This window comes from Phoenix dactylifera, chromosome 14, assembly GCF_009389715.1.
Source record: "Phoenix dactylifera cultivar Barhee BC4 chromosome 14, palm_55x_up_171113_PBpolish2nd_filt_p, whole genome shotgun sequence".
In the NCBI taxonomy this organism is placed as follows: domain Eukaryota; kingdom Viridiplantae; phylum Streptophyta; class Magnoliopsida; order Arecales; family Arecaceae; genus Phoenix; species Phoenix dactylifera.
The window spans coordinates 5,245,766-5,347,998 of NC_052405.1; the positions used below are offsets into that span (position 1 = coordinate 5,245,766).

Genomic DNA, 102,233 nt, shown 5'->3' on the forward strand with positions numbered 1-102,233 from the left:
GTGGATTGGAGCTAAGGGAGGAAAAGGTGGCAGCGGAAAGGGGAATGATGGCGGAGGCGGCGGCGGTGGAAAGAGGAAGGGTATTGGAGGGAAAGAGAAAGCTGGTGGCTTCGGTGCCGGGGTGAAGGGAAGAGGAAAAGATGGACTTGGAGATGAAAACCAAGGGGGCAAAGGGAAAGGAAAAGATGGTGGTGGGGTGAAGAATGGTATGGGAGGGAATGGGAAAGGGAATGATGGTGGACTTGGGAAGGGAAAAGGAAGATGTGGGAAAAAAGGAGGCCAGAAGAACAATGAGGAATTCACAGTGCTAGATTCCTGTCCAGTATTAGTCCCACACAAAGCAGGATCCTTCTTGGCTGGCCTATAATACAAGGCATTCAAGTTATAGAGACACAAACCGGCGTCTCTAGATTTGACGGCCACATGCTCGGTTGAGCTGCTCAAGCCAGGGACGTTGCACAGAGAAGATGAGCTTCCCATCAAGGTCGCCCGGCAGAAGGACTCCATCTCCTGGCCCTCCATGCATTCAAAGCCATCGACTGGTGGGATGTTGAGCCTATAAACTCCATATTTGTCTGTGGTTCTGTCAACCATGATCGATATGTCTTCCTTCGACTTGGAATTCAGTATGAAGTTGCATTCAACTCGCACTTTAACACCTGGTGGAGATCAAATGCATGAGAATAAGCTTCTAGTGAGGAACTTGAGTATTGGACTATGCATGTGTTTCTTTTTTTCGATACCTTGCAAGAAGTAGCTGTGCTTGGAGAAGGTGTTGTTAGAGCAGGCATCACAGAAGACAGTGCCCATCACAGTGATGTTGGAGGTGGGCTTTGAATCAGTCTCAAGGGATAAGCTCTTGGTGAAAAGAACTAGAACAAGAACAACGAGGATTCTGGGATTCATGATAGGTTGGAGTGTTGGAGTTTTTAAGAATACAGATGTGCAAGCAAAGCTTGGGGTTGTCTCTGAAGCACTTTGATTTATGGTTTGGAGATGAAAGGGTTGTAAAATGTTGGGGCCCGTGGGTAGCTGGTATTGTAGGAATTGGTAATGCAAGGGGATGGAAAGGTTCTGTCCACTCACAAGAAACAAAGACATGTGAAGTCCTTCCTTTTGGAATTATGTATGGTATGTAATGGTTGGGAGTTTGTAGCTGTGTGGTCACGGGTGTTGTGAATTATTCTTAAGTACAAAGAAGACTCAATGTTTGCTACAGGACATGAGTACTGATGGATTAGAAGATTGGGATTTGGGCTCTTGTGTGGGAGACAACTTATCATGTTCCTTTTCCACCTTTCCCATTTCCTCTTCTTTGATAAGTAGGGTTAATGTTTTGGGTTTACTCCTTTCTATTCCAACATATATGAAGCATCTCATCCCAAAGAGACAAAAAAAAAAGAGATATTGATGAAGAAACTGATCCTTTGGTTTTTTTTTTTTCAAGTGATTCTACTTTTTTCGTTCTAAAGCTAGGATAGCAACTCAGAGCATTGGATAAGAATGAAAGATTATAGAGAGAATAAGACACTTTACTATTTTGAGAGTAAAGGAGGAAGATTCACCATCCAAGAATCAACATAAAACTACTCAGCAAAGGAGTGTGACCACTAGGATAAGGCTATAATCTTATTACATTGTTCTAGTTGCTTGTGACCTCAGCAAGCTTATTTTCCATCAAGCTGCATGAGCAGATGTGAAAACTATGGTTAAAGGAATAAAACTTCGATGGTATATACAAGATCCACTACCGCCTAGACTAGTGTTAGCCCTAATTGTCTTGACATTATTCTTCCAAGTTGATGTTTAGCATCTTGGAAGTTCGACAAATTGTTCCATGTAAACCTAATCATGTGCTGGATTCGGGCACAGAAATGTCAAATTTTACATAGGCTCAGTCTGAAGTCCGCTTAAAAATAAATATAGTTTAGGTCTAAAGTCCAGCTCATGATCAACTCTAGTACCATGCAATGATGCAAGGAAATCAAAGGATTCTAAGTTCAATTTTTTTTTGGACTTTGATGTTGATATTGGTGTCTCCTTGGTGCGAAGTCAAGTTGGTTGCGTTTGCCTCTTAATTGGGCCAGCATAAGTGGCGGTCCCACAAAGCGCATGTGAGGGCACAGCGTACCATGCATGGCCTCCACTGACAAATTAACAAATGAAGACAAATTCTATTTCCATCAACTCGAGCATAATTTTTATTTTCGAATGTCAAAAAGTCAATAGAGAATCTCAAAAGATGAATAGTGAGAACAAAAATGTGGATAACACTCAACATTATTCAAATATATAAATAAGCATAAATAAATATTTAATAAAAAATAAAAAGCTAATGGTAATGAAAAAAAATCTATAATATTAAAGCTTTAACCTAACAAAGAATGTGTGCGCGCGCGCACATTGTTTTTAACCTAGATCCAAAACCACTCAAATCAGGTTTCGAAAAATTAAAACCCAAACCAACCTAACCGTACCAAACCAATAAGATTGGTTCGATTTGGTACTCGAGTTGACCCAAACCTATATGTATCCAGAATACACATGACCATAGTTATTGACCAAAAAAAAAAAAATCTTTGAACTCCAAAATACTAGTCCACCTCATGTCTATGCAGGAAACAAGATAGCAAACAGGTTTGGTGCAACACGCAACAGACTAGTTGATGGTCTATGCAGCATAGATCCTTGTATTGCATCAAAATAGGAAAGCATCAGATGTGATGCATAGGAGCATCACATGGAAACCTGTACTTCATGAGAATCTCGATGCATATCGAAAGGCTGATGTTGCATTAGTCCATCAAATAGTCCGACTAGCGTTGGATCAATGCCCTTCCACTGCTAATGCTGCAGTAACCTTGTTCTGGCACTTTTGCTCATGTTGCCACTGCAGTGTTTCTTAGGGAGTAATTTCAGTGTGTTTAACATAGCATCCTAGCATGAGCTGGCACGGGCAATTAGTTCAGTCCGAACCGGCGAATAGTACAGTAGATTGGATTGTCTCCGGCACTCCGAAGAGTTTTTATGGACGTCCACACTAGACACACCCCCTTCTTTATACTTTTTACTTTCTCTTAATTTGGCAGGATGTACTCATGTTAGAGCTATATGAATTGTCATTTTCACAAAAAAAAAAGGGTTAGCATGAATTTGCTCGGAACAATTTTGGTGATCTAGACATGGTCAGGTGTAGTTTTATTTGGCAAAGATTGAAATGATTGGCATTGTATTGCCTATCTCCTTGCAAGAGTCACAATCCAGAAAGAGTAAAGAGAAGCTTTTATGGCAAAACATATTCATACCTCTCATAGGGTAGGCCTCCTTAGCAACTCAATACCTAAATTATCTGATGAGTCTTTTTAAAGTCATGGTGATAAAAAAAAAAAAAAAAATGTTGGTTCCTGTTGTATCTTTCGCACAAATGAATGATTGATCTTTTTTTTTTCATGATGTATGGATCTCAAAGTACTTCGAACTTTTTTGCTCATCTATCTGCATAAATCTCAAAATAACTTGGATTCTTATGAAAGAAGGGGAATCGTTCTTCTATGTAAAAGATACGACCCTGTCATCAAAAAGGTTGCACTATATCTCCTGTTACATATTTAGGCTTCATGGACTTTGGTTCTCTAGCAGCGCAGCATCATTGTGTAAAGAGTGCCATCAACATGCTTGTCTCAAGCGATTTGAGTTGGAAAGCCTGTTTATGTTGCAACAATCAAGACACTCATGTACCTTTTAAGAGGTGCTCAGGTTGCACTGCTTCCTTAGCAAGAGTTACTGCTTCCTTTAATATAACTCAACTCGATTGCAGGAAATTTATTGAAGGGGCATACAAAGTGCTAGAACACAAATATGGCTAGAGATGGGCATCGGGCCATGCCCATCCCGGTCCGGCCCAGGCCCACCGGGCCACAGACCAAACGGGCCGTGCCTGGCCCGACCTGTTACTAAACGGGCCGTGCCTGATACGGTCTGCTGAACCTAAAGGCTAAGCCTAGTACGGTCCTAGGCCCGTGGGGTGGCGGGCCATGCCCGGCATGGGCCGTGCCGGTATCTAATCAAGTGATGTCAAGATAAGTTGGAGAACCAATCTAATCATGCGACATTAAGATATATACGTTGGAGATTTTATCCAATCAACCAATATCAAGATGAGTTAAGAGATTTTATCAAGAGGCATATCACAGGAAATATTCTTATCTTTCCTTATTTACAAGAAATAAATGTGGGCATCTTTATGGAAAGGTTTAATGGGTTCTACAACAATAAATATGGGTGCTTAACCAACGTAAGGAGCATTTTCCATTTTGAATTGAATGAAATTTCTAGCTTTCTTCTCTATCATTCTGTGAGAGTTCTTTCTTCTTGCTTCTTTCTCCTATCTTGCTACTCCATTCTTGGATAAGTCTTCTTCCTTGAGGAGAAAGGTCACCTATGCACTAAGATCTGATATAACTAAAAGGAGAAAAAAGCGTGTTTGATCATTCAACTCATCACACTCTCATCTTTTTTATCACCATGATAGAAAATATCACCATTGTCACGACCCCCGCCCCGTTCCCGGCGGGCCGCCGCGACGGTCCTAGGGTGCGGGTAGGCATAAGGCCACCAGCCACCACGTAGAACCCTACTACCTATCAACCATCAATAAATTCTGAAAATTTTGGCATGATGCATGCACAAAATGATCACCTTTCCTATGGTGACCTGTCAGGATTATCTCAATACATACAACACACTACCTGTCAGAGCAGCAATCACATAATCCGTCACATAATGAACCTGGACAATATATATCAATACATTATCTCAGGCATATAACTCATATGTATAAAAATCTGGTTCCCATTCCATCAATGGTCAAACCCATATCCACAACAGGATCTATGACTGTAACTATACACTAAATACAACAGAAGGTTTATAATACACCAAAAGGGAATAAACCTCTATCTACATTATACTATACTATGGAGCGGCACAGCTAGCAGGCAATCTCTAACCCTGCTCCTCTCTATACAATACCTGCCCTGCAATCAAAAACACCAAACTGGGGAGTGAGTATATGAATACTCAGTGAGTGGAGTAGAGAGTACTATGCACATGAGACAGAATATAATCATGGCTCGAGATGAAATCTCAAGATCAATAACAAGATGAACATGATCTCAACATAGAGAATATGGAGTAAATCATCAATATCACCACAATCAATATCAACTCATCTGAAGCATATATGGAATAATCAAGTAAACATATATGCTACTCATGAATATGCTCAACAGATCATAATGCTGGAACATACAAATCAGGTGTCAATATGCTGAAATCATCACTAGACAGCTATCGGGAGGTGGGTTTTACGCCCCAGGCAAACCAGCAACAACTCCCTACTGCCATATGCATATATCGAATATGACACCACACCAATATGTAAATCATCACTAGACAGCTGTCGGGAGGTGGGTTTTACGCCCCAGGCGAACCAGCAACAACTCCCCACTGTCACATGCATATGCAGGATAAGACACCATATCGATAATGTAAATGCTAGACAGCTATCGGGAGGTGGGTTTTACGCCCCAGGCGAACCAGCAACAACTCCCTACTGTCACATGCATATGCAGGATAAGATACCACACTGATCATGTAAATGCTGGCCAGTATCCAGAACAGAAATCCATCTCACATCTACATACTAAACGGCACCTCGCGGGAATTCTACATCCGCGGAAAGCCATACTGCACCTCGCGGGGTCTTACTATGCCCGGCGGCAAGCAGAATATAAGTCGTAGGACCGGCCGATCCTACGCCTAGGGCCGTGTCCCCCCCTAGGAAGGGACTGGGCTCCGCCCACCCAGAAGGCTACTATGTGCACAAAGGCCGATGTTCAACCCCATCGACTATAGGTGTCCTGCAGATACTGCCAAGCCATGCATAAATGCCATAATGCACCCTCCCAATACTCTACTAAAAAGGAGTATAATCAAGATTACCACTCACTCGATCATGACCCAATCATAAACTAACATCAGGGTTAGGAGTGAGGGTCAAGGAAGTGCAATACAACTCAATATACCACTAAAAAGGGCTCTACAAATCTTTGAAATGGAGGAAATGAAATCAATTTACAAAAGAAGTTATTTCACAATTTGGAACCAATTTAATTACTCATAAAAGAGTATAATCAAGCTACGACTCACAAGTCTTTAAAATAGAGGAAATGAAATCAATTTACAAAAGAAATCATTTCACAATTCGGAATCAATTTGATTACTCATCAACCCCTCGTAATTCCTCTTAATGTTCCCTCAAATGCATGTACAGAATAATCAAGCATGGAGAATCAAAATATAGAGGAATATACAACAACAATTAATCAATAGGCTCAGGTGGAATCAATTCACACCAGGCGACATTCATGAAAATGAATTAAGGAATGTGCTCATGGTGCAAAGTACAAACTCCCACTCACCTGTCAATCTGGCACAGCCCTGATACGCCTCCAAAAATCTACAGCTGGCAGTGGGGAACTTCTTCCTCTTGTTTCCTAGCTTCTTGCCCAACTGTGACATGCATTTACAATACATTTAGTCTTGTATCAAGGGCCATAATCTACGTGCCAATTATAATATAGGAAACTTTAATTGATTCAACTCCCCCGTTCCCTAAATCTTTTCTTTTCTTTCTCTTTTTCTTTTTCTATTAATTAACTCATCATTTATGTGTATTAGGGACTCCCTTGCACGAGTACAAGGTCTCCCTTAGCTTAATCTGGGCTTAATACCCTATTATGGCATGAAATCCCCTATTTTCCCACTCGGATGAACAGTAACCCGAACTGACAGTGGGTTACTTCATCCCGGTTTTGATCCACTTTCAGGACTCAGGATTCCAAAGAGATAACATGCATCATCATCGGAGGCCGTTTGACCCCCTAAATAATTTGCCGAAGTTGGGACTTCGACACAGTTTTTCCGTAGTGCCGGAAAAATTTGTCAAAATCCGATTCTTCTTCTTTTAACCACCTCTACAACCCTTATCCGACCCCTCTAGACTATATCCACCCTTTGTATAGCCTAATATCATCAAAAGACTAGATAGGGATGGATATTTACCTTTTTCTTTTTGGAAATCGAGGTCCTTGCGTAGAGGGGAAGGAGATCTACGTTTTTTCCTTCAGCTGGAAGTGCAACCGGGATCCCTTTCCTCCTTGAATCCCCTTCCTCTTCTTCTTTCTTCTTCTTCTTCTTCTCTTTTTCTTTCTTTCTTTCCTCTGTTTCACGCCTGAGAACCCCCTCCCTCTTTCTCTCGGTTTCACCAGCTCAAACCCTCCAATTAAATCACATCAAAACACTATTCACCCTTTGTTTAATATTATTAAATTCCCATTTTGCCCCTAACACTTCAACATATCTACCGTTATGCCATTAACTTTTGATTCCTTCCAATTTTACCCTTACCACTTCAATGCATCTACAACTATGCCATTATCTTTTGATTCCTTCCAATTTTACCCCTTATATCAATTTTAAAGGACTATTCTATCCCTTTTTATATATAAAAAAAAAATATTTTGGGGTTATTACATCCTCCCCCCTTATATAAAATTCGTCCTCGAATTTAAAAGAGTAAATTACCTGATTACTCAAAGGGATGAGTATATCTACTCTTCATATTCTGCTCGGTGTGGTATTGGAAATCAAATGAATTGGGAGTGTTTTACTTTCTATCTCTACCACACAGGTAGGATACACATACTTCGCTTTTATACTATCCCCTACATGTGTACTAATAGCTAAGGGAATATGCACTAATATCTTATCCTTAGCTAACTTTTTAGCAAAATAAGGGGACTGAATGGGTAGCTCCAGAATCAAATAACACTCTAGCTTTAATCTTATCAATGAGGAGCATACCTGTCACAGCTGCATTCGATGCCTATGCCTCCTGTGGATTTACCGTGAACACCCTTCCTTGCCCTCTGCCTACTGGAGCTGACAGTTGAGATGGTCCAGCACTCTGTTGTGATGTTTGTGCTTGACCTCTACCTCTGCCTACAGGCTCCCTACTACTAGGCCTGTCCATCTGCACAGAAGGATAGGATGCCAAAGGCACAAACTGCTGGGTGGCACCCTGCGGGCATTCTCTGACAAAATGACCCGGCTGTCCACATCTGTAGCACACTCCCTGACCCATTCTGCATCTGCCAGGGTGCTGCTTCCCACATATGCCACATACTGGCCATGATTGGAACCTAGATTCAGTTCTGGCCATAGTGACTGGAGGACGAGGTACTGATGGTAGAAAAGTATCTTGTGATTGACCTCTTTCCCTCCATTTCCTCTTACGTGGGGCAGGTGGAGCTGAGCGTACAGACTGCTCCATCGGGCCCTCCGAGAGATCTACTCCCTCAGATCTATCTCTACTGCTTTGCCCTTTCCCCATACTCATTTTTCTCTGTTCTCTTTCAGCTCTTTCCTCTTTGTTTCTGGTCTCCCACTGTTTTGCTTTATCAATCAGCCTAGACAAGGTGGGGACCTCTACTGCCAGTACTGCATTATAAAGCGGGGAAATCAGACCCCGCCTGAATCTTTCTATCCTGGCAGCTTCAGTGGGGATGATGTAAGGAGCATACTTCCCCAATCTAGTGAACTCACGAGCGTACTCAGATACGCTCATTCCGGGCATCTGCTTCAGCCTCTCAAACTGAAGAGCCCGATTCTGCCTCTCAACCGGAGACAAAAACTCATCCATCACTGCTTGCCTGAACTCTTCCCAGGTTGGAGGATTCCTACTGTACAATTTGTCCTCCACTTGTCTCTGGTACCAGTCCCAAGCATCTTCCTTCATTGTAAGCCCTACAAGTTCTATAGCTCTTGCATCAGAACAGGGCAGTCTCCGTATCATCTTTTCAGTCTTCTCCAGAAATCTCTGAGGATCTTCACCTTCTTCCCCCTTAAACTCCGGGGTTCTGAGCCTCAGAAACTCCTGTACAGTAATCCCCTCATCATCTAGAGCCCGCCTGGCCAAACTTCTTGGCACAGGTACAGGAGGTGGGATAGATACTACTGGCGGGGCAGGAGATTTCCCTCGAGCAATCTGCTCCCTCAGAGCCTGATTCTCCGCCAGTAACTGTTCCATCAATGCATCTCTACTTCCTACATCTCCTTGATCATCAACCCTCCGTCTATCAGCAGGAGGAGGTTTTTCTCTTTGGGGCTCGACATGTGCAGAACCCGCATCCAATGCTATATCTGGCTCCATCCTCCTTCCAGGACGAGCAGGTCCTCTCCTTGGAGGTATTCTTTATATCTCTCTAAAAAAGTCAAAAAGAGAGGATGGTCGTTACACACTGAGTCATGATATATTTTACTGAGTTGTAAATGACTCATAAAATAACATACAGAAAAATCCTATGCTCCATAGTATAATCCTATACTTAATCCTGACTCATCCTATTGCTCTGACAGGACTCTTGTTTAACCTTTGCTCTGATACCAAGCTTTGTCACGACCCCCGCCCCGTTCCCGGCGGGCCGCCGCGACGGTCCTAGGGTGCGGGTAGGCATAAGGCCACCAGCCACCACGTAGAACCCTACTACCTATCAACCATCAATAAATTCTGAAAATTTTGGCATGATGCATGCACAAAATGATCACCTTTCCTATGGTGACCTGTCAGGATTATCTCAATACATACAACACACTACCTGTCAGAGCAGCAATCACATAATCCGTCACATAATGAACCTGGACAATATATATCAATACATTATCTCAGGCATATAACTCATATGTATAAAAATCTGGTTCCCATTCCATCAATGGTCAAACCCATATCCACAACAGGATCTATGACTGTAACTATACACTAAATACAACAGAAGGTTTATAATACACCAAAAGGGAATAAACCTCTATCTACATTATACTATACTATGGAGCGGCACAGCTAGCAGGCAATCTCTAACCCTGCTCCTCTCTATACAATACCTGCCCTGCAATCAAAAACACCAAACTGGGGAGTGAGTATATGAATACTCAGTGAGTGGAGTAGAGAGTACTATGCACATGAGACAGAATATAATCATGGCTCGAGATGAAATCTCAAGATCAATAACAAGATGAACATGATCTCAACATAGAGAATATGGAGTAAATCATCAATATCACCACAATCAATATCAACTCATCTGAAGCATATATGGAATAATCAAGTAAACATATATGCTACTCATGAATATGCTCAACAGATCATAATGCTGGAACATACAAATCAGGTGTCAATATGCTGAAATCATCACTAGACAGCTATCGGGAGGTGGGTTTTACGCCCCAGGCGAACCAGCAACAACTCCCTACTGCCATATGCATATATCGAATATGACACCACACCAATATGTAAATCATCACTAGACAGCTGTCGGGAGGTGGGTTTTACGCCCCAGGCGAACCAGCAACAACTCCCCACTGTCACATGCATATGCAGGATAAGACACCATATCGATAATGTAAATGCTAGACAGCTATCGGGAGGTGGGTTTTACGCCCCAGGCGAACCAGCAACAACTCCCTACTGTCACATGCATATGCAGGATAAGATACCACACTGATCATGTAAATGCTGGCCAGTATCCAGAACAGAAATCCATCTCACATCTACATACTAAACGGCACCTCGCGGGAATTCTACATCCGCGGAAAGCCATACTGCACCTCGCGGGGTCTTACTATGCCCGGCGGCAAGCAGAATATAAGTCGTAGGACCGGCCGATCCTACGCCTAGGGCCGTGTCCCCCCCTAGGAAGGGACTGGGCTCCGCCCACCCAGAAGGCTACTATGTGCACAAAGGCCGATGTTCAACCCCATCGACTATAGGTGTCCTGCAGATACTGCCAAGCCATGCATAAATGCCATAATGCACCCTCCCAATACTCTACTAAAAAGGAGTATAATCAAGATTACCACTCACTCGATCATGACCCAATCATAAACTAACATCAGGGTTAGGAGTGAGGGTCAAGGAAGTGCAATACAACTCAATATACCACTAAAAAGGGCTCTACAAATCTTTGAAATGGAGGAAATGAAATCAATTTACAAAAGAAGTTATTTCACAATTTGGAACCAATTTAATTACTCATAAAAGAGTATAATCAAGCTACGACTCACAAGTCTTTAAAATAGAGGAAATGAAATCAATTTACAAAAGAAATCATTTCACAATTCGGAATCAATTTGATTACTCATCAACCCCTCGTAATTCCTCTTAATGTTCCCTCAAATGCATGTACAGAATAATCAAGCATGGAGAATCAAAATATAGAGGAATATACAACAACAATTAATCAATAGGCTCAGGTGGAATCAATTCACACCAGGCGACATTCATGAAAATGAATTAAGGAATGTGCTCATGGTGCAAAGTACAAACTCCCACTCACCTGTCAATCTGGCACAGCCCTGATACGCCTCCAAAAATCTACAGCTGGCAGTGGGGAACTTCTTCCTCTTGTTTCCTAGCTTCTTGCCCAACTGTGACATGCATTTACAATACATTTAGTCTTGTATCAAGGGCCATAATCTACGTGCCAATTATAATATAGGGAACTTTAATTGATTCAACTCCCCCGTTCCCTAAATCTTTTCTTTTCTTTCTCTTTTTCTTTTTCTATTAATTAACTCATCATTTATGTGTATTAGGGACTCCCTTGCACGAGTACAAGGTCTCCCTTAGCTTAATCTGGGCTTAATACCCTATTATGGCATGAAATCCCCTATTTTCCCACTCGGATGAACAGTAACCCGAACTGACAGTGGGTTACTTCATCCCGGTTTTGATCCACTTTCAGGACTCAGGATTCCAAAGAGATAACATGCATCATCATCGGAGGCCGTTTGACCCCCTAAATAATTTGCCGAAGTTGGGACTTCGACACAGTTTTTCCGTAGTGCCGGAAAAATTTGTCAAAATCCGATTCTTCTTCTTTTAACCACCTCTACAACCCTTATCCGACCCCTCTAGACTATATCCACCCTTTGTATAGCCTAATGTCATCAAAAGACTAGATAGGGATGGATATTTACCTTTTTCTTTTTGGAAATCGAGGTCCTTGCGTAGAGGGGAAGGAGATCTACGTTTTTTCCTTCAGCTGAAAGTGCAACCGGAATCCCTTTCCTCCTTGAATCCCCTTCCTCTTCTTCTTTCTTCTTCTTCTTCTTCTCTTTTTCTTTCTTTCTTTCCTCTGTTTCACGCCTGAGAACCCCCTCCCTCTTTCTCTCGGTTTCACCAGCTCAAACCCTCCAATTAAATCACATCAAAACACTATTCACCCTTTGTTTAATATTATTAAATTCCCATTTTGCCCCTAACACTTCAACATATCTACCGTTATGCCATTAACTTTTGATTCCTTCCAATTTTACCCTTACCACTTCAATGCATCTACAACTATGCCATTATCTTTTGATTCCTTCCAATTTTACCCCTTATATCAATTTTAAAGGACTATTCTATCCCTTTTTATATATAAAAAAAAAATATTTTGGGGTTATTACAACCATGATCTGATATGGGTGCTTAGTTGATATTTGGGCCCGGTTCAGACCCTTATGGGCCGTTCCGGGCTAGCCCGCGGGCCGTGCCGTGCTTGGCCCACGAATCGTGCTAGTCCAAGCCCTTATGGGCCGTGCCGGGCTCGGCCTGCGGGCCAGAAATCTTTAACCCAGCCCGGCCCCCTTTTATGAACTGTGCCTAGCACGGCCCGTTACTGTAGCAAGCGGGCCGTGCCAGTGCCGGGCCATGGGCCCGGCCCAATGCCCACCTCTAAATGTGGCCAAGGGCCATGCACTGAGAACAACCTGCATGCACCTTGTGCATCTTCCTCCTTCCCTAGAGTAGTACGGCCACATCAAAATCAGATGGGTCATGCAAATCCATCAAGGGCCGGGGTGTATCTTCAGCATGAAAAAAAAGGATTCGCCTTCCTTGGCACGAATCTACCTAGGGCTATAAATGGGTCGGGTCGGGTCTTGAGTGATCCCGATCCGATCCAATTTCTTGTTCGATCGGATCCTAATTTTAGATCCAGATCCGACTCGGTTGAAAATCAAGTCGGATCGGATCGAATCCATACCTACAAATTTTGACCCGACGGATCATTCGGGTCGGGTCGGGTCAGGTCCGGGTCCGGGTCCGGATCCGGGTTTTGGTCTATGTATTTTTATATTCAAAGTTCCACTATATAATAGTAAATAACATCAAGCAATTATTGCTCTAATTCTTTTTAGAAAAGGAAATAGACATTTTACTAGATAAGCTATATTCACATGTTCAAATTCAACATTCTCTAAAAAAAAAAAAATCTAACCCAAAAAAAAAGGGTCGAATTGGGTCCGGATCGAGATTGAGTGGACCCGACCCGATCCGAAAAATAGAACGGGTCCAAATTTAGGATCTGATCCGTCCCCACGGTCCTAAAATTCGGATCGGGTCGGATCTTACGCAGGTCGACCCGATCCATTTACAACCCTAAATCTACCATTAGATCATCCACCGATGGCTTGAGATCTATGCAGATGGATGAATGATCTGTTCGGAGCATGTTGAGAGTTGTGCGGTGGACGACTCGTACGAATGAAGGTGAATTCTTCTTCGACGCAAAAGACAGAACCCCGATCCACCGATCAGCATGTGCTGTCCGCGGTACATGCGGATGATTTGAGGATGGTTCACTTGTCGAGTTCGGCTCTCGTTGGTGCAGTTGGAACAATAAGCAATTGTGGGCCTGAAAACGCTATCACAAGATTTCTTATAAAATAGGAACACCTATTTGTTTTGTATTTTAACAAATATGCTTCATCTATAGAAGCATAAACCTAACTTAGGTTTTTCAAATATATTTTTAAAAGAAATAAAATAAGTGAATAGAGAAACAAGTGCAGCAGATGCCGCCATCGAGGAAAAGCCCAAGAGGGGCAGTTCCAAGGACTCTGATCCTTCGGCAAATCCAAGGCCCAGGCGGCGCCACCGACGACGCTGCTACCGACGACATCGCCGAAGCTCCTCCTCCTTGTCTCTCCTCCATGGCTGTCATGCTCATCCCACCTTCTTTAACCCTCCATGAAATATCCCCTAAACCGCGTCCCTTGTCATCTACTTCTTAGGCCGGCCCACCCAATGCCAGTGGGGCCCCACCCCCTCCCCCAGGCGACAGAAGGTAAGCCCAGTGTAATCAATTCCAAGGAGATAAGGGGCCCTTGGGTGGCCAACCAAAGGGCTTGTGAGCAATTTAATAAGGTACCGATGCACCACCATAAAAAACTCCACACGCTTGAAGTCAAGAACCGGATTTCTGTCACCAAATTCCCCTCCCTCACCTCCGTTAAAAAAGTTGTACGTTAAGACAAAAACCTTTCGATATCTAATATATCCGTGTCTTTCCTTTCTCTTTATAGCACTCTTGTCCTCGAGGTATGAAGTGCAATGACAAGAGCTTCCATGTGGAAGATGATAAAAGAGTTTCTCTTATCGAGTTTTTATAGCTATAGAAGATGATAAACTCTCTATGTGGAAGCATGGGGAGCTTAAAGAGCAATGGCATCTCTAGCACCAATCAGCAACTGTCTTCACCGACGGCGTCGGTGTCGGAATCCAACGCGGTTGCCTCCTTTGAGCCGGAGACCAACAACCAGACCACCTTCCAAGGGCTCAAGTACGACGTGGACATCGACGTCGAGATCCAGTCGCCAGATATCTCCTTATGGGAGTCCTTGTTTGCCGACCAGATCGATTCAGGCACTGACTTCATGATCTCCTCCCCGAGGAGAGACTTCATGATCTCCTCCCCGAGGAGAGACTTCATGGTCTTTTCCCCTAGGAGAGACTACATGATCTCTCCTAAGAGGGACTACATGATCTCTTCCCCTAAGAGGGATTACATGGTCTCTTCTCCAAAGAGGGACTGCCTGATCTCTTCTCCTAAGAGGGAGTACATGTCATCTCCTCCTAGGAGGGACTCCATAGTCTCTTCTCCTAAGATAGATTACATGGTATCTTCACCTAAAAGGGAGTACATGGTGTCATCACCTAGGAGAACAGGCATCAGCTCCATCTACAGTACTCATCATAGCAGTAACGGCTACGTGCATGGGATGCATGGGCTCTATGGATGCACCTCGCCTCCATATAACTCATCCAACCATAGCAAAGGGAAGTCACAGAGCCCACTCCACAAGGTCTTTAACAGCTTTTCTTCTCCATATTCTTCTTCCACTCAGTTTGCTCATGGAGAGTGCCTCGCCCTGCCGGCGATGGACGCATTCTTGGATGAGTACGGTAGGGAGAACTACAGCACGTATACATCATCATTGAATGGCACAGGGGGGATCGAGTGCTCTTCAGAGCCCCTTGAGATGCCACCAACAACGACACTGCCATCGCTGCTGGACTGCTTGACAGTGGAGTCAAGATATGGAGATGGTGTGGGTGAAAAGATGGCCGGAGGGCTGCAGATCAGTGGAGAGGGGGATTTGTATCAGATGAGTCAGTTTGGGGTTGGGGGAGCGGCACAGCAGCAAGGCCAGCAGCAGCAAGGGAGGGATATTGATCATGGATTGCTTGGATCAGTGAGTAAGACTGAGTTGGTAGAATCTTCATACCATGGCTTGTTGAGTGGCCCTATAATACCTTCGGAGTCGGAGCAGGTGCTAGTCTTTCTCCTGATCACTTTCATACATGCATGCACGTATGCATACATGTGCATAAACATGCATGCATGCACAATAAATACTCACACACATGCAGATATACATATATGTAGTTACATAGAGGAACATATGCGTGTTTGCACGTATGTTGAGGGATAACGCTTCCCACGACTCAAATAATTCTTGATGCCTGACAAAACTTCCCTCCTGCGAGAGAGAGAGAGGGAGGGAGGGAGGAGGAGGAAAGACGGGTGCAATATTTTATAGAGTGGATTTGCAAGGTCCAAACTTTAATAGCTTCAGTGTGCATGACATACAACCATTTTAATGATGATGAAAAGAACCTTGTTAGCAACTGATATTAGGGCTCATGTCTTTCATTTAGGCAACATAAACGTTACATGCTAAAGACTAATTAAGACAACGGTACTACTAGCATGATGTCGCTATCGAGTTCACATCTAAAGCTTATCCATCTTTCTGAGATCAGTATGCATGTATGCACTATAATTTAGAGATTAAAATTTGAAATAATTTATGAGCAGTTGTCATCTAGCCGTCAACCCTCTACAAATCGATGCTAATGCCAGACGTGCAAACATAACTTCAGACAAGAGAAGAGATTATTGTCTAATATGATGATGTGTTGTCTCTTTCTAAAGGTGGATACGTGCGACTGTTGTTATGTCACCCATGTGTTGTCATTGTAGGATCGATTATAGATTCGAGCAATATAAAAGTAAATGTTATACATCCATTGTTGTCATCCCTCAGTTTCTATCCGATTGTTCATAATTTCAATTAATTAGTTTGAAAGTCTGACTTAGTAGAATATATTATTGTAAAGAATTATCTAAATATTTTGCTCGATCCATTTATCAGGAACAAGACAGTGGGTTGCAGCTGGTGCACCTCCTCCTGGCGTGTGCCGAGGCGGTGGCCAAGGACGACTACCTCGCCGCCCGGCGCTACCTCCACCACCTGAACAGCGTCGTCTCCCCACTCGGCGACTCCATGCAGCGCGTTGCCTCCTGCTTCGCCGACGCCCTCGCCGCCCGCATCTCTCCCTCTCCCTCCTCCTCCTCCTCCCCCAGGCCCTGGTTCCCCACCCTCGACACTCTCAAGATCTACCAGATCCTCTACCAGGCCTGCCCCTACATCAAATTCGCCCACTTCACCGCCAACCAGGCCATCTTCGAGGCCTTCGAGTCCGAGGACCGCGTCCACGTCGTCGACCTCGACATCGTCCAAGGCTACCAATGGCCCGCCTTCCTCCAAGCGCTCGCCGCCCGCCCGGGGGGGCCGCCAGCCCTCCGCATCACCGGCGTCGGCCACCCGGCCGAGTCGGTCCGCCAGACGGGCCGCCACCTCGCCGAGCTCGCCCACTCCATCCGCGTGCCCTTCGAGTTCCACCCCGCGGTCGCCGACCGCCTCGAGGACCTCCTCCCAGGCATGCTCCACCGCCGCATCGGCGAGGCCCTGGCCGTCAACGCCGTATGCCGCCTCCACCGCGTCCCCGGCGCCCACCTCGGCCAGCTCCTCTCCATGATTCGCGACCAGGCGCCCAAAATCGTCACTCTAGTGGAACACGAAGCCAGCCACAATGGGCCTTACTTCTTGGGGAGGTTCTTGGAGGCATTGCACTATTACTCGGCAATATTCGACTCGTTGGACGCTACTTTTCCGGCGGATTCGGCGGCGAGGGCGAAGGTGGAGCAGTACATCTTCGCGCCGGAGATCAAGAACATCGTGGCGAGCGAGGGAGCGGAGAGGGTGGCGAGGCATGAGAGGCTGGGGAGGTGGAGGAAGGTGATGGAGGGGAGAGGATTCAAGGGGGTGGCGTTGAGTGCTAACTCCGTTAACCAGAGCCGTATATTGTTGGGATTGTATGCCTGCGATGGGTATAGGTTGACGGAGGACAATGGGTGCTTGTTGTTGGGGTGGCAGGACAGGGCAATCATCGCCGCTTCGGCGTGGAGGTGTTGATGGGGATCGATGGGTCTTGGATTTGGAGGTCGTGGTGTTTTTGCCTGCGTGTGCTTGGGTTTGGTCTCTCGTGGTATGGCCATGAATAAGAGCTCAGACGAGGGATTAAGTAGGTAGATGAAATAATAAGGTATACGGTTGAACTTATGGTATATATTGTATGTAGATAAAGTTAATTATATGTATGATGATGATGCAGTTATTTTTAGAGTAGGTTGGCAGGAAGGAGAAATTATACTCTACACCGATCGGGTGCACCAAGCTTAGAATGCATAACGCCAATCAAATCTTTCGTTCCTGTGGATCCCATTACACCACTAACATATATGGTGCACCTGATGTAAGGTATAATTTCTCAAGAAGTATGATGATTTGCTATGATCTCAGTCTAAACAACTGTGAGAATAGGCCTGTATTGGATTGGAGTCGTCAAGCCCAACCGACTTCAGCTCATAGCAAAGGGAAGAATCAGAATAGAGGATCGCGATCCTCTGCCCCCTCTTCCCCATTCATTGAGAGGATAAGACCGTGGAGTCGTGGCTGGTGACGACTCCGCGGGCCGTTCAGTCGTGCTCATCCACCGCAAAAATCACGGGCGATGCAACAATTGCCGAGTTCATCCTCTCCCAAAGTTCTCTATAAATTCTCTTCATCCCTTGGCCGAGCACCTCCGCCAAGCCCTTTCCTTCCTCTTTCTTCTTCTTCTCCGGTGGCCGGCGTGGTACGCCGGCCGGGCACCACTATCCGAAGCCTCTTCTCTTCTTATTTTCTTTTGTGTGCTCTATTTCACTATTTTGAGACCCCTATTTTCATCGGAAGTTGCCGCCGCCGCCGCCGCCCGAGCTGCCTCGGTAAGCTTTCTACCTCCTATTCCTTTGCTCTAGACTGACACTAGAGCCCCTGCCTGAGATCATGAAGAGAAGGGCCAAAATCGCTATTTTCGGCTCTTTCTTCCATTTTCTTTTTTATCACCAACTGTCTTGCCACTGCAATGGTCTTCGCCGCCTCCGTTGCGAGCTCTTCCCTCTCTTCTTTTCCCTTCCGTCCTACCTTCTTCTTCTATTTTTTTTATTTTCTTTCAATTATTTATTCACTTATTACTTATGGATTAGTTCACAAATCCTCTTTTACCTCCTAATTTATGGTCGTGACATGATGATCCAGGATGGCCTATGCTATCAACGGACCAAACCCAAACCTCTGGCTAAACCCGAGCAGAGATTCTCTATCCTCTCCCTCTTTCTCTCTCTAGGCAGGCTCAAGGATCCTAGTATAAGCCTTGCTTTTCTTATTGCTTGGATCTAAGTTCACTTAGTTTGGAGACCCGCAACCGCCTCGGTATTAGGATGGTAGACCAGCCCATTGCTTCAACTCCAGCTAGATTTTTCGAAATTTGGCCACTATTGATCTTCATCAAACCAGTTGAATTCTTCTTGCATGGACTCCTTGACTGGCCTGATTTGGAGGCATGAGGTTGTTTTCTAGTAGTGTTTAATTTTTGACTTCTTAGCTTATGAAATGATGATTAAATTAATAATATTTTAATGATATTAAACTAGGTGCACCTGATCTGCCTAACTGAAGTAGAATTTTTGAAACGAGAAGAGGTAAGTAACATATTGCTTTAATGTGTGCTTTCCAAATTTTTAGTAAAATAATAGTTAGTTGATTAAATTTAATTATGATATCTATTTTATACTTAGTTAAACGAGTCAGGCATATTAATGTTATGATATTGATCATTTTAAATTATGATATGTGTTATAAAATTTAGAAAATATGACCGAACAAATTATGAAATTAGTTTTTATATCTATGTATTCTCAGCACGGCTATATTTTGACCCATCTAATAAAAATTATTCGTTAGCCCTGTCGACTTGTAATCTGAGAAACTGATTTTGACACCGCACCACAGTGATTAGAATAGTAGTATTTGGACACTATATCATCGATAGTTAAGAATAGTCATATTTGACACTTTGTACGTTCTGACCCATGCCACTGCTTACGTGGTCATAGCTTATTATTAGATTTTTAGTATTATTTGAATAAGTTCTTGATTAAATAAATTTTTAAAAATTATTATTGCTTTGATATGATCTATAACCTTATATGCTTGTATGGTCCATTATACAAGTATGCAGCTATTACGTTCTAGGTTCGGAGCATGGCAACAATAACTTTTTATTTTGGTCAATGCACTTCCCTTGCTTCTTTACAGTATTACCCTTATAAGGGTATGAAAATCATATCAGCACAAAATATCCATGCATCCCTAGTCTTATATAATACATGATATACAACCAATACCATATTAAACTAGTAAGGACCTATCTGGATGCCAGAAGATCTTAAATCTTTCTATGAAAAATGCTTGGGTTGCCCATAAATTACACATGAAAAGTTTATTTGGGTTACCGAAACCCTATTTGACAAGAAGAGTGATCACATAAACCACGGGCACTCTACTAGCATAATTGGAAACCAAAAACTATACTGAGATCTTATCACATGAAAAAATAATTCAGTTTATCACAATTGTTATGAGAAACACCAAGCAACACCAAAGTGATCAGCTAGATAAAGATCATCAAGGGAGAAAACAGCACTGGATAATTCGTCTTTTAAGCTTGGTGAAGAACCTATTAACTAATTATTCTGAGTTGCAATTTAGGAACTAAACCGAAGTGCAATAACAACCAGCCTCAAGCTTCCGGTGGCCTCACTGAAATTAGATCTTTCTATTCAAAAGAAAGACCTTATGGACTGCAGTCCATTGTTTAAATTTCCTTGGGAAACACCAGATATACACACCACAATCTCTGAATCTCCTGCTGAATTATGCACCATTTTTATAGTTAGACAACAAAGTATATCACAAATTACAACTGTTCAGATCCTGGTATGCAATTGCTTAGCACTCTGAACCTCAGGTCACCATTCAATGTTATTAAGATATCCATCATTGTAAGTGTAATTAACTTATCTCACAAGATAAATTTAAGAATATTTTTTCTTGACATGCAACACAAATACAAACAGTTCTTATGATCAATTAGCAGTGTACGTATTGGGAATCAACTCACTTCTATCCTCCCTGATGGTACAACAGATTCATCTTAGCCAATAACCCAAGCATTCTCGTTCAAGACAATCAGTTCCAAACCGTGGATTAGCATCCATGGATGTCTTGTGCACAAGGCCCATAAGAATAATGGGTTGAAGAACAGAGAGGCAGGAGGGATGTCACTGACACTCTTAAATGCTGAGTTAATTCAGACAATATACAGAACATGATTGAAAGAAAGAAGAATTAAATGTCTGAACAGAAACACTGTGAAGAACCATTTCATATATATAACCTGTGATCATATAAAGGCCTCCTCTTCCTATGTCATGAACCTGGCTCACAACAATACCACAAAACGTAAACCAACTCTTGACTGGCACAACAGCATTCAGGCAACAATACATGGAGGACTGCATTCCTCCAATAACAGAACTACCAGAAGTGATTATGATGTTCTCCTATTCCCCATCAACCCAATGGTATGTAACAGTACTCTTGCAGCTGGACATGAACAAGATAGGCAGCTCCTGATTCTACAATATTGTGCAAGAACAGGTCGTCTTCTTTGGCAAGTCATCAACCTTCTTTTCTGATCAGAAGAAAGCAGAAAAGTAGTTTAGACCATAGGAAACACCATGCATGCTAAGATATCCCATCTCTGGCTGAAACTAATTCCCAAATGGTTGCATATACCCTAGATAAAATCAGGACATGGAAGAGCCTTGGGCCAATACTATATCTAGAGAGATGACTACAGTTCATGATTTTGAAGTTACTGAGAAATTAAACCAGGAAGAAAATGGCTAAGAGATTTGGCGGAAATGTAAAATAACAAAGAAAGTATGATGCCAACAGCCAATATTGCAGTGTTAAGTGCAGGCAAAAGCATATTATCAGTCAAACACACCATCCAACAGCCTTTCAACCGCTTGTTGTTAAGAAACTCTCGGGTTTGTAATTCCTTAAAAACTTCAAGAAGGTACAGATCCCAAATGTTAAAAGAAAAACTTATATCACAATGCAGATGCATGCTGCCCAGATGAATAGTGTAATATAGATTCAGTTTGGCAAAGTGTGTTGGTGCTAACAAGCAAAAACATGCACCATTTATAAACTTTATCTGAACGATAAAATGAATACGCTCCAAACTCATATTTAGCCAATTCCACTTAATACTTCAGCAGGTTAACATGCTGGTACCAACCAAGGCATGGTTATATCATATTAAAAATCAAAATTACAAACCACAATGCAGATGCATGTTAACAATGCTTGCTAGTCCTATTCAAGGAAGTTCATGCGATGACATGGTTGGCATTCAAATTATAACCCTCAAAAGAGGAAAAGAAAAATCTCATGTGATGACATGATGAATTCAAGTCACAGTCACATCATCTAACCCTAAAATTTCTACCAGGTTAGTAAATTAATACAAACCAAGGCTTTGCCCAACCCCCCGGCATCCACATCCTCAACATCACAGAGGAGGTCCAAGGTTTGATTCCCCATGATGTGATCTGTTAGTTCTCATTTATCTTTCCGTGGGAACACCAAGCAAGATCAATCTTCTGGATCTACAGAAGTTCTTCATCAACAAAGAATTGCTCCTCCACTTGCACGATCTTGTGCTACGTGTGACATCCAAAAGGTATCTGAAGGAGCTCCATGCAACTCTAAAAGTGCATTTAGAACCCCTTCGTGGGGATTTGGTGGGTGCATCAGTCCATAAGTAAAAGTTTGATAAGTACAAAGCTCGCATATGCGGATGTTCTATGGGGCTCTACCAAATGGCATGTGTCATGTCTGGTGAAGTGTTATGAGGACAAGGCAACCATGCACAACCAACACATGTCAAACCTACGCAGTACGCAAGGTGTCACCAAACACGTCAGGTCTAGCAGAGCTAACAGGCCAGTGCAGCACGAGTTAAATCTACAGCCATGTACCTGCCACCAGATATGGGCATAGGCTAAGTGGAGGTGTATACATTTATGCCCAGTCAAGGCACGCTAATCTAAAACTTATGGTATGACAAAGTTTCTCAGGCAAAACAAACAGGATGATTCCAACCCAATGATATAATACACATATCATACAGTGATATTATATATTTTCATATGTTAAAATCCAACTTACTTTAGTGTTTTATGCCCTTATTCCAGTGTCTCTTCTTCTCTCTCCACTCTTCTTCATTTTCAAAGGCAAGGCGAGCAGCAGGAGACATGTCAACTGGAGGACCAATGAAACAAATACAAGGTCACCCTGATTTGACGGTGGTATGACCACATGGTGGAGATCTCCAAGAGGTGGCGAGAAGAGAGACTCAAAAACAAGTAACAAGTCCTTCCCCAATCAATTCATACCTCCTCCTCAGCAAGGTGATTTCTCTCTAATCAATAGCCTTAATGTTCAAATTAATGGATTTACCAGACAGGGAGGTTTCCAAAGGTTGCCCGCCCCCCCCCCCCCCCCCCCCCCCCCCCCCCGTTTTTCTATTTTTTCTCTCTGCTATATCCATCAGTTAGGCAGCGATGGACCAGACTTGGACATTGATGATATCAGACGAGTCCACTTTCAGACCTAGAATGTAGTTATCATGCTAGGCCCAAGCTAGAATGTTATAAATTGATGCTCGAATGTAGGCCCAGCTCGAAATCAGCTTTGTCCCAACTGGTATACCAGTTTACCTAACACACAAGGCATGCTTGGCTTGGAAGGTTGTGCTACCTTTATGTGCATAAGCTAATGGCTAACCATATATAAGACGTAAACAGATCTCACAGCAAATGATGGTCTCATACCAATCATTCGAGCCTGTTTTCCTGTATATGAAAGCAAGATCAGTTACACATTCAGCATGCCTGATCTTGGTCTAGGTTGATGCAAGCTTCATATTTTTGTTATGCAAAGAGACAATCTGTAAGGACCATTGGCTTGGCATGTACAGCCCATTCTTGCTCTTCACAAATAAACATGGCTTGAGTTTTGAGTCTTAATGTTGGAACTAGTAGCTTTAAATTGTGTAGATATTTTTGTAGCACATACAAAACCTACTTGAATGCATAAATTTTATGGTTATCATACCAAGAACCTCCACATATGAAGCATTTGACAATTCTATTACATATTTTGTAACAACCTAGGATCTCACTCAAAAAGGATAGCCGGAAAGTGTTATTTGGATTCCTCGGCCCTATAAAAGTACCCAAGATCTTCCTAACACACAAATGATGTGGTACGAAACACATGGTTGCACGGGTCCTCGCATGCTCCTTCCATTTAAGCTTAGGCATCCTCATCAGACTAAGGGTCCAAATTCAATCAAGCCAATCATAAGCACCATGATCAACCAATGACTAGCCCCAAAAGGGCATGTGCTATAATATCCCCTAGTCTATATAGGCCATGGGCCAAGTTCAATTTGATAACATTTGTAACAAACCAGAACCTCACCCAAAAAGCTCGTTGCAAGGTATTATTTTGATTCCTTGCCCTATATAAATACCCAAGATCTACCTGGTGCATAACTGATATAGGATTAAACACATATAGTTGTGTATTGGAGTGTTTTTTGGTACTTATATAAGACCAAGAAACCCAAATAACATCTTACGACTAGCCATGTTGGATAAGGTCATTTGTTGTTGCAAATGATATTAGAGGAAAGCCGACTCAAGGCCCATATGGACTAATGAACACGCAACACGAACCCTTTTGAGGCTGACTACAGACCGATCATAGTGTTTGTAATTGGATTTCAACCCTTAGCCTAGCAAGGACGCCAGGACTTAAACGAATGGAGTAAGAACCGGTGCAAGCATGTGTTTAGTCTCACATCAGTTATGCACCGGATAGGTCTCGATACTTATATAGTGCCAAGTAACCCAAAAAGTACCTTCTAGCTAGCCTTGTAGGCGAGGTACTGAGCTTGTTACATATTCTTTCTTTATGTTTGCACCAACCAAATAATGCTCACAAACACTTCATATTTGGTGGATATTGATATCCACTACAACGCACATTCTAATAAATAGAATTCCTGGAAACCCTTTGGAATCTCGATCATTAACCAAAATCTCAGGCTCAACATGTGTGGAGAATGGGTCACAAGATTCTAGAATTTCAATAATTAATTTTAAATGAAAATATCTGGCAGGTGTTCATCGAGATCATTTTTTAACCTATGCTAAAGCTATCTCTCAAGAATCAACAAACTTGTCATTTCATCAGAGAAAGAAAGACAGCATTGAATTGGATAATACTCCACCAAACATTGAATTTGAGAAGAGGTTAATCAAAGAAATTTAGAGCTCATGGCCTATAGCATCAAACAACAAGATTGAACTAACCTGTTTTTGTCTTAGCAGATGATGGTTGAACAACAACATGCATGGTGATACCGCCTCCAGGAAGCTCGCCAAAAGGTGGCTTGCACTGGGCAATTGTTTTGTTGTTTTCTAAAATCTTCCCCGCACTTATCAACTTTACATCATTAGCCACCTTTGGTATAATCTTCTTATCTACACAAAAATAATAATAATAATAATGAAATGCTAATGGAAGTCAACAAAAGATAAAATAACAAAAAATGTCAAATAGTCCAAATATCAAATGCTAACATAAATGTACGTTAGATAAACTAACAACGCTATGAAAGTTTAAGTCCATCCTAGGAGCAAGAATTGCTATATTTATTTGTGCCAAGTGACATAAACAGCATGTGATATATTTACTTTTCCAGATAGCTTCCTTATGTTGATAAAAGAACAAACATCCTGTTCATCCAATCAGTTCACAACAGCAATATTGCCAGTAAATGTTTAAGTCCTAGCTCAAAATACAGAATTGCTATTTTGTCTCAAATATCAACCTTCTGCAATGACAGTTCAAACTAAATAGCACAAAAGAATTATGTTCCATTATCAGTTGCACAATAGCAGCATAAATTACAAAAGCAATTCGACATTAGCGGTACTGGTCTTCGACTCCAATTCTAGCAGTGAAGATAAACTTATTTACATCATCTCATCTATTCCTGTTGCACTTCAAGCATCCCGCCTCTCTATTTTCAATATCAATAAAATGCAGCAACACAAGCTTCAAGTAACTTGAATTAGTTTTTCTAAGCCTGCCCTTGGTTCTCTCTTTTCAAATGATTCAACATGAAACATAAAGGTTTTGTAGAAAATGACTATCTCATCTATTCACCACCATCAAATCCTTTTTGGGGTCCAATTCCTCACTTCTCATGAACACACTCACTTCTAATTCTCATTCCCCATGCCTTTTGATCTTCCCCTCATCATGGTCATACAACTATGTTGAGCATGTCTCTAGGGTCTCCCTTGTTGCTCAAAATTTTAAGCCATATATGTCTATTGGGGTCTTACAATAGTTTTATCCAAACAAGTGTTGCATGACTGAATGTATCATCCAATTCACCTAACAAATATGCAAAACACCACCATCTTGTGTAGTTATATAGAAACAGATACAGCAGATTCTATAGCAGACATATTTAAAGGGTTTCCTAAAAATATTAAAAAGAAAAAGAGAATGACATTAGATTCAGATACTAAGGTGAAATCTGAGCATACGAGATGCACATCACCTAAGATATTAAACTTTATAGTGACCAACCACAAGACAAAAAAAATTGTCAATAAGATAATAGGATAACAAAAGCATGAGAATATCATGGGCATTCAAGTACCACAAGTCAAAGTTTTTAACCAATTTTTTTTTTGGAGTACAACGGAAACCTGCATATATGGCTCCCAAAATTACACAACATGAGCAAAGAAACACATAAGAACGAAAATAGGAAAACATGCAGGGTATGTCTTTATTTAGAAAACATAACCAGAGGATGCAAATATTGTCTTTATTGGCATGACACAACATACAAGCTTAAGGGAAGTAGCAACTCATGAAATACCAGAATGTGAGTGCAAAAACAAATTATATGCCACAAATGATGTGGCAGATTGTTTCAATAGAAAAACTACTAAATATAGTAAGCTCAAAATTTATAGAAGTTAGCAATCAGTCATCTGCAACCTATAGCTTATAGCTTGTGACATCAACAGAAAGTAGCCATCAAAAATTTAGAAAAGCACATTCAAAAAAATTGACTCCGCTCTGACATTTAGCTACCAGGGACCCTTAAAGGCATGATAAATTGTCGTAATATCATAAGGAACCAGAACAAACAAGAAATTGTTTGGTAAAAGAAAGGCCACTACATCACCCCACCACCAGCAACACCAAACAGGCAAACAAACAAAAAGACACAGAATTTATAAAGATCAGCTTAATTATACAAAAATTGAAGCACTTAACATAAGTTATCATCGATTATGCAGCAAACAATCGTAGGAGAAGAAAATATAGTGGACATGATTGCAAATGTTCTGAATTCTAACAGCACAAAAACTCATGGAAAAATTTGAACAAAAAGGTTCCATTCCGATGAAACTGCTAGATTTGGCATATAACATCACAAACAATATCATTAAGGTGACTTGAAATCATAAAATAAGCAAGTTAAAAAAAATGGGAATTTGAAAATACAGCACCTTGTTCTCAGAGCCCAGCAAGATCAACAAAATTCCTATTTGTAAAAGTGTAATAGAAGATGACAGAATTTCTTTTTCTTTTATTGCTCAGTATAGTCTACTAAGGAATCCATAATTGAACTAATTAGAGAAATAAATTGCATGATGAAAGATCTGAGAACCCAGGTCTAGGGAACAGAGACTCCTACCTCGCGGCCACTCAGAGATTATTCTTTCTTTGAGCATGGCAACCGTGGAGGAGGAAGAATACCGGATCGGACCGATGTCCGATCCATCATAGAGTCGGAATTTAAGCTCGACCAGATCCTCTTCCGGCATTTGATCTCCTCAACCCCTTCCCAAACTCCGAGCTACCACCGATCACCAAAAACCCAAGCCAAAGATCACGAAATAAACGCCTCCAATTCCTCTTCTCCAGCGAATTAGGAGCTCACCCAACTAGCAAAACCCAATCAATTCAAAGGAGACATCAAACAGATCAGTTGAACCCAAAAGGAAACGGAAAAACGAAGAAGAATCGCACCTTCGGTGATGAAATCCAGCGAAGAAGGCGAGATCGGCGGGAGGCGAGTGGATCTTGTGATGGATTGCAGAGAATCGCTGTTATTTTGAAGTGATCACCGGGAATCGGCGAAGGGTGGAGCGGGGCCAATCCGCAAAACCCTAGAACGGATCGTGGGAGATTATATAAAATAATTTGTTGGCTTCGCCAGGGTTAGGGTTCGAGAAAGCGTGGCGGCTCCGTGGGAAGATGGAGGAGAAGAAGAAACGAAGTGAGAACAGAAGTGGGTGTAGGAAAAAGAAGGTCGATTTGTACACGGCAGCGAAAGGAAGGGGAAGCGCGTTGATAGTTTCGGACCCTGCTCTGCTTGACCAAATGATTCCATGAAACACGTGACGCTTGCTCAAAATTTTAGCACATCACTTTTTACTTCCTTTATTTTATTAAAAAATTATTAGTTAAAAATAAAATTTGTGTAGATGAGGGTCCAAGCTTCTTGTTCATGATTTTTTTTTCTAAATATAGGCGCTTCGTACGGATACATCCAATAAAATTAAAAAATAGTTTTATAAAATATTTCGGAATGATAGACTATATAAAAAGCTACTCAGTCCGCAACCTTATTAGCCTCCATAAATATATGCCTAGCTTGAAAAGCCACTTCATCACTTACCATAGCCCAAATATAAAACGCAGTACCATTATTTTGACAAATCACTTCAAATAATTCAGCATTTAGAGCCGTTCACGACTACATAGCTTGCTCATAACTCTTCAACAATACAAAAAGAGCCATTCATCTTTGCACCATGTAAATGTATGGTACATGCCATATTCTAGCATGAAATTTTTCTCTAGGAATCATCTATCTTTATATTAATATATTGGTTTTAGCTTGGTTAAGATGACAAATGGTTAATCCTTTCATATAATTATGATTATTTCTATGCATACTTATGTGCTGTTTTCTTGGGTAAACATACTTATGTATTATGTATTGTTTAACTAAGACGTATAATTTGACTAAGGATTGAAAATAAATGATGTTGGAAGTTGAAGTTTTGAAATTAAATTATTGATTAATAAGGCGAGTTGAGCTTTAGCCTGTTCATGATTGATTTAAATGTGCTAATAATGGTTCGAATTATGGCTTACCCTTAGTAAACTTGTTCAAGTCTTGCATTGCTCAACTTTTCCACATGAATATTAATCTTAGTACATATTGAAAGTTAGCATAAATTTAAACTTCGTTTCGACCTTAGTAATCGATAGATGCACCATAGATTGGTCACAATTATACCTCCTTCGGCTAGAGTACAATTTAAACTCGTAAAAATCTTGTATCTAACCACAATATTACTAAGTTGCTTGCAGTATGTATAAGTTTTCATGCATCATCGAACTTTTGCAAGTTAATGGTAGATGGGTCTCGCACCCTAGTCTTGGTAGAATAATATTTCATAATAACTTCCTTGGACCTGATTTTGAGTATTAGAAATAACTTCAACACATAGAAATTGGTTAATAGCACCAGAGAAAAGGACTAAAAAAAGGTGAGTGGATAAATTCTGTCCACGTAAGACGATAGGGGGGATAGGTAAAGGGGGGCCCAGGGCCCGGCTGCTAACGCTAACATGAGGGCCGACCGGGGCCCTTGGGCTTTGGACAAAAGAGAGACGTAGTGGATGACGTTGATCATGGTGCCCAAGTTGGCTTCCCCTGGGCCTCACGGGTTCTGGCGTGGGATCCACAGTTTGGACGGTCTGGATTCATCAAGATCCAAGGAGTACCCACAAGTTCAGCAAGATTCGAAGAGGACCCATCCTCCGTTGTCCTGTGTTCGGCGAAGCGCATCACGTGGCGGATTTTCTGGCACATTTAGTAAGCTTTGATCAAGACCTTTTAGGATATATATATATATATATATATATAAACTACAACGGGCAATGTGGTGCAATGGTGGAGGGGTAGCTATATAACAGGCCCATAAGATCTCTTCTGAGTGCTAAGCCGCAAAGAAGGTGATTCAGTCTGTCGTCTTATTTGTCTCTTTGAACACGTGCACAGTCTGAAAAGAGCCACAGTCCCAGATTATTGCCATGGGGGATTTTCTTCTATTCTAACTCAATTTGTTATTGCGGATGCAGAGAGCAATCCTTTCGTTCGGATACAGAGATTCTCTCTCTATGTTACTAAAAAAAAGGAAGAAGAAAGCAAAAGAAAATCACAGGTTCAGCATATGAAACCATTTATTTAGAGGTAAAGCTGCAGAATTTAGAAAAGATAAAAATATTCAGAAAAAGCTACACAGAGAAATTAAAATTTATGGTGTAAAAAATGTTAGAAATCACTTGTCATATAAATATCAAGCTTAATTAAGGGGACATATCCGGATGTTGGGGGTTGGTTGTGTGATATTGGGGGCGGTACTCCTGTGCTATTATATAATAGTATACTTATCTAAATATTGTTTGCTTCTCCCTCATTTTATATTGTTTGCATTTAGAGGTGAGGTCAGTATACTAAAAGTGAATCCAAATCTATTTGAAGAGGCCCACAACTGGCCATACTAGATCTACCAAAAAATTACTACAACTTTCATGATACTTTTTTTTTTATTGAGACAATAACATTTAGGATACTTGCTCTCATAAACAACAAGAATTAATAAATAATAGCAACAAGAAATATCGTTAAGAATTTTCAGTGACTTGTGATTAAGCTTTTAGTTATATTGCTTTCGAATATATGGTTGCAACTGATGATGTAGAGCATAGCATGGCATGTACTAGTATGCAAGCCATCAAGATACATTTGGAGATTTCGTGATTATTGGCTTCGCATGGCATATAATTTTTGTTGGAAATTATATTATTGAACACTATTTAGCTTTCATTTAGTATTTTAAACACTTAGGGCTCGTTTGGTTCGCGGGAAAAGAAGGGGGGAAAGTGTGGTCAACGGGAAAGTAATGAGATGCCTCTTGTTTGGTTGGAGTTTTCAAAGGAGAGAGAAGGGAAAGTTGTATTCCCATGGGAATGTGATTCCCACATTTCATGGGAAAGTCTTTCCCATGAGAAACATGGGAAAGTTACTTTCCCATGAGGCGGGAATCACTCCATCTTTACTTTTTCCCAAAAAGTCCCTTCCGCATTAAAGAAGTATTAAAGAGGCATTAAAAACCTAATTTTTATTAAGGACATAATAGGAATTATATATAACTTTCCTAGGAAAGTGGATGGCCAACCAAACATAAGCATCTTGGAAATTTGTCACTTTCCCATGGTCAACCAAACATGCCAAAAGTACTTTCCTAGGCATCCTCTTCCTAGGAATTTGTTTCCCAGAAATCATATTCCTAGGAAGGAAAATGCTTCCCGCGAACCAAACGAGCCCTTAGGGCCTGTTTGGATGATTAGCCAAAAAATTCTATGGGGTTTATAGGTTGGACCAGTACAACGAACAAAATTATAGGATTATAGGCTAGGTTAGACTTGTATTCATAAATACCCATAAGTAGCTTTAAAGTAGATTGGTCCGACCTAGATTTTTTTTTCTCTCTCTCTATGGGATTTGGGCCGGTTCACTTCAAAGCTATTTTTGAATATTTATAAATATAGGCCTAGCTCAGCTTGTAATCATATAATTTTTCCCGTTGTATTGGCTCAACCATAAATCCTATAGAATTTTCAACCCTACAGCCTTTGTTCATAGCTTTAAATATTTTTAGTAGGAAGAATGGAGCCTCCTCTTTTCACTATCCCTGTAATATTCTTTATAAGCGATGTAGTTTTGATCACCTCTAAATGCTAAATGCTAGATTATTTGAAACTATTTGTCAACAAAATATCACTATGCTTTGTGTAGCTTTTTTCCTTGAAGGATTAGGATGGGAAAAAATCCATCCAAAATTGAGACAGGGGTGGGATTCAAACCTACAACCTTGGTGCCCAATCCTTAATGACAAATGTTTTTGCCAACAACACTAATAAGAACTCTTTGAAAGAAAAATTATTAATATTTTTAAAGAATTGTGATGGGTAAAAGCCTAGTCAAAGATTGTAACAAGTGCCAAATCAAACTCAACATTCTTGTATTGTTACATAAGAAAAATTTACCAACCTAGCTAGTTGGTACTTTGGAAATCTAACAAAACCCTTAATTATTTTCCATCCTAATATTACATAAAAGCAGTTATATTTTCCAATTTTCAATTCCTGGGATAACTTTAAGTAATTTTCTTGTTTAAAAGTTTTAAACTACTTCCATATGAAAGGACTCTATACTCCAGTATTATTGGTCTCCCAGGAATCCTGGAGAAAGCTCTCCTTGAGCTGGAATTTCTAGAGTTTCCCATCCTACAAAATCAAATATATAATAATTCATCAATTATAAAAAATTAAATATTTTAGAAATATTATATGTTGAATAAATTTATAAAAAGTTAATATATGTATTAAGAATATAATATCCATAATTTTTAATGTGAGGAGTTTTTTTTTTCCTAATATCTTGCGAGCTAATTCTTATTTTTCTATCGTTATTCGTTTTCACTCCAAACAGCAACCCATCCCATTCCTCAGGACGACTTCAACCAAAATCAAACCCTCGATTTTTTGTTCAAGTGGCAAGAGGTAATACCATCAAAAGTATAGCTTCAACTCTACCCTAGCATTTAACTCCATTTTAAAGAGTCCATATTTTTGAAAAGTTTCACTAACTCAAAATTTCACAAAGAGAAGTTTCCACACCAGCTGATAAAAGAAGTGCTATGTAGATTTATGTGCTTAGGCCAGTCGTTCACTCAATAGTTTAAGCTTTTAGGTTGTAGGTTCATGATAAGTGGTATTAGAGCCAGCTTAATATGATATAGGCTTCTCACTATAGGATACTTTGTATCGCAGAGAGCTGTGCATCATCATATAGTCGCCACATCATCTATCTCGGAAATGAACAGCTACATTGTTCATATCTAAAATAGAAAGCATCGCAGCATGGGCCTTACTGCAAAATGCTGCATATTCTTGGATGATCGCTATTAGAAGATGGACAATTATCAAACAACATGTATCGTATATGCACTATGAATTATTTTGTTTGATGGTTATCCATCTCTAAATAACAATCATCTATTTCACCAAAAAAAAAAATAACAATCATCCATAGATGTACAGTACTTTACAGTGTATGAGCTGCACTGCGGATAATCCGTGCTTGGATTCGGTAGGGCTGAGGAGGACTTGGGCATGGGCGGGCGGAGATTGTCGTGCTCCCACGTAACATAATAGATCTTGACGTTTTAATAAATCTTAAACGAAATATTTCGTATCGATAAAAATCCTACTCTATCCTTAGTGTCGGGAGACCAAGGACGATCGAGAGAGAATGGAGATCGTGTGGCAAACCCCGGCAAACCCACCGGAGCCCCATGACTACATCATCCGCAACGGTAAAACCCTAAACCCTAAGTCTCTCTGCGCCAAAAACAAAAAACCTTAGATCTCTCTCACGCACCATTGATCAAATTCGTCCCCGCAGGGAGGCGGTTCGTGAGGCCCTACCACTTCGAGTTCATCTCCCACGTAATGAATGATTCCATCCCCCTTACCTCCGTCCCTCTTCCAGCGGTTCACCTCCCCGTCGCCTCTTATTCCAACTCCCACTGAAATCTCCGGTGGATTTGATGTCGAAAACCGTCTTAATGCTTGTAGGTGAAGAACAGATGGGCGGGCAAAACCATCGTCGATCTCTTCACCGAGGAGTTCAAGGGACGACCTCGAGACTACTACGTATGAATCCCTCCATCCCTTTTCCTTCTCCCTCTGCAGTATGTAGTCGTCCGACATACATCCACCACTAAAGATTCGATCTTTTTGAGATTTGATGCTTCTGTCTAGTAATAATAGATTCATGTTTTTGTAAATTCCCTCTCAGTATTTAGTCTTCCAAGTTACACTCAGTACTAAAAATTTATTTATTTATTTTATCTTCGACGCGCCTGAGTAGGAAAGATTAAATTTTTATGCTATCTGCAGCCAGACATTTAAGTTATGATTTGTGTGAAAATAATTTTTAATAGGGTAAAAGACATGTAAAGAAGTTCTGCTTTCAGATGTAAAAAATTTGATAGATCTCTGACTAAATATTGGCACAATCTGTAGATTGGTTTGCTTGAAAGAAAGAAAAGAATATTAAGAAGCGTCTAATTAAAAGAAATGCATAATAGTGCTGAGAGGAAATATGAATTATACCCAGGCATGTTGTTGAAGGAATTTCATGTCCTTTGCATCCTTCGGTGCTCCAAGACCAAATTTTTTTAAATTGCCTACGACTGCTTTCCTTCCAACAAAACTGCTTGCACTTGGTTCCAAGTTTTTAGTTTGCCATGTAATTTAAGCATTATCATTGCATTTTTTTTAGGTGCATATGAAGCTCTCTAAGGTCTAACTGTCAGATAATGGGACATTTATATTTTATGGATGCAAACATGTATCATAGAGAGCATCACCACTGTCAATGTTTTGCTCTTTCTTTTCCCTTAAATTCCCGTATTATCCGATCTGAATTGAATATTGGTTTCACTAGGTCAAAGCCGTCAATTCTGGAAGGATCCAAGTGGATGGAGAATTAGTTCATGCATCATATGTCGTCCGGTCATCACAAAAGATAAGCCACTTTGTGCACCGGTTTGTTTTACTAAGTCTGCCTTTAATCTTCATTGCATATGAATTAACCCATCGAATCAGCATTTGATTTACTTTACCTTCCCATCGTTTTGCTTTTATATTCTCCATAAGGCACCATTCCTTAGTACATACCTAATTCATGGTTGTAAGGTTCAAGAGATGGCACATTCAATACAAAGAGTTGAAAAATAAGGTGTTGTTTGGCATCAATTTCATTTTTGTTATTTTCAAGAATAGAATTTTTATTGCTATTTTATTTCTAAATTTTTAAAAGTATATATATATATATATATGTTTGGTATAGTCATTTACTTTTAAAAACATAAATATGATGTGGCGGCCGAGGCGGTCATCGTAGTGGCAAAGATAGTGGAGGCTGCAGTGGTGGCGGTGGGGGGCACCAATAATGTGGCGGCGGCGGCGATGATGGTGGTGGTGTGGTAGATGCCATGGTAACCGTGTTTTCGTGGTGGAAGTGATGTGGTGGCAGTGGCGGCAGTGATGATAGTGGAGATGAAGGTGGTAACGGAAGCAATAATGGTGGTGGAAATATTGGCAGTGATGGTGATGGTAGTGGAGATGACGGCGGCGATGGTGGTAGCACCGCTAGCAATAGTGGAGGAGGTGGTGGTGGTGGTGAAAGACAAAAGTTTCTGTATTTGAAAAAATTGATAACAAGAATTTTTTACTTTATTTTTTTCTAGAAACAATGAAATGATTTTGAAAAATAGAAAATAAAAACAATAACATCAAATATGTTTTTTAATTTTAGTTTATATGATTTTGTTTTTAAATAAAAAATAAGAAGCAAAAGCGATGCTAAAGAGGCCCCGAGCAATTTTTTTCCAATCATTTAGCTGTGGCCTCTTAGTATGCATCATGTGCAATAATTGGACCTTCCGTTTCTAGAATAACAAAGATGCATTTATGTTGCAGTTAATGCGGTTATGTAGAAAAAATTGCTGGATATTGTGCCCCATGTTCATGGTTTTCCCAAGTTATTCTAATCACAGACCATATTTTATGCTCTCGTCAATTATTTTGTCTTAGTGTTTTATTTATTTTTTGTGTCGATGCTTCTGTATTTCTTGTTTACTCATAATCCAATAACAAATTTGATTCCAACATGCCAAGGATTTGAAAATAACACTCAAAATTTTAACATGAAATTATTTGTTAGGCATGAACCGCCAGTCTTGACTGAAGATGTGCTGATCCTGCAGAATGAAGCTGACGTATTAACTGTTTGCAAGCCAGCATCTGTTCCAGTACGTCAGTTGGACTACCTACCATTAAAATGCTTCGGTCCATGCAATGAAGTTGCATTACAATAGGATTTGCATTCTGAGCATCTCTTCTTTAACAAAATTTATTTGGGGATGTTTTCTGATCTTATATACTTGCTATTTAGTTAGTTATGCATGTCCTAGTTATTCCATAGCATGGAAGGCATGCGGGATTTTTTGTTCATATCTAATATATTTCAACATTTTCATTAGACATCATTGATCACAGAAATCATATCCTCACCAGAAGAGCTAAGTTAACACAAGATAACATTAGCATTTGAACAAATAAGCACTCTCAATGGGATGCTTATATCATGTTTGTGTAAAAAATCCTGCTGTAAGCTAACATGATATATATGTGGTCGATTCAACGATTTGATCTCAAATACCAATTCATTAGATGGGAGAAAAAGTCAGATGTTTGAGATAAAGGGCAAAAGTTTGAGTCCACTTGGCATAAAGGATATTTGAATTTTTGGATTCTTCTAACGTTTGTGATTGCTTGTTAGGGTGATGGGTTGACATAAGCTACCTTAGACTTTCAGAGTATTGCGTTTCATTCTTTGCTAGGTGGTTGTTGCTGCCTGCTAGGCATACTGGTACTTTGTTGCAAAGGTGTTGTTGACATGTCTCTATGACAATACCTCATCTTTGTGGATTGATCTCCATTGATCTGCCTATTCAAATCATGATAGAGAGAGAGAGAGAGAGAAACAATGGATGTGTATCTATGACAAGGGAATTTGTGTAAAAATCCCAATAAAAAATCCTTTTACATAAGAGTGAAGTTCTTTGCACAATGGAAGACAGTTCTTTCAAGATATTGATATCGTTATATATGTAACTATTGAGTTTGAATGTCATAGGGTGTAGCTTGGTCACTGGATGCAATTAACTTGTGTGGCTATGTTATATTGTGACTTTGAAGGGTTACCTTTTTGTTGATTTACTTTCTTTTTTTATTTTTAAAGCCTGTTCATTCACTGTGGGAATTATTTTTTTTGGTAAAACTTGGATGCTTTTTCGTGTGTTTTGATCCTCAGTCATATTTTGCTCTGTTTAAATTAGAGAAACTTAAATTTCTGAATTTTCTTTTTTTTTAGTGATTTAAAATATCAATTTCTGTCTCTTATTATATGTAGGTACATCCATGTGGCCAGTATCGTAAGAACACTGTTGTTGGCATTCTACAGGCTGAACATGGCTTGGCACCTTTATTTCGTATCCTACTTATTTGGACACATACTTTAAATCAATCTATTAATAGAGTTGTTATCTTTCTTCTACACTTGTATATTCATTTGTGGATAATGCTATTACTTCTGAACCATTTTCCTGTTTGCTCAGGTCAGGAAGCCTTTTCCTTGACTATTAACTTATTCCGACAGCGGTACATCGACTAGATCGTCTTGTTTCTGGTCTTCTTATCTTTGCCAAAAATGCGGATAAAGCGGAGCAGTTTAGGCAACAGGTATTATGAATACTTCTACTGCTTTCTCAGTGATAACATATTGTGAGAAAAAAGGTACAGTTTTCAATTTAACCATGATATTATATTCAAGCAATTCAAAGAGGTTATTGATGGTCTTATTTCTCGTGTGCTCTTTGTTTGTTGCCTATATGCTATATTGGATGATTAACTTTTTAGCAATCAATCAGAAGCTGATGGCATAACTATAATTAGAGAAATCATTTCAAAATTTTCTCCTATATAATCATATTCATGAAGGATGTAATCTCCATCTCAAATATGTTTTGGGCAGGAGTGTCTGTACACAAAGAAAACCATAAATGATATTAACTGTCAAGTTATTGTTTAACCTTTGATCTGGGACTAATTTATTTGTTAATTGTCCTCTTCCTATCCATTATCTCTAACAAATCTACTTTCTATCCTTCCTATTTTAATATTTGTTTTAATTGATTTACTTAATTTATTAAAGGAGTGTACAACTAAAGGCTGATGCATCCTGAGAAATGTTGCCTAAACTGGAACCTCAATTGGACCTGAAGCAGTTGGGTTTCTCCAATTTTCTCTATGATTCAGCTTTTCATGTTTAATATGTATTTAGTTTCTCTTTCATCGAGGATCTTAATTTTTTTTGTTGTTTATTATCTTTTCAACTGTCTGACCATTTGAACCTGTGGGTATGACAGAACTCCAAACCAGCCACATTTGTGGTTCAGTTACTAACCCATTTTAGAAAATGATACTTTTTCTGACTAAAAGAATACAGTTACTTAATGGTTTGAATTTATATTGATTTAATGGTTTAATTGTATAAATTTATTTCTATATCTGGTTCGTCTTTAGGAATGCTTATTTGTCAATAATACTTATCAAGGTTTTACCTCCAGGAATATGTGAGTGATGCTTATTGAACCAAGATATAAGATCCATTTGTAGCTTGATTTTCTTTCTAGAATTGGTTGATAACTATTATAAATTCTCCACCTTTCTCGTCTAGAATTGGGACTTGTATTGGTGGTTTTATACATAAATTTAACAAAAGTAACATGTTGTATTTTAGAACTTTTCTCATCTTCTGCTTCCACTTGTTCCTCTGCAAGTGTCATTGTGCTGAATGTGAACAGTCTGCAAATAGGTTTTAGATTCTTTAAATTTGACATATATCATATATTTTGACAAAGATGTTGTTTTTGAAATTTTCACCTGCCTTGGTTCTTATTCCATGCTTGTAACACATGATGGACCTTTTTTTTATGGGTGATATTTCATATGCAAGCATTGTACTAAGGAAACATAAATACTAAATATGGAAGATTAAGTTTTCCTTCTGCTATTCAAATTGTTCTGAATATGCAGCCATACAAATCTAGGGGCTGATTGGAAGCGTGGATTTCTTATGGATTGATAACTTATGTCTGGCATTTGTCACCATCTTAAAGAGATCAGAGAGATAATAGTCAGAGGATGCCACACTTGTGAGCCCATAATTTTTGATATAATGGAATCCATCTGAAACCTGATTTTCAGGATCCCTAAAATTTAGAGATTTGAGAGCCCCAAGGTTTTACAATGGGGGGAACAAGCTCTATTCATCCTGCTATGCTATTTCCACTCTTAACTATAAAGGGACTATTTGATGTATTACCATTGCAGGCATTGAAATACCCCTTAGGTCTTCTTATCTAGCTCGATATGATGCCTGTCAAGTGTATTGTGCGAATGAAATCTTACAAACTGCATGCATGCACATGTTAATATGTGTATGTATTGTTCATGACCATCTTGAATCCTAGTAATTGTCGGCATGAAATTCGAAAGCTAGTTCTACTTTCTAACTTTCTTTTGTAGCATTACTAACTGTATCTTAAACTTAATAACTATAGTTCCAAAATTGCCTTTGATATGCTTTGATTCTTTTTATTGTTTGGAAGTTAATTGGTCCTTTTAGTACCAAGGAAAGTTGCACTTGCTGCAGATTGAGGCTGGGTTGCTGCAAAAAGAATACATTGCCAAGGTTGTTGGGATATTTCCTGAGGGAGAGGTATTTAGATGCTTTTGAAATCAAAATTAGATGCCACTTTTTGTATTTTTGGTCTCGTTTGAACACCTTATCTTTTGAATAACTTTTTGAATACAATATTATGCCCCTCTTAGTAGCTAGCATGATTTAGTGATGGATTGTTTCTCTTGTGATGCCCTTTCCATGTTTTATGCAAGAATTTGACACCTTATGAACAAAAAAAAATAATCTTGCATGAAAGTTCTGTCTAAACCAGAACAGCTTTATTGTATGTTAAAACATTGTAACATCATCTGTCATATCTTTAATATTTAACTCCAACTATAGGAGGCTTAGTCAGCTAATCTAACATTACATGAAATCATTGGCTAAAAATAATGCTGTGGTTTCAATCTATGTTCACCTGCTTCATTGGGTATTTATTTCAAGCATCTATTATTATCAACAGAGAGGAAGCCTATGCATGTTTTGTGTAATTTCTGAGGTAGAATTAGTTGAGAAGTCAATCCAGTGACAAACAACAATTGGATGGGATATCTAAATACTAATTTTGAAAAAAAAAGAACAGGCCAACTCTCTCTTTGCTGTTTTCATGTGCCAATTCTCCTGCAATAAGAGACTCTTTGTATGATCCTACAATATGATTAACTCAACAAGCTTCACTTTCATGTTAGGGCTCCATGATGTATAAGGAGGTCTTAATAATTGCATAAGCCCAAAAAAGATCAATTAATATTCTAGAAATATTTATCTTGCTACCTGCAGATGCAACAAGCTGCTGAATTCTGACAGCTTGTTTGGAGTTGAGGCTGCACATACATTAGTGTAGGATTGTGTGCCGAGCGGATGTGTTTTTGTTTATGAAGCTTGAACTTGAAAATAGATTCTTTTTATTTGCACACTCATTCCATTAGGATCTACTGATCAGAATGTGTATTGAATTGTTGACTCTTTAATCAAAATGCATGCTGTTCAGATAATATAGCAAGCATGTTCAGATTACGCAGCAAGTGTGGCCGTTATCATCTTCCCCTTTCTCTTCTGGATGTTAAAATTCTGAGAGAAATATAGTATTTGTAGAAATTCTCAAAGAAACTTCTTCAGGAAGTTGAAAGTAGCTGACAGTTCACAACTAAAGGCAACCTTGATGGATACAATATAATCAATTGCTCATTTAAACAACTTAAAATTTTCCTTTTCAGCAAGTTGTTGATGCAAATGTGAACTATAATGCACGGGAAGGAAGGAGCTCTGTGGAGGTATGCTAGTTTATTTTTCCACTGCATTTCATATATTTTGATGTTTGCTTACTTCATAGAGGTAGGAGGAGCATTTGCTTTTAGAACTATGACAAGCTCTGCGGAGCAAGCAATCTTGTTTGTTTACACTGTCTTGCACATGTATAGTTTGTCTTCAGCTAGTATGTCTAAAATGCATGCCCATAATGCATATTCATTTACTTGCCTTAAACATTCGTAGTGTCTGTTTTGTACTGTTTTCTGTATATTTTTCATAAGAAAGGTGGAGAAGATAATTTATAAGAGCCTTTACTCCTCATTATGCATTTATGCGGCAGTTAGATTTTACGTTTTATTTATTATGTTAGTGGACCTCTTTTACTTCATTGTAATGCATGTGCTTGTTATTATGTGATATATCTACTTGCCTCACCTTCTTTTAGATCAGTTAATCTGTATTTCTGATATTTTGTTGTTAATTATGCGCATATAATCCATCTGTTATTTATTTCTGAACATAACTGACAAACCTTAACCAGCAATCCATCCTTGCCATCTAGAAGCTATTTATGTGAGCAATATCTGTATGTGACATCCAGAACAATTGTCACTTTTCAATAGTTAAGACTCCTTAAATCTGGTTGGGAACTGATGTTGCTCATGTTATCCCAATTCGTAGATGAAAGTGGAAGGTTGGCATCCTATATAAAGGACAAACTAAAAATGAACACTGATTTACTTGCTTTTAGATGTTCTATACTTGGTCTTGTGAGGTGCCATTATGCCAATCGACTGCCTATTTACTTGCTTAAGTTTTGTGCTTGTTGAGGGCATCTAAGATTAATTCTACTCGTCATTTCTATATTGATGTTGAATCTAAAATTTAAATGCCTTCTTATATTACCTTTCATGTTTGGCATATTTTAGATAAAATAATTCTATAGGTTCATTTTATGTATTCATAATCATCATTTAGTGTCTGACTTTTTTCTTTGTTAGGTTGATGTAAACATGCAATGTCAGAAACTCTCATCAAGTTTCATTATCAGATTTGTAAGAGATAATCCCTGTACTTCTCCACGCAGGTTGGTGATCAGAGCATAGGTAAACATTTGAAAGGAAAGCCTGCATGCACAAAGTTCACTAGGATAAGCACCAATGGAAATTATAGTGTTGTTTTATGCAAACCTGTCACTGGGCGTACTCATCAGGTAATAGGACATTGTGTTTCACAAGCTGCTTAAATATTTAGTAATTTTAAGTTAATTCTATTCATTGTAAAAAATTGGGAATCCTTCTGGCATGTACACATTACTCAAAACTGCATGGGTTTTCTAAAGATTGCACATCTTTCCTTTTCTTTCGTCAGGGCTGACAGACATCTCTTAATTTCATGGACATTGTCATTTTCTCTTCATCACAAAAATATCCAGAACTGGTTTCACTTTTGCTATCTAAAATTTCCTTCAGACTTGACCTTCTGTACTTCAGTTCGAACTATCTAAAATTGCCTCATTCAATTTATTTTGTTAGCTCAGCACCGTATAGGACTTACAAGGTACTCCAGCTGATGTTTTGTGATACATGAAGCATGAGTTTATATTTGAAGAATATAAAATCTCACACAAATTACAAAAGGAGAAATATTTATGAACTTTGGAACATGGCATCATGATTTCTTGGTTACTGCCTCTAGTTAACCTACAAATACGCATCATGCTGCATAAAAATGATGTCAGTCTTCTTGTTGCTGTTTAACAAAGCTTAGATTTTAATGTTTTAATATATGAATTAATCTTTATATTATTTATTTCTAATTTCGTATGTGACCTATGTATAATCTAGCTATTAGATTAGAAATATTCGTGGCTTGATTAACAATTGCTTACAATATTTATGCAAGTTTTAAGTTCTTGATACTAGTATCTATACCAGTAAGGTAACAATACACACCACTCCGTTCTGAATGGACACACGGTAAGGTAGTTGTTGGTGTCAGCACAGATATCAGAATCTTTTTTTTCTGTACCACTAATAAAGGGCACCTCAGGTAACGGCCCGGTATGGTATGGACCAATATGATACAATACTTCAATCCTAATATGTGTATGTACACGTGTGCGAGTGCATGCGTGTGTGTCCACTTCTTGTTATCTGTTTAAAAAGAGTAGATATTGGAAATTACATTGTTGTTGAGTTATTGTATTAAATACTAAGTAATGTTTATGTACATTCAAAATCAAGCAGATACGTGTACATCTACAATATACAGGCCATCCCATAGCCAATGACATGCTATATCTCTCTGAGGATGTTGCTCGTTCTCCTGGAAGAAGTGCTGATAGAGCTGCCTCAGACATGTATGAGCCACCAGAGACTGATTCATCCAATAATGATCATTATGCTAAAGATAATGCTACACATTCTGATGAAGAGTTCAGCATTGATCCCATGTGTACTAACTGTCCGAATTTGGCTCCTAAAGGGTAAGACACTAGTGGTTCTTATTAATTGCGACACACGTACGGCTTCTATACCATGAGAATTATGGTCCCTGTTCTACCTTTTTATTCTTTGATCAACAAAATCACGCCATAATAGAGCTTCAATATCATGAGATATGGCCTTCTTTCTACCTTATTTTTGTTTCTTTGACCAACAAAATAACTCCACTTTTTTACCAGACTGACATCTGTATGAGAAAATCTACATGCTAGAGCTCTTTTATTTTTTTTAAAAAAAGATTTTGTGTGAATGTATTGATGCTATAAACTCGTAGCATCTTGTAGAAATGGCTAATATGCCACATCTTTCTTTTTGAACCAGAGAATGGATACTATAGTTATTGGAAATTATTTTTTTTAGATTCAAGAATCATGGTCCATTTTGACTCCTTGTATGTTAAGATTGCAACTTGAATATGATTAGTTGATATGTATAACGTTAGTCTTTGTCAAGTGACTACTGTATTCTAGTAAACTAAAATTATAGGGATGATTGTGCTTGTTGGGATGTTGAAACTTTTAGTCCTAATGAATTTGCTAGTATCAAGGATGTCGTAATCTCCTTATTACTCAATAAAAGTGGCTGAACAACCCAGAAATTTCCAAATATTCAACTGATTTCTGTTATATTCTGATTGTTAAGACGAATCCCATTCTTGATGAATTTTATTGATACTGCAAGTTTTGCTGAAATAACTTGTATAAAGAATGTTTCACTAAGTCTTATGTGTCTTATAGTCATACAAACTCAACCTGTATTAACAATCATGATATTTGTTTGCGTGTCTCTGTGTGACTTGACAAAAGTAAGAAAGTAATGGAGACTTCCAAGGGTATTTATGCAAAAATCTGATACAGAAAAGGGTAAAATTCTGAAATTTGTCGCCAAGCGGTGAAACAGGTTTCTAGCTGTCAGAAGGTTTCCTTCTTACAAAATATAAGGTGACTGTTTCTTACCTAGAAATCATTTCTGTAGAAACGGAATATGACATCAAAACAGATTAAGCTACAAGACTGAAAATGGAGCCACAACCAACAAATTGACCTCCTGTTACACTGTTAGCTTTGTACCTGTAAAGCAAAGGCATTGTCTTTTGACTGACAACCAATGTTAGTCAGCTGCAATGTTAACTAGACAACAACTTTGGCCTCCTAAATGTATCTTTGGTCAATCAAGCAGATAACCTCTCACCAGCATGCACAAGATGAACAAGATAATCATCCACATACCTATTTTTGATGTTAGCTTTCCGAGTATTTCCATATTTGTGTATTTGCCCCCCTCATCCTCTATTAGCTCTCTGTTCTAACAGTTTCTTATGTCAATCTCCATTGTTACTTATTTTGCAGTTATGATGGTGATGATGAGGGTCTATGGCTGCGCTGCGTGCAATACTCAGGACCTGGTTGGAGTTATGAATGCCCCTATCCTGACTGGGCCTGTCTTGGTGGATCACTGGGAAAGAAAATCAAACCATAGTTTGTCTCATTACATTTTTGATTTTAGCCCATTGCTGCTTGATACCGGAAAATTCTTCAGATGTTTCAGTGGGCCAAAGTGCTATGAGTGCTCTGATCTTATAAATGATCTGCATCGAGGTTATTAACCTGTGAATTTCGTTGTCATTCACCATCAGATTTAGTCCCGAAACCTTCAAGATCTTCATTTTATGTGAAAATAATGCTTAGGGGATCAAATCTGTGCACATATGGTGGCAGCTGGTGGCGCGCTTTTCTGACTTACAGGACTTCAGCAAGATTTATGATTGTTGCTTCTAACTTATGGTAGCATAGAAGATTATATAAAAGGTTGTTTATATGTACCATATGTACTAATTGTTTTCTTTTTCTGTTATGTTCTTATTTATTCTAATAAATTCGTAGATTATTATCTAACAGCACAAGTTGGTCTGTCAAAATGTCATTATTTTTTTTGAAGCACAAGCATGCGTGCATGCATGTGTTTGTGCAGTTTGGTACAAGCATGCCCCCAAGTTGGACATAAAGCTTTGGATAAGTGGGCCTTCTGTCGAGTTCTAGTATGTGAAAGTATACTTTTTTTTTATTAATTAACTTGCATCTCTTGATTCTCTCTCTCTAAGACTAATAAGAGAATGCACTTGTGATGAACTTCATGGCTCTTATTTGTCATGCATTGTTTCATGCTATTCGAACTTTTCATTTTTGACTATTTTGATGCGCAGGTTGGGAGATTTCCTAGTTACATAATTTTTGGTATCTAAGCAATTTAGAGAAAGTAGATTAATTCAGCAGCTTTTTTTCATTGATATTGGATCTCCATCATATGGCCAATAAAGGTGAATTAATGAAGGGTTTATCGAAATGAAAATCAGTGATCCGTGATATATAAAATGATTAGAAGCTAACAAACATGAATATCTGATATCTTTTACTTAAGTATCAAACAAAAGTAATGCCGATAATTTAAATAGTATGATATCATGTTTTAGTTTGATCTATAGTTTAGAAATATCAATTGAAATTTAATTTGCATATCCTTTAAAATGCCTAGATCAAGATAAATAGTTTGGAAGTACAAATTAAATAGTTTGGTTGCGATCTTATTTGTGTGAAGCGGAATGCAAATTAGCTGGGGTTGGATTGAGGATGAGCAAGTTTTTCTAGGGGACAGCCTTTATGCCTTCTGTTCAAATTATCTAACATTGAATTAGCCCATTTGCATCCTTAAATAAGAGAGGTGGGTTGTTATTTAGGGAATGCCCGTTATGAAAAATTGAGATATTTCATTTTTTTTGTGAAATTACTAATAATTATTTTGTAATGTGGGCTATGCGATTGTGCAATGAGATCCCTAGAAGATTTTTGGAAATCATGCAAGAAAAATTTGGCTTTGAGTAGAATTTTTTCTAATTCATGTTTGCACTTCTTTCTTGTCTTTCATTTCTCTATTTTTTTTAACCAAACAAACATATCCTAAATTATTAACCTTTAAAAAATTGTCAATAAAGAAACAAAATCATTATTTTTAAATCTAAAACTTCCAAATTCAGCTTCATCAATTTTAAATTTCACTGAAATCCATGAAAACATGGAATATTGTGGCTCACAAACGCAAGGTCTCTTGAATAGATGGTAGTAGCACTGCTTTGCCACCTCTCACCAATTACATGACATGTCTTAATGCTACTATATGCTTGTTGCTATACTTCCAAATAATTGGAGTTTCTTCTGATCAATTCCTTCCCAATAGGATATGGCTTTATGAATTGGCATGTCTTCGTCCGAATAACCCATGAAGCGAGTCTACCAACCACATCGAATGCATGAGATGAATTATATCGAGACCAAAGTTGAAAGCGCATGATCTCGATCACCTCGCACAATCTGTGGCATATTTATCATAGATGTTACCCACACCATCTTAGAAAGCAGCATCTTATCTTAATGAAGATGACCAAGTTATCATTGTACGAAAAGAACACATGCAAATCAATCATGCATAGATGTCGCAAACTCGATCGACACTAACTATTGTGTTTTATTTTGTTTGCCTTTGTTGATGTCATGCTTGAAGGCTTTCTCCTGCCTTTGTAGGAATCCATCATGATGGTTGGTGGCACTTCGCAAGCTCAGAAAGGTCACCCTCTAAAACCATCTTTGCAAGCTAATGTAATTAATTCTTGGGCCATAACCCAAGAGTGCTCCTTTCTTAGTCTCACAACTAATCTATTGTGTCATCTATGGCTTCCACATGGATGTCTCTTCTCTTGCCTTAATGCTAAGGAACCAAATCCAGCATCCTAATGAAGGGGAGAGCCTACACAATGCTGGCAGTCGGCAGCCATTTGATTCGATCGCCGGCCTCATCATGTCCCCATGATTATGGCATGAAGCCCAACCTTGATCTCATGACAACATATGGCACAAACATATTTTTATACAGATATTTGGGATAACAGATTGAAATTAAAATTGAAAACCATGTCATACAGATATTTAGTTTGACTGTCATTTTACATTCAGCACACACATATTTTTATATTTTTATCTTCAATAGATATGCTCTCATATATATTTAAATATAAACCGGATCGAATACGAATGTATATCAAAATCAGCACACAGAGATAAAAAATTTGAGTCTTCATGAACTAAAAGTAAATATAGGTTACCCTAGGGAGCTCACCTCGAATTCTCTCTCTTTTTTTTACAAATATTTTCTATTAGATAACTAGCCCAGGAAAGTATAGTATGATATCAAAACACAAGAATGTATGTACCTCCCCACTGGACCAATGGTTTCAAGCTTGGGACAAGTATTTGATATACAATAAAGCAAGCAACACCCAATGGAGACTTAGGAAACTACACCCCCATGACCACATGCAGCCCCACTTTAATGGTTTTCCTTCTCATAGCTAGAAGTGGAACGAAGGTGGCGACACCATTCTTACTTGCATCAAAAGCTTGGCTGCCATGGCGCCCACTTGGTACCTTAAAAAAAATGGAAAGGTTGACACTCTCTCCTGCAATACCCTAACATCACCTAAATTCGAAATGGCAAAAGCTTCAGAGAATGAAGAGATTGAGGTGAGTTAGGTTAGCAGTCAACGGGAACAACGTCAGCCTTGGGGGGATGCTGTCATGTCCATCTGCCTCTTTTATATATATATATATATATATATATATATATATATATATATATTTGATGGCTCGTTATTACATTCAAAGCTTAATGGTTTTTTGGGGTGCAACGATGATTAAAAGAAAGAAGGGGTTGGGTTTGCATGCCCACCACCCCAACACGCGGGAGACCAGCAAACAAAACGTTCTGACACAACTGTGTCTTTTTCTCCATTCTCTATATGATGTAATTATTATTTTACAAGCGTCCTGCCACCCATATTTTGTGGTGATCTACTTTGTCCTTCTCCCCACCTGGTCCTCAAAAGCTGTGTCCAACGAGCCACTGTAGCTAACCCTACAGTTTGTAACATATTTGTCGAAGTGTAAACTTAAAAAAAAAAAGAAAAAAAAGAGAAGCATATTAATTTGTGAAAGCAGAACAGCCTGGTATGGCCAGGGTGCCATGCTTCTTTTCCACACTTAAAAGCATTGCTAGTTTAGCTGCTAGCTAGCAAGAACTTGTGCTTTCTTTGATGAAACAAGGATGTCTAATTCAATAAAATTATTTCTTTAGCTACAATTGAAATTATTTCTGCATTATAAGATATGTTGATACTTGTGATAATTCGAAATATTGAAATATCATTCAATTGGCTGGCAAATGTTGTGATCATTAACTGACTAGCTCTTTAGAAATTAAGATCATTTAAATACTAGTTATTTGTTCTTTTTATTATATGATAGTATTCATTTCTTAATTTAATTCTTGAAAATAAAAATTTTATTTTCTGCACCAGAAGTGCAAATAAGTCGAGCATCTGATTTTTGCTTGCAAATAAAAAAAAAAAAAAAGGGATATGCCTAGTTTCATCTGATATTTTAGAAGGAAGGCGATCGGGGTGCAAAGCGTCCACTTATACGAGCAATGTCATTCGAAAGAGTATATTTTAATTAATTTTTGATTATTTTAGTATAAGTAACTTTTGTATTAATAATTTTGAAAGAATAAAAGAAATGATATGAAAAGAAGGGAATGATCCGTACCGCCGCCCGTGCCGGGTGACCTGCCAGATCCTATGTCTGTTTTGTATTCGCGGAAATGTCACCGGCCATCTCGCCTCGGAAAACACCACAGTGGAAGGTACGCTGCATGCGCTTGTTTCCTCCCTCCCACCTCGCTTTATTCTCGTGGCTGCCCTGCCTCTTTTTCTCTCCCTTGGCCTCCGTGTGGAGTGGACTCAAGTCCAAAGTCACCACCTTTTCCTCTCCCATCACCAACCACACATCAACTGATCCCAACTCCTGATCCAATGGCCGCACCACCATCATTGGGACAGGATCATGGGGATGAGAGATGTCTCACTGCCACTGCAAAAGGATATATAACAAGTTCGAAAGATAACGTTATAGCAAGAAAAAAAAAAAACTAAAGAATTAATGTATATATAGTTAGGCAGGGCAAAGCTTCTAACCGCACCACACCCATACACTTCATCTTGGCAGCTGCAGAAAGCAATGTTTTTAGTTGAATACATACATCATGAAATGTAGGAGAGAAGTAATTTGTGTCTAGCCAGGTGTCTGTTAACCCTAGGATGGAATATTATTTTAATGTTCTATGATCTTGTATGTAGAGTTGCTTTTATGTGGTAAATTTGGTTGTGTTCTCTCGGGTGTCAGAGAAAAAGAGATGACAGGAAGGAGAAGAAACAAACACGTGGTTTTTCCACAAGAACAGACACTACTGATTGTGTTCTCCTTTGCTTGATATTTTATATGTCATTTACCTGGTCAGGGTTGAGGTATGTAGGTTAGAGATGTTCTTCTAGAGGATGACTCTACAACGGTCATTGGATGGCTAGCTTCTACATGATTCAGATGGGGTCAGCGACTACCACCCGTTGGTGAGGGACATTCGGGCCATGGTGGGGGATGGAATGATTATTCAGCCGAGACATGTGTTCAGAGAGGCAAATGCAGCTGCGGATTGGGTGTCGTCCTTTGTCGCCAACCATTCCAGAGACCTCTTATGGATGGGAGAGGCGGAGTTGCCTAGTGCCCTCCGTGATATTTTATTTTTTGATTTTTTTGGCTGTATGCATATACGTTATGTATGATTCTTTCATTTTAGCAAAAGAAAATAATAAATAAAAAAAAGCTTTATTTACCTACTAAAGCAGGTGGAGTTCTACTCTTCATTTTTATCAAATAATAAATGCATCAAGACAATATCAGATAATAACCATTATAACATACTAATATTTATTTTGTGAATGAAATTAAATTTATCTATATATATACCATATAGCATAAGTCATTTTTATACATATCGAGGCTTCCCTAATCGTCTCAAAACCTTTAGGAGTTTTATAACAGAAGTAGAGTGTGTGTGTGTGTGTGTGAAGAGGAAATGGGCAATTGATAAGTTTTACGTGGATGGTGTGCACGGGAACCGGGTCTTTTGTCCCCCTTGAATTGGCCCACCGTCTTTGCGCGGCGCCCTGCTCACACGTGCCGCATTCTACGCCGACACCATCATTCCCCTGCCTCCCACGTGCCCCCACCCCTCCATCCCCCCACCCTCACTCTTCTTTCTCCTCTCCCACGCGCGAAGGCAGGCCATCTCCTCCTCCTCTTTCTTTTTTTTGGACCCCCCCCCCCAGGGTGGTCTGAGATCCGGGTTCTGACGGACCGCTCTCCAGCGGGTCCCACCCACGCGGCCGAACCAGACATTTGACCACGGTCCAGACTCGTACCAACATTCCATGCATCAACCAACCAACCAAACCACTATCTGACCTTCTTCTGAAAGAGAGAGAGAGAGAGAAGAGATTAACTACAAGTATAAAGAAAAAAAAAATGAAGACACTTATATAGATGAGGTCTTTGTGCCAAGAATAAATTACATCAATATTTTTTTTAACATAGTTATTCTTAGCATAAGCAGGTTCCATGTTCAAAGTTACGTAAGCCTTAGATACGATCAAATAAAGCGCCATGCAGCCTTGGTTGATATCATAAGGGAGATGCTGGTATTTGTTCTCGAGGAACCTCATACAGTAACATAGCAAATATCTTGCATGATATAGAGGATAGGAGGGTGCAATGATCACATCCTGCACGTCCATCACCTACAACTTGCGACTGTAGAGAATTTATGCTCGTATGATATTGCGACTTTGGTCGAATATAGTATCTCCCCCTAACTAAGTAGAGGACAGAGAAAGAAGGTTCTATCTAATCGAATCAAATAACATAGCAAGGAGAAGATCTGATATATGAGAACTTGGGAAAGTGGATAACTTGGCATCACCTTTTTGTTCTTTTTAAATTTTTCTGGCAATAGATAAACCTGGCATCACTTTGAATCCTCATACAACTGGGGTGGCGAGAAAAGTCCATTCAGAACGGATAAACACAAGTTCGTTTCCTCCATCTACAGATACCCAATGGATAAAAGAATGAAAGGACGAAAAAGTGTCGCAGAAAAAAAAAAATAATCAAATACTATCAGAGCACTAGATAAGAAAGAGGAAGACAGAGAGAGGAAAAAAAAAAGTGATATCGTGCGGGCATCTTTTAGCCCCGGTACGCTGCTAACGTACTCATTTGGGTTCGGGTCACCGAACCGGTGAACAGTAGACCCACCCGACAACAAGGACGGAGACAGCCGCTATTGCCCAACACACTCTTCTGACAAAGCCTGCACACTTTGTCTCTCCCTCATATACTTTATTTCTTTCATATATATATATATATATATATATATATATATATTATATTTCTTTTACTATTTCGGTTCGTATAATAATAAAGTACTCTACGAGAACATTAGAATAAAAACAGATTATCCCCATAAAGCAGCCACCTTAAAGACCGTTATTCACAGTTAGATCAACTAGCTATTCCCTAGTTTATTCCGGAATAATTTTGTTGGTGAATAATATAAGAATTAAAAAAATGTCATATATATATATATATATATATATATATATATATAACATGTTATTTTCATTATATAATAGTTATTATGGAGTCGTGAGAAGGGTCATTATATGATATTTTTAAGCTAATACAAGATCAAACACGTCAGCAAGTCATGTAGCATAGGAAAAATTCAATGAAACCTTTAAAAAAGCGACAGCAACGTACACTACTCTATTATTATTATTATGGTAAGTCCCTCCCTGCTTGGTCTCCCTCCTTTCCCCTCTCGCTGCATGCACTGACGAGACGATGACCCCCTAACCCAAATCTCTCCCTCTCTCTGTCTCCGAACTTCCTATTCTACCCTCCTCTTTCTTTCTTTACTCTAAGAACACTCCCTCCTTCCCTATATATAAGTTCCCCTGGCTCCCCTCCTTGACACCCAATCCGAAAGAGCTCAGCTTCTCAGTGGTAGAAGTAAGGAGATATCTATATCTATATATAGATAATATAGCAAGAAGAAGAAGAGAGAATGCAGTACCAGGCAGCGGCGGAGTCGTGGGGGGCGTACGCGTCGCTGGGGGGGCGAATGGATCCATTGGAGAGGGTGGAGCGGCTGGCGGCGGAGAGCGCGGTGGTGATCTTTAGCGTGAGCACTTGCTGCATGTGCCACGCCGTGAAGCGGCTCTTCCGCGGCATGGGGGTGAGCCCCACGGTGTACGAGCTCGACGAGGATCCCCGCGGAAAGGACATGGAGCGCGCCCTCGCCCGCCTCCTCGGCGCCGCCGGGGGGCCACCCGCCGTCCCCGTCGTCTTCATCGGCGGCAAGCTCGTCGGGGCCATGGACCGGGTCATGGCCTCGCACATCAATGGCACCCTCGTCCCCCTCCTCAAAGAGGCCGGCGCCCTCTGGCTCTAACAACAACTTGATCGATTATATAACATATCATACTACTATAGAGAGAGTGAGTGAAAGAGAGAGAGAGAAAGAGAGAATTAAAAGAGAGGTATATATAGGAGGTTTTAGAGGGTGAGAGAAAGAAAGAGAGAAGGAGAGAGAGGAGGGTTTCGTTTTATTCTTCCTCCGTTTTGGGTACAGAAATGATCAGTGGGTGTTGGAATTAGCTAGGCTGGCTTTTCTTTAATTTGTTTTTAACTTTGATCTTGGGTTTTATCTTTCAATGAAGGGAATGGGGGAAGGTCTTGGTGTTTGGTGTTGGGTTTTAGTGCTTTTTCTGTAATCTGCTTTCTATGATATGTATAGAAAGATCCCAAAAAAAAGCCAAAAGAAAAAAAAAAGAATGCTTGTTTTCTTTCTTTAGTGTGGGCTTTGAGTCTTGTTGGCACTGTGTGCTTCTAATTCTTCAATTTTTATTCTAATTAATTGTTGTCCGTACTGCTATGCACTACTAATTAATGATACTACTGAATCCCTACTCTCTTTTTTTTTTGTATTTTTATGAAGTGTTTCTTACATTCTCTCTCTCTCTCTCGAGAGAGAGAGAAGTGGGTTGTTTTCTTCAGTGCGTTTAGATGCATTGTGCAAAGCTCTCTTTTCCATGCTCTTTTACTACTACTACTTTACTGCTACTGGATGAGCTACTGCTTGTCTTTATCTCACATTCCAAGTGCTTTAGCTTCCATTCTTGTGGTTTTCTTCCGTTCTGTCTCTCGGAGCGTTCAAGAGGGAATCAATTTAGTTCTCAAGAAGAATGCAGTATTTTCCACGTAAATGCGATGCTGAGAAGAGAGAGTGTTTAATTACTTGTTTTTACAGAGAAGTTACTGGATAACAGATATTTATGATGTGTTACACATATTGACTTCATAAGATATAAAAATAAAAATAATTTTTTTTGCTCAAAATAAAAATAAAATTTCCAAATGGTGCAGGGTCCACCATAGAGTGCTATTAAGCCTCTATGGTGCACGGGTCCACCCTAAAGTCCACCATTAAGAGAGAGATAGCCACTAAATAAGAAGGTTCCAAAATGCATGCACTGTATCATACCTAGTACACACGTGCCGTTTGATAGTGGTTAATATGGCTTGCATGCCATAGAGGATCCTAGTTGTCTCAAATAGCCTTCATCCCAACTTCATATTTCTTCCAAGGAAAAAAAAAAAAACAATCTTCTCTGGGTCATAATATTTTATAGTCATGCAACGCGTTTGGCTCGCCAAAATGGAAAAAAAAAAGTGTAGTCATAAAAAAAATAAAAAAATATTTTTTATTTGGTTGGAGTTTTCAAAAAAAAAAAAAAAGCATTTTCATGTGAATAAGATTTTCTTACTTTTTAACTAGTTGAAAATTAATTTTTTTAAAAAAATTATGCTTAAAACATCAAAATCTATAAATAATATTTTTTATTAAAAATAATAAATATTTTACATAATTTTTTTAGAAAAATAGATGCTCTATAAACTAATACCAAAATTATTTTTATAGATATTATATTTTTAAAAATCAGTTTTATAGAAAAAATATTTTCACCAGAATTTTTTTTAGCGGAGCCCTTGAGCTCCTGGGTGGATTGGCTTTTTGATGCCACGTTAATCCCGCATGGTGACGGTGCATTGGGCTGTTCTCCGGGTGGACTTGCCACGTCAGCGACGCTATCAGTACGAGACCGCCGTGGTGCCGACAGCACTGTCGATCAGCGCAAATGAGACCGCGCCACGCGTCCGGCAGCCGTGCCCCGTCGCACGCGCGATTCCGTCGCCCCCTCGGTCGGTCGACACGTGCAGCGGGGCGGCCGAGACCTTGTCCTCCTTTTCCTCTATTTTAACATTATTTCTCTTTCTCTTGGAAAACCTTATTTCTTTTCAACAAGAAGCATGGTGCTACAGTAGCCTGAGACTTTGTGTCACACTTCATCACTGTACCCTGTCTCATATTCTTATAAACAGTTCTTTTACATTTTTTTTTTTAATGAAATCCAAGAGGCATATGTTGGAAAAAAAACTAATTGCAAAGGGAATGTCATGATCATGCTACTACTTGTATTGCACCTAAACCTGATCATCAAAGATTATACTGTTGGTCCAAAACTTTTTAAGGCTGCCACTTGTTGTTTAGAGGCTAACAATGACTTGCTACTCACAATTTGAAGGTGATTCAACTCTAGCTAATTAAACCCTTTTCATCTTAAATTAAGGCCCAGAGGCTAGCATATACGGTACAAGTGAACAAATAATACAAAGGATGTAAGCATGGATCAAGTAAATAGATATATATTTTTGGTAGGTCCAATAGATCATACATTTCTAAAATGAATACATGTAATAAAATCAGAAAACAAAAAATAATTTATGAGGAAAGGAATGTTCTTGTAGTTGTCCCAAAGAAAGTCACCAAAGTGCTGATCAATAAAGAGTAATCCAGCCAGCTGCCCTGCTTGGCTCTCTGTAGACATAAACTGCCTAGAATACTATGCAATTCCTTATCATTCTGAAGATGTCAATCAAGCAACAGCGGATGCCCACAATGAAAATATTCACCATACAATGTAGCATCAATCAACATAGCAAAATAATAAAGAATTAAAAGATGGAATATCTCTCCATGTGGTATCCCCCCTTCTTTGCGCCAGAACAAGGCTCGACTACTTCCCCTGATACCTATGGAACAAGTTAAGAGATGCACAGAACCAGAAAAGCATTAAGTATATCTGCAAATATATATCACAAAACTGAACCAAGTTATCAAATTATTTCATCTTCTACTCCAATGAAGAAGATAAGCAAGGCTCGTAGAAATTTATGGAGATCATGAATTGTGGTAAAGGAAGGATGCCTCCATACTATCACCAGTCCCCTGTTTCTTACCATATCTATTTGCCATCAACAATTAAAATAACTCCCCTTCACTGCATCTAATAAACCATCGATCAAACATATGTCATAAGATCAAGAGCTTTCCGGCAGCTCCATTTTCCTTCAGAATCCTTCTCACAGTTTTCAGTATGATAACATCTACGAATTGTTTTTTTTTTGCTAATGACATCTACGAATTGTTTGCTCAGACACTCGGAGCATGAGGCTTTTACTAGTATATAAAGACAACTATTTGAAAAGGGTTGCATGCAGATATCTAAAAGTCATGCAAGTTATAATTAAAAAAAAAAAGTCACTCTTACAAGAGGTTACAACCACTTGGCAGGACAAAGACATGCAATCCCCTAAACTAAAAAATTCGTCTCCAAAGTCACATATTTGAACAAACAAAAAAAAAAGGATCATAGGACAACATCGATGTGCATTCAAGTTATTGGACACATGACCTTGGAGTTGATGCCATTGTTGCAATAATGGTGACACTATGTCTTACAGTGCAAACTTTGTCATGTTGCCACTAGTTTTCTTCTCTTCAAACTCCAACAGAATCTTCTTGTAATCGCTGCCTTCTAAGATATGTCAAACAAAGCTGCGTGAAAGGGCAAACAAGTCTATCCATCTCAATGAGGAGTCAACATCCATATCCAAAATTCCTTCCCCTTTGTTTTATGTTCTGGTGACATCAAATGATGGGTTCCCCAAGTCTTACTGCCTTTCTCCTTGAGTTTAATTGTTCCTTTTCCTTTGTTCTTTGTGACAATTCCTTGCAAAAATTGATTTATTTGGTGGCTGGCTTTGTTTCTTGGACTACCATCCTTGATGGTTGTTTCATGGTACTGCCATGTTTTTTTTTTTTGGGTACAAATGGCTGCTCACACTACTCTAACATAAGTGCAGCCAATAGAATCAAGAATAAAAAAATGATAGAGCAATGGAGGAGCAACCCCCTGGTGTATCTAGAGAACCTCTTCGGAGTGCTTAGCAGCATAGGCGGCGACCCAGTCAGCGGCTCTGTTCGCCTTGTAGTACATATGTACGGCCTAGAAGGCGCTACAGGCCCCCACCATCTAACGGATATTGCAGAGCAGAGGGTTTCCAGCTCTCCTCCGCCGCTCATCCCATATCCAGTCGATTACCATTACTGAGTTCTCAAGGAGAATATGCTCAACCCTCAAGCACCCATCTCGTATAGGTGATATCCTTTAAAGGTACTATCTTAGTTTGGTGGTAGGATTTTCCTGTTGCTTGTGAACTTTTCTTTATGGTAAACAGGGACGACAAGCTTCAGCATCTAAAGAATTTACAATAAGAACTATCAGCTAATACAATTGAAAGAAACTAGAAGGCAATGGTGCCTTAGCTGCCAGCTGATCCATGGCTGATTTCCTTTACTATAAATATGGGTTGCATGCATGGAACGATTCAAGCTATGTTTCAAATATCCTTTAATAAGAGGGGATTAAGGTGGATTAGGCACAGTTGCTAGCATGTTATTTAAGATGGGTTTGGAATTAAACTCGATATATATGATCTGAGTCAATAAAAATACAATGTCACATATATATAAAAATATGTGATCTTAATTTTCATTCAATTTCCTACTCCCTCCTGCCATATGAGACATTGAAGATGCACATATATCCAATTTATAGAAATTTGGATTGCCAAGTGTTCAACCCAAAACCCAACTCAATCTACAATCTCCTCGATGTTTTCTAACTCAAGCCCAATCCATACTGCAAATTCAGTTGCGCGGGTATGAGTTAGATCTACCAGCATTGCCCCCTCAAATGCAGATGACTTGTTTCATAACATCCATCTCAAATTCCATGACCGTGATCGAAAACTACCGCCTTATGTTTTACTGAACAATAGCATCACACTCTATTGCTACAATGGTTTATTCATTAGCAGTTCCTGACAATAAAAAGATATACAACCATGGGAGAAAAAGTTTCACCCCTTCCTCTGGCCATAAGATCACATAGGCGATACACCAGGACCGGTGCATCCATCTTCATTGACCACTCTGTCAGAAGTTCTTCAAATGTTCAAATGTTTAACATAAAATATACACATATGAGTCATATAAGTTTCAAGCACAAGGTGTATAAACCAGTGAAACAAAGCTTTACAGTAGTCAGAATAAAACTCCTGATCCAATTAAGCAGCCATCGCAAGCAGGACTCTTAAGGAACTCATTCATTGTAAAAGTTATGGCCTAGATATCTGGGGTGGCGTCACAGGAACTGAGGAATGGTTGAAGAGGTTGGCACCCTCTGGTGATTGGAAACCCTGAAATGGATTTTGTAAACCTGGGAAAGGAGGCGAGTTTATCATTGCAAATCCTGGAAAAGGAGGCGGTCTTTGTGGAGGAAGGGCAGAGCCATAGCTATATGGCACGCCAGTCATTGACCCAGCAACCTGCATGAACTGTGTAGCTGGTGGTGGTATCGCCATCGGCGGCGTTGGTGGAAGCATTTGAGGCTGATGGGTGGAGCCTGGATATGCCAATGGTGATGATGATGGCTGGGGCAGTGTTGGCTGGTAAAGTGTATCAGGATGTGGGAATGGCGGAAGGGAAGGCTGAGAATGGGGTGGAATGTAAGGTGAGGTAACATTTTCCAGCCTAGGCCTTTTCCTGTCGCCAGAAGAGGAATCTTCCTTCGCAGCTGGACCAATGACGCCTTCAGATGCCAGAGAAGAAAGGACAAAGCTAAGCATCTGGGCAGAGGAGGTTGAAGCCACCAACTTTGCTGCTACAGCAGCAGCTGCTGTTTTCTGCTGCTCTTCTTCGGTGCGGGGAGCCTTATCATTGAAATGCTCCTGATGGTTGTATCTTACAGGAGCTGATTGCTCTCTATCTCCAGTGCTAGATGGAGCTTCTGCGGTGTAACTGGGAGGGGCTTCAGATGCTTCCCTCAACCTCTGCTCAGGTGGCATTTTCCCGAGGTTGCCACTTAGTGATTGCTGGCAGATGCTGCCTACTTGCTCGTATCGAGATTGAGTAATCTGATAACCAAGTGGAGAACTCATCAGTGTAAGAGCAACAACAAGATATTGGACATCGTGTTGATATTTCTTAAGCTTGTAAAGCATCAAAGCATATCTAATCTGCCCTGGAAATTCCTATTCACACAGATTCTTCATATTAGATGAGAAATATGGACAAATTTCAAATTCAAGAGCAATGCTTCATTCACACTTGAATAATTAATTATCACAACCCAGCTTGGTAATCAGAAAGTTTTTGATATATTGTGGGAACATGACTACCACCAAATATTGACAAATTCTCATTTCATACAGTCCCGGATGATTTTATGAGTCCACCAGCATTCCTAGAAGCCTATACATCAGCACACAAGTTCAAAAGAATTTTTTCAACCATTAAAGTTGATCCTGTGTTGCACAGTTCTATGGCTCTACCATCCTGATCAGTACTCCATTGTTCTGTTCTCTATTAGTACAATCCACAGAATTATCTCAGAGGGAGTTTTCTAACCATTCCTAAACTACCAATTTCTCAACATTCTGATCTCTCTCATGCATCTTTTTTTTGAGTAAACACTGTTTTCTCCTATACTAAGACCTGGACGACAACACGAAAAAATTTCTGGCCTTTTATATAATAATGTCAAGATCCAAAAAAAAAAAAAATCTCTAACTGTTACAGCTGCACTACTAATTTTGAATTCAAACATTCAACTTTTGCCCTATTTATTCACAGACTGTCATTCCAGTACCTTACTATACCTAGTTCGCTATGAATTTTATATCGTCTCATCATCATCAATGGTACATGAACAATCATTTACATCAGGCCACCTCAATATTTGATGACATGTGATCTGTTGCAAGATAGAAGCAATAAGGGCTTAAGCCTGATGTTTGCTAGACAACATGAAAAAATCATGTAATATTACTAAAGACGCCTAATATAAGTACAAATTTTCACTTTATATATTAAACCGGAAACCAATTGAGGTAGTTTCTACTTTCTACCATCTTTAGTGCAGACCTCTAATACTTTTGCAGCATATACAATATGTTTATGAAGTTTCTAAACACAATAAATTTCCAATGTGAACCAACATACTTTTAGAGGGTGCCACCTGGTTAAGTTAGTAAGGTCACTAGGTGTTAGATATCAGTGACAAAAATTAGATATCAGCCTCCCTCCAATTTTACCAGACTTCATTCCATCCTAGCTCTCTCTATCAAAACAGGGAGAAAAAAAACACGAAGAAGAAGAAGAATAAAGAAAGAAACGAGAGGTTTTCAGCATAGAGTGATGGGCAAAAAGTTCCAGCAAAAAAGGCTACTGCCATGTATATGCATTGATCCACCTTTAACCTTTTGGAACCAGAAAATCCATTCAAAATCTCATAATTTTAATACAAAAAGCAATAAAAGAAATGCAACCCCCCCCCCCCCCCAAAAAAAAAAAAAAAAAAAAAAAATCAACTCAACCCACTGCCTTCTCTCCTGTTCCTCTTATCCTTTTCTTCTTTTTTTTTTTTTTCTAATTTTTCTGCTTCCTTTGACCTCCTTTCTTTTCGGATGAAATTCTTCCTTATGCCCCGTTTAAGTAATTTTTACGAACTTACATCTCACTTTCCTAAAGTAAGCAAGGTGCGCATGACACCTGAAACCTCCTACCATGATCACTTTTAGGGCCAAACTGCCACAGCTTTTACTATTTTGGCGTAATTGGATGTACCAAACTGAGGTTAAACTGAAAATCAGCACCTACAGGTCTGACAACAAAAGCAAGTGAGATGTGGGAGCAAAATTTTACACCTATAGACACTTCACCGTTTTGACTTTGGCCAGAAAATATATGACGCCAAGGTTGAACAAGGAAAAAGAAGAAAAAGAAAACAAGGAAAAGAAATGAAAAAGAAGAGAAATAAAAAAGAAAGAGAGAAAAGAGTTGCCCCTCCATTAAGCCTACTAGAAGATAAAGAGAACAGCAGCATAACAAGAAAAAGAAACCCCAAAAAAAAATTGAAACTAGGTTTATAAAGTGATTAAGAGGTATCTAAATCATGCAACTTAAAAAGAATTAGATACTAAAATCCACTTATTTGGTGGTTATGCATATATAAACACACAGGTTGATTTGTTGGCCATTTGACAAAGTAATATGTTGCATAATTGACACTGCCGTCCAATGGCAATAAAATATATTTGATCAAAATGAAGACAGCGCTGGAAAGTAGGTGGGGTATAATGTCCTAGAGATGGTGCAGCATCCTGATAGCCACCAGGGCTCTACCTCCACAAGTATTTCTGAACACCTTCATCATATTAATAAGAGATCTCATTCCTGACATTCCTTCACATGAATTTAAAGTGAAGAATGCCACATTTAAACATGGTCATACTTAAGCAATGTATTTTAAAAAGCAAGATAAAGTGCACAGAGGTTCTGGTATCTGTCTAGCTATAACTGATTTTATGATTAATATATTATACAATAAATGCTTGGTAGAAGTCATATTGACACAACCAGCAGATCCATGAAAAAGAATGATAATCATTCAAAAGTATACGTATCATATAACCAAATTTTAGACATAAAATTTCCTTGAAAACCCAGCAGAAAAGATGGATATGACCAAAACAAAAAATAATACAGTACCTTAAGTTGATTACGGACTTGTTCAAGCTTGAACTCCTGTCAATCAAGCCAAATTTCTTAATTTAACCAAAAGAGGAAAACAGGAAAATAAAAATAAAAAACTAACTGCATGCAATCTTAAAATGTTCAAGTCTCTCAAGTCAATGAAACCATTAGTTGGCACACCTGCTCATGAATTGCCTCTCTTAAATGGGACACCAATGTTATTCTGGATGATTCAAGTGCTTTCAGTTGTTCTATGCATTCTCTCAGCATGCTGAGCTGCTCTTCTAACTCCTCTAAGACTCTAGATCCACTGAGACTCCCTATTGATCCATGAATAAAAGAATTTCCAAACATAAATAAATAAGAAATAAAAATAAGTATCAAATACAATGACATATAGTCAAGAGACGTCGAGGTTACTTCAACTCAGTTATACTAAGTCAGTAAACTAATAAAGATCACACTGCCAAGAAGCAGCATTAAAAGAAAAATATATTTCAAAATACAAGATTAGTGACGAACAATTCTCCTACTAATTGACATAAATGAAATGCATTTGAGGAGCATGTTTGATGAAAAATTATAAAAACGCTTGTAGTCCTTTATATGTCATTTAGGAAAAAAGGGTATGCACTTCAATGAAAGAATATGAGACAAAAAATTATAAGGAAGATAAAAAAACTTAACAATTAGTAAGATATTGGCTCAAAACTTATCATGATCATGACTCCTATGAAAAATAGCTATCAACAAGACATGCAGTTAATATGGCCATTCTTGAAACAATGATATATAAAGTGGAGAAGCAACATTACTATAAAACTTAATTTACCTAACTTAAAATCACTTCCAATTTCCTTCTCCACCTTTTCAACACAACTAATAGCAGTTTGACATTTTCCAAATAAAGCTTCCTCATCCACAGGACCATCATATAAATGTTCGTAATCTGAAATGAGCTTTTCCAGTATACCATCACCACCACGTCGTTTCTGCTATTGCCACAGAAGAAAACAAATTGAATTAGTTTAACCTAACGTTGCAGGAAGGCATGCCCATATCATTGCTCACTCATTTAACATAAAGGTTGATGGATTTTCTTACCAACTTGTAATTAGTAAAATTTTCATTTCTATTTCTACCCTCCGGGTTCCTCCCCAAAAGCTCGTCCTTGAGAATTTTTCCCCGAGAACCAAAAACTTTACGTTCTTCCCATATGTTAACCTGAACAGAGAACAGAGTATAATAAGAAGGGAAAGAAGAATTACAGTTGATCCAACAGCTTCAAAATAGATGGAAACAAGCTAAGGTTCAACTCCAGCTACAAAATATGGAAATATATTCAGATAGGAAAATTCTTAATACCTTAAGAATTTCTTTAAGTAAACATATGCAGCCATTCATATCCCCTTACAAGATTAGAATTGTTATTTTGTGAAAATGCAAATCCAAAACACTAGACTATCACTCTAGTCAATGATATATTTAGGTGTTATTTGGCATCACTTTCATTCTTCTTATTTCTAGAAATAAAAAATAAAAATTTTATTTCTATTTTATTTTAAATTTTTAAAAACATAAATAAGTTTGGTGTAGTCAATTATTTTTAAAATATAAATCTGATGGTGATGGCCCAGGTGGTGATAGTGGTGGCGGAGATAATAGAGGTCGTAGTGGTGGTGGTGATAGCAGTAGTAGCAATGGTGGAGGCAGTGACTATGTGGTGCGATAGAGATCAGTGATGATGGTGGCATGGTTTTAAGGTAATGGGGGTAGTTGCAGCAATAGTTGTCATGGTGGCAATGGCGGTGGCGGTGGCAGTGGCAGTCGTGGTAGTAGAGAGAATGAGAACATCAATGATGGTGGAAACAACAGTGTCTGTGATGACCAAAGTTTTCCATACCAGTGTATACTTATCATACCTTACTGTACCGATACACGGTATAAAGGGTGTACCGATACTCGGTACGCCAAACCGAATATCATATTGGATGTACCAATATTGTAATAAGATGGTATCGATATGGGTTCGATACCGAGATGACAAATATTGATGGTTATGGTGGAGATGATGATGCTGCTGGTGACAATGGTGGTAGTGGAGATGAAGGCAGTGGCAAGTGGGAGGGAGAGGGGAAGGAGAAGGAGAGAGGAAAAGAGAGAGAGGGAGGGGAGGGAGAGGGAGAGGAAGGAAGTGAGAGGGAAACAGGGGAGCCATTAGCAGCCTTCTTCCCTCTATCTCGACCTCTCTTCCCCTCCCTCTCCCTCTTTCTCCCTCCCTCCCCTCCCCTCTTTCTATTTTCCTCTCTCTCCTCCCTCTCCCCCTCCCTCTCCGGCACTTTCTTTGTCGGTTAGCCTGGAACAACATGGCACAGTATCATACCATACCATACCGTACCACAGAAAAACCAGTACAGGTCCCAGTATTGGTACAACCAACCTTGCTTTTATCTATATCATCTTCAGAATATGGTGAAGAGATCCTCCTTACTTTGCCAATAGGGTGAGTATGAATTCTAAACATTCACTTATTGGAGACGACAAGTCCTAAGCAAGCCCAATTATGGTGAGAAGTGGGCAAATGTTGGCTAGGGATTTTGCTCATAAGGCACCATGCCATGGATTGGTCCTAGTGAGTAATGAGTAATTGAGTATGGGTAAGATAGATTGCTGCTCATCAATGATAAAATACAATAAGCTTAAGATAACATCAAAAGCAGCCCTAAATAGGTGCTCTTGTGGATTGAGAATTCATAAAGTTGGACCCAAACAATTGGGACAAAGCTTGATCATTATGTTTTATGGTTATCTAGTTTCCAACAATCAATAAAGGCTAGGATATAAACTTGGTCTGCAATCAACACATGCTTTTTTGACTCAACTATTGGTCCACAAGTAAAGATTACTGCTAGAGCAAAAGAATATGAAAAATGACCTGTTCTTGACTGAAGTGTAGTACTACTAATGATGACTGCTATCTCAAATTTATTTAAATGGGCAGAAAATTGTAAAAGTTTATTGATATTTTAGTTTGCCATAGGCAAATGAATATCTTATTCTTTTGCTAGTTCATTGACCGTATGGTTGTTTTTACAGTTATTTTTCTGTTTTCTATCATCTATATACCTGAACACTAAACCCTAAAACTAAATAAGTTTCATTGCAATTCTATTGCAAGGCAAAGAAAAATCAGTTCAAAAAATAATAGAGAGAAACGATGGGGCGATATGATGGCAGGCATGTTTATGTTGGGGCTTATTCCCATGGCTAACCATTTCTATGTTGTGTTTCTTTTTATTAATATAAAAACTGTCACAAAGAGGTGAATATAAGCCTACAAGATTAAGGGTGTCCGCATCAAGTGTAATATGGCTAGCACATGGTTGAATACAGTCCACCATATTATGTATTAATTCAGAAGAGGTCCATGGACTTACTTGGATATAAACATAACCATGAGCTCTATTGGCTGATAAGAAAGAGATGCCAAGTGCCATAATTTACCAATCCAAACCCTAGCCACCCCTATATACTGCTACCTACACATAGTCTGAAGTTCAGAATCATATTTTAAATATGCATCTCTCTTCTCTCCTTCACTCTGTTAGGGATCAACCCTACGATTGCGGAATATAAGAAATAGTAGGAGAAAGAAGAACACGGCAAAAAACAATAGCAAAACGCACAAGACACCCAAGTTTATGTGGTTCGGAGTCCCTTGCTCCTACGTCCACAGCCGCACAGATCAATACTTCACTATATAATCAAAGAAAGTTACAGAGATTCAAGAGAAGAGAACAAACTCTCTTTCTTACAGCAAAACAATCTCTCTCAAGACGAGCAACGCGTCGTCTTCCTGATGCACACAAAGGATCTCCTTTTGGAAACTTCTCGTTGATGAGTTCTAGGGTTTCTCAAGGTTGCCACACACCTCTCGTGTCCCACAAGAAGTCTATATATACCTCCCAATCTCTTACTTTGATTAGGGCTCAAAAAACCTTGGCTTGGACCCGGTTCATAACTCAGCCTCGCGTGAATATCGTGCTCGAGTCGACTCCCGCAAGTCTGCGAGTCGACTCGAAAACAGTCCACAGAAAATGCCTCTCTGTCTGCCTGTGGGAGTCGACTCCTGGAGTTCTCGAGTCGACTCCAACACTGGAGAGTCGACTCCTATGGATCTGGAGTCGACTCCAAGACTGTGCCAAGTCTGCCTGCGTGCCATAGTCGACTCCAAGTCTGCTGGAGCCGACTCCGGACCTTGCTGAGGGTTTCTTTCTTTGCTGATTCAACTCTGAATCTTCTTGAACTCTTTCTGGCTTGTCTTCCCTTGATCCTCCACCACCATAGTGCACATAGGGGTCTTGGAAAAGAGAATGGATCAGGCTCCACAACCTAACAACTCTCCCACTTGGAGACTGATACATCCAATCGTGCATCTATCTGAAAAATAAACAAACTTCCATATCTTGATCTGTATTCTCTGTGCGGCACCTCCATTCAACTAGCTTTGGAGGCCAATTGAGGCCATGCATAGCCTCAATTTCTCTGTAGTGACTGTCTTAGTCAATATATCAGCTGAATTCTTTGCTCCTTGAATCTTCTCAAGTAACAAACTGCCATCTTCTAGCAACTTCTTGATGAAGTGATACCTCAGTTGTATGTGCTTCGTTCTCGCATGAAACATTGGGTTCTTGGCTAAGTGAATAGCACTCTGACTGTCGCAGAATAGTACACTACAGTTCTGTTCTCTGCCCAGCTCTTTCAGAAGGTTCTGCAGCCAAATCATCTCCTTGCTGGCTTCTGTAATGGCAACATATTCTGCCTCTGTTGTCGAAAGAGCAACGATCTTTTGCAGCTGTGAGAACCAGCTCACTGCTGTTCCGCCTATGGTATAAACATACCCTGTGGTGCTTCTTCTAGTGTCAGTATCACCTCCCAGGTCTGCATCCACAAAATCTTGTAGTATTTGACTGCCTTTTCTATAACACAAACCTACATTTCTGGTGCCTTTCAAATATCTTAGGATCCACATTGACAGCCTCCCAATGTTGTCTACCCGGATTAGCCATGTATCTGCTCACAGCTCCCACTGCATGTGCAATGTCGGGTCTCGTGCATATCATAGCATACATCAAGCTGCCTACAGCTGAAGCATATGGTACTCTTGACATCTTCTTCAGCTCCTCATCATCCTTGGATGATTGCTCTTTTGAAAGTTTGAAGTGGCTTGCCAAAGGTGTCTTCACAGGATCTGCATCTGTCATATTGAATCTATTCAGCACTTTATCAATGTAGTTAGCTTGAGAAAGCTTCAGTGTTCCAGCCACCTTATCCCTTTCAATCCTCAGCCCAAGCATCTGTTTTGCTGCACCCATGTCTTTCATTGCAAACTTCCTTGATAGCTCTTTCTTCCATCTTTCAATCTCTTGTAGGTTAGGTCCGGCTATCAACATGTCGTCAACATACAAAAGTAAGATGATAAAACTGCCATCAAGTACCTTAAGATAACAGCAATGATCTTCTTGACATCTTACAAAACCATTGTTGATCATGAATCCATCAAACTTTTTGTACCACAACCTCGGGGCCTGTTTCAAACCATACAAACTTCTCTTCAGTTTGCATACAAGGTTCTCCTTGCTAGGGACTGCAAAGCCGATAGGTTGCTGCATGTAGATGTCTTCATCAATCTCTCCATGGAGAAATGCAGTTGTAACATCCAACTGCTCCAAATACAGATTTTCTGCTGCCACAATACTCAGAATCACTCTGATTGTTGAATATTTGACTACCGGAGAGAAAATCTCAGTGTAGTCGATACCTTCCTTCTGTTGGAAGCCTTTCACAACCAACCTTGCTTTGTACCTCTTGCTGCCATCATGTTCCTCTTTAACTTTGTAGACCCACTTGTTCTGTAAAGCCTTCTTGCCTTCTGGTAGTGAACTGAGCTCCCAAGTTTGATTTCTATCTAAGGACTTCATCTCGTCCTTCATGGCTAACTCCCACTTCACCGAATCTTTGCTTTCCATGGCTTCTTCATAACACTCGAGTTCACCTTCATCCGTCAATAGCAGATAATGTAAAGAGGATGAATATCTATCCGGTTGTCTGGAGATTCTTGTAGATCTTCTCAGCTGCGGTATACTTGGTTGAGGTTGTGCCGCAACAGTTTCTGAATTTTCATGATTTCTCTGAACTCTTTTGACAACGTCTTCTTCTGTAATCTCTTGCAACTCAACTTGCTGTTTTTCCTTGCTTTGCTCCCCTACATTCTCAAGATCTGAAGTATTCTTGTCCTTATAGAGAACTCGCTCATTGAATATCACATCCTTGCTTCTGATGACCTTCTGGTTCTGCGCATCCCAGAACTTGTAACCAAAATCATCTGTACCGTATCCAATGAAGAAACATTTTCTGGACTTTGCATCTAGCTTGTCCCTTTTCTCTGCATTGATGTGCACAAAGGAGACACACCCAAAGACCCTCAAGTGTGACAAATTTACTATTTTTTCTGTCCACTCTTCTTCAGGCAATTTGCAATCTAGGGGAACCGACGGGCCTCTGTTTATTAGATACGCTGCGGTGTTGACTGCCTCAGCCCAAAACATCTTGGGCAAACCAGCATGGATCCTCATACTATTGGCTCTCTCGTTCAGGGTTCTGTTCATTCGCTCAGCCACCCCATTTTGCTGCGGTGTGCTCGGTATTGTCTTCTCCATTCGGATTCCATTCACTGCGCAGAATTCCTTGAACTCACTGCTGTCATACTCACCGCCATTATCAGACCTTAGTCGTTTTATCTTTGCACCAGATTCATTCTCCACCAGACTTTTCCACTTCTTAAAGGTGACAAATACCTCTGATTTGTGCTTCATGAAATAAATCCAAATCTTTCTGGTAGAGTCGTCAATGAACGTGACATAATAGTGTGAGCCTCCAAGAGATGCAACCGGTGAAGGCCCCCACACATCTGTGTGTACAAGCTCTAGCTTTTCTGTCTTCGGTGTTCTTCCACCCTTTGAGAAACTAACATTTTTCTGCTTCCCAAATATGCAGTCTTCACAGAGACCTACATCAACAGTTTTCAGATCTGCTAGCTTGTTCTTCTTCACCATCATCTTCATACCTTTCTCACTCATATGTCCGAGTCTGCGATGCCAAAGACAACTATCTGCACCTGTTTCTGTTAATGCCACCGTATCCTTGGTGTCATTGGTCATGTAGAGAGTCCCCAACTTGTTCCCACGTGCTATCACCATAGCACCTTTGGTAATTTTCCATGAACCACCTACAAAGGTAGTAACATACCCTTCGCTGTCAAGCTGCCCAACAGAAATCAAGTTTCTCTTCAAGCCTGGGACATGCCTCACATTCTTCAGTTTCCATACTGACTGATTCGGCATCCTGATATGAACTTCACCTTTCCCCACAATATCTAAAGGCTCATCATCAGCAAGATAAACCTTTCCGAAGTCTCCTGCAGTGTAATTTAGCATACACTCCTTCCGTGAGGTAGAATGAAACGAAGCTCCAGAGTCTAGTATCCACGATTCCATAGGACTGTCCACGCTAAGAATCAAAGCATCGTTGGCTTCATCTGTGGTTGCATTCACGGATACCTCGTTCTGCCCCTTGCTTGGATTCTTCTTTTTGAGCCAACAATTCTTCCTCGTGTGGCCTATCTTGCCACAATGCCAGCAGCCATCACCTTTCGATCTAGACTTGCTCCTCCTCTTAGACTTTGATCTGCCACGGTTTTCACTGCGTTGCACAGTTCTTCCTCTGCCTTCAGATGTGTTCAGAATCGAACCAGATTTCACACCAGACTCCCTCCTTCTGATATCTTCACTGAGTATCAGATTTCGGACCTCCTCAAACTTCAGTTTGTTTGAGCCGCAGGAGCTGCTTACAGCTGTCACCGTTGCACCCCAACTTTCTGGCAAGGAGGATAGAAGAATTAGGGCACGAACTTCATCCTCAAAACTGATTTCCACCGAACTCAACTGGCTCGTAATCAGATTGAACTCATTGATGTGATCAGTAACAGAGGAACCTTCACTCATCTTCAGATTGAATAAACGGCGCATCAGGTACACCTTGTTGGAGGCCGAAGGTTTTTCATACATATTCGACAGTGCTTTCAGCAAACCTGCTGTTGTCTTCTCTTCCAAAACGTTGAACGCAACGTTTCGAGCCAATGTCAAGCGAACAACTCCCAAAGCCTGACGATCCATTAAATCCCAGTCGGCCTGTGACATATCTATCGGTTTCATACCTTCAAGAGGTAGATGAAGTTTCTTCTGATATAAATAATCTTCGATCTGCATCTTCCAGAAACCAAAGTCTTTGCCGTCAAATCTGTCAATCTTGACCTTACCTTCTTCAGCCGCCATTGCTCCCACTTTTTCCTTTGAACCAGATGGCTCTGATACCAGTTGTTAGGGATCAACCCTACGATTGCGGAATATAAGAAATAGTAGGAGAAAGAAGAACACGGCAAAAAATAATAGCAAAACGCACAAGACACCCAAGTTTATGTGGTTCGGAGTCCCTTGCTCCTATGTCCACAGCCGCACAGATCAATACTTCACTATATAATCAAAGAAAGTTACAGAGATTCAAGAGAAGAGAACAAACTCTCTTTCTTACAGCAAAACAATCTCTCTCAAGACGAGCAACGCGTCGTCTTCCTGATGCACACAAAGGATCTCCTTTTGGAAACTTCTCGTTGATGAGTTCTAGGGTTTCTCAAGGTTGCCACACACCTCTCGTGTCCCACAAGAAGTCTATATATACCTCCCAATCTCTTACTTTGATTAGGGCTCAAAAAACCTTGGCTTGGACCCGGTTCATAACTCAGCCTCGCGTGAATATCGTGCTCGAGTCGACTCCCGCAAGTCTGCGAGTCGACTCGAAAACAGTCCACAGAAAATGCCTCTCTGTCTGCCTGTAGGAGTCGACTCCTGGAGTTCTCGAGTCGACTCCAACACTGGGGAGTCGACTCCTATGGATCTGGAGTCGACTCCAAGACTGTGCCAAGTCTGCCTGCGTGCCAGAGTCGACTCCAAGTCTGCTGGAGCCGACTCCGGACCTTGCTGAGGGTTTCTTTCTTTGCTGATTCAACTCTGAATCTTCTTGAACTCTTTCTGGCTTGTCTTCCCTTGATCCTCCACCACCATAGTGCACATAGGGGTCTTGGAAAAGGGAATGGATCAGGCTCCACAACCCAACACACTCCTCCAAGCTTCCCTCTTATTCCACCACTTCTGTTCTTTATATCCCTTCATTTCATTCCAGTGGCCACGGCAAGACCAAATCTCCTCTCTCCCTTTGTTTCCTTTCTTTGCCCAGCACAGACATGAGGCTTGGTAGAGGTGCACTCTCTCCTTCATGTCATGGTCAGACCTTCAACGTTCAGTTTTCTCCCCTTTAACAGAATCTTGTTCTCCCTTACTACCCATGGATCTTCTTCAGCTTACTGCCAAATGATCTTCTACTTCTCTCTCATCTTCGTCTAGGGCTTGGTGTGCTAATTATATGGAACTCTGATGAGCGCATGACTGCTGCTTATTTAGATCTTCTTTTACTAAAATCCTTGATGGTGTTTCTATTTTTTTGATCAATTACATAACTATTCTTATGCAACTGCAGCTGAAACTTGTTTAATGCTTTTATGCAGACAGTTGAAGGACCTTTTTCTCAGTTTCTACGTGTTTGAATCTACTGATTTGCTTGTGTGTGGGTAATCTTTTGCCTAATATTTGCATGTTAAGAGATGAATCTGCACAAACATAGCACTAATTTCAGCATTTATCACAAATCCTCTGTTTTCCATTGCATAGATGTATGCCACCATGAACTGCTATACTTCTTTACATGTGTACAAGAATCATAAAAGACAAGAAGCTAATAAAAGCCAAAATTATGCAGAGAAATTACAACAGCTTTATTTCTGTCCTAGTTGATCCTGATTCGACATTAGAAGTATATTGATTGTTTCCCAATAACTCAATTTTTTTTCTGTAAATACTGCATACAAGGTACGCGGTACCGATCATACTGGTGGGCACCGGTATCGGTACGGGTCCGGCCCGGTTTCGACCCTGTCGTTTTTTTAAAGTTTAAGGTTTAAACTAGATGATACACCTTATTACTTCTAAATAATTCAAATAATGAGATGAAAAACATAAAATATCTTCAAATTATAATACATCAATTACATACATTTAAAGCACTCTCGGATATCTAAAATTGGATCGAGTAGCGATGCTTCTCGTCGATATCTGGATCATCAGCATAATAAGGAAGCAGATCAACCCATCCTTCTAACCAAGCGGCATTGTAGTCTTACATGCTCCATCCCTGAGAAATGCGCATCGGGTCATAAGAACTCTCAGATCTCTTGCTAAAGCTCTGGCTCTGAGAGGTGTCTTGATAATATGGCTATAGAGGGGCCCATCCGAATATGCCGGCACCAAAATCCGACTCGTAAGACCCTCCAGGCTGCGCAAGATAGTAGCCACCGGAAGATGACTCCAATGCACCATATCCATAGGCTGGCTGAGGCGCGGATAATAGAAAGACTCGAAACTTGATACATCAATAGATTCTACTCCATATGCGAGGTCATCTGCAGCTTGGCGTTCCACCTCCGCTTTCTACTTAGCGGCCCTCTACTTGGTTGCTTTGATCTCAACGAGGTTTTTTCTCATCAGTTGATGGATCTTCGGTGGACACTCCGGGCATGCAGATATCTCACAAAAATTACCGGCTAAATGCTGCTTTAACCTGATTATCCATCCTCCCTTGAAGCACTTGTGGCAATAATTGCACTAAAACTGGTGCCGTTCATTGAGCATCTTCCCATGCTTCCAGCCAATATTACACTCTTGGGGTTGTTCTCTCCTTGATGGCTCCATTTCTATGACCACATTAATTTTTTAAAAATTTTAAATTATTTTTAATTAGAAATTAAATTTTAAAACTTTTATTAAATTATAAATTATATAAATTCTATAAAAATAAGAGTTGATGTCACCATTAACATCGTCCATATATCGACAACATATAAAAAATTCAAGACAAAATGGATATATTACGCATCATTTCCTATATTTTTGCAATTTTTGATTTATTTTTTAAAGCAATTTAAAAGAAATATTAAAAACGAATATGAAGGAAAGAAATCTTACCTTATTTAGCTTTTGCTGGATTTTTCTTGAAGAAAAACGATGCTTTTTGACCCTTCTCAATTTTTTTTACGCCTTTGTCTTTGCCTTTCTCTTCTTTTCCTCTTCCTCTTTCATCTCTGCCTTTCCTTTCACTTTGTTTCTGCCTCTGCCTGATACATCGTTCCGCTTTTATAGCCGAACGCATGCATTGTTGCAGCCATGCTAGACGCTGTGGCACCACCGTATGTGCCACAATGTCTGCCCTCTTCTTTCGGCCAGCGCTATGGCACTTTTGAAAGTGCCACAGCGTATGTTACTTTTGAAAGTGTCGCCTGCCTTCTTCGCTGTGGCACTTTGGAAGGTGCCACAGCACGTGGCACTTTTGAAAGTGCCGCCTGCCCTCTTTGCTGTGGCACTCTTTCTTCATCAAAAGTGCCACAGCGCATGGCACTCTTCTTTATCAAAAGTAACACAATGCGTGGCACTTTTGAAAGTGCCATTCTTGGCGCTGTGGCACTTTCAAAAGTGCAACAGTGCGGGCACTTAGCGCGTGGCTGTAGCCACGCGCTTGATAAATAGGGTTGTATCGGTGCAAACCGATACGACACTCGAACCGATTTCCACTTTGGTACCGGACTGGTGCCTGTCGGTACCGGTCCGGTACAGGCTGAACCGACCGGTACCGGTCGGTTCAGCAGACCTTGACTACATATTTGGTTCCATCCATAAATCCATTTTCTTTCCTATGAGTTCCAGTATCGATAAGAATTCTAGGGGGTCATGAAAGTAAGAGTGGGTCAGGTTAGCCACTCATTGACATAACTGAACCTGTTTAAGCATGTACCAGAATTGGAAACCAGGAACTGGTTTAGAATATAATGGTCGGAAATGTAAACAATGATTCCATAGTAAGAGCATGTTATTTCATTCACATAAAAGAAGACTTATGAGGGGGAGAAGGAGGCTTTTCCACTAGAGAATTTAGGCTCCTTCTCCCAGAAGTTTTGAAGATGGAGAACTCTTCCAGTTAGCTTATGAATTTGTCAGTATTGTCTTGCAATCATTGTAGGCAATTACCATGAAAGCAAGCATAAGTAGACTATGAACAAGAATACTGATTCATGTACATCTATGCTCATATTTTCAGTATGTAACAAATATTTTGATAGGAGTACAGAAGGGTCAGGTGTGAGCATGCATACCATCAGGAAATTCAAGTACTCAGGTATGAATCAAGAAAGGAGAATCAGGAACAGTTGTTCAACTTTATTGTACGTACCAGTCTTAGTACAGTGTTTCTCCCAAACTCATCTCCATTCTCAAGTACATTGTTAAGTGCATCCGGGAGAACCTTCCAAAATTCAGTAACAAATTCCAAACCCTTTCGTCTGCTATTCTGCAAGATATCATTTGCAAGATATAGGAAAGGGACCTGTTTTTCCCATCGCGTGCAATGAAATTGTTTGTTCCATATTTCTACCACTTGCCTTGCTTTATTCCTATGAAATATACACCAATGTGACAGAGCTTCATTGTGTTAAGGATGTCAGATCATGTACATTTCCAAGCACCTCCAAGAGATGAAAATTAAAGGAAGGTAACAAACATTGATTTTGAGAATACACAAGGATAAGAAAATGCAACATGCTTGGCATGCTAGGAGGTACAGTTAATTTAATGATATCTGATAGCAATTGTTGCAAAGTGATGCAAGTCTGTGATAATGATTAGTCTTACATGTGTTCCAAATAAATAGTTTTTACAAGAATTTGTTATAGGCAATACTGAAAACTTCAATAATATGATTCTGCTCGGTCAAAAAAACATCAAAAGGTTCTGCTCAAAAAAATTTTAAAAAAGTATCAAAAGGAATGGAGGGGGAAGGATACCAAATTATGATTTTTCAGCCCACCTTTGTGGCACACTGCATGATCTCCTGGGTGGGATATCCCTCCCTACCATGCTTAAAAAAGAAATGCATTATCTCAGACAGGCTGATAGAACTTGTTTTTCTTGAAACAGCTATTAATGAAAATTTAACAGGTTTCTTCTCCAACCCCTGATTCAGTGTAATACATAATATTAATTGTTCATATGTTATCTGACAACATGACCAGATAAGAATGCCTGAGAGTAGACTACCACTCGACAAAATCAGCACTTCTGTAGACCCTCATGAAAATACATTAGCTCATTTCTCTATATAGGAAGCCTTAACAATGAATATTAAAAGGTAGCAATGGTTACATATATTATATAGCATCAAGTCACCTCTATAATGCCGAGTCCTTGGTCTAATTTGGCTGCAGTCCTACGACATCCTATGTGAACTTGTATCTATGCTGGAAATTAATTACATTGACAAGGGCAACATAGGTCATCATTTCTATTAAGAAACAAATACAGCACTAAGAGATAATTCCCCCCTTTAACAGAATCCATTGAGTGGCAGGTGTGTAGTCACCTGATTTCTCTAAAAGAAAATTTAAGTACATTATGAATGACAAGCTGCAATCAACTGACAACTAGAAATCTCAATGGGAAACTCCATGTTGCCCATTAAGAAAGCACAATGAAGAGACAAACAGCTACGAGAAAGCAACCAAAAGTCTAGTAACGATGCTGAATCCTGGGGTCCTTCTCAGATACTGCAATCTAGACAGCCATCAGGCCTGATCTCTAATACCCCCACCAATAACCAAGCAAGTTTCGACAACATAGTGTCTATGATATTAAGAGTTCTAGTACTCTTTTCTTATTAAATTCCAACAATACCAAGAAGGATCATCTTCAGTCATTCCCTTACTCATAATTATGAGCACCAGTCTAAACAATCCCATGCATTGACTTGATTATGCTAGTTACCGCTTCTCACTACTTCATAACATTTAAATACTGAAATGTATTAAGTCATCAAGATATTATTTTTTATCTTTGTCACCATCGATAATAACTTCCTAGCATATAGGGCATTGGGTTTGGTACCATCATTGTTTCGTTATAATAATTTATTATATATTGGTGATAAATTTGTACTGCATACCATTTAGCATTTTCCTATAATTCAAAAACCTAAGCAACTAAACTCAGAATCTAAATCCCATAATTTTCCATGTCCATATTGGCAACTCATTCAATCCTAAGAAAACATTTTGCGCTACTTTCAAAGCTCTCTATTTCAGTGATTCAACTCAACCACTTATCCACATGTTGCCCTAGATATTATTCTTTATTTCTTTTGTATCTCTTGCTCTTATAGAGTGCTCATCAAACGAGCTGAACATGAGTGAGCTGAATCAAGCTTAGGCTCATCACAAACTAAAATGGCCCAGCTCAAGTTGGGTAATTGAGCAAGGGTCCATCGGCAATCAGAGAAAGTGAGGACTAGGAATTTTATATCAGGTCATACTCAAGGTCCTTACCAAAAATCGTAAGATCGGCAGCCAGATCTTAATCTTTATTGTCATTGGCATAGATCTTACTCCATGCCAAAGGGGAACAATTTTGACCAATCACTACGCTAAGGAGAAGAGGGAAGGCGAGGAGATGAAATTAGGAGCTCTAAACCCAAGCATTTGTGGGAATCATATCTCAATACTCTGCGTATTTGGAGTTTTGAGGTTTATTATTTGGAAGAGGAGGAAACCAAGAAAGACATGTGGAGCTGATCAGCTTGGGAGAGAAAGGTAGGTCTTAGGCTAGCCTTAAGAGAGAGGAATTGATATGAACAATCAAATTATGACTACTGGCTCATATATGTGCTTCATTATATAACTATTCTCATTTTGAATAAATGAATATAAACTAAAAGATAAGAAATAAGACAAATGCACCAGAAACTTTTAGAGTATCAAATTTTTGAAATAATATAAACTTATATCAGGGACCAAAGCTATCCTTAGTGCTCCATACTAAATTTTACACATATGTGCATGAGATTAACATTGGTATAATAAAATTTATTAATTTAACTACTTATATTTAATTACTTATATTCTGAGCTATATCAAGCCAAACTAAGGTTCGCTGTCTCGACACCATACCCCACACCAATATCATCTTCGTACAATGCCGGTACGCTGGGTACGGAGGTTGGTTCGGCATACTGGTACTCGGTGCACCTTCCGTACCACATATTGGTTCAATATTGGTAAGGTACTATATGTTCGGCCTATGTCAGTGCCAACCAGTATGTGTACCATGAGCCAAACATAGACAAGCTGTCTATAGTTCATTTTCAGCTTGTTTATTTTCGAGATCAAAACTCCTATTCAGATCATTTACCAGTCGAATGAGCCAAAATCAAGCTAAACTTTGAGCTGAACAAAGCTGCTTATGAGGAGCTCATTCATTTCACAGCCGTAGCTAAACGTGCAAAAGAGGAGCTAGGCAGCAAACATAACCTTCCTACAACCCATTCCAAGCCCCATGCTTAGTTATTTGGGCTAATAAAATTGGAAGCATGAGAGCAAATTGGGCTGATATGATTACCTAAGTGAAATAATCAACCATGCCCTTTTCCAACCTTCCCTTGTGCTTTAGCTACTATCAGCCCTCTTGCTAGTTTCCCAGTCCTTGAACCCCATACCTCCACTTCCTTTATTCTTCAACTATTTCCCTGAACCTGGGCCCCGATGCCTCCTCTTCACCTTTTCTCTTCATGTGATTCCTCAATCCTTAAACCCCATACCTTTTCCCTTTCTCGTTCCCTTCTACATTCCTAGAAAACAAAATTCTTCTTTCGCCTTGTCCTCCCACTCACTTTCAAATTCAGAAGGCCTAGTAGCTTCTTCACCTCCATATTCTGCTTCAAGACCTATGCATCTCCATCCATACAATCAACAAAAGACCTTGCTAGAAAAAAAAAAGCATAAGATGTAAGGAATTGTTTGTCAAAATAGAGGTATATATGGGTACTGACCCAAACCACTGTCATTCCAAAACCTGCAGAGTTTCATCCAATGAACATAATAGATGTTACAATTCCTGCGCATATCACTTGAAAGTTCTATCCCCCAAAAGAATCAATTTTAAACTTGCCCTCATAAATATTTATGTGATGCTTGACAAAGTAAATGAAGTCAGCAGTTTTCTCTAATAAGTAAGAACTATGCAACAATTAGTAAATTTCTAAATGAGAAGCATGGCATAGAGGGTGGTGGGTTGGGGTTGCAAGTGGGCAGAGAAACTCTGGGTGCAAAAGAAGCTCAAGGATATTTGTGGAAGTTGAAAATTGTCAAAATGGAAGTTGGATATCCCAGTTCCCTGACACATGGGAGGTCAGGTATCACAAACTTGCAAGACTGCCTAGTTTTGTTCCCCAAGACAAACTACAAAATCACGCATTTTCTTCTCAGTATTTAAATCATAATTAAACCATGATTCCAGCGATCAGTTCTGCCTTGGATATGGTCATATGATAAAAGCAATCATTTCCTAGGTTATAGTCCATTAAGCGAGTGGATTATGAAAGCATTACAAAAGTATATTCTCTGCAAATGACAGATGAAAAGTTTATATTGTAACTCGCATGAAAATTTTGACAAAAAATCAAAACATTAACACAAACCATCTTCTTATATGCTCACTAACAGCCCTAGCCATGAGGTAAAAGATAAAGGGGTCTTTTAAGTGTTCTAATTATGAAAGCATTATAAAAGTTTATCCTACAAGCTAGACATGCAAAGTTTTTATTTCAACATTCTCCTGAGTAAATTTTGACCAGAATTAACTCCAAACCATCTCCCTGAAAACCCGCCAACAGCCCTAGCCATGAGAAAAGATAAAGAGTAGTCAGTCTCAACCTATCAGCATGACAGACATTCTCTGGATGAATCTTTAACAAACAAAAACATGGAAAGAAAATCTTCTAGACCACTTTACCCAGTTGACACTAAATGCACAATGTAGAAATACTTAATGTAAACATTCTTGATGGCCATAAAAGAAGAATTTCAAGGCTATAATTTATCCACGGTGGTGACACTATATATGCTAAAGAGGTACTAAGTTTCAGATTATTAGATCAATTGCTACAGAATCAAACGTGGTTTTAGGACTCCTAGCAAACTCATTTTGCAAAATTTTCTTTTTTCTTTTTATTTTCATGTTTATGAACATGGATGCAAAGATTTTGCAAGCACAACAGCCATAAAATACACCACATTCAAGACATCAACGAAATATTTCATGTTAATCACCTAATTGAGTCTATATTGACACTACTGAAAGGATACTCTCAATACTCTGCTGTGAATTATTAAGCTTAGCAAGCTTGTCAACTAAAATGTGCCCATTAAATGTGCCACTCATTGCTTCTGTTTTAGGAATCTACGAAGTCAACAAGATAGAAAACCTGCAAAGAAAATACAATAAGTGTCAGGAATATTACTTTGGCATTTCAAGAAGCTGACAGAAAATGCTTGAATTTTTAAAAAGAAACAGCCAATATATTAGAATAACAGAAGTTTTAAATCTGGTATCTAACATCCTTAATATAACTGAGACAGTATTGGAAAAAATGATTTGCAGACATCCAAGAAAACTGAAGTTTGTGCCTGCCCTATAAAAACCACACATGAAGTAAAAGCCATAAAGTCATCCCAAAGTACAAATTTTCTAATCCTTGCAGCATAGCCTGACTAATTCCTGTCTAATCTGACTGATGGTAGATTCAAGGCAAAGCAGAACAGCATAACCATATCAAAAATTTAGTCAGCCACCAGCACAAATATATTTAGAGTTTTAGACTGATGTGTCAAAAAAGCTAGAAGTGTTACGTGTCAATTAAAATGGTAGCCAGGTCAAAGCTTGTTGGTGGGAACTACGGTTGGATACAGGACTTGAACAAAGTCAACAAACAAGTTCATGCCATTCTTCTTTAGTGGAATCATAAGGGATTGCCATTTTGTAATAATAAAAATTCTAGTTTTCACAGAAAGAAATCGAGCACTAATTAACACTCCAACAACATGCTGCATTGCAGCTTATTCTACATCTTTCCTTTTTTAACTCACACAAGATGACTTGGCAATTTGAATGGGATGTCAGGAACTGTGCTGGTTGAAAAGAGAAGCCTAAAGACATGGAGGGAGTTCAGGAAGAAAGAAAAATGGAAGCTTTTAATGATTGCCTCCTTAAACGCAACTTGGCATGCAAAAACATGATCCAATAAATACTAGCTGTATCCATTCTCAAGTTGATCATCAGAAAATCAAATGTAAATCATGAAGCATCGCTATCAAAAGTGAATTTAATCCCCCCATTTGTAAACATAATTCCATCTTTTGGTCATCAGACAAACAAAAACATCTCTCTGACATCCTTTTTCCTTTTGGTCATCCGATCACTTCTAACTAGGGCTAGACAACTACCAAAAAAAAAAAAATCCTCTCAGAAGAATTCAAAGCAAAGATATCAAACAGATGAACGCAAAAGAAAAAGAACAACGAGCCATCCATATCAAGAAATTATACTGAAAACAAAATGAAGGATAAGAAACGAAAGTCTCCACTAAAAACGAAGAGAAAAGAACAAATGCAGGCAATATGAATCCATAGAAAGGCTTAAAAACTCGAATTAAGAAGAAAACATCTAACTCCCAATACGACGAAGCTCCATGGTCCAAAAAATTGCGAAAAAATCAATTTTGTCCAGAAAAAGGGCCAATGACCGATTCCAGGAGGGCGTAAGCATAGAAATCTCAATAAAAATCTGGTCTTCTAACCAAAATGCAATGGCCGAGGGCAGCGAAAATCCGAAATCAAGGAGCACGAGCTCTCCTCCAATCGACGCATTCCCTCCCACCTCGCTTCCGTCAAACAATCACTCCAGAATCAGGTTTTGTTTCCGATCGTGCCCTTAGATTAAAAAGTTCTCCTCATGGGAGACGAAGGAGTCGGTCAGGGACAGAAGAAGGGAGGGAAATGGGGACGGAGTGGGATTTGGATTTGGGTGGAGTTCTGGAGGAGAGCGAGAGAGGTGGGGGGCGGGGGTCGTGTGGGCCAAAAAGGCACGTCGAAGAATTCTTTTCTTGTTTCCCGAAACGGGCCCCCGCGGTTCCCATAATGCCCCTCCCTTTACAAATAGGACCCCAGATGTTTCCTGTCCCGCGCTGCTCTTTTCCGTGCAGCATTCCCTTTTTCTTTTCTTTTTTTGGGAGTTTTGCCTTCGAAGGGTTGCATATGAGGACTCTAGATTCAGTCTCAAAAATCAAGCTTCAGTCTCAAAAATCAAGCTTTAGTACATATTTGTAACGCATTTTAGTACATATTTGTAACGCATTCCCAGCACCATACCAATTATCCGACAGCATGAGCTGGTATAGGCCATGCGATGCCTGTACCGAGAGAAAAGAATTACCGAAGCCGAAGAAGAGGAGGAGGAGAAAGAAAGAGCGAGTGGAGGATGAAGGGAGAAGTGGCGGCAAAGAGCCGGCAGAGGCTAAGGACACGGCTGCAGAAAAAAAATTCAAAATTTTTAAATAAAGTTGGCAAATCACTTGCCGACTTCACTTAAAAAATTTAAAATTAAAAATTTCAAAATTTTTATAAGTAGAAGTAACAGTTATTGCTTGGTTTTTTCATTGTTCATTTACATGGATATTATTTTTTTTAATTTTAATATCCAAATTTACATGACGAATAATAACTTAGGCAAATGCTAGAGTTATTTTGGCATTGCTCTCTATTACTTTCCATTGAAATGATTAGTGATTGGTGTCACAACTATTAGTATTTATTCTCAAATAAATCATATGGTGTTAAACTCTGCAAGAAAGAATTAACTATATCATTATAACAGGAAACAATGGCTATTTTGATAGCTGCGGCTTGAGGATTATTGAAAACTTGGTTTATAGCCAAACAATTTTTCAGAAAACTATAGCCAAATATTTCAGATCGATCTATCACCCCCTGGGGGTATCCTCTCCTACGCAGCTAAGTTTCCCTCAAGCATATTTGTTTTTGTACATGATTATTTCTGTTTGGTGCATACATAAAAACATATATACAATCAAGAATTTAGCAAAAAAAATGGTTGCCAAAAACCAAAGACCGGATATAAAAATTTCAATCAACAAAAAGTAAATATTTTAACAGCCAATGAAAAGGGCAGGCCTCTATTACCCCTTTAAAAAGAGGGATAACCATGAGGATTGCAAGTGTTAAATGCATTGGATATTTGGATGGAGACATTTGCCATGGTAGAGCTAAGCCAACAATGATACAGTCCAAGCCGAAAGTGGATTGGTTTTAGGGTAATCAACCCTCCGGCTGGATTTAGAGTAACTAAATCCCAAATGATTCACCTGACTAATAACATAAGGTTAAAATGATGATGATGATGATCATTAGTAAATTTGGACAATAAAATGATGGAGACCCATTAAAACCATATAAACATACATAATGAAACTACAAAAATATTCTAACAAAAAAACAAATCCTAAACTTGCGTAGTAGTGTTACAACAGTTGCAATGAGGCTATCATGATCAATATGGAACAGGGAAAAGGCAGAAATGGAGTTAAATGGGAATGGGGAAGAACCCCTCTTTCTCCCCACCTTAGGTATATTTTTGTTTATAATACAGCAAATGCTAACCCTAAAATAGGATTGTCCATGGAAATTCAACTAAACCCCCAGAGCAGATTACTGCAACTAGTTCTCTATGCATATACCGCCATTTTCAGCACCATGTGAAACAGCATTACCGTGAGGAGCGTTTGAATTGATCAGGCACACTTGGAATTCTTGCACTGGCCAAAGATTTGGAGAGTTTTTACATGACCTTTCCTTGATTTACAAAAGGTTTGGAGACTGCTCTCATCAACCTTGCCTGTATCTGTTAGCTTAACACCATATGCCTCTAATCGCCGAATGTCTCGAGGAATGGGGCTCTGCCATTCGCCATCCCACCATGCTGGTGGGAGCAGTGGCGTGAATGCGCACTGGTGGGGCTGGTGGTGGCAGCTAGACGGACCAGCAAATCTATTCCAGATGTGGCCCCAGCCAATCTGATTCTTGAGACCAGCTACTAATAGATTGCTATGGAAGCTGCTGAAGAATGAGAAGCTGGAACCTGAGAGATTCTCACCTAGGAGCTCAAAAGGTTGGTTATTGTGAGTAGTTGAAGGTTGGTTGTTGTTGGTAGTTATCTGATAAAGAAATTAAGCTGAGAAAGTTCCGAGCATACCGTATCTGTTGGCTGCAGCCAGTGCTGCAATGAGTTGAGCATAGGTTGTCCCTACGCGACGATGAGCTCCAGAGACAACAGCATGTCTGGCACGAGATGCCAGAAAGAAATCAACAAAGGCCACCCATCTTGGTGCTGGTCCCCAGTCCCTCACTCTAAAATCTAGAGACTGAAAATTTAAAAATGTATAAACAATATTTTAGATTTAAGGCATATTTTTCAAATAGATAATTCAGTCAAAATTCATGGAACAGTTACCAAGCTAGACATAAAATGTGCAGAACTTCTAAGATTAATGCCATAAACATTACAAAAGAGACCCAGAAAGGGGGACCTAAGTTATTTAGATTCATGTCACTGACATTATTACACCACATCCTTCAGATGACATTGATCCGTCCATGAGTTTGAGGGTTCTTCTCCACTCTTTCATGGGCATATACAACACCGCCCCCATCCTTTTAACAGATTGAGTTTAAGATGCCATACATTGCTTTCTGATAAAGACCAGGCAGAATGGTTCTTTCATTATGTCTATTTAGGCCTATCAACACCCCTATCTAAAAACAATGCATTCATTAAAGTGGGGTCAGGCTCTATACGAGTTTTTCTATCTTTTTTCCAATATTGTGAAGCAATGATCACAGGAACCTTTAGTTGCTTGATTGGATTCTGGATTTTGGTATCCAAAGTATCGGCAGTTACATCAATAGATTGGCTCATTAGAAAACAAAACTTACATAAATGAAGAAAAAGAGATCAAATGTACAGCATACCAAGCAATGAATTAATCTGTCAAATTCCCCCATCATACCCTTTAAAATTCTACAAATTAAAGCATCTAAAGCAGGGAGGTTATTGGGTTTATTTACAGTCTCACTATATTCTAGCACAAAACAGCAAAGTCAAGCATGGACCTGGTGTTTTCTGTTCATGCCTCCGCTAGAAATGTTCCCCTCAAACAACTTGTAGTTAAAATGAAGTACCTGCTTTTCTCACAAAAAAAGAAAAGGTTAACTGCTTAGACTAAAGCAAATTTTGTTGTACCATTTTGTTTTGGTAATAAAACTGAAAAATCTGGACAGGCTTAAGATTGTGATGCTGAAGAAAGTCCTAAACTATCAACCAAAGCTTCAAAAAATACACACTGCAGATTAGAATAATCCAAAAGAGCCCATAAGCTATATTCATTTACCTCTGCAAATTCAGTCAGGTCTGGTGTAATTTCCTTAATAAACGAAGGTGTGTCAGAAACCAAAACGACTCTTGGTCTTGCAGATCTGTTCTGATAGCTATTCAGCGCTCTCTTAATGCACCAAACTGCTGCCTTTGTTGCTCGTACAGACCTTCAAACAAAAATAAATAGTCTTTTCAGTCATTGAGACAGACCATTTAGTTGAGTTATTGATATTCGGTGGTTGGTGCAGGTTAACTACATATCTATAACTATAACAAAACCCCCTTTTCCAGGAATGCCAACTCCTGTCCTTTATCCATAAATACTCTCTTGTAAAATGTCCCTCTCTGGTTCAGTTCTTGCTCTCTGTTTCAGAAAGTGGCAATGTACTTATCAATTACATCTCAGATGGAGATCAAATCCATCCATGCATTGTCTTACATGTATCACATGTGCCCAATGGCAATACTGATGTTAATGTTATCACCAGATATGGAAAATGTTTCACAGGCATTGACAACAAGAGAAATTTTAAAGGAAAAATGCCTGTGAAACCAGTTGCTAGTCCGAACCATGCAACAAGTAACAAAATGATGTTCCACCTCCTCTTGAGTTTTAAGCAATATTCTCTTATTGACTTCTGTTGATGTAATGATTACAAAAGAGATTGTACCACATCAGCTCCTACGTATTTTGATTTCATAATCTGGTTCATGTTGTAGGACTCATTTTAAAACATCACTATGTGCTCAAAAGATAAAATAAAACAAAACAAAAAGCTTCCATGGTGCACGAACAAAATATTATCTCATCATCAGTGAACCTTTTGAAACAGCAAAAAGAAGCTTAAACTAATACACATAATTTTAAATTTTCAAAAAAAGATCAAGTGTTACATAAAGGAGGCAAATAAAAATTCTTTAATCTTCATATAGTTATAACAAAAATCTGAGTAAGTTTGTATGCCCCTTCCAGGCCCAAAAATTAACCATCACAGATTTCCAAAAATGGCAGACAGACAACAAGCAGTTTATCAAAGATGCAAGAACCAAGCACTCACAAGAATGAGAAGAGGGTTACCAAACACAAGCTATACAACTTCAAATTGATTGTTTAAAACCTCTCCCAGTCAAGCTAAAACTAAACTAGGTTGATTTATTTTCTCAAAACCCAAGTTTGAGCTCTTGGTTCATGCTAAAAACAGAAGTTGTTCCCGAACATCAGAAGAATGAAAGTTCAATTCCTAGAAGCACTTTAAGTTCCATGAATCCTAAGAGAATAAGATTGCTAAATCGATCCTTTGTGACTAGAGCAGCATGTCACTGGAAGACCCCAGCTACCCAGATTTCATATGAAAGGCCAGTGAAATATTGAATAAATTACTCATTAGCAACCTAATCCAAAGTTTTTTCAAGCAACATGAAGAATTGCAACATGCAAGAAAGCAGCTTAAAGTGTGAACATCACAGTAAAGCAACTTGAAAATACAACAGGATGTACTAAAGAACACATCCTACCTATTAGTCAGCATGCGCATGTGCAAGGCAACATCAGGATCTGCTCCCCTTGTGACCCAATTAACAGCTTCTTTAACTACTTGTGAAGGAGATATGATGACACGCATAAGCTCCCCAAACACATTAGGCCTAGACTGAAGAGACTCTGGCCGTCCAAAGAGAACTGAAGCAGCATTTTTCATTATGGGATGTATATTCTTCAAAAAGAACTGGACCGCCACTGCATCAGTCGTACCTTGAAACCTGTCATTAGCAATTAAACAAGATATAATGGTGCTATCTAGCACAATGTATAGTCAAATTTGTTTATTTGGAAGCAAAGAGGTTGGAAAGACACAAGATTGCTAAGAAAGCATGGGATGTAAGAGAGCATGCAAAAAAAATAAACAAATTAAAACAAACAAAATAAGGTAAATGTCATTCTGAGATGTATTGTCAAGAGAATTTCTATTATTCTTAGTACATAACCAAGTATTCTGTGATGATGAATTTTGGTGGCCAGTAAAAGGATTGCTTTCTCCCAGAACTTAAATGAATCAAACACAAACCGGCACTTCTGAAATTTAAATTTCATGAAGTTGGTCCAAGTCCAAAGTTATATGCATTTTCTGAAATAACTGGAATAGGGTTGTACGAAAATTGGACTCTGCCCAGAGTTCTTCATAACCACTCAGGTCTGGAACGCTACTAAATCCAATTTCCCAACTGTCAAGTCCACATTTTCTCAGTCGTATTGAACATGAGGACCCAACACGAGAGAGGGGGCCGCCGGGTTGGGAGGGAGGATAATTTATATGCATGTTTCTGTGTGTATATATGTATATGTATGTAGTATTAATAAGTATGTATATGTATGTATGTATATGTATATTTATATGTGTATATGTGTGTGTGTGTGTAAAGACAGATGACAAAAGGCAAAGCAAACTTTCTTAAGACTCTTCAAAGACAGTTCCTTCTAATAGGGGAATGCCAGTAACATATTTTCCAGTCATTATGTAGTTGGAACATGTTTGGTTGCAATGGATGAAAGCAAAAGAAAAAGCAAAGGTTAAAAAAAACTACAAAAACAGAGAAAGAGTGAAAATTATAGGTATCTATGTGTTTGATTCTTCTACTTCTACACGAAAAAGAAAAAGAAAATAAGTTTTTGATTTTTAGCAATATGAGTCATGGAGAAGGAAATTAAATAGTTCAAAAAAAGAGAAGACCATATTTAATTATATGTATGTGATAAAGAAAGACCCTGAATATGGGAGGTGGAAAATGGATTATGTGTTTTCCACCTTTGTGGTAAATATTTTTCTATTGTTGCTGTTTTATAACAGGCAAGCCTCTACCGTGCCTGAAATCAAACGAATGAAATGCTTGACAAAAGCTCCTAAAGGCAGTATCAGACAGATGCATTATTCATCACATGCACAGATGCAACCAAGATCCGAAATCTCGGCACTAGGTAACATACAACAAGTTACTGGTTCACTATGATACGGTTGGTATGATATTGTATGTGCCCCATACCGAGACAGCTCCTAACCCCTTTTCTCACTTTTTATCATGATACAACCCGAAACTAAGAGGTACAGGTCGGTATAATATGATACACTTCCCTATTTCAGGTGATACTGGATTGTATAGGGGGTTTTGCTTTGTTCGGACTGATATGGACTAGTTTGACTCATATATTGAGCCGAACCTTATGATACGGTGTACAAGTTGGTACGGTAGACCTTGAATACAACTACGGTTGCAATTCACTATACTAGAAAATGTCACATCTTGAAATAAGACTTACCAGATAATAGGGTGCTTCCAAGCCCTCCAATTACTACAAAGAACATTTGTTTCCGTTGGATGTTCGAAATTATCCACTCTCATTATTAGATCTCTTCCATATTTTCTAGCACAATCATTCTTCCTCCATAAATGCTTGACTTCTTTCAGAGTAAATGAAAGGTTGGTATAAGAAACGTAATCTCCAAAAGGATATAATCCCCTGTCAAAGAAGAGAAAAAAAAATCTCTGCTAAGGACATACTTTCTCATCATCAGAGCTCGTTTATTGCATCTTTCACTTATTGCTAGCATCAGCTAAGATATTGACAGCTTATGTTCTCTGCAACAAGACAGTGGAAGAAATCCAGTAATTGAGAAATATACTAAATAACAATAAACAGGGACCTGAATATGCTAAAAGGTGGGACCAAGCCTAAACATTGAAAGGCTTAATTAGACCCAGAAAAAAAAAAGAATAAGGTGATTTAGCCAAAGAACAAAATGCTCCTGCTTACTAAATACTGCTCAAAGTCATTAAAGAAAAAAGAGCTTGAGAGAGAAACCATGTGCCTGGTTTGCCCGATGATCAAGGAACGATTTAACATGACACTTAATGCTGCTGCAGTTAAAATCTTGTACATTTCATTTCCAAACCCAGCTTCTGATGCTTTCCCTATCACAAAACCTTGTCTGCAAAACTGATGTGGAGGTAGCTCTCGGACTCTAGCAGCTCCTGACAAGTTAATTAAATGAATGAACATTGAACACCGACACCTGTTTGAGAAATCATGTTGTGCCTACTCAACACTAGAGCAGCAGTCACATAACTTGAATACACTGCACTTGGGTTCTGGTTTCTAAATTTCCAAAGTTCATTTCACTGTATTTTAGGATGGTTTAGATGAGTTTCATTCCATAAAATCAGTTGCAGATTATATCATTAACCAGCCATGCTATAGGCCCAAACTCAATTTTTTTCTTTGAATTGCATGTTCCATGTCCATATACATCAAAAGTGGTATTTCTGAAAAAAATGTACAGATCAAGTCCCCACAAATCATTGAGTCTGGCCGCTAGAACTGAACACTCATTTCCTTTACAAATTGGAAAATATCAAATAACTGAAGCAAGACCAAGCAAGGAAATTGTGACAAAAAATTAAAGATTAAACTATAGTTTCTATAGGTGTAAAAATGAAACTGACAATATAATAAATCTTAAATTTTGCAGAAATTGTACAGAAATTCAGCATGTAGAAGAAAGCATTGCACAAATGCAACAAGAGGCTTGTAAAAGCAATAAAGACATAAGCATATATTATCCATTTTTTCAAGTCAGATGAACAGTAAATCCAAATAATGCAGCTAGCAAATACCAAAATCTTGAACAAGAGGCTACCAAACATCTGTCTAATCCATATTACTGACATCTGTCAAATGCATATTACTGATATCTGTCAAATCCATATTACTGTGGTAAACTACTAACAAGCTTGATTAACAGCTCAGGCATTGAGCCAATATACATGGCAAATGTATGGTTCTGGTAAATAACATCAAAAAGGTTATAATGGTTTCAACCTACCCCCGTTATATTACTAACATTGATGATGTTACAAATATATGTTTGTGTGCGTGTGTGTCAACTGCTATAAATGCACTAAGATGTTGCTAACAATCATAACTGGTTTACTAGAAATTTTAGCACTTCAAGGTTTTGATAAATATTCATATTGATATACTAAAGATTGATATAAGACCAAACTCTTGAATGTCAGACTAGGATATACGTGTCAAGTCAAGGCTACTGCAGTATATCATCAACAAGCTTGTGGTTCTAATTGATGTCATCAAGAAGATTTTAATGGGTTCGACCTACCTCTCTTATCCTATAAGGATAGATGCTGTCATACAATATATATATATTCAATATGAGCATTATAGTGGTGCTACAAACATTTAAAACAGATTTTGTAGACATTATTGTTACTTCAAGATCCTCTTTTTTTTTTTGGTGAAAACTTTATGATCCTCTTTAGTTACTACTTAGGTCAAAACTTTCGAAGAATATCTTTCATAAGACCAATATTCCACTGTTATATCACACTATAGTAAGTCATTAGACAGTTAATTATTTAATAATAGGTTCCATAGTTACTGTTGTTGAAACTTACCCTTAATGCCCACCTTTGAAATCAGATTTCCACCTTAACATTACAAAAAGGAAACTTGCTTGCCTCTTTGGGTCCTCCCACCAACGCTTGTTTCAATCACTGTTTTCTCAGAAATATATATCCATTTTTTTTTCATTTTGACGCTTCTCAACAAGCAAAATTTAAGGTAGAAGGTATACCATCTCCCATCTTAAAACATTAGCAACACCATCCACTCTATCCGGCTAACTCTATGAGATCCATCACTCCCACTCCTACAGTTCTCCTTCACCAATTATGACCTGAATCCAGTTTGTACTTAATGGAACCATAGTGAAATTAGTAAAAAAAAGCTGAAGTTGGTTTTCATAAGATGAATTCTTGTCGGAGACAGCATAAGAACTACAAAAAGCTGATAGATTTAGAGCGTACCATGTAGATCGAAGTGGCGTTTGATGATCTCTCGGACCCTCAAGCTCTCCCTCTCGGATCCCCCCGCGAAGACCTCCCCCATCTTCTCCACGGAGGCGCACGAGGGCCTCCGATCCCCGCTCTCCACCTTCTCCTCCACCACGGCCTCCTCCTCCTCCTCTACCTCCGCCTTATCCTCCTCCTCCTCCCGATACCCAGGCCCATCGTCCTGGGCTCCGAGGAGGGAAGGCTGGACGAGAAGGTCATCGGGGTCGTCGCCGGCGGCGTCGAAGGGGACGCGGCGGAGGTCGTCGGACGGGTGGACGGATTGGGTGGAGATCCAGAGGAGGAGAAGGGCGGTGAAGGCGGCGCCGAGGAGGAGGAGGAATCGAGCGAGGCGAAGGCGGTGATGCCTCCTCCGAGACGGCGGCGGCGACCCGAGAAGCCTCATCTCCCCTTAGATCTCGCAGACGAGATCGAATCCAGGGCTTTTATGGGGTTTATCAAAGTTTACCAAAAACAGATCCGGGGATCGTTAAAATACTCTGCTTCCAAACTAGGGACTGCTTGTTAATTTTTCATTTCATTGGTATTCCATCAAAAGCCTGCAAGGCTGCAACCTATCGGCAGTGTTCATGAGGATGATTTGCAAATTTATTTAAAACCCCTAACGAAATTATAAATTTGCAAGTTTTTAACGGAAATGCCTTGGTAAAACTATTGCTAAGTCCCTAGAGTATTAAACGATAACAATTGCTATATTTTTTCAGTAGTTAACACTAATTGCCATATAGGAATTAGGAAACCACCGTCAGCATTCAATTTTTAACCTCTCTTAAGTGGAGTGAGAACCTAATTAGATATTTAACATCCATTTATTATTCTGCATGTTCCATTCAGGTACTGCTCATTGTCTGCCATCCTGGGACAAAAAGTAGAGATGTAATTTTTTTTATAAATTTAGATGCATCCCATAAGTCATTTTTAGATCCACCATCTTCAAAGAGGCTTCATTAATATGATTTTCAACTAGTTTTCAGCATGTCAAATGCCCATCATGGTTTTTAGACATTGAAAAATAGAAATTCAATTTTGTTTTCTATCGACATAAATAATATGTTAATCAAATAAAATTTCGTGAGTATATATTTTATTTGTTCATAGATAGATTTCGCTTCTCATAAAGATTTTCATCGACTAGGCTATGCATGAACAATTCACAAAGTTTCTGGGTGCGTTTTATTTGTATCTAGATCAACAATTTTTTTTGATGAAAATCAATGATTGGCCTTGTTTCTTTTACCATCAATGCATTATTTTTAAGTATAACAAGATCAAATTGCTTGACCTTTTATATTGGGATAAAATTTTTCTAGAGCACATATTAAGTCATAACAACAATAGTGATAGACCTATTGTTAATTTTTATTTCATAAGTTCCATTTGACAAATCTAAATATTGTAGTTTGTATATGAAATTAAAGAAAGACGAATTTCTACCAAGTCACGGAAAGTAATAAACCATATTTTAGGTGCATTGCCCTAAAGTTGAGCCAAGCATACAAGATGTAGGGGAGAGCATTCCTGGCTTCATGATTTGGTTTTTTAGACATCAATCAAATCAAGATCTATGAATTTTGTATGCCAAATTAAGATAAAAGATAATTGGTTAAAGGTTTATGAGTATAATTTTTTTATCGCAAAGTATATTTATATGTATAAAGATCTTGCGCCACATAGGGTCCCAAAATGTATTATAGCTCGGTCCACGAATGCATTTTTTATACAATTAAGCCTAGTGATGTGTGTAACATGCAGGCGGTTACCAAGCAATTAAGGGCATGCTCGCTTTCTTGATAATGGACACCATCAACTCTTATGCGATATAAACAACACTCGGGGAATCTCCAGCTACATACATTTGTATTCCTATGCTGACTCTTTGTTTCTTTCAAGCCTCACTTTCTTTAAAATTTTTGTCTGACTTAAGCATCGGAGGATCTTCCATTTGACAAAGTCCGGCAACTTTCAATTTTTTTTTTCTATTTTGAGATTAGACTCAACTTTGAATAGACCTCTTCGTTAGAGCTAATTATGGGTCGGGCCTCAAGTTTAAACTCTATTCATTTTTAATCGGGCTTCGGGTCGAGCCAATGTCAAACCGAGGCTTTTCTATGCCCAAACTCGGCCCATAATCAGCTTTACTTTTCGTTCGAGCACAACAATTCGAGCACGGTTCGACCACTCCTTGTTTGCCGGCTCATCTGGTCTTCTCAGCTCGAATTTTGGGTGGGAACATTATTCATGAAGATCTCGGTACATTTTATTTATACACGAATTAGTGTTATTTAGCTAAATCAACAATTAGCCTTTTCCTTGTAGCTTGCATCAATGGCTTGTGTTTGAGAATTGAAAGATGAAATCTTCTGTAGATAATGGTGCATATTGGAAACGCAAGTTGAGCTAGAGGTTTCTTCAAGTTAGGTCATACTCCTAATAGCTTGGGCTAAGCTTAGCATGACTCGGTCTTGCTCGTGCCACTGGAAACTTGCATGGTCCTTTGTGTTTCCTTTATCTTCTAGTTATTGCCCTTTGGGGGTTGTACCACTGGAAGTATCATATCGTCTTCCACGCCCCACTCCGAAATGGTCAACCTGGTCTCCAATGCAGCAGCTAATGCTCCTGCTCTAAATTCTCCATCTCATGCAAGCTGCTGTTTTTAAAACTCTGGCCCAAGCTACTGATCAGGAGGTGAAGGCCACCAATCCTTTCCTCCCATGAGCATTCTTGTTTGGAACTGTAGGGAAGCTGATAAGCCAGCCTTTACTACAAACCTGCAGGTGTTTGTTTACTGTTTACCAGCCTGATATTTGTGATTTTGTTGAAACTGGGTGCTTCAATTGATCAACTTCATTACCATTTACGTTTTACCTGGGAAAGAAAAAGTCCATACCTTCTATATATGTTCAAGGTCATGCAGAAATTAAGGGCTACTAGAATGACTGAAGAAGTAGAGCAAAGAAGCTGTGCTTAATATTTTCCAGAGTCTCTCTGAGGTTGAGGAGATTATTATTAGGTTACAGCTTAAAGAAGCCAACCAGGGTGGTCTTTCTTCAAATATTGAACTATCCTTGTTGAGTTCAAACTTAGTTCGCATGCTGGCTGGCTACGTGGGGGCGATCGGAACACAAAGTTTTCTTATACCTCCACAATTATTAGAAGGTGAAGAAATAAAATTATGCGGCTAATATTGTGGAATGGAGAACTGGTTGAGGATGAGCCAACAATCTCTGAAGCTTTGCAGAAGTTTTTTAGTGACAGGTAGACTGCCAAGTAGCCATGCATTGCGTTTTATGGCCTTTGATCATGCGCCAGGACCGATGGCTTCTCCCTGCTATTCCTTAAAGTTTCTTAATTACTTCTTTCAAAAATTGTTTCATGTCATACCCATGGAAATCAACGTTTATTGTTCTCATTCCTGAGATTGATCATCCAAGAAGCCATCTCATTATAGACCAATCAATTTATGTTCTACCTTACATAAACTAATGGCTAATTAAGATCCTTAATTGTCAGGCAAATGTGCAAGGTCATTGGAACTCCAGTTTCAGAGGAGCAAGCTGCTTTCTTGGCAGAGGGAAGCATCTCAAACAATCTCATTCCTTCCCTTCATCATGCTCGAGGGATGGCGGCGATGATGGCAATTAAGCTGGACATGGAAAGGACCTAGAACAGGGTAAACCATAGTGGATCAAATGGATGTGTTAGAAACCCATCTTTTTGACTGTTTGTCAATAGTTCTCCAGCACAATCTTTTACCTCTATCATCATACTTTGGCAAGGTTGTCCTCTATCGCCCTATCTTTTCATGGGGCAATGCATCTAAAGGAATGGAACATTTATTTGATCAATAGAGTGCAACAGCCTGAGTTATCTACTAAAATTCTCAAGATACCCATCTCTAAAAGCTCAAATGATGACCTGAAGTGTTGGGTATAGTAATCATAAAATGGGTCTGGTAAAGGAGGTTTATCATTTGGCGTCTCAAGTATCTGACAACATTTATCTGAAATGGATTTGGAGGTCTTCCAATGGTAGAGCTGCTATCATCCAGAGAAATGGGTTCATCATTAAATAATAATAATAATAATAATAATACAAAAACAAATTACACAATCTAGAGTCTAACTTAATTTAATTAGCCCAAGATTGGATTTGATAGGTCACATGAATCTTGCCACAAAGTTGCTCTAAAATTGAAGCAAGAGAAAGGATAGGCCATCTGTATGTTATTCTTGTCCAACTCACCTAAAATGAAAGGCTGAACAAGTTTAGGGAATATCAACTATATTTTGCTAATGAGTGTAGAATTCTCAGACTATTTTTTCCTTAAGAGTATGATCATCTATACTTTTCAAGCAATTGAATAAACTAAAAATTACACAATCATTTATTTACATAACATTTATCCATAATTTATTTAATTAATACTCATGGTTTGCATGTTGATGATGCTATAGTCCTTTTTATTCCTCATGGCTAGGTGGTTTCACTATTATTTGTTGTCCTTAACTTCTTTTTTTTTTTTAACTTATTTTCACATGAATAAATAATTTAATTCATACATTGATACATCAATAATTTTTTCCCCTAGATTAGATTTATTCAGGGGATTACCAAATTCGATATGTGCTACTCTGGCCACTATAAAGAGGTCTGTATAGAAACTAGAAGTAAAATCTGCCATACCACAAAGTTGAATCATATGCTAAACTGTCTTTGACCACGCATATTTTCTAATCTAGGAAGAACTAGGCAAAGTAGCTAGTTGATATAAAAGTTGAGATCTACCTACTATAAGATTTTAGCTTTTTTATAATTATTCTTATTAGTCATATTCATTTTGGGACAACTGTATTCTAGTTAAAAGAGGTATTCGGCCCAAATACATACATACATAAAAGTATGAGTTACTTTTGTCATGGAATTTTATAAAATCTATATTGGGATATGTGCTGAGAATTTCTTGAAGAGTCGTGACTGCGAGATCACGTCCGCTTGGACCCCTCTAGGATGATAATATCAACAACAACCATAGTTCCATCATGTTGCTAAAATCCCAAGAGCAGAATCCCATCCAGCCATATGGACATTTTGCAATGCCTCTTTTAATTATACCTATCTATATCCTTTCTTGCTTTTTATTTTTTTTCTTTTTATGAAGTTTCTGGATCTTGGGACGCGCATGGGGATAAGGTTGTGATATGCCCATGCACGTAACCCGGCTATCGACCAAATATGTTTTTATTAGGAGAAATATTGGACATCTTGACCTTGGGTTAGGCCCACCCCTTTTACTTCGGACATAAGCCGAGGATAACAACCTCGGCCTCAGCCGAACAGCCGACCAAGTGAAGTGAGATATCTCAGCCCTGGCCGAAGAGCCGATCAGCCAAGGAGCCAACAGTCGAAGAGAAAATCAGTATATGTCGATAATAACTAACAATCCCAACAACAAACAGTTTTGGCAGTGCCATGACCTGTGCTCCACCAGTGCTGCCCGCCGCCCATGCAGACTGGCACCCACGCCTCGACCGTATTACTGGTCGTTATCTGGCTATCATTGCACGCAATGTCAGGCCAAGTAAGGACAAAATGGGCTCTTCTATATAAAGGGATAGCCTTGGAGACCTCAGGTACGCATGCAACATCACTCATAGCGATGATACTCTGCTGAAATTCTCTTTTTTTCACACTATTGCCTCTCTATTCTGACTTAGACATCGGAGGGTCCCTCGCTGAAAATTCTCCGACAAGCAAATTTTTGCAGACGACATTCGAAGGAGATCCACCCTTATGCATCTCGGCCAGTTTGCTCAGCTCTTCTCCAGCTGACCTCAGGATCGTCCGGGCTAAACTTAGGCAGGGCGCAACTAGCACCATCAACGTCATTGTATTTGTCACCACTCCGGCTCCATATCCTCAATAAACTAAACATAATTGATCGAAGTGCTAATTTATACATAAGTAAATGAGATATGATATGTGGCACTAAACTAAGTTTTTTCTTTTCTTTTTTTGGCCAAAAGACTCAAAAGGAACCAGCGCTAATCTAGACCTTACTTTCGAATTGGTCTATGATCATATTGGTCCCGATACGACCAACCCTGGCGAACGTTGAAAATCCAATACAAAATAACTCATAAAATTGCAGACCAATTCAAGCGCGTTCAGTGAATTGGTCATGGGTATTGAAATCTTCAAGCCAACCCAATTCAAGCTGAACCCAAGTCATAGCCGTCACCCCTGCAAGACTTAAGGTGGAACTCTATGGACCTATCTTTACATCCTTGCTACAACTTATATGATTAATTGCGCCATGAAAAGGACTACATGTAGTGAAGGATTTTAAAAGACCTTTTCCATATTTCCACTAGGTCACTGTCTTAATATATATTTTAGTCTAAGACCAAATGGCCATTAAGGATAGTCCAAGTCTACCACCAACTTTAGGAAACCAAAAATTATAAGGGAAAGTAGTGGGGGCGAAAAAACATTAGGAAACCGGAAAATTTAAGGGCGCATTCGGTTCGTAATTTTTTTTTTCTTACTGAAGTATTTTTTTTTTGTAATGCTTATATCTGGAGATACAATATTGGGAAAAAACTATAGAAAAGTAGCACATTCTAAAAAAACGTATATTTGGTTGAATATCTATTTTCTTGGAAAAGCTGGATAAAATATTATAATGTTCCTCATATCTAAAAGCTTAAGAACACTTTAGACGAAAAAAAACTAATTTCCAACTGATAAAAAATACATTTTTCCATATCTTATATGAGCTTTTTTATATAAAATAAAAAGTTTTATTTTTATAAAAAATATTTTTCATCTTTTATTATTTAAAATGTTCAACAAAATATAAAATATATCTTCATATTATTTTTTCTATGGGCCTTTTTTTTCCCTCTCTCTGTTTTTTTTTGGTTAACCGGATGATTCATACAAACCTAGTACGAATGCATCCAACAAAATTCAGAAAACAGTAAATCATGAAGTGCCATAAGCAACTCCCTCTTCCCACTCCATAGGATACTTCTAGAGGGATCAGCTACATACGAGGCTACCCAGTCCGCGGTTCCATTCGCCTCTCTAAAGACATGCCTGGCCTGAAATTGTACGCACTCGGCCATATTCCAGATATCGCGCAACAAAAGATGATATTTATATTTATCAAATAAATATTTATCTAAAAATATGCCAGCTCTCTCTCTTTTCTTCTCTTCTCTTCTCTTCTCTCTTCGTGAACCAAACGAACCTCAGTGGAGCCTAGCCTGTACCACATCACCGGGTTTTAGTGGCTACCATGTGGCACAAGTGGAAGATGAAAAAGTTTTCCAAATCTCCACGTCGCCTACCGCGAGCCCTTGACGTGGTCTCAACGGAAGAGACCGACGTGTCCGTTGGGCGCGTTTAAAAGGCGTGTTTGAACCGGAAAGGCCTCGCGTGGGGTCATGCATGAGTAAAAAAGATGCATACTTGTCGCACCAAGTTGGCAAAGCAATGACAGTTGAAAAGATAAGAATAAGAATGAATGCTACTTAGCCTTAATTGCATTTATACTTTTATCAGTGCATGTTACCATGATTATTTTTAGTAGTTTATCAAATAAAAATTTTTATTTATTAATTAACATGGCGAATCTAATTTATATAAATGATAAATTGCAATGGATATTATTGTTACAAAACATTATTATGACAAGAAAACAAAACAATATAATGGATGCCCAAGACTATCATAACATTGTTTATTTAAAACCCTAATATGGTCTCTTATAGTTAAGAGTGTGAATTTGGTGTCATGAGCCACAAAAGTTACCGATCTGTTCATTAAAATTGTGGATGAAATTAAATTCTGATCCAATGATAAAGAAAAAAAGTAATTCCTTCAACACGCTAAGCTCAAATCTCTTAAAAAATTAAAAAAATAAAAAATAGTAAAAATAGAATCTAAGTTCTTTTTTCTTTCATTAATGAATATAAAATGAGTTACAAAGTTTATATTTATTTTAGTAATATTTGACTTTATATAATTCGAGTCGAATTTCTCTTCTAGTTAAAAAGAATACAGCTTTCTTGAAATAGATATGACTGGTGTAAATAATAATAAAAAAACTAAAATTCTACAAAAAATATGCCTCGACTTCGACATCGACTCTATATTTAGCCGCTTCACTTAATTCTTCATGAATTGGAAGATATGTTCGTTCAAAGTCTGTTCTCAAAAAAAAAATTATATATATTAACCAACATATTTCAAGATCCAAAAAGTTGAACTTAGCCTTGATCACTCGATGTGCTCAACTTTAAGGCACGGTTGTATGTCATAAAGATCAAAAAGTTATCCAATTTTAAAAAGGGAGCATCACAATCCAACGTCGTATGAGCAATTTAGAACTTTCGGAAGTTTAGCATTTGATGCGGTTTTTCAATAAGGTTGATCTCACTTCTATACCTTGTTTAGTCTTTTTTATAGTCATCAGAATGGTCTACATCAAGTTTAATGATCCTCCTATATCAAATCTAATTTAGAAAAGAAATTGATATATCTATGTATGTATTAAATTATTTATTCATGTGAAGACAAGCAAAAAGGAGGTAAGGACAACAAATAATAGTGGAAACTATCTAAATGTGAGGAATTACAATCACTATAGCGTCATTAACATGCAAACCATGAGCATTTATTGAATAAATTAGGGATAAATCTTATGTGGATAAATAACCAGACAATTTTTATTTTATTCAATTGCTTGAAAAGCATACACAACCATAGTGTTAAGGAAAAAATAGTTTGTGAATTTTGCACTCATTTAGCAAAACATAGTTGATGTGCCTATAACTTGTTCAATCCTTCATTTTAGGTGAGTTGGACAAGAGTAACGTAGGGATGGGCTAGGTTTAGTTTTCAACATCCATTCTCTTGCTTCAATTTTAGACCAGCTTTGTGATATGATTTATGCAGCCTGTCAAATCCAATTTTGGGCTAATTAAATTAAGTTAGATTTTAGATTACATAATTTATTTTTGTACTATATTATTACTATTACTATTACTATTACTATTATTATTATTGCTATTATTATTATTATTATTATTATTATTATTATTATTTGGGTTACAAGAGAGGTGTTGAGCCCCAGCAAACAATTACAAATTGGGAAAGGCACCGCTTTAGTGCAACGGAAGAAAAAGTGAGATAGAGATGCGGGCGCCATGCTGCATCTAGAGCATCATGATGAACCCAATACTCTCAATGATAGCTTCCGCCGTTGGAAAATCATTTATTCTTTTATTTGGATGATAATAATTGTTACTTGGCCACCATTGCATTCATTCTTTTATCTAACAATGCTACAAGGGATGTCACAATGTTTTTCATTAGTTTTATGGTAAATAGCATATAATAATGAAAATACAATGATATTGTTTGATGTGTTTACTATTTTATCAAATGGAATTTGTATTTTAACAAAACTATGTTATACATATGTACAACATAAAGGATGGCCTCCAAGGCTATCATAATATTGTTTGTTTAAAATCCTAATCCGAACTCTTTCAGTTAAGGGTATGCATTTAGGGTCATGAGTGACAAAAGTTACTCGGTATTCATTGAATTTGGAGAAGAATTCAAATTGTGATTCAACCATAGACAAGAAAGTAATTCTTTCAACATGCTCAACTCAATTTTTTTTAAAAATATAAAAAATAATAACAATAATAAAAACAAAGTCTAGATCTTATTTTTTTCATAAATAAATATAAAACTGATTTAAAAAGCCTCTATTTATACCTAATGCCCAAAAAACAAGTTATACCATGATGCCTCTTTAATACACACACATATAAATATGTACGTATGTATATATATGCATCTTTTCCAATAGAAAAATATTTGATGCCTCACTTCACATGTCGTCCCATGAAGGCCCTAGATGTTGGTATGGGGTTAAATGTTATCAAAAGTAGGCAAGCTAATAAGTATTATTGATCAATATGGCCAGTACTTAGAGATGCAAATGGTGGTTCGACTTGAAGAGCAATTGAATGGACCTCTTACATCATTGTAAAGATAAAAGATAGAAAGTAAAAGTACTATAGCGTCATTAACATGCAAACCATGAGCATTTATTGAATAAATTAGGGATAAATCTTATGTGGATAAATAACCAGGCAATTTTTATTTTATTCAATTGCTTGAAAAGCATACACAATCATAGTGTTAAGGAAAAAATAGTTTGTGAATTCTGCACTCATTTAGCAAAACATAGTTGATGTGCCTAAAACTTGTTCAATTCTTCATTTTAGGTGAGTTAGACAAGAGTAATGTAGGGATGGGCTAGGTTTAGTTTTTAACATCCATTCTCTTGCTTCATCTTTAGACCAACTTTGTGATATGATTTATGCAGCCTGTCAAATCTAATTTTAGGCTAATTAAATTAAGTTAGATTTTAGATTACATAATTTATTTTTGTACTATATTATTATTATTACTAATACTATTATTATTATTATTATGATTACTACTATTACTATTATTATTATTGTTGTTACTATTATTATTGTTATTGTTGTTGTTATTATTATAATTATAATTATTATTTGGGTCACAAGAGAGGTGTTGAGCCCCAACAAACAATTATAAATTGGGGAAGGCACCGCTTTAGTGCAATGGAAGAAAAAGTGAGATAGAGATACAGGCGCCATGCTGCATCTAGAGCATAATGATGAACCCAATACCCTTAATGACAGCTTTTGCTGTTGGAAAACCATTTATTCTTTTATTTGGATGATAATAACTGTTACTTGGCCACCATTGCATTCATTCTTTTATCTGACAATGCTACAAGGGATGTCACAATGATTTTCATTAGTTTTATGGTAAATAGTGTACAATAATGAAAACACAATGATATTGTTTGATGTGTTCACTATTTTATCAAATGAAAATTGTATTTTAACAAAACTATGTTATACATTTGTACAACATAAAGGATGGCCTCCAAGGCTATCATAACATTGTTTGTTTAAAACCCTAATCCGATCTCTTATAGTTAAGGGTATGCATTTAGGGTCGTGAATGACAAAAGTTACTCAGCGTTTATTGAATGTGGAGAAGAATTCAAATTATGATTCAACCGTAGACAAGAAAGTAATTCTTTCAACATGCTCCACTCGATTTTTTTAAAATATACAAAAATAATAAAAATAATAAAAACAAAGTCTAGATCTTATTTTCTTTCCTAAATAAATATAAAACTGATTTAAAAAGCCTCTATCTATACCTAATGCTCAAAAAACAAGCCATACCATGATGCCTCTTTAATACACACACATATAAATATGTACGTATGTATATATATGCACCTTTTCCGATAAAAAAATATATGATGCCTCACTTCTCAAGTTGTACCATGAAGGCCCTAGATGTTGGTATGAGGTTAAATGTTATCAAAAGTAGGCAAGCCAATAAGTATTATTGATCAATATGGCCAGTACTTAGAAGTGCAAATGATGGTTTGACTTGAAGAGCAATTGAATGGACCTCTTACGTCATTGTAAAGATAAAAGATAAAAAGTAAAAGTTGACAAGGTGATGCATGTAGCCAGCGACAATTTCAAACAATAATGTCTCGAGAAAATATGTTTTGGAAGCGGAGTTGCAAGCTAATTAACGTAGGAAAATTACAGTCATAGAATCGTATAGATAATTTATCTTTCTCTAAGATGTCAATCCTTGCCAAGAAAAACTGCACATCATTTTATCGGTCAAGTCACGCACTAAACAAAGGTTTATGAGGGCAAATTTCATCAGAAAGGTTCCTCGAACGTGAGAATCCAAGAGCCATTCAAAACTGTACGCGTATTCATTAGCTGTTTCCGTGTCGAGGACATGTGTTCAAACCATGGGCGTGCGTCATCCAGGGTTCTCAGGTGTCACCAGCCAAACGAGACATCCATGAGTTCTCATACTAACTAGCTTTAACAAGTCCTGACAAGGAAAAGAGCTCCCAACGTTCAAGTCCTTACAAATCTTGCACCATCATAGAGGACAACTCACCATGACAAGACTCAAGCTGTATCTATTCTAAATGACTTGAATAGAAACAGTACTAAAACCCATTCCAACTCTCTTTTATATACATACGTACGTACATGCATATGCATGCATGTATATATACATGCATGCATGTGTGTGTGAACGAATGCGTGCATGTAATATGATATATAGTAGGATGAAAAAAATACTTCAATCTCTTTGAAATTTTATACCTAACCATCATTTATAGGTCGAGGGCAATCATCCAACTTTTATTCTGTCTGTAGGTTTTTGACATGGTTTAGTTGCTTGGTTTGATGTTTTGGACTACCTACAATAATTCAATGCTCCCAACCAACTGGTAGATGACAAATTCCCACCAAAGTTGGTCCACCTCGAGTTGGGAGATGCCTTGACCCAACTTGCATTCTTGTTCAATTTTCTATTAAGAAAAAGCTGCATACTTCCAAGAGGAAACTAGACGTCTGTAACTCAAACTCTCTTAACACATACCGTAATCTAGAACTTGTAAGGAAATTTTCTTTCGAAACTTAGATTACATTTAGAACAAATACTTTCATTTATTCAAGTCAAAACAACATTCAAATCAATTTGATTGTAGTTGGATTCTGAGCTAGATTTCACATTTTTAACAAATTCT

General features: G+C 38.8%; 7 protein-coding genes and 1 long non-coding RNA gene across 11 annotated transcripts in view; 4 read left to right on the forward strand and 4 right to left on the reverse strand.

Annotated features, from left to right (window-relative positions):
- The window catches only part of LOC103708107 (leucine-rich repeat extensin-like protein 3), a 1,813-nt gene extending 457 nt beyond the window's left edge, over positions 1 to 1,356 (reverse strand). Inside the window, exons 1-2 of the mRNA XM_017843052.3 lie at positions 744 to 1,356; positions 1 to 659 (exon numbers count right to left, since the gene is read on the reverse strand). The exon at positions 1 to 659 is cut by the window's left edge and continues 457 nt beyond it. Of these exons, the coding sequence (XP_017698541.3) occupies positions 1 to 659; positions 744 to 1,101 (1,017 nt within the window). The 5' untranslated portion in view covers positions 1,102 to 1,356. The remainder of the gene's footprint in view (positions 660 to 743) is intronic.
- A 13,230-nt stretch (positions 1,357 to 14,586) lies between these two features.
- LOC103708129 (GRAS family protein RAM1-like) lies at positions 14,587 to 18,159 on the forward strand. Its single transcript, XM_026805006.2, has 3 exons — positions 14,587 to 14,999; positions 15,078 to 15,714; positions 16,600 to 18,159. Exons 1-3 carry the CDS (start codon positions 14,587 to 14,589, stop codon positions 17,701 to 17,703), a joined length of 2,154 nt encoding a protein of 717 aa, XP_026660807.2. The 3' UTR covers positions 17,704 to 18,159.
- Positions 18,160 to 18,371: 212 nt separating this feature from the next.
- LOC113462780 lies at positions 18,372 to 21,004 on the forward strand. Its single transcript, XR_003385910.2, has 2 exons — positions 18,372 to 18,554; positions 19,263 to 21,004. It is a non-coding gene; the product is annotated as an uncharacterized LOC113462780 (long non-coding RNA).
- On the reverse strand, positions 20,925 to 28,250 carry LOC103708105 (membrane-anchored ubiquitin-fold protein 3). Its single transcript, XM_008792886.4, has 4 exons — positions 27,877 to 28,250; positions 27,542 to 27,791; positions 25,125 to 25,295; positions 20,925 to 21,364 (listed from the first exon to the last, which is right to left on the reverse strand). The coding sequence occupies exons 2-4, from the start codon at positions 27,669 to 27,671 to the stop codon at positions 21,309 to 21,311; spliced, it is 357 nt and encodes a 118-aa protein (XP_008791108.1). The 5' UTR covers positions 27,672 to 27,791; positions 27,877 to 28,250; the 3' UTR covers positions 20,925 to 21,308.
- A 4,836-nt stretch (positions 28,251 to 33,086) lies between these two features.
- LOC103708104 (RNA pseudouridine synthase 7) lies at positions 33,087 to 45,159 on the forward strand. Of its 2 annotated transcripts, XM_026805028.2 has the most exons (13): positions 33,087 to 33,131; positions 33,211 to 33,304; positions 33,394 to 33,437; positions 33,567 to 33,644; positions 34,441 to 34,541; positions 35,722 to 35,809; positions 36,973 to 37,051; positions 37,219 to 37,301; positions 39,277 to 39,342; positions 40,524 to 40,580; positions 41,645 to 41,770; positions 42,807 to 43,045; positions 44,414 to 45,159. In XM_026805028.2, exons 1-13 carry the CDS (start codon positions 33,102 to 33,104, stop codon positions 44,541 to 44,543), a joined length of 1,215 nt encoding a protein of 404 aa, XP_026660829.2. In that variant the 5' UTR covers positions 33,087 to 33,101; the 3' UTR covers positions 44,544 to 45,159. The 2 variants fall into 2 exon arrangements, with proteins under 2 accessions (XP_026660829.2, XP_038989341.1); XM_039133413.1 differs by lacking the exons at positions 33,087 to 33,131; positions 33,394 to 33,437 and having other exon boundaries at positions 33,188 to 33,304.
- A 6,890-nt stretch (positions 45,160 to 52,049) lies between these two features.
- On the forward strand, positions 52,050 to 52,994 carry LOC103708103 (glutaredoxin-C1-like). The gene has a single exon (XM_008792884.3). It carries the CDS (start codon positions 52,131 to 52,133, stop codon positions 52,515 to 52,517), a length of 387 nt encoding a protein of 128 aa, XP_008791106.1. The 5' UTR covers positions 52,050 to 52,130; the 3' UTR covers positions 52,518 to 52,994.
- Positions 52,995 to 57,404: 4,410 nt separating this feature from the next.
- Positions 57,405 to 80,281, reverse strand: LOC103708102 (regulation of nuclear pre-mRNA domain-containing protein 2). Of its 2 annotated transcripts, none has more exons than XM_008792882.4 (8): positions 79,965 to 80,281; positions 78,475 to 78,593; positions 73,518 to 73,765; positions 62,172 to 62,291; positions 61,900 to 62,059; positions 61,248 to 61,387; positions 61,083 to 61,118; positions 57,405 to 58,447 (listed from the first exon to the last, which is right to left on the reverse strand). In XM_008792882.4, the coding sequence occupies exons 2-8, from the start codon at positions 78,548 to 78,550 to the stop codon at positions 57,650 to 57,652; spliced, it is 1,578 nt and encodes a 525-aa protein (XP_008791104.2). In that variant the 5' UTR covers positions 78,551 to 78,593; positions 79,965 to 80,281; the 3' UTR covers positions 57,405 to 57,649. The 2 variants fall into 2 exon arrangements, with proteins under 2 accessions (XP_008791104.2, XP_008791103.2); XM_008792881.4 differs by having other exon boundaries at positions 61,900 to 62,062.
- A 1,313-nt stretch (positions 80,282 to 81,594) lies between these two features.
- LOC103708101 lies at positions 81,595 to 89,944 on the reverse strand. 2 transcript variants are annotated; one of them, XM_008792880.4, is made up of 8 exons: positions 89,489 to 89,944; positions 87,475 to 87,637; positions 86,925 to 87,125; positions 85,130 to 85,372; positions 83,631 to 83,781; positions 83,353 to 83,421; positions 82,436 to 82,604; positions 81,595 to 82,336 (listed from the first exon to the last, which is right to left on the reverse strand). In XM_008792880.4, exons 1-8 carry the CDS (start codon positions 89,916 to 89,918, stop codon positions 81,975 to 81,977), a joined length of 1,788 nt encoding a protein of 595 aa, XP_008791102.2. In that variant the 5' UTR covers positions 89,919 to 89,944; the 3' UTR covers positions 81,595 to 81,974. The 2 variants fall into 2 exon arrangements, with proteins under 2 accessions (XP_008791102.2, XP_026660828.2); XM_026805027.2 differs by having other exon boundaries at positions 83,353 to 83,424.
- Between the last annotated feature and the right edge of the window lie 12,289 nt (positions 89,945 to 102,233).

Coding starts and splice junctions, on each gene's coding strand:
- LOC103708105 (XM_008792886.4), bottom strand. CDS start 27,671: ATGCCGGAAGAGGATCTGGTCGAGCTTAAATTCCGACTCTATGATGGA. Junction 25,296..27,541: donor AATCTCTGAGTGGCCGCGAG/GTAGGAGTCTCT, acceptor ATTTTTGTGTAG/ATAAGAAGATTATACCAAAG. Junction 21,365..25,124: donor ATCTGCTAAGACAAAAACAG/GTTAGTTCAATC, acceptor TCTTCTGATCAG/AAAAGAAGGTTGATGACTTG.
- LOC103708129 (XM_026805006.2), top strand. CDS start 14,587: ATGGGGAGCTTAAAGAGCAATGGCATCTCTAGCACCAATCAGCAACTG. Junction 15,000..15,077: donor ATCTCTTCTCCTAAGAGGGA/GTACATGTCATC, acceptor TTCACCTAAAAG/GGAGTACATGGTGTCATCAC. Junction 15,715..16,599: donor TACCTTCGGAGTCGGAGCAG/GTGCTAGTCTTT, acceptor TCCATTTATCAG/GAACAAGACAGTGGGTTGCA.
- LOC103708104 (XM_026805028.2), top strand. CDS start 33,102: ATGGGCGGGCGGAGATTGTCGTGCTCCCAC. Junction 33,305..33,393: donor TGACTACATCATCCGCAACG/GTAAAACCCTAA, acceptor TCGTCCCCGCAG/GGAGGCGGTTCGTGAGGCCC. Junction 43,046..44,413: donor CCGAATTTGGCTCCTAAAGG/GTAAGACACTAG, acceptor CTTATTTTGCAG/TTATGATGGTGATGATGAGG.
- LOC103708101 (XM_026805027.2), bottom strand. CDS start 89,918: ATGAGGCTTCTCGGGTCGCCGCCGCCGTCTCGGAGGAGGCATCACCGC. Junction 87,638..89,488: donor ACGCCACTTCGATCTACATG/GTACGCTCTAAA, acceptor TTAACTTGTCAG/GAGCTGCTAGAGTCCGAGAG. Junction 83,425..83,630: donor ACCTGACTGAATTTGCAGAG/GTAAATGAATAT, acceptor TTGTGAGAAAAG/CAGGTACTTCATTTTAACTA.
- LOC103708102 (XM_008792881.4), bottom strand. CDS start 78,550: ATGAGTGGCACATTTAATGGGCACATTTTAGTTGACAAGCTTGCTAAG. Junction 73,766..78,474: donor TTCACAGCAGAGTATTGAGA/GTATCCTTTCAG, acceptor AACACAATGAAG/CTCTGTCACATTGGTGTATA. Junction 58,448..61,082: donor AAGTCCGTAATCAACTTAAG/GTACTGTATTAT, acceptor CTTGGTTATCAG/ATTACTCAATCTCGATACGA.
- LOC103708103 (XM_008792884.3), top strand. CDS start 52,131: ATGCAGTACCAGGCAGCGGCGGAGTCGTGGGGGGCGTACGCGTCGCTG.